This window comes from Lacerta agilis, chromosome 9, assembly GCF_009819535.1.
Source record: "Lacerta agilis isolate rLacAgi1 chromosome 9, rLacAgi1.pri, whole genome shotgun sequence".
Classification (NCBI taxonomy): domain Eukaryota; kingdom Metazoa; phylum Chordata; class Lepidosauria; order Squamata; family Lacertidae; genus Lacerta; species Lacerta agilis.
In genome coordinates, this window is record NC_046320.1 from 9,337,996 (window position 1) to 9,459,891 (window position 121,896).

At 42.0% G+C, this 121,896-nt stretch overlaps 4 protein-coding genes across 7 annotated transcripts; 2 read left to right on the plus strand and 2 right to left on the minus strand.

Moving 5' to 3' along the window:
- Positions 1 to 7,271: 7,271 nt before the first annotated feature.
- KLF3 (Kruppel like factor 3) lies at positions 7,272 to 49,277 on the plus strand. Its single transcript, XM_033159773.1, has 6 exons — positions 7,272 to 7,396; positions 30,448 to 30,542; positions 40,891 to 41,356; positions 42,134 to 42,284; positions 44,495 to 44,655; positions 47,576 to 49,277. Exons 2-6 carry the CDS (start codon positions 30,486 to 30,488, stop codon positions 47,755 to 47,757), a joined length of 1,017 nt encoding a protein of 338 aa, XP_033015664.1. The 5' UTR covers positions 7,272 to 7,396; positions 30,448 to 30,485; the 3' UTR covers positions 47,758 to 49,277.
- Positions 49,278 to 58,476: 9,199 nt separating this feature from the next.
- Positions 58,477 to 65,409, minus strand: LOC117052806 (toll-like receptor 1). Its single transcript, XM_033160000.1, has 3 exons — positions 65,319 to 65,409; positions 62,676 to 62,810; positions 58,477 to 60,929 (listed from the first exon to the last, which is right to left on the minus strand). Exon 3 carries the CDS (start codon positions 60,862 to 60,864, stop codon positions 58,477 to 58,479), a length of 2,388 nt encoding a protein of 795 aa, XP_033015891.1. The 5' UTR covers positions 60,865 to 60,929; positions 62,676 to 62,810; positions 65,319 to 65,409.
- A 2,126-nt stretch (positions 65,410 to 67,535) lies between these two features.
- Positions 67,536 to 71,494, minus strand: LOC117052804 (toll-like receptor 6). 2 transcript variants are annotated; one of them, XM_033159999.1, is made up of 2 exons: positions 71,272 to 71,494; positions 67,536 to 70,455 (listed from the first exon to the last, which is right to left on the minus strand). In XM_033159999.1, exon 2 carries the CDS (start codon positions 70,389 to 70,391, stop codon positions 68,007 to 68,009), a length of 2,385 nt encoding a protein of 794 aa, XP_033015890.1. In that variant the 5' UTR covers positions 70,392 to 70,455; positions 71,272 to 71,494; the 3' UTR covers positions 67,536 to 68,006. The 2 variants fall into 2 exon arrangements, with proteins under 2 accessions (XP_033015890.1, XP_033015889.1); XM_033159998.1 differs by having other exon boundaries at positions 71,268 to 71,494.
- Positions 71,495 to 77,138: 5,644 nt separating this feature from the next.
- Positions 77,139 to 108,161, plus strand: FAM114A1 (family with sequence similarity 114 member A1). 3 transcript variants are annotated; one of them, XM_033159823.1, is made up of 14 exons: positions 77,139 to 77,170; positions 80,300 to 80,620; positions 83,103 to 83,190; positions 89,820 to 89,927; positions 90,061 to 90,170; positions 92,573 to 92,707; positions 94,525 to 94,677; positions 95,603 to 95,726; positions 97,942 to 98,024; positions 98,899 to 99,075; positions 100,082 to 100,221; positions 101,865 to 101,937; positions 105,882 to 105,935; positions 107,829 to 108,161. In XM_033159823.1, the coding sequence occupies exons 2-14, from the start codon at positions 80,315 to 80,317 to the stop codon at positions 107,928 to 107,930; spliced, it is 1,653 nt and encodes a 550-aa protein (XP_033015714.1). In that variant the 5' UTR covers positions 77,139 to 77,170; positions 80,300 to 80,314; the 3' UTR covers positions 107,931 to 108,161. The 3 variants fall into 3 exon arrangements, with proteins under 3 accessions (XP_033015714.1, XP_033015713.1, XP_033015715.1); XM_033159822.1 differs by having other exon boundaries at positions 77,143 to 77,170; positions 97,939 to 98,024; XM_033159824.1 differs by lacking the exons at positions 77,139 to 77,170; positions 80,300 to 80,620; positions 83,103 to 83,190 and adding an exon at positions 86,933 to 87,029 and having other exon boundaries at positions 97,939 to 98,024.
- Positions 108,162 to 121,896: the final 13,735 nt, after the last annotated feature.

Sequence of the window (121,896 nt, forward strand, 5' to 3'; positions counted from 1 at the left end):
TAGCCAAAATCACATTAGCATTCTAGGCAACTGAAACAAAACCAGGAAAATTATGAGGACCAGGCAGTGGAGGGTACACACTGAGTTCCATGCCTGGGGTGTCATCCATGGTGGTAAGTCTTTTGAATGCCAGGCACATGCAGAACCCTATGATCACTAATTTTTAGCACACCGCCATATGAGTGCTTGAAAAGTTGTTGTGCCAAAATAAGTCGAGGTTATGAGCCACTGACCTTCATAAATCTACCTCTGTGGTGCCTGGGACTCAACACACACACAGCAGGTAACTAACTTGGGAAGTGTCATCCCATCACCAGCAACAGTGATTACTTTGGTATTCATCAGACGAGGCAGTTTTTTTAAAAAAAGATTTCTTTATAAGTAGGACTCAAATCCACACTTGTTTATACTAGTGCAAATCTGCTGTAATTCCAGTTATATGCATGAAATTACCATCAAAATATGAAACAAGTGCTTCAAGGGAGAAACACCTGACACATTTCTTGGTAGCTTTGCATGACTTGATAATCCTGTCCTCAGTTTCACTTGTTTTGTGCAACCAGTGGGAGGTGACCTGCATAGAGGAAGACAGAACCATAGCTATAATTATTGGCATTAATTTTATTGCACCTTATATCTGAGCATAGCTATGTAGCAACAGCACAGCATTATCAATGCAACACCCTAACGAAATGTGTTCTTTGGGCACTGAATGAGGTTGATTAAACATATATATATATTTATAGCTGTATGACATAAAATCATGCTTTCTTTTAAGAATGACATATTTCAATAATGCCAGTTATTCATATGATATATAATCTCTCAGCAGACATCCTTTGTTACAATCATTTTTTTTATGACGATGCCAGTGCATAGGTGCAATCTTTTTCAAGACTGTGAGTCAGATTTTGCAGGGCTCTGAAACCTGCAGAATGGTTTGGTGAACCAAGATGAAAATATGCATTAAGAATGTTTAATATAGAACATAAAGCCTCATGATACATAAAGCCCAATGAATTGGTCTGCAAATAAAGCAAATTAACAACTGGCTTTCTAGCTAGGACATTTGTATCATCTGTACAACCTAGAAGCAAGAAACATGCAAAGTCTGAGCAGCTGGATCTCCATTGTGATTGCGGTTGGAATACCTTGTGTATGAGAAAATGCTGGCGTGTTTGTGGCTTTTTCGTTTAGGGAGAAAGACTACTAATGGCAGGGGGCATGATACAGAATTAGTAATGGTGTGGTGGAATGGATGCAAACGTATTTTTCTTTCTTTCATAATTCAACAGCGATCCAAGGAAATCAAGAGGCGGCAGATTCCAAGCAGGCGAAAGGAAATACCGTTGACATAGGATTTCACTGCAGGAAACATAACATTTTCTTTTGACATTCTCTCCTCTTCAGGGAGGAAAGGAATTGACCAGAGAACTCTGGAACTTGGAGCTCCAAGGACAGAAATAACTCAACAGGCTTGGAGGGGTCACGGTGGGGAAGAAAGCAGAAAAGCTCAAGGGCCAAGAGTTGCATTCCTCTTCATCAGGTGACGTAGGTGAGGGCTCCAAACCTGTAGGTCATACAGAACCAGGACCAGCCTACCTAATGGGGCCATGACTTCCCCCACCACCGGCCTAAGGATGCAACACTGTCATCCGAGGAGTCCTCTGTAGAAGACCATCAAATAAGTGAGCCTCTCCCACTCCACTGCAGATTACTAGAGAAGGCTAGGCCACTTGAAGCAGCATCTTGTAGCACAGCTAGTGCTATAAAAAAGCTGTAATAACTTCCTCCTTGCTGAAGCATCTTCAGAGCTCTATGTTCTCCAGGGTATAGTCTTGTGTCCATCCCAAACCGCACCCAAACCCTAGCTGAGCCTCGCCACACAGCAGAGCAGGACGAAGAAGGAACGAGGAAGTTATGTGGACTGCATTCCCCTAGTTCCCCTCCTAGGAAGCTATGCTCTTTGCATACAGGGAAGCTCCCTACCAGGACCTGAATAGAGGAACACAGCTCTGCCTGCATTTTTCAGAGTGCAACATATTTTGTAATGCTCGTTTTGTTGCTCTTGGTAGCCTTGTATGATGCATTGTTAATGTTCTGATATGACACAGCTGTAAACTTTTCCCTTTTTTAAGGGAAATTCCCTTATTCCAAATAGGATTCCTCGCAAGAAAAGGGAAAAGTTTACAGCTATGCGATATGAAGAACAGAGGAAAAGAGACTCCAAGCTTGGATCAATATTAAGACCAGTATGTCCAGAAATTAACTAAAGCAAACCAATCAAGGTTGTTGTTGGTTTTTTTGAACAGCTGCATATGCACTGTGGCTCCTGCATTTAATTAATCACGTGCAGTGAAACAGGATTTGCAGATTATCTACCACGCCTCCTGTGCCATGTAATAGCAAGCATCACGCAAAACAAATCATCGCAATGCCACATCACTTGGGCCACAAATTCCAAGAGCCTTGCTCTTCTTAAGAGTACTCCTCATTTTCTAAATTAACCCCACTTAAGCATGGTAGTTCAGAGTATGGTTCTGTATTGTCACTTTGGGTTTTGGAAAATCCTTGCGACATAAAAAAAAACCCAAATACACTGCTGATCGAATTAAGACTATATACATCAGAATACCAAGGGTAAATATTTGGGCTGCTTTGCTCTGGGGACATCTAGTAATAGCCAATCTCATAGACATAACTGCATCTATTTTTTCCACTTCTATCAAACCTTTTAGTTTATCAAATCCATAGCTAAATTGAGCTAAAAGACTCATAGTTACTGGGGATTTGAACACAGATCTCCCAGTCCTACTCTTAACACGCTAAACACTATACACTACATTGGCTAAGGTAAAGGTAAAGGGACCCCTGACCATCAGGTCCAGTCGTGTCCGACTCTGGGGTTGCGGTGCTCATCTCGCTCTATAGGCCAAGGGAGCCGGCGTTTGTCCGCAGACAGCTTCCGGGTCATGTGGCCAGCATGACAAAGCCACTTCTGGAGAACCAGAGCAGCGCACGGAAACGCCGTTTACCTTCCCGCTGGAGCGGTACCTATTTATGTACTTGCACTTTGATGTGCTTTCGAACTGCTAGGTGGGCAGGAGCTGGGACCGAGCAACGGGAGCTCACCCCGTGGCAGGGATTCGAACCGCCAACCTTCTGATCAGCAAGCCCTAGACTCTGTGGTTTAGCCCACAGCGCCACCTGGGTCCCCTACATTGGCTACCCAAAGATAAAAAACGGGGTTTAACTTTTTTTTTAATCACTCTGTACACATGGAGAATAAAACAAAAGTAGGCACAGAAAACTACACCAGTAAATTACTATGCCTACTGGTCTGCCAGGGAGAGAATACAAACAACATTGACTAAAGGTTACAAGTGGATTTCCCAAATCAGAATTGTTTCTCTGCGCATGTTTTGAACTTTGCCCTCAAAATCAAGTTGAGCTGAAGTCACATGTTGTTGAACCATGCACATAGCTGGGAAGCATTTAGATAGCAATCATAAGGTGAATGCAAAATGCCGTAAAAAAAAGAAATCTCTGTAAAAAAAGAAATCAGGCAAACCTACCCTATGACTGGAATAAATTATTTTTCTGTGTTCTTTCTTTTTAAAATAGTGAAGTAGTAACTGGAGATACAGTACGAATCAAGGTTAGGCTGAAGTCACAAAATCTAAATATTCCTAATTTATAACCTTCCATGTTTCAGGGAAGGGGAAATGGCATTGTTTCTGACATCACTGTTCCACATGGGAAATAACAATTGGCTTCGCAGATTCTCCCTCTCCCACTGAGATCGACCAATATTAGGAGTGGACTACATGTTCTGTCGGAATTATTCATTTTATTCATTTAAAACATTTATACCCTGCCCGTCCACAGAATGAGCTACAAGGCAGTTTACATTGCAACAGAACCAAGCATGGCATAATAACAAAATGACAGCACAGAACAATGATAAACTAATCTTCAAGTTCCTTTACCCCAGGACTGGTGATTTATGAGCACAACACCCAATGGGGAGGAAGGAAAAGATACAGGTACATAGCTGAGCATCCGATATGCAGCTTCCTGGGCAGAATGACTGCAGAGAGCACATATAGCCTTCCTGCAGAAGCGGATTTAGGGCAGCGCGACCGGTTCCTCCGCACTGGGTGTCGAGCCCAGGGGGTGGTGCTGGGCACCGCAACTATGACATGATGAATTGAGCAGAACAGAAGGTTAGAGGTGGTGAAGAGCACCAAATTTTGGCCTCGCACAGGGTGCTGCTGACGTTTGAAAGACCAAAGTCTGCCTCTGCTTCCTGGGAGAAGGGTTCATGACCCATCCAGGGAGTATTTTGCCCAGCAGACTTAGCCTGGACTCAAAAAGGCATCCACTGATGCTGAAAGCAGCAACTGGCAATGGTTCCCTTAGGATATGGGAGCTCGAGACCCACAAAGAGAAAGGGATGAACGTGGTCCATTTGTGTTTTGGATGGCTGGGGGGAAACGAGATGGCAGGAGGTAAAAAAAAAAAAAAAAAGTGGGAGAAGCTCCCAGGATGTTTGCTTTTGCTCATTCATCCTCACCCCCATCTCTCCCTCTCCTTGACCCCATTCTTCACCCCCAAATTGACCGTCTCGTACACTCCCATGTGCACTTCTGAAGCCTTGGCTTCTCAAATTAAAACAGTTCTAGAGTGGGCAGAAAAGGAAGAGGCACTCCCATCAAACTTCTGTGTCCAGCAGAAGCCAATGTTCCCATAAATCAAAGGAATGTAAGCTATGTTGTTATATGTTGTGTGTCCCCCCCCCTGCCATGCCCGCCCCCAGCTTTGCCAGTGAAGTGCTAGGGTGAAGCTATGAGAATCTCCCCTGGGAGGAAATTCCACAACACGGGAATAACTTCTGATAAGACCCTATCTCATGGAACCACTTGCCTAAACCTCAGATGGATAGGCGTATGAAACAGAGCCTCTGAAGATTATCAGAATGAAAGAACAGGTTGATGTGAGAAAGTGCAATGCAGAACAAACTGCACACCTACTCTCAAATACTGTAATATCACCCCCCCTCCCAATAACCATAGCCCAGACTTGTTCAGAAACTCAACTTCTCTCCCAAGACTATAACGACACGAGAAACACAGCTGAATATTGCCAACTTGTTGGATGTCACCACACCCCAGATTTTCAGCTGCTCCAGAGATTTAACGTTGATGTTAAGTAGCACATGGGGCAAGATGGGACCTTGCAGCAACCTGCAAGCCAGCAGCCATGGGGTGAAGCAGAAGAAAGCACAGAACTGCACTATGGAGCCCCTTAGTCCCATCTGAGCAAGGCAACCCAGGAGGATACCATTTCTATCAGGTTCCAATGGCTCTGAGAAGTCCAGGAGACTCAATGATGTTATTGGAGCGCACTGTGATTTATTTGATAGTGCTCTTGGAGCACTCTAAAGCTCAATGGTTATTTTCTGGAATCGGAACTTTAAAGTCTAATAGAGTGATTTCAACACACATTCTCTGCCTTGGAACAGATGCTTGAACCACCACACTTTAGAAGGCATGTGTCTTCATCTTCAGACATCCTGACCTAGAAGTTGCCCCCAGCATGTGGAGTAAAAGACCCTAGATTACACGCCATGCAGCTTTGAAGGATCTGGTTGTTCTCAGATGTGACGACTTCCTCATACAGGCAACTGGCTGGAGTGGTAGCCAGTCAGTAGTGCAAAGGTGGCGAATCCGGCTTGCCAAATGTCACTGGGAAACCCCAGGCATCCCAGACTGTTGGCCATTCTGGCTGGGGCTGATAAGAGATGCAGTCCAACAAGTGGAGGACCACGACGGGATCCCCAACTCTGCCACAGCGGGATGGTTGGGAGCACCGCCTCGCCACAGGTTGGGGGCTATGCTGCAAACTTTTCAAGCAGCCAACACATCCCCACAGAGAAGAATCGTGCAAGGGGCCTGGACCCACCACGGGCAGCTGCTTAAAAAGCAGCAGCCGTTTATTACCCAGCAAGCCCGCAACTTCTGCGCGCTTAACTTGTGCAGGTTCAGCTTTGGCATAAAAACAAAACAAACAGGTGGTCGGGCATCTGGGAAAACACACTTTGGCAATCCCAGCTTCCACTGCACCCAGTGTATTTTGACTACACGCGACCTCGGCTTTGGACGGCATCCCTGGCTGGCTTACTGTGTTTTAAGAAGCGGAAGTGCCACGTAGATCGCCTGTCCTAAAACGTCCCAAGCTGCCCCAGCTGAGCCCTGACTAACCAGGATTGGACAACCCCTCATTCAGGCCTGTGGCCCTAACCAAGCCACGCGCGAAGCCGGCGCCGTCCACTCTGGGCTTCGTGCCCGAGACAATCGAGGCCTCCTCCTCCTCCCGCCGCCTCTGTCAGCGAGCGAGCACCTCCCTTCCTTCCCTTCGGGCCTTTCTTTTGGGGTGGGGTCGCTGCTGCTGCTGCTGCTTTTGGCCGCGGCAGGTTCGCTTGCAGGGAGGGCGGGCGCGCGCGCTAGGGCGCGTTGCGTGCGTTCCCTGCCGAGCCGGGTGCCAGAGGCGCACACGCCTCTTGGCCCCGGCGAGGGACGAGGAAGAGACGGGGAAAGAAGGGAAGGGAGCGGGCGCGGGCGAAGCGCGCCGCAGCTGGAAGGGCGAGTTTGTCAGCGGGGCGGCTCCCGCTCTCTCGTCCTCGGAGGGAGGGGGGTAATTAGGGGCCAACTTGGTGCGAGGCGCCGCCTTCTCGTATCTGCCTCCCGGGGGAAGGGAAGAGTCGGTGCGCGCCCGACTTGTTTGTGCGCCAGGGAGGGAGGCGGAGTGCGAGCGAGCGCCTCGCCTCGCCCCGACCCCTGACTCGGGTTGCGGTGCGCTGAGGCCTCCGCCCAAGCGCGGCGGAGAGGGGACACGCCCTGCCTGCCTCGCCCGCCTCGCCCGCCTGGCTGGCTGAGTGATTCGCGCGCCCCTCCCTGACCCTCCCTCCTTCCCGCCCTCTTAGCTACCCCGCCGGCCAAGGGAGCCTGGCAGAGCGAGCGGCGCCGGCGTCATGTGACAGCGCTGCCTAGTGCCAGGAGCCTGCCTTGGAGGTTGGTGGGGGGAAGAAGAAGAAGAAGAAGAGAGCAGAAGGCGAGGGCAGAGGCGCGACGAGCTGACAGACGGACGCGCCGCCGACGGACTAAACGCTCCTCGCGACGAGGCACCCAGCGGCCAAGCGGGAGAGAGAAACCCCCGGGTTTCCCCCTCGAGGGCGGAGAAAGAGAGAAAGAGAGGGAAGGAGGGTTTTCCCCCGCTACCAGTACCCAACGAGAACGACAACAGCACCACCGACTTAAGCTGCAAACTTCTTGCAGTGGCGTCGCCGCCTAGATTTGCTTTCTTGCTTGGACAAGTTAAGAGAGAGGGGAGAAAAGTAAGTCGCGCGAAGGGAAGGGGAGGAGGCAAATGTGGTGGCGGCGGCTCTGAGGAAAGCGACGTGTCTGGCGGCGGCGGCGGCCGAGAGGTGTCTGGGAGAAGGGATGGGGAAGCGGGGAGGCCGGAGGGAAGGTGCTCCACACGAGGGGGGGAAATGGAGAGGCTCCTGGACGCGCGCTCTTGGTTGGCGTGGTGGCGAATTGGGGGCGCACGCGCCGGCCGGGCCGAGGGACTTAGGGGCGCTCCGGCGAGAGTGTTTGTGCAGCTGCAGAAGTTGTGGGGCGGGGGGTGGCCTTGGGATCTGTCTCCATGACCCACCCCTCGGGGGTGGGGGGAGAGCGACGCCTTGCCATTTGGAGTCGCAGCTGCCCCGTAGCTGAAGGAACGCCGCAGTTTTGGCGTTCACGTGTGTTTTACCGATCTGCAGTGTGTGCGTGTTTGTGTGTCTCCCTCCTCCTTTTGCTTTTCTGTTCCCTGCCTTCTGAAATACGAACCGTTCCTCCTGTCATTTGGAGCTGTGGGGATGAGAGCCGTCGAACAAAGATCCCATCTGCCGCAGCTTTCCTGAGGGGCTTTTTTTTAAAAAAGAAACACCTGGAGCTACTGGATTGCTTTATTTCGACAAGAGTTTGCCGCTAACTAGACTCGGGATACTTTTCTTCTCCCTCCCAAGTGGGAAAGGACATTGCCCCGTGTGTCTTTGCGATCCTTAAGGTTACTTCGGGCTTCGCTGCATAGGATGCTCAAAACAAAAGGGCAGCCCTGCATCATAACATCCTTGGAGAACTGCCATTTAAATAATTAAGGTGTCAGTTGATCAGGGGGTTGCTGCTTTTGTTATCTCTTCATAGGAGGAAAAATGAGAAGTATATATCAAGATGTGTGAATTACGTCCGTTTCTAGACACTACATACCATGCTAGAGAAGAGAACACATTTGTATAGCTTTTTTGGTTCAAGTAACATTGATGTGCAATGTGAGACGTTCTCTTAAGGTTCTACTGTTTAGAGGTCGTGTCCCCCCCCCAAAAAAAGAAGGGGATAAATCTATTTCAATCATCAGTTTAGTTGCTGTTTGGGAAAGAAAACTTAATGTGCACAACATAAGTTTGAACAGGAGTTCGTTGCTTTTTCCCATTACATGCTTGTCTTGACATGGAGATGTCATGTGTATTTTCAGTTGATTTACAATAAGAATAATTGCATTGCTGAATAACTGCATTGAGTAGCTTGTCCATGTTTTATCCTCATTGGCTGACAGAGAGCAGCGTATATCCATTAAAACAACAACAACATCCACACACACTCCAAAGTCATCTAGGTTCTGGTGTTAAATTTTTAAAAAGAGTCTTGTGCATGACTTTAAATGTGAATAATTGAAAGGGACACGAGCACTTGGCTTCTTTCTTTCCTGAAAGTTGCTTTACTTGTGCTTAAAACATTACTGCTTATCTTGGATATTTGTATTAATTTCCATATGGAACATAACTTTAGCAAGAATCCCCAGTTTTTATTTAGGAAATCGTGCTAAAATTCACCAGACAACACAATTCCATTTAGACTAATATTTAGCTTTCTTCTTACTGCAGCAATTCACAAACTCTCACTTTGTCCATTTTTATTATGCTGCGTTACCTCTCAACTGAAGTGTGTGTGCAGCATCTCTTGCACAGTTGTGTGTGTGGCCTTTTGTGAAGGCAGGAAGTGCCACAGTTCCCAGGGCTCACCTTTGTCTGGTTGTTGGAGAAATCGGAACCTTGCATAGATGCAGTACTTTGAAACATTTTGAGTCCACAAAAGTGTTATTTTCTATAAAAGGCAAAAATTTGCGGTGTAACTTTCCCCCCATAGTTTTGAAAACTTTTCCCATAGCTTGCCTAATGAGTTGCTTGCATGATCCAGACTTGGATCTGGTTAAGATCAATATTTTGACCTAGGAATAAAGTACATCAACCTAACGTTGGCCTCTAGGCTTTAAAATGTGTTGGTCAGTTTTGTAATATGAATACTTTCAGATAAACTCTTTTCTCCAGTTCCCTTCCTCACCAAAGCAAAGGTATCTAGGCAGACTTTTTGCTTTGACTGAATTTTATACTGATAAAAATATGAAAAGCAAGATAATATCTGAGAATAACAGTTGTGTATAATAATAATAATAATAATAATAATAATAATAATAATAATAATATTAACAACCAGGTTATAAGTGTGCCCTACTGTTCTGCCTTCCTGTTTTTGCAAACACCAAAGTTATTATAAACTAGCAACATTCACAGAATGTTATTTCTTTGGCGGAGGGGGCAGACTTGTGCCAACCTAAGGCTGTAATTCTATGTGCACACTCACTTTGGAGAAAACCCCATTGATGTCAGTGGTGCTTCTGAGTAAATGTTATAGAATTGCACGGTAAATAGAGTTTGTGCCTATTTCTGAAGAAAATTTGAAAACAGATGTTCTCATTAGAAAATGCATGTCTGTTAGGAGCAACCATATCCAGACATGGTTCCAAACAGAGACTAGACTAGACTAGTGTAAAGAGGAATCTATAGCAGCAAGTTTAGTGATTGAGACCCAAATCAAAGTTCAAATCTGCACTTGGTTGTTAGGATGCTTGTCAACAGAAAATAGGACATCCTTATGCCCTTGCATCAGGCATAGTAGACGGCTGCATGACCTGTTCTACTGATCTAGTTCATAATATGTGAAATATGAATATGCCATATAAAATAGTATAATATGTAGAAATCAATCAGATATAAAATGGGCAACAGGTATTTTTCTGGAGGTTTTTGTGGCCCATCTGTGGGTCCATGGCTATCGTGATGGGAGCAAGCCTTGGACACTTACGGTTCCCCTCTCCCCTTTGCTCCCCCCAGTTCCAAGAGGAGTTGGAAGCTTTTGCTTTTGATTAACTTTATTTTCTTTCAAACAAAGACAGTTTCATAACCCTTGGTTTGAAGTTGGTTTGTTTCAAACAAACCATGGTTAAATTTAAACCACAATTTGTTCGATCGACCTCAACTTGTCATTTAATCGGAACCAGCACCCAAGACTTTCTGACTCTCATTCTTGTCACGATTGAGCCATGGTTTATTGTGATATCCAAATAAGCTCACCGTATGTCTCGGTGTTTTTGTCTGGCTTACGCACCATGCTAAACTTAGTGCAAATGTATGCCACTTAGTGCAACCACCACTTTGATCCTCCTTGGTTGTTTGCTGCTGTGCTGAGCTAAGCCATGGTTTGCCTTAGTGTCTCATTAAAACATGGGCTCGTGACTAAGCTCTCATAGGCAAACCATGAGCCATAAACCATAGGACAAACCTTAATTACGGTTCATGGTTAGTCTGGAGAGAACTAAACTATGAGTCTGGCTTCAGCTGACACGCTGAGCCAAGACATGGGTTAGCACAGCAGCAGAAATGCCAGGATAGCAAAAGTGGCCTCACTCTACTTGCTTGCAGCCTGCAGAACCATGGTAAGCTGTGACTTGAGCTTGCATGTCATGCAAACCAGGCTACTGTCTGGTGCACCAACTTTTATTTCCAATAAATTTTAGGCACTATTATTGGAGCTCCAGATTGTTTGTAGTGACCTCTCATATTAAGGAGATCTTGTACAAGTAGAGAAAGGAGGCTAGAAAGTGCAATAAAATAATGGCTGTTTCGGGGGGGTTGGGGGGATACTTTATTGGGAGCAAGAGTCCACCTCAACCCTTGATAGCAAAGTTTGTTTTTGTATTTCAGAATTTTTTTAAAACATGAGAATGCTTGGGAAGTCCAGAGTTAATTATTCCGAGCTGTCTGGAAAGGGTGGGTGTGAAGGAAATTGCATGTTGTGGTCAGCGTTCGAAACTCCCATCTTTCTAGGCGCGTTTTGCAGCAGGGAATTTCATGAATGCGGCCAGTTTCTGAGCTCTGGGAGCAGTACTGCTGCGCCTAAGATTTCAGATTAAAACTGCCACTGCTGGAACGAAAGGAGGGCCTTTTTCTGCCTCTCCACTTCCAGCCACTCTCTGAGGACTGGAGAAGGAAACTCTCGTAAGAATATTAGGGGGTTGGGCAGTGGAAGTATGGCTTTGTTGTTTGCAGCCTTCAGATGAGGACTAGACCATGTGAAAAAGGAATGTGAGATTTTAGCTGCAGTTCATTCATTTTCAAGGTTGTATTCATGTTATAAAAAAGGTGCACCTAGATATTCCGTTGCGGCACCCATAACCTAGGTTTAAGGTGCCATTTATCTCCCAGATTTCATATCTCAGTGGTTATATTGTCCCATATAGATATTAGTCTGGTGTTTGTCAAGGGCAGGCCTCCGATATTGAGGCAGGTTATGTTTTTTCACACCCAGAGACTTTACACGTCACACCCACTTTGCTTGCTTGTTTGTTTGTTTGTTAAATCGCAGCTGCACATGAATATAGGGGTCAGGGGAGGCCACCCAAATGTTTCTCTGCTTTCTTTCCAGCCCAGCCAGCAGAGCTGTTTCCTGTTCTTTGTTTCAAGGCTGGGGTTTGCGTCATACATTCCAAGTAGCATATGTGTGCTCTTTCCTGTTTCGGGCTGTTTTCTGGTAGATCAGTAGCCCAGCCACAGCCCCTTGTCACTGCCCTACAACTCCCAGTCTCCACCCAGCGAATTATCATGTCTCTACACACTCAACGATTGCCTAAGCAGCCTGTGTTATGTCACCACAAGGAGCCTGTGTTAGCATTTAAACTCCCACATTCTGTGCTACAGTGCGCAATTAAGGATACTTGGCTGGAATTGGGGAGGTACAGGTTTTTGTGACTTCAAAAAGGGGAGGGAAGCAGTGGTGTGAATTGGAAGTAGTTTCACTGAAATCCATGAATGTTAAAAGTTTTTCTTTTTTTTAAAAAAAAAGCAGACCACTCACTAATGCATGTACTGTAAATTCAACATCTGTTCTGAAAGGTGTTTTTTTCTAGGAAACATAGTTTTGGTTAAGCTTTACCTCTCTATGGTGGTGATAAAAATGGTACTTAAAATATATAAAATACATTCAAGTGATCAAAGCCTTTCACATTCATCATTTTAGGCAAGATGGGGGAAAGCCTAACGCCTACCCAAAGCAAAATGTTTCATAGAATTGGGAAATTAATAGTGTTTGGAGGCACACCATATTTTAACTCCAGAATTTAACTTCTGCCATAAGGCTGTGTGTCATGTTCCCAAACCACTCATGGAAAATGACTGTCCAGCCTTTTCACTTACAACCCTAGTAAAACAGATCTCTGTGAACTTCATGCAAGTGTTCCTAATCTGCATGTGAAGCAGGGAATTAAAATTTCTCTTTGCAATGCGAAAAACTAAGCATTCTTCGTTTGAATGAAATATTGTATCCGATTGGGAAGCAAGGACGCGTTCGCAAGGAAAAGAGGGAGAAAGAAAACATTCCAAGGGGAAGTTCAGAAAGAGAAATTTGACCACCTTTATTATTATTATTATTATTATTATTATTAATTGGGTTTTACTACTGATGGAGCATTTCACATCTAACTAGTACAGTGGTACCTCTGGTTACGAACTTAATTCGTTCTGGAGTTCTTAATTCGTTCTTAATTCGTTCTTAACCTGAAACTGTTCTTAACCTGAAGCACCACTTTAGCTAATGGGGCCTCCTGCTGCCACCGTGCCAGCACCTCACGATTTCTGTTCTTATCCTGAAGCAAAGTTCTTAACCTGAAGCGTTATTTCTGGGTTAGCGGAGTATGTAACCTGAAGCGTATGTAACCCGAGGTACCACTGTATTCTGTATTTACCTAGATAAGGAGATTTGTACATGGAAGCAGGCTTTTTGCATGCTAGCATTTGCTGGAACCGGGGGCCATTGATGTAAATTGGATATACATGTGGATGCAGATAGTATCTACCTGCATGATACTACTTTCAGCAGGATGCTCATTTAGCTGCACATCTGCAACCACATTCTGGTGCAACTAGTCATGCAAAACTACATGTAATAAGATCTGAATTGGGGCTTATATGGCACAATTAGCCGAAGTTAAATATTCCCTCAGTTCCATTAATTTCAAGCAAGCGTTTCCCACTCTTTCCAACTGAGATCAATGTGGGATTTTTTTTAGTAACTTTAGGTTGTTGTTCCCATTCTTCTTAGAGATACACTTCAGGTATTTTGCATTTTTCTTCTTCTCGGAAATATGAATTTCAAGAACATATTTGTGCATATAACAGAAGCTAATCTTTTGGTAAGTTTTTATTTTCAAAAAGGAAAAAACAACCTGTTTTCCTGCAAAGACGTTAGATTTCTGATTGGGATAATATTAAAATTCTGCATCATGTTAATAAAGACCAACAAAATTATCAGCTGAAATACTGTACCTTATAAGCTGTCAGAGCAGCTCCAAGTGTAAAAAAGGAATGCCTGCTTAGTACTGGATACAGTATTCTATACTTCCTCTGTGTTAAGGATTGGAATACAAGACTATAAGCCCTTTGCAAATTCAGAAAAGACATGTAGGCCTACTTTAGTCTCCTAGGATCATGCCAATTCATGCAGATGGAGGTTGCTTATTTAAATACACATTCCTGCCCCCTCCCCCTTTTTAAAAAGAACCTTCTGCTTGTTTTCTATAAGCATATTAAGGAGAAGGGTATGCTAAAATACTTTGTCCCCCATGTGATAAGCTTTCTATAGGCAAATAAATTTGAGGCAGATAAGCAATGAAGCCTGTGACCCTCGCCTGAATTCTATGCAGGGGTAGCCAATCTGGTGCTTCCCAGATGTTTTGGATTACACTTTCAGCTAACAGGGATGATGGGAGTTGAGATACACAACATCTGGACAGCACTATGTTGGCTACACCTGACTAGTGCCTTCCATAGTGTGGATACTGATGGGTGTGAACAAGTTTAGTGTTTAGAAATTTGAAGGCTATCGCCTTGCTTCACTATTTTAATCTACTTAATGAAGAAGAAAAAGAAGAAGAAAAGTTTGGATTTGATATCCTGCTTTATCACTACCCGAAGGAGTCTCAAAGCGGCTAACATTCTCCTTTCCCTTCCTCCCCCACAACAAACACTCTGTGAGGTGAGTGGGGCTGAGAGACTTCAGAGAAGTGTGACTAGCCCAAGGTCACCCAGCAGCTGCATGTGGAGGAGCGGAGATGCGAACCCAGTTCACCAGATTACGAGTCTACCGCTCTTAACCACTACACCACACTGGCTCTCAACCATGATACTGGGAAGTAACTAATTTTGTATACGCTTTAGTCAGGCATAACGTAGTTGATCATTCTAATGATCACATATCAACCTGGTCCATCCTTTAATATTACACTGCCACTGCCTCTTTTTAAAAATAAAAATAACTGGACTTTTGTATATTTATTTATTAGGACCGTTCTTGGCAGTGAACTAAAATCAGGTATTTGAAGCTAATGTTTGTAAGTGTAGGTGATTTTGCTATTCATTGTAAGTTAAAGATACATAATTCCTGAGACATACTTAATAATTAAATCATATATTTTGGAAAGACAGGTTATTGTAATAGCCAATGCTTCTAACCAGCAGGAAGCTCTTCTGTGTAGCAGGCATTGAAGTTTTGTGTTTTCATTTCAAAGCTTATTGCTTCCAATTCAAAATTTGACATTTGGCAGGGTTAAGGGACAAATTTAACTCTTGCCTGTGTTAAGGCTCTGTCTAGTGCCAAGGCTTCCTTTTAGGGTTTTTAATAACAGTTGTTGATGTATTCCAAGGGTAGCTATCCTAACAGTTATGTAAGCCAAAGAGAACGCTAGAAGTGCTGCATATTTTAAATGCTAAGGTTAGCCATAATGGAAATTATGTGTGTGTGACTGTCTGGTACATGCGGTGAGCATGTAGTTTAAAAGCCTTGGCACAGCAGAGAATGACCAAATTGCATCTCTGAAGAGTGACCAAAAAAGAAGCTTATTTAATCGTTTTTCCATACCCATCATCTTTCTTCCTCCTTTTCCCTGGTTTGATTTTTCGCAATTCACGTATATCTCTGTAATGTTCCCTTCTGACTTTCACATCTTGCTCAGTTCCAGAAGTCCAAACTCGCATGAATGATTTCACATATTGTTGCGGTAGACATACACTTAACCTCTGTTAAGATAATACGAGTGGCCGTGGGAATGTGCGCTCCCGATCTCCAGCCCTACCCATTTACAGCAATTTTTCCTCCTCCTGCCTCCATAACCAAAAGGGTTATATGGATAATATTGGCAGTGGAGCTGATGGGGCAAAGGACATTGTGTGCCAAGGGGGCAGCTAGCAGCAGGTGGAGCCAGAAATCACCCTAGGCAGAGCATACTTTGCACCAGAGGGACACACAAATACACTTGGCACAGACCACAGTGTTTAAGTGGTGGTGGAGAGGAAGAGAAAAACTAGGGACTGGGTGATGGGAGAGATGGTGAGGCTAGATTAGCAGTGGAGAGGGGAAGAGCAGCACTAGATTTAGGGCAGGCATAGGCAAACTCGGCCCTCCAGATGTTTTGGGACTACAACTCCCATCATCCTTGACCACTGGTCCTGTAAGCTAGGGATGATGGGAGTTGTAGTCCCAAAACATCTGGAAGGCCAAGTTTGCCTATGCCTGATTTAGGGGTTGTGCAGGTGGTTCCCTTGAACTGGGCATCATGACAAGGAGGTGCAAAATAATAATAATAATAATAATAATAATAATAATAATAATAATAATAATGCCTATATTGATACAGGTACCTACTGGGAAGAACCCTAAAAAAGCAACCGTACCCAAAGGAATTCTTGTGAAAATAAGAAATACTTAGGAGGAGGGGGCACCAATTTTTGTCCTTGCTCAGGGCGCCATGTTACCAAAGTCCGCCACTGGGGAGGGCAAAGTGTCAACGAGGCAGTCAGGGACAGAAATAGCAAGACTGGGCAGTGGGCTGAGCTTTTCTGAGCTGTTGTTGTTCAGTCGTTCAGTCGTGTCCGACTCTTCGTGACCCCATGGACCAGAGCACGCCAGGCACGCCTATCCTTCACTGCCTCTCGCAGTTTGGCCAAACTCATGTTAGTAGCTTCGAAGACACTGTCCAACCATCTCATCCTCTGTCGTCCCCTTCTCCTTGTGCCCTCCATCTTTCCCAACATCAGGGTCTTTTCTAGGGAGTCTTCTCTTCTCATGAGGTGGCCAAAGTACTGGAGCCTCAACTTCAGGATCTGTCCTTCTAGTGAGCATTCAGGGCTGATTTCTTTGAGAATGGATAGGTTTGATCTTCTTGCAGTCCATGGGACTCTCAAGAGTCTCCTCCAGCACCATAATTCAAAAGCATAAATTCGAAAGGAAATCCATGCCTTTTGGATCTTTTCAGTTCTCTCCCCTCCCTTTGACTTGCCTATTCCTCCTGCTGCTTTCGAGGCAGCCTTTTGGCTAAGCTGCTGTCTCCTTAACTGCAGCACCAGCAATGTGATGGGTTGAAAGCACCTTGAATTAGTTCTGATTGGGCCAGGGGCACCATTCTGAGTAAACATGGTGTGGGGTTGGGGTGTGTGAATATTCTGAATTGCTTGCAGTGGATTGGTTATGAGTGTTGGGTGAAACGAACCAGTTTATGCAGATTGCAGCAAATACCCGTGCATATAACTCTGTCCTGTTTGGCTAGGAAAGAAGGCTGTTTTGTGGGCTGGTGGGTCTTGTCACCCAACCTGAATGCTTTTTTTCCCCCTGTAGGAATTTGCTTGCAGTGGGTGGGTGGGGAGCTGGTTTTTCCTCCTCCTGGAGAGTTATGGGGTTGGGCCAGGCCACAAAAATGCAGAAAGCAGGGGGAGAGAGAGGGAAAGGGAGAGTGGGCTCAAACTGTGCAGTGAAAGTGGAGGACTGGGGGCTGTTGGTGGATGACATCTTCTTTTGCCCTTATGGGCCAGTCACCCTTGTATATTGATAAAACCCTTACTGTCTTAAACTAAACCAGGGTTACTGCTTAAAACCACCTTTAAGTCTGGTTTCAAATCCTGGCTAATGTATAATTCAGTTAAGAGGGGAGGGGGAAATTTGCTTCCGAGAAGGGGGAAGACTCGATGCCCAAAGGCCAGGCCCTACAATGATTTATTAAGCACGGTTTAATATGTATGCCTTAGTGCCCAGAGTAAAAATGCAGATATTTCCCTTGTCTAGAAGAGCGACTGGTTGATTGTTGTTGGGGTTTTTTTAGGGGATAGAAATCCTGGTTGGGACTCAAGGAGCTACCTTAGGTCTGCCTAGTGGGATTTGTGATTTTATTATATGATATGACATATGGCTTGCTATCAAAGATCCCCAATTTGGAAGCCAAATTGGGCCATCAAAAAATACCGTATGGATTTCTGCACGCTTGGGGGACTCTTACATGGGGTCCATTCCAGCTCAACAAATCTATGATTCTTAAGTGACCTGCTTCTCCTAGTCACCACAAGGTGAGTAGAGCAAGGGTCAGCAAACTTTTTCAGCAGGGGGCCGGTCCACTGTCCCTCAGACCTTGTGGGGGGCCGGACTATATTTTGGAGGGAAAAAAATGAACGAATTCTTATGCCCCACAAATAACCCAGAGATGCATTTTAAATAAAAGCACACATTCTACTCATGTAAAAACACGTTGATTCCCGGACCATCCGCAGGCCAGATTTAGAGTGTGATTGGGCTGGATCCGGCCCCCGGGCCTTAGTTTGCCTACCCATGGAGTAGAGGGCCAATGGGATGTATATGGCAGGGTTTAAAACCTCCCCTTCTTTCTTACACTCCAGAAACTTCCACCCCACTCCACTGGGCTGGGAAAAGTACTGAATTCTGAAGAATGTTGCGGGAAAGGGGTCTTTTTCTTTTCTTCCTCCTACCTTGCCTGTCCCAAGACCTGAATGACATTCATTGCAGGGCTCCCTTTCCAGGTCGTCTGAATCCTTGAACAGAAGCACTCCTGTTATGGGCTGGGTGTTGTTCCCTTGATGTCACTGCAGCTAGATTGTGCACATCTGTGTTTTTGTCCTTATTTTATTTTTTGGGAAAAGTTAAGTCTTAAAAAAAAAAAAGCTGCTCTTTCTCTTCTGCTTGGAAAGGAAAGATTGTCATGCCATTATATATGCCTCACTTGTTTTCAGAAGCCTGCTCTTTCTTCTTGCTCAACTTTGTGTCTCTGTTTCTCTGAAAGAAGTCGCTGAGACAGGAAGGCAGATAAGGGTCTGCTGTGATAAGGGAGCACATTGTCCCATGGAGGTGGCGCTCCGTGAAGTTGAGTACATGTAAAAATGGGGGTGATAGCAATTGCACACAGGGTCATGTGAGAGCATTGTCTTAGTTTAGTGGAAACTGCTAAATCATAGTAGAATTAAAAACTAGTATAGCTAGGCATCTGAGTGTGACTGTACGGTATTACAACTTCATTACATTTTTTTTTTACCATACCATTCCTGTATATGGGTAGTGGATTTGTATTCGTAAGGCTAAAAGTTGTTCCGCATTAAATAGAATACAGGCTTGTGGGGTCTTCGTGAAGCGTTTTCCTGTTGCAGACTAAATTCCTCTGCGATTTCCTGCTTTTCTCCCAGTTTCTCAGATTTTATTTTTTATTTTTTTTGTGCCTGCAATTTATACTGGGTATATTAATCAACAAAAGCTTTAGTTGATTCGTCAGTCAGAGCCAAACTTAATCAGTAGGGCCAATCCGCTGAGGAACACGTTCATATTTTGTGGGTCTTCTTTTGCTACTGGTGTGGAAAAGCAATTCTAATAGCTTTTCTATCTAACATGGTAGCTTTTGCTTGTTGGGACTTCTTTGTTAAGTAGCTTGCAAAGGCACATATTCTGTGGTTTTGGTAATATGAAGAGTTGTTTAAATTTCTTTCATCTATTAACCAGTTATTCAGTGGCAATTTTCTTTTTGTTGTTGTTGATTGACAGCCCTTTTCCCATCATCATCATTATCATCATCATAATTTTTTATTTATACCCCACCCTTCCCCACCAAACCGGGCTCAGAGCGGCTAACACCAATAAAATCACAACAAAAACATTAAACAATTCATTAAAATACAGATTAAAATACAATTTAAAATTTAATCTAGACTGCAGCCTCATTTTTAAGTAGCCCACCAACCACACCAAAAGAATGAAACATCAGGGTTAAACTGAAACCAACCCAAAGGCTAGGTGGAACAGCTCCGTCTTGCAGGCCCTGTGGAAAGATGCCAAATCCCGCAGGGCCCTGGTCTCTTGTGCCAGACTGTTCCACCAAGTCGGGGCCAGTACTGAGAAGGCCCTGGCCCTAGTTGAAGCCAACCTAGTATCCTTGTGGCTCGGGACCTCCAAAAAGTTATTATTTGAGGACCTTAAGGTCCTACCCAGGACATACCAGGAGACCCTGTTGTTTTTCTCTTCATTTCCACCCTGTACTACTGATTTAATAACCATTTGATACAAATGTGGAGTTTAATATAGTTAATTGGTTAAGATTTGGGTGAAAACAGTGGCATCATAATATGTACTGAAGACCCAAGTTACAAAGAAAAGGCAAATGTTTTCTTTCACCTGCTCTGTACCCTTTTCCAAGATACCCTGAAGAATTTTAACCCAAATCCTATATATGGCGAACTGCTGGGTTTAGGTCATAGGATGTTTTTTTTTTCTTAAGAAAAATATTGAAATGGAATAGAATGGTCTGCTGCTAAAAGGACCGTAAAAAAAAAAAAACACCTCTCATGTGAGTCCTGACTTTTTAAAGTTTATATATTAATCCTCCAGTGACAGTACTAGTTTCAGTTGTAAGGTTGTGCTTTCTCAACTAACTTGACACTAATATCCTTAGGCCGGATTAGTTGGAATTCTAACCTGTTTTTCCTCTTTGTCTGATTTCTATGGGGCCATTCCTGGACACCAAATAGGCCGGGGGGCGGGGGGAGAGTGTGCAGGAGGAAAAACGTAATTGTGGTCTAACCTCTGAAGATTCAGCCCAGTTTTAAAAATATTTATTCATAAATACATCCTACTGATTTCACTGGGACTTAGGGTGCTTCTACAAAAAAGTGTTTATTTCGGTTCTGTGTCCACTCATTTATAAAATTACTGATGTCCTATGGTCTTCCATTTCTTTCGAATCCCTCCCCTCCCCCCAAAAAAGTTTCCTTTTTAAAAGTTTATTTTTTTAAGGGGTGGAACAGAAGAAACACAATCTCTGCAAGTGTGGATCATAGCGCCATTCGTCATTCTTTGCAAAAAGACATGGTTTCAACAAGTGCAGTGACCCAGAATTGCAGAGCCTAGGTAGCTCTAGAAGTCGTCATTCTGGAAGCACTCTTACTTCCTGGAACACTTTCTTGGAATTGTAGCCTTAGAGGTATAAGAACCCAGAGATAGTGGAAGCAGATGTTAGAAGTTTTGAAACTCCAGAAGAGTTTATGAAGCCCAAATTAAGTTCTTCCAACAGCACTTGGGGCACGAGTTTTGAAAACCATAAGTGGAACCTCCCAACACCACTGGAAGATATTTTCTTTATCCCTGCTCACATGCGGAAATGCCAATTAAGGCGAGTTTTTCAGCATTCCTCTTCCACATAGTATGGACCAAGGCCATACATAGCCTTGAAATGTGTAGATGCTGGATCCCTGCGCTCTATTCTGCTATGTCTAGCTCCTTTCCTAGAAGCAGGCTCTACTACATATTTACCAAGATTGTGTCTCCTTGTGGTTGTCCTGAATTTTCTTTCTGTGTGTAGCAGAACATTTACAATGCTACTAAATAAGCCTGATCAGAGCATTTAAAGGTTTGTACATTTAGAGACCATCAGCATTTTTGATGAGCCTTCTGGCATCTTAAAGGCTAACCACTTTGCTGTGGAATAAGTCTTCATGACTATTGCCCTCTTCATTAGATTTATGAAGTGTTAAAGGTAAATGTACCCCTGACCGTTAGGTCCAGTCGCGGACGACTCTGGGGTTGCACACTCATCTTGCTCTATAGGCCGAGGGAGCTGGCGTTTGTCCACAGACAGCTTCCGGGTCATGTGACCAGCATGACTAAACCGCTTCTGGCGAACCAGAGCAGCGCACAGAAACGCCGTTTACCTTACCGCCGGAGCGGTACCTATTTATCTACTTGCACTTCGACGTGCTTTTGAACTGCTGGGTTGGCAAGATTATGAAGTGTTACCCAGAGTTAAAGTGGGAGAGACTTGCAAGCAAAGCAGACAGATCAGAAGGAATTGAAATGTAGACAAGTAGAGAAAGGGGTAACTGTGTTATTAATGGTTGTCATTCATATTTGTTGATGAGTTGGACATGCTGGGTTGGTGGTCTTGCTTGGAGGGTTTTGTTCGCAGGGGGTCGTTGCTGTTGGGTTTTTTGTGTCTTTAGATCTTATGATTTATGCAGAAATGGTTGAGTTGGGTTGTGTATTTTTTAATGTTTATTTCTTGCTAATGACTGCTTTTGTTACGTTGCAGTTATGTGTTTTTTCTCTGCATTCTGTAAGCCAGTGTTTTTCAACCTTTTTTGGGCAAAGGCACACTTGTTTCATGAAAAAAATCACGAGGCACACCACCATTAGAAAATGTTAAAAAATTTAACTCTGTGCCTATATTGACTATATATAAAGTAATTTTTCAATTTTTCCCACGGCACACCAGGCAACATCTCGCGGCACACTAGTGTGCCGCGGAACAGTGGTTGAAAAACACTGCTGTAAGCCGCCTTGAGCATGGTTTGATCTGTGGAAAGACAGCATACAAATAAAATTATGTTTGTGTGTTGGCATTGATGGGCCACTTAATACTTTTGGGAGTGTGATTAAAAATATATATTGTGCCAGTTCAGTCCACATGTCATAGACCTGAACCTCTTGATGTATTGTAATCCAGCCATTTCACGATGCGTTTTGAAGTTCCTTGGTTTCCGATGTGGTCACCTTAAGATCACAGTGTCCTGGGAGGCTGAAATAACCCCCACCCCCACCCGGTTTCTCACTATTTCCATTTCTCATGCCAGATTTGTGTCCATCTATTCTTTTGCGTAGAGACTTGTCTGCTTGTCCAATGTGTAATGCAAAAGGTACTCTCAGCAGGTGATTGTATATTTCACACTGGAATATTCTCAGGCGAATGGACTCCTGACGATGTGGATGACATGATCAGGTCCTGTAATAAATAATGTTGCCTGAGTAGACTTGGCGTAGGGCTGGCATCTGTGTCCGCCAAATTGTGTTGTAGTCAACTAGACTACAGCAAAATAACACAGCATTAGTACAGCATAAAACCTAAGGGGGCGTATTTTTTTCTGCAAAGAGACACATCCCATTCTAACAAGCAGTAAATCCAAAAGCTGTTGAAAAATGGTTCTTCACCATCTGCAAATATTGTATGGAGAAGGAAGGAGAAAGCCATCTTAATGTCTCAGGGCAGGGTGCTACCACGGAAAAAGCCCTGTTGCGTGCTATGCATAAACTGTGCTGCTAGAAAGTAGCAGCCCCCATAAAGTCCCTCGTCTATAGATCTTAAAAGGATGGGTAGATGCATGTGGGAGAAAGCAAGCCCTTCAGGTAGCTTGGAGCCAAGCTGATCCATGCAGGAAGAAGCAAATACAGTCTTGATTAGGCAAAATAGGGGGGATTATTGAGTTGTCTTTGTCTCAATTGTGTATTTGTGTTTTGTATATTGACATTTTATGTTGTGAACCTCCCTGAGATCTTTGGATATAGGATGGTATACAAACAACAACAACAACCAACAACAACAGCAACGTATGAAAATATGTCTGGAGCATTTTAACAGTGCAATCCTAAACAGGTCTCCTCAGGAGTAAATTCCATTTGAGTCCAACTCTCCATTGAAATTAATGAGATATAACACATTTTGTTGAAATCTCAGCTGTTGAAATCAATGGGATCTCCATGCTGAAAGAGTCGGAGCATGCTCCAAAGTACTTAACTTTGCCTGGGTCGTGTCCTGATTCCGTCGGAAGATTAATCTTTCTTAAATCAAGTGCATAAATTATATTTCCTTTCTCCAGGTTCCTTGGCACACGCTTGCTCTCTCTCTCTCTCTTTTCTACTAGGTTACAGTTCCAGGAAGTGCCTTGGAAGTTTGCTTGGACTTTTAACTGTGCACCTGTCCTTATTTGCATGGAGAAATCAATTGCTTCACTAGCCTCACCGAAGGACAGGGTGTGAGCGAAATTTTTATCAAAGTGTGTCCTGTTTGGACAAGTTGAGTTGCCTTGGCAAAAGTCCAGAGGGTGGAGCAGTTGGGAGCAGTTGGGAGGAGGCTGGAAAATAAAACCGTGTGGCTTGTTAACACACACACACACACGAATGTTTGCTTACTGCATCATTGCTAGTTATTTAGTTTCATATTACATATAGCCTACATACTTCTACCTATATAAAATATTTAAAGCAAAATTAGCTTGTCTGATTTGTAGAAATTAAGCACCTCCTCTGAAGTGGTGGCCCAGATAGTTGAAAGTGGTTGTTGTGGCTGCTTTGTCTTCCAACAATTAAAAAAATATATAGCGGCTTGCAAAATATGCAATATATGAATTCCCAGTGTACATTTTGACACATTACAACTGGATTCCTTACTCAGAATACTCTTAATGTAGTTCTGTAATTTATCTTCTTTCCCACTTGTTGCTCCTCTTTGGTTCCTCTTCTTTGGTGGAACAGTGGTAAAACTCCACTGTTTTACCAGATAACTATCCCTAAAACATTCAACATTTTTGTCCCCCTTGGTACAATTCAGTTATTTATATAGTTACCCTTGTTCAGTTACTTAGATCTCATTTTTAAAAAAATACTTTTTTGTGAATTGGGGCATTTTATCAATACTATTGTCAGTAACAATACATCTCTCATTCTCCAGTCTCCCATGTTCCTACAGCTTTTTGTCTCAATAGCTGCTGTATTTGCTTTCGAAGTTCATAAAAGGTTCCATCTAGTACCTCAGTAGAAAGTAGATTATGGACCTCAGATGGTGGTTCTGGTAAATATGGTATTGGAAAGGGAAGAGATGTAAGATTTACTCCTTACCTCTGTCTTGGAAAGACAATTATGATCACTGATAGCTGGCTTGAAACCACCAAATAAGCGTTTAGGAATGTTTTTCCATGTCAGCCATAATGAGTTAGAGCTCTTAATATTTCTGACATATGCAAGGAATTTACTTGGCCTGGCCTGAACCAAACATTTTCTGCTTTACCATTGGTGAAAAATAAAAACCATGTAAGAATCTCATGTTTTGCCAATGGCCTCCACATGATTCCTACCAAAACGTGGAGAAATGTGTGAATTGGCGTTCCATGGGTATAAATAATCAGTGAGCTAAGACCCTTTTCTTGTATCAACCAGCCCTAAGTCTGTAGAATGCACTGCATTACTAAAAGTAGAAACTGAAACTGAAGAAAAGTCACAGTCCTTGTATAGCTCAGGTGGTTAAACTTTTCGACAGAGGACGGAAGTGCAAAAGTTCAAGCCACTCTTAGGGGCTGAAACAATCTTCACAAGTCTGTTCATCAAAGAATTTCATCTACCTCCCTACCGTAAGCTGTTGGCGAGGGTGATATTTAAAGCACTATCATTGTGGGTGAGCGGATATGACTTGATGGAGCATGATAATTTTCTTACATGGGGAAGGGAGAACTAGTGACACAGCACATACTTGGCATGTTTTAAGGTCCTAGCATCTGGTACCTTAAGGGGAAAGCATTTGGGGTTAGAGCACCGGGGAAATGCTCTGCTTGAGATCTTGAGTCAGGATCTGCAGTACTATAAATAATGTGCCTTTGTTCTGAACAGGCTGAATTCATTGCTCTTAATGTCTGCGTATTGTCTAGGACAGTGTTGGCTCAGTAAGCTGGGGCTGCAGCAAAAAAAATAATTGTGAATCACAATGCTGCATATGGCACTGCGTTTAATCAGTTTTGCCTGTAATTTTTCATAAGATGTCATGTGCTCCATAGTTGCAACCTCAAATTGCTTGATCAGGCAAAACTTAAAGGTGATAATGAAACTTCTGCTTTCGTGTCTGCCTAACCTGAAATTGGCCATGGATAGCACAATGCCTTAGTTTTTTGATGTTGAGCTTCAGACCATATTTTTCACTCTCCTCTTTCACCCTCTTGAAAAGGTTCTTTAATTCCTCCTCACTAAAAAACTAAGATCATGGCCACTGGTCCCATCACCTCCTGGCAAATAGAAGGGGAAGAAATGGAGGCAGTGAGAGATTTTACTTTCCTGGGCTTCATGATCACTGCAGATGGTGACAGCAGTCACGAAATTAAAAGACGCCTGCTTGTTGGGAGAAAAGCAATGACAAACCTAGACAGCATCTTAAAAAGCAGAGATATCACCTTGCCTACAAAGGTCCATATAGTTAAAGCTATGGTTTCCCCAGTAGTGATTTATGGAAGTGAGAGCTGGACCATAAAGAAGGCTGATCACTGAAGAATTGATGCTTTTGAATTATGGTGCTGGAGGAGTCCCATGGACTGCAAGAAGATCAAACCTATCCATTCTGAAGGAAATCAGCCCTGATTGCTCACTGGAAGGACGGATCCTGAAGCTTAGGCTCCAATACTTTGGCCACCTCATGAGAAGAAAAGACTCCCTGGAAAAGACCCTGATGTTGGGAAAGATGGAGGGCACAAGGAGAAGGGGACGACAGAGGACAAGATGGTTGGACAGTGTTCTCGAAGCTACCAACATGAGTCTGACCAAACTGCGGGAGGCAGTGGAAGACATGAATGCCTGGCGTGCTTTGGTCCATGGGCTCACGAAGAGTCGGACACGACTAAACAAGTAAACAACAAGCACAATGTCTGTCCTAAGTGATTGCTCCCTCTCATTCCAAATAAATGTGAAATATAATAATAGGTTCTCCTTTCAAGGCAATTGGCAAACCTGTCCCAGTGTACAACAGAAAATTTTACTGCCTCCCTTTGTCTACCAGCTCCTGCCAGAGGGTCCTTTTAAGCAGAGTTTAGGAATAATCCGATTAAAATTAATTGCTTTTGTGTTGTCCTCTTTATTCTTGTTTTATTTTATTTATTTTGTTTGTTATGCCATCCTATACCCACAGGTCTCAGGGCAGTTATAACATAAAATCAAAGAACAAAAAATATATTGTGGCATTTTATGTTATAATTCTTCTCTCTTCCTTAGGTGGTGGTTTGGGTTTTTTAAAAACCCAAAGCAGTTATGGGATTGACTCAGTGTTTTACCAGTGTTACACTATGTCAGGGGTCGGCAAGGTTTATCAGCCATTGGCCGGATCAATCCCACGGAGATTGTCCGTGGGCCGGACATGTGCAGCGCGATGCCGGAAATCGCATCTGCACATGTCCGCAGCGCAGAAACAATTTTCGGCATCTGGACATGTGCAGACGCGGTTTCTGGTATCCGTGCGTGCGCAGATGCCATTTCCGGCACCACTCAGCGAGTCCCTGTGCCGCGTGGGTGGCTCAGTTTGTGGGCAGCTTGTGGGCTGGTAAAACAGTCTTCGTGGGCCGCATCTGACCCATGGGCCGGAGGTTGCCAACCTCTGCACTATGTTCTGGTTTCCAGAGGTGTTGTGTGATTCACCATTAGTATCGTGAGTAAAGTTTCCTTTGGAACCTCTCGTGTCTACCTTGAAAATGCTCCCTTTGATTCATTGGGCAAAATACAGAGAGAGTTTCAAAAACCGACTTGTTGAATTCTATGCTTGCAATGAAATCTACCGCAATACACAATGGATTGTTCTTTGTTGCATATTTTTAGCGCCACCTATGGATACAAACAAACAGTGTCACACTTAAGAACTTAGGACAGGATTAAGTAAGGTATTAAGTGTATTGTTCAGTACTTGAGGCCTCAGGAAAAAATATGAACCACCTGCAACATTATGCAGATGGGGGCGTTATATGTAATGTTCATATGAGTTTAAAGATCACCTTTTGACATTTCAAAAATAATGTTTCCTTAGTGCTTATTCACACAATTCTGAAAGACTGAAGTCTGGCAATGTACTTTTCCTAAAATATAAAAATTTAAGTTGGCATACTTTATTTAGATGCCAACAAAAGCTTATGGGCCACAAAAATATCCTGAATTGGGGGGGGGGGGCTACAGATCCCATGCAGGGCTGACATAACTCAATCTCCGCCACTGCAATTTGGGAATAATAACGATATATCTTATTTGCACTGGCAGGGTAATTTTAAAAATGTTTACAAACCAAAGAAAATAAATCGCCTTTGTTTGTATGAAATAGGAGTTTGTGATCTAAACTCAGGCCCTATCTTTGCTACTGTGTTTTATTTTTGGTGGATGTAGTGCTCTCCAATTGCAGCTACACTAAAATCCTGGCTATCTGTTTTGTTTTTCCTATGGGGCAGCAATCACCATTTTCCAACAAGGAAGACCGAAAGAAAGATGAACCAAGAAGTTCCTGCAGTTGTGTCGCTGTTAAGCTGCCACCTCTCACGCTTTTACTGAACTATCTTAATGGCCCTCTATATTTAACACAGAGGCAGATTTTGGCCAGTTCGGCCAGTTCCGCTGCACTGGGTGCCAACACTAGAGGTGCGGAGGCATCGCAATTTTGGCCTCACACAGGGCACCACTGAAAGTTCGCCACTGATTTAACAAGTCACATGTTGAGTATAAAAAATGCATAGCAAGTCTGCTACTTCTCATGTCTTTGAAATAAGTGGCCATACTGTCTGCCCTCTTTAAATATTTCATTGGTCCAATACAGGAAAAAATTCTGCTCCATCCATAACATTATTTCTTTATCTCCTGTTGTTTTAATGCTTTTCCTATTGACTCTTGGCAAGTTTGGCAACTGTTGATGATATTTAATACAAGCAATTTTATTTTTGTAATTAGCTAGAGATGGGCGACATACAATATTAAGAGCAGCTTCCCCCCCCCTCCTTTGAACTGAGTTGGACTGTTGAGGGCAGTGGGCAGTGTTAGGCTCTTTGCAGTTGCTACGAGCACAATTACTGAGTTCTACTTAATAAAAGCTTTCCTTTTGAGAAATAATTGTGCCATCAATTCCGAAGCTTGATTTAGCTCTCATTTTGCTGATCCTTCCCTAATTAGTTCCCGCTATTGCAACACGAGGGGGGATTTCTTCCTTTCCAGAAATAACGGTCGCTGTATTCTGTCTGAATACAACTGTTTTGCGTGCTCTGAGCTACAGGAATGCGAATTGGAAATGATATAGAATTCGTAAGATTTGTTACCCAGAGCTTAGGCAATGCCAACTGGGACTTGTTATTTGAGGGCCCATCCTAACAATTAAAGGAGAACTAACATTGGTTTGGGGGAGCAGGGAGGATTACTCGTACAGTAATCATTAGTGTGTATTCCTCAGTCCTATTCTGGAGTACTGAGATTGCCCCACAGGAATCAAGTGGAACTGTCTTGTTTACATCGTACAGCCTGTCTCTCGTGCCAAACAGTTAAATGATTTCAGCTTTGACTCCTTCGAGCTATGTCAGTTATTGCTCCCACGGTGCATTTCAGTCATCCTCACAGAGCACTGTTCATGCCCATTTTACCTTTGGAAATTGGGGCCCAGAGCTCTCCCGGTGAGTTCACAGCTCGTGCAGAGCCTAGAATCAAAGTTCCAACACGAGGTCTGTCATCTAATCCCTGGTTTAAACTGCCTCTTAGATGGTATTAGAAATCGATTCCAGACTCTAGGATAAAGGTCGACAGATGCAAAGGCTTTCCACCTGACAAAAGAGCATGTGAAGCAACTATACAGGATTCCCCCCCCCCCAAAAAAAGGTGTGTTACTTTAAGACCTCATTGCGGACACTGAACATGTGAGCAGGACATCTGTGTGATGAATGCACTCCCTTATGTGGGAGAAGCAAGAGTGTTTGGTTATTTGTAGCTGCTTGTTGTGCTAATTATTCTGAATTAAGTCTGGATGAAAACATCGAAGTAGTTCAACATCTGGGAGTGGGGTTCATATGAGCCGTGGGTAGGCAAACTAAGGTGTGGGGGCCGGATCAGGCCCAATCTCCTAAATCCGGCCCGTGGATGGTCCAGGAATCAGCGTGTTTTTACCGGTACATGAGTAGAATATGTCCTTTTATTTAAAATGCATCTCTGGGTTATTTGTGGGGCATAGGAATTCATTCATCCCCCCCCCTTCAAACTATAGTCAGCCCCCCCCCGCAAGGTCTGAGGGGCAGTAGACCAGCCCCCTGCTGAAAAAGTTTGCTGACCCCTGATAATAGGACTCGTTTTATTTTTTAAAAGCTGCTAGAAAAAAAAAGTTTCTGTACTTGTAAGGCTTGATAACATATTTCCTATTATTACATAGATTTGTGGTTGGTTTTTTTTTAAGGTAGATATTTGTTTTGAAGCCAAAAAGTAGTACTCATGATAGCATCAATGCAAAGGGATTTCCTGAAGTTTTGAGACAGTATCACACAGCTTCATATGTGGTGTTGCCCTAAAGAGTTTCTGAGGATAAGCTGTGAAGTTCCTCTGACAAACTTACTAGGTGGTCTTAGGTATGCCATTATTAGCTTCTTGCAGGCACCCGCAGCGGCTACAATTTTAAAAGTATAGAGCTATTCTAAGGATTATGGAGATCATATGGTGCTTTGCATGCATTACTCGCATGTAGGCCATGCCCGAGCACAGCTGAGAGGGGATTCATGCTTATACCCCTGCTCCCAACGTTGGGTTGTTTTTTTTCAATAGCAATAAGCTGCACCCAGTTGTTTGCATGCTGTACATGCAATTAACTCCTATGCGCAGTACAGTGGTACCTCGGGTTACAGACGCTTCAGGTTACAGACTCCGCTAACCCAGAAATAGTACCTCAGGTTAAGAACTTTGCTTCAGGATGAGAACAGAAATTGTGCGGTTGCAGCAGGAGGCCCCATTAGCTAAAGTGATACCTCAGGTTAAGAACAGTTTCAGGTTAGGAACGGACCTCCAGACCGAATTAAGTTCTTAACCTGAGTTCTTAAGAGCTGAGTATTCTACAGCTTTCTCGTGTTTTGTTTCTTTCTTTAAAGCCCTCTCTTGCTTCCCTCCCTCTTGTTTCTAGAGTCCTGCACAACAATATAAGTAAAGCTGACTAAGAAGATGCTAATGTTTGACCCTGTCCCCATCAAACAAGAAGCAATGGAACCAGTTCCAGTGGTTAGTATTTAAACATGTGTTTTTTTTAAAGTTTCTATTGTCATGGGTTATATTCTAGTCGTGCTGTGCTGAAACCTGCCCCCCGCCCCCAATTTCACAGATCGTTTCTTTCCTTGCAAACAAGGCTCCTGTTTTTTTTTTTTTTTTTACTCCTTCATAATCAGGGGGCTTTTGAATTTCTTCGGAGTTTTGGTGGGCGTAGAGTTCAGCTTTAATCATCACAAGGTGGGCAGGAGTTGTATGTGAGTTTCTTTCCATTAAACATCTCTCTAGCGCTCTGCAGCCTTCCTAGCTGTCGGCACTTCCTGCTGCAGTAGTTATCTCACAGCATGTTTCCCTGAACTTTAATTGAATCGCAGAGGTAGGCTGTGAGGGCCTGTGATCCATGTGCTTTCTGATATTGTATTTAAGGAAGAAGGACATTCCTTTTCCCTTGACAGAAACTTTCTGCACCAGATTCTCTTAAAGTGAAAAAGACCACACACACACACACACACACACACACAAATATGAACAGGTGTCAGGTGCATATTAGGCTGCTTCCCACTGCTTACAGGAAAGCACGCCTGAGGATAAGGGGAAGCTTTTTGGAAATGTGGACATCCAGGAATTTTGCAGAGTGCAAAATCTCCAGAGGGATCATTTGTACAGGAGAAGAAAGGACACTCCCACAAACACCCCTGAGCTGCTTTTGAAGTAAAGTAAGCGCAAAAATAAATCACTGCACCCCACCCATGAGAGCCACTGACTAGTTAGGATAGCCTCCTTTTCCCTGACCGAGGTTCTCTGTATTTAACAGGCAGGAATTCAACAGGTTCAGTTTTCCTGCCTGGCGATGCAGTGATGCTGAACAACAGCTGTTAAGGGCACAGGGAAGAAGAGGAGAGTTTCGATTTGATATCCCACTTTATCATTACTTGAAGGAGTCTCAAAGCGGCTGACATTCTCCTTTCCCTTCCTCCCCCACAACAAACACTCTGTGAGGTGAGTGGGGCTGAGAGACTTCAAAGAAGTGTGACTAGCCCAAGGTCACCCAGCAGCTGCATGTGGAGGAGCGGAGACGCGAACCCGGTTCACCAGATTATGTGTCTACCATTCACAACCACTACACCACACTGGCTCTGCAAGTGGAAAGTGGTGACACCGTGGCTCGACATTTAACAAGACCTGAGTCTTACTAATGTCATTCTCTTTCTGCATTTGGTCCTGTTAGCCTTACTTGCATTTCCCATGTTTTCTCTTACTGTCGATGTTTGAGATTTTCTGCCTGACCTACACAGAGGTTGTAGGAAAGAAGGGAGCACCTTGGCAATGTTCAAGGAAATGAGCTTACTCTAGGATGTTCTAGGGCGAGTCTGGTGCCATAAGCCTGTTTGCTCTGTTTGCCTCTGTATACTTGGGAAATAGTCGCAAAGGGGAAAATTTGAATAGAGGGTTGTATGTGAAGGCTTGCTGGTAATGAGAAGCTTATACAATTAGATCATCTTTGTGTGTTTGGCTGCTGATATTCCTGCCAGCGGTTATACAAGATGTAAGGGGTCACTTTGAAACAAAGTTGTCATGGATATTTGTAGTGTTTGTTAGAAAGTATTCAATAACAGTGTTCAGTTTTTGGTTTAATTTTAATTTAAAAAAAACACTCTGGTGGGGGAGGGAAACATTTCCAATAAATGCTTCTTTAGCTGGATATATTTTAATAATGGTTCAATAAATGGCTTTCATAAAGGAAGTTTTAAAACTTCTCCTTTAGTTCACACTGTTTTGGTCAAGAAAACTTAAGAACTGCCCTTTGGGAAATGAATGCAATTGCCCTCCTAAGTAATTAGCGTGGTTGATTATAGACCAAAGTACTTAATGGTTGCTGTTCCAAAAGATAACTGCTATGTTTTCCTCAAAGTTAGCTGTAGGCTTGTTTCTGCAGAGTGGCTGGAAGTAATTTGCTACAAATAAGTGGGAATCCATCAGCAGATAATTAAAGGCTACCTCTGGCATAACATGTACATGAGGTTTAATGCTACAACAATGTAATAATGTGTGCATTACATTGCATTTTAGCAAGTGTGTCCTTGTCAGCCCATTTGTAGCATCCTTAAATTAAGTTGCCTTTTAAAAAAAAGGATTTGCAGCCAAATTGGTACAGAGTTTGAAATTTCGGTGATGTTTAGAGCAGCTCAGAGCCCATGTGATGTTGACTGCACTTCGTGACTTCTGGCCAAAAAAAGTCACGAAAGGGGGGATAAGCTTGCTTTGCATCACTAGTGTAGTGGTTTGTAAATAACGATGGATGAAGACCAAAGACTTCTTTGTAACACTCGCATCTGTAGCTGATAGCATCAGTACCAGGGTGTATCTGTAAATGTGTGTGCGGTGGAGAGAGAATGTGTTTCAAGTGAGAAGAGGAAGGAAGAAGAGGTGATGGCTTTGTGGGGAGAAGCTTCAGATATAATCAGGAGAGGAGAAGTGTGTGTGTGTGTGTGTGTGTATTAAGTTCATGGTCGGAGTGATGTAAACGCATTCATACTGCTGGGACAGCTCAGTCAGTAGAGCATGCGACTCTGAATCTCAGAGTTGTGGGTTTGAGCCCTACATTGGGCTGAAGATTCCTGCATTGCATGGGGTTTGGACCCTCGCGGTCCCTTCCAACTCTACAATTCTATGCTCCTGTGATCTATAGTTTTATGAGTGACAAATTTATTTATTTCATTTTTTGGATGCTTCTTAAACCAAACCTTGGCTTAGTGTGGCACGGCAGCAAAAAGGATCAGGGAGGAACAGACTGGGTGTAAAACCAGAAGCCTATGCACTCATGCCAGCGAAGTTTAGCTTGGTGTGTTGGGAGAAACCAGACCATTGTAGCTCCTGCAGTCCCCATAAGCTTTGGAAGCGGGGGTGGGGGGGGGAGGAAGAGAATTTAAGGCGGAAAAGCGTGTGGTGTGTGGAAAGAAGTTCAATAGTCTGCCTTTGGAATGTGGAGTAAAACTATCCTCATTTCCTCTTGCAAATCTTACGATTCTAATCGAGAACACTGCGTTTGCTGCAGTATTTGGCAAAATTGTCACGCGGCCCAACATTTTCTCCCGCTTAAAACAGTAGTTGACGTTTTTTGCACAAAGGCGTGCTGGTGAGAGTGGAGTGCCATCAGTGTATATGACACAGTTTTTAGCACAAGGAAAAAGAAACGAAGTTGAGTTTTAGCAACGCCGTAAGGGTGCGGTTTTAAAAGGTTTGCCACAATCGCATAATGGCAGGACACACCCACAGCATTTTGTCATCTCTCTGGTGGACTGGGCAGCTCAGGAATGGTGTTACTACACACATGAGTGATAACTATATAGTAGATGTAATTACAGGGTTACCTGAGCTCCACCCTGTTGACTACATGTGATGTGAAATAGTTAATGTGGTACTTGTTACCTTGGAGTAAACAGTGCCACTGAAGTTTCCAGAAAAGAACTTTGCTACACAAACTAGTAGCATGTGCCTTTGCTATTGGAGTGTCCACTTCTGAGGCCTACATTTGGTGGAAAGGCAGGTAGGGTACACCTGCTTTTTAAGTAAGATGAATACACAAATCTCCCACAGAGGAACAGGACTTACTGTCCGTTGTAGAAGACCTGCATGAATCTTTCTTTTGAGAGGAAATTTGACGTGAGTTCTTAGAGATTATGTTTATTAATCATCACCCACTGTATGCTATGTAGCAAGTTCTGTCAGATTAACAGCACAGTTGTCTCTTTACGAGAGCATTCATATCTGGGTGGAGATCACAAATTGTGACCTGTTTAGCTGGACTTTGTCCTAGGTGTGGACAAGTGGAGAAGAAAATACGTCAACTCCCAGGTTATTTTGATTATATTGCTTTCCAACTCACACATATTCGAAAAGCAAACTTGGGTCAGGATAGACCTAGGAAAATCCAGGTCTAAAATGATTGATGTCTAAAAATTGGATGACACCTATTAGGCAGCCTTCACCAAAAACATACTTGCCACTATTTCTGTATCCTCATAGAGCAGGCCCTCCAGATGTTTTTGGCCTACAACTCCCATGATCCCTAGCTAGCAGGACCAGTGGTCAGGGGTGATGGGAATTGTAGTCTCAAAACATCTTGAGGGCCGAGTTTGAGGAAGCCTGTCATAGAGCTTGCATATAGAAGTAGGATTCCGGGAGAGAGACAGAGAGCCCTGAAGAATATTTGCTGTGCCAGAGAACATTTAAGTGACATATTTGAATATTCTTTCCCTTGAAGTGCTGCTCCATTTAGCCAGATACCCTTCTGCTCTTATTATAGAAAAGCAACTTGAAAAGTTGCAGATGACTACAAACCGAGTACTTCGTGCTCCTTATAGGCCAGGGTCTCCAAATTAGAGAATTGCTACTCAACATCTAATGGTGCTGCCTTGTCAATGTCATATAACTTAAGCCTTATTACACTTATTTCATCACTCAATGGCTTGCATGCCTAAATTGAGGGTATATTCTGTCTCTCTTTGTGATCTAGCTGAAGAACAGAGCACCCGATTCTGAAGTTCATTACATCCATTATTTGTTTGTTTGTTTGTTGTTTAGCAAAATCCAGGAGCTGGCATTTATTGGAAACAGTATGCTAGGCTACAGCAGCTGGTCTAAACAAGCATCTTATCTGTGATAAAAATAGCTTTTGTGTTCAGCAGTAGTTTGTTAACTACTTCATATCTGTAGGTTGTTTTTGAATATTAATTAATCCAGTTTATTTATTTATTTTGCTATTGTTCCGGTTTGAATGATTAAATCCAGACTTACGCAGCTGTGCAGTTCTGTGTAGCTGCAATTCAGCCTCTCTGTGTCGGTAGGGAGGCAAGCCATGGTAAACCACAGCAAACTGAAAACATGGCTAATAGTTTCCAAATCAGTGAAACTGTTAACCATAGTTTCTGGTTCAGATTCCTTGTTTGATAGTAGCTTCCTGGCATTTTTTTCCTGCTCACGTGAAGGGAGCAAAGGAGAGCTGCATGTGGATCAGTTTGTGGAGGTTATACATAGCCTGGCTAATTAAGCCAGAAGTTAATTAACTGGATACAGCCAGTGTTTCCACATACTATTAGGATAACTCAGGACTCTGCCTTGCAGGCTTAAGACCCAGTATGCCATGTAATCACTGTGACCATGCTGTTTCTAACTACACTGTACTAAATGTAAAACTTTCAAGTAATATAGCATAGCCAGAAAGATAGTCTCCATGCAGTGACTATTCTTGTGACTGGGTCATACTTTTAGACTATGTATAGAAAGTTTACAGGCGCACTGTTTTTCATGATTTTTTTTGGCCCCACTATTCATTTATTTTTAAAATTTCCTATGTACCGGTACTCTGTTTTGCCTGCTAAATGCTTGGCAGGAGTTTTATGCTGCAATGAATGTGTTGGACTTCAAATGGTCACAAAGTGATGCTGTTGAGAGTAGCTTTCAGATCGTGTGTGAATATTATGTTCTGTTAGACGGATGTCACTTGTTAACTTAAGGTAAGTTTGTCCATAGTGACGTGGTTTTGTTTGGTTATTGCCTAATGCCCATTAAAGGGTTACAAATTATTTGTGTGGGGTTTTTCTTGTTTTAGGTAATAACTAACCAGATGTGTCCTATAGCACTTCTCCTGTTTTTGCACTCTAGCTTTTCTTGTTTGCTATGATGTTCATGCTCTTCCACTGGAAATGTGCAGTTCAGTAGAAATGTGGAAAAGAAACCTTGTCAAAATAAATCGGCTTCTTCAGACTGGCACGAAAACAGCTGACTTGGGTGAATTCTGTGCTAGCGTAGCTAAACACAATGAAAATTCTTTCTGTCAAGCTGAGAAACAGAGAGCAAGTTGAATCCCTAGCATAATGTAATAATTTTGTGTTTTTTCTCCCTCAGCAGTTAGGTATTTCCCACTGGAGTTTGTTTATTTAAGCATTCCATGGTTGCCTTAACATCTGAAGCAAACAGGACCTTTAAAATTTAGCTTGCAAGTTACACATGACCTGCAACCTTTAGAGTGGGGAAAACGTGCTACATTATAGCTCAACTATAGTCCTGTGTTTTGGTTTGTACATCCCAGACGTGTTTAATGGGAATAATAATAATAATTTATTATTCATACCCCGCCCATCTGGCTTGGTTTCCCCAGCCACTCTGGGCGGCTCCCAACAGAATATTAAAAGCACGATAAAAGATCAACATTAAAAACTTCCCTAAACAGGGCTGCCTTCAGATGTCTTCTAAAAGTCTGATGGTGGTTTATTTCCTTGACATCTGATGGGAGGGCGTTCTACAGAGCGAGTGTCACTGCCGAGAAGGCCCTCTGCCTAGTTCCCTGTAACCTCACATCTCAGTGAGGGAACCGCCAGAAGGCCCTTGGAGCTGGACCTCAGTGTTCGGGCTGAACGATGGGGGTGGAGACGCTCCTTCAGGTATACTTGGCCGAGGCTGTTTAGGGCCTTAAAGGTCAGCACCAACACTTTGAATTGTGCTCGGAAACGTGCTGGGAAGCAAGTTGCACTGATTTCAAGGAATTCCGCTTAAGATCAACAAAATGGATGAAAAGCTATTTTAATTAGAGAGAGAAAATGTGATCGCTTAGAAGTCCGGTTACCATCTTTCTAAAAGGCATTCCTTGACATGAACGGTTTTGAACTTCAGAATTGGTAAAAACAAGTTAATACGGATGAGGTCCAACCGAGTCACTCTGTTAACGGGAGGAGAGTTGCACGCACAGAAGGACACCTCCTGTGAATGCAGCTGTGCTTGCCTGGTTGAAAGCTCCATCAGTGAATGGAGCAACAACATTGTCTCCCATCCTGTTTTTGTTTTTTAACTTCTGTTCCAGTTGCACTCACATTTGAAATTCATTACCTGATGTTCCAATCCTATAGCCATGAAACAGTGCACTGAGTGTCTTGCACTGATGTAACTAAAGGTGTGCCCTCTCACTAGTGGGGCAAGTTCATCTTGCCAAGTTGTCTGCCAAGGTGTGCTACCATTACGTGCAACTCAGTTTTAAGCACATAGGGTTGCAGTTATACAGCTGGCTCCTGCGGTGCTTGAAATGCCTTTTGGATGCTGCGCTTGTCTCCGTTTCTGTCCCAGATGCCACACCCTGCCTCTTTTCAGTTCTCAGCTTCATTATTATTATTATTTAATTTTAATAATAATCTTTATTTCAAAATATTTTTAAAAAATACATTCACACACAAATATATACAACAAAGAAAAATGCAAATCATACAATACAAGCACGATCGCAAAAGAAAGAAAACAGACAACCAAAACCCCCCCCCAAAAAAGTAAAAAAATAAAAACAATGGTCATTTGTATATCGTTTCCCTCTACGTTTTAACATTTCTTACTTTTCCTCACCATACAATACAACCATCTAACAAAATGCATCAATCTGTCATATAATATACTATCCATCTATATATTCCCTTAAGTATCTCATTCTAGACAAATCACCAATTCCGTTTTTATACCTCCACATATTTCCACTCGCTTTTGATTTTTTTGTTTTGGGACATTTCTAATCGCTGCTGTCATCCTTGCTAAATTCATATATTCTACTAATTTAATCTGCCAGTCCTCAATTGTTGGGATTTTCTCCCCTTTCCAATTTTAATTTAAAAATTAAAAACTCAAAATCAGTTCTCAGCTTTGTAACAACTTATGATCATGTATGGTGATTTTTGTTTGTTTGTTTGTTTCTGCTAATAATGGCATTCGGCTGTGCTTGATTAGTTTGCCACACTTGTCATAGCACTGCAAATGTTTGCTTTTTGCAGTAGCTTATAGTACCAGGTCACAAGACACTGTATTTCAGAAATATTAATATTATTATTAAATGTATGTGCCGCCCTTGCTTCCAAAGAAGTCTTAAGTAGCAAACAGCAAGCATTTTTTTTTTAAATAACAACAATTTAAACCAGGCTTCCTCAGACTCAGCCCTCCAGATGTTTTTGGCCTACAACTCCCATGATCCCTAGCTAGCAGGACCAGTGGTCAGGGATGATGGGAATTGTAGTCTCAAAACATCCGGAGGGCCGAGTTTGAGGAAGCCTGATTGAAACATTCTGAAATCGTTTCAAAACACTCAAATATCCTCACAGTTGCTAATTTCAAGGTTTTCAGGAACAGTATATTTCAAAATACCTGGGCAAACAGGAATATGTCTGTTTCATGTGAGTGAAAAGCATTCCAGGTATCTTGAACTGCAGTTGATTGCACGATTAGACCCACCTCAATGCATTTGCCTACCTGTTACCATCACAGCATTGCAGTTTTTGTTCTGCTAATGGTAATACAAGAGTTTAATTTGGCCTTATTGTGGCAATTTAATCTTGTTTGGTGCAACGCGCAGCCTTACTTTAATTACCAGAGCGGTGGTTTGAAGCAGCACAGAACTGGTGTGCAATCCAAGAGGTGTGCCCCAGGATCCCTTGCAATATTGCAGAGAGTGCTGGGGTGGACTTCTTGGATTGCTTTGCTTGGGCCAACCCTGGGAGCTAGATGCTTGGTGCTGTTTTAATTATTAGTGTCTCCCTAGTCGGTATCCTTGGACAATTATCACAATTCCCTTGCTTCAGTGTTCTTTTGGTTGTGACAGGCATAAGATTGCAAATGAAATATGCTTGATGGGGCAGAGGTGCTGAAGTGTTGAGTCTGGAAAGATTATTGAGCAAATAGTACAACTTGCTGTCGGCAGTGTCTGAAATTAACCAGGTACTTTTTGCGCCTGGCTTTTGACTACAGTACAGTACTTGCAACCAAGCAAAGATGCCTGGGCACCAGGATAGTGCCTGACATTTGCACCATCTGGGGATCATTGGATTTGGAGTGTTTACATACAGTAATACCACCATCCTGTAGAATTCTATCAGTTATATACAATCATAATGGATTTCTGGAACCAAATTGCTTTTCTGTGCAGCCTGAGCAGGAGCAGTCACCATTAAGAAAAAGAGGTCTGAATAGGCCAATATATATGTGGACTGTCCCTGGAAAAAGTGACTTTACGTCTTTATCATCTGAACTAGCTAGATGTTTAACTGAGAATCAATCACATTATTATTATTATTATTATTATTATTATTATTATTATTATTATTATTTCAACTTATATATCACCCTATACCTGGAGGTCTCAGGGCGGTTCACAACAAGACCACAACATATAAAATCAAACCAAAAGCAATAACCCATCATTTGGAAAAGACTTTAGAGTTGTCTTGCCTCCAAGTGACAATTAGACAGTACATTTTGGTGACACTGCAACCTTGGTTTAAGGACCCATTTGACACCTAGAATATATACCTGGGTTCCTAACACTGCTCTCCAGATGTTGTTAGACTCCAACTCCCACCAGCCCCAGCCAGCATGGCCAGTGGTCATAGGTGATGGGAGTTGTGGTCCTCTGCAGATGTTGAAAGGTCTCAATTAAAAGTTACTTCCACAGGGATGTTGTGGTTTCATGTAACATATTTACATGTATTTATGTAATGGAATACATTTATGTTGAAGAAATTTTGTTACTGCAAACAGTAGAATAGAACAAAAATAAGCAGCACAGGGGCCATATCCAGTTGGCTTTCCTCCCATGTAGTGGTTAAGAGTAGTAAAATCATAATCTGGTGAACCGGGTTCGCGTCTCCGCTCCTCTACATGCAGCTGCTGGGTGACCTTGGGCCAGTCACACTTCTCTGAAGTCTCTCAGCCCCACTCACCTCAAAGAGTGTTTGTTGTCGGAGAGGAAGGGAAAGGAGAATGTTAGCCACTTTGAGATTCCTTCGGGTAGTGATAAAGCGGGATATCAAATCCAAATCCTAACTCTTCCTCTATTGCTCTACAAGAAATTGTTGATGGGCCAGTGGTTCCAGGAAAATGTGGCGAATCTTTCCCAGGACTTTCCTCTGTCTTGCGGTTGATTCTTCACATTAGAATTAGAATTGTGAGTTGGTTGAGTCCACACCCTTGTAGCCAGGCCTGACTTGACATATTCACCAAAATGTACAGAATTAATCCTACCAGATCAACTTTCATTACAGAAGATTCTGATACATAATTAAAATATATTCTGTAACGTGGCAGAAGTAGTTAATGTAAGGCACCAGGTATGGCTAACCTGTAAGCCATCTGCTTCGTGGGGCCGTATGGCTCTGCATAAGCAGCACTATGTGTGTCTGAGCTTCCCACTTCAAAGAATATCTGTGTAGGACTTCAATTCATATTTGAGTCCAGTGGAATTCAGGTTAAAGCACCACAGAGGTGATCCCTTATTTAACAAAGCGTATTTTGTGTCGTGGATTCCGTTTCACCTGTTTCCTTCCCTCTTTTTGCACAGTCGTTCAGCTCCAGTTACATGGACCAAATGAACCACAACAAATACAGTGTCATTTATTCGACGCCGAACATGGTGCCCAGTAAAATCTACCAGATTTCGGAAGGGTTTTGTAACGGAGTGCAAGTTGAGCCTGTCGACCTCACAGTGAAGCGGAGCTCGCCTCCTTCATCGGGAAGTTCTCCTTCTCCTTCGCCCCTGAAATTCCAGCCCAGGAGAGGCTCGCCTGGATTAAATCTGCCCTCACCCAGCCCGCCAATGAAGAAACTGCAGCCTTTCACGATGCCATTAACTATTCCTCCAGTAATGGCAGCTCTTTCTCGCCATGTTCGAAGCCCTGGGATGCTTCCAGTTATACAGCCCGTCGTCGTGCAGCCTGTCCCTTTTATGTATGCGCCTCCCCTTCAGCATCCTATTATGGTGTCCACGGTCCTTTCAGAAGAGTTGGAAAATCCAAGTAGCATGCCAGGTAAAGGTTCTGGTTTTTTGTGGACTTCCCCATCCCATTTCTTATTTTTTTTTAAAGATAAATTAAAAAGGGACCTGATGTTCTTCTGCTTAAAGTCATGCTACATCTATCATGACAAAACTGCTTCTGTTTATCCTCTTACAAGGGGATATGGAAGATAAGTGTTTTCACCTAAGAGCAGGCAAAGTAGATTCCTACCTCATGGACCAGGCATTTAACTCTCTGCATAATCTGCGTCACAGTTTTTGTGACAATGAAGGGGGATGGAAAAGCAGAAACAAGGGATGATTAGGGCTGGGTGATAAATCAATATATCGTCCAAAACTGAAGTCCATATCGTGATACTGGTTTCATACTTTTTGACCTGGCAATATATTGCGAATCATGATGTGTGTGTGTGTGTGTGTGTGTGTGTGTGTGTGTGTGTGTGTGTCTGCTATGCAAAAATCGTGATGCAGGAAAAACCGTGAAGCCAGCCAATGCCTAGCTCCACCCTTATTTCAGACATCGTGATATATCGGTATATTGTGCTGTTTAGCTGGTGATAGATCACGATGTTGAAAACCAGGTATCGCCCAGCCCTAGTCCTGACCTCCTTGGAGGAAGCAAGGACAGTAAAAAATGCAATAAGTAACAGTGTTTCAAATGCAGAACTTACCAGCCTACAAAATATATTCAGCAGTTGACTATCTTCCCAGGAATATCTTACGTTAGTTACACGCGGCATGTAGAAGATGGGGAAATGTGTTTATTTGCTATGTTTGTTTTTCTCTGTAGTGTCTGTTATAGAATCTTATGAGAAGCAAGCACTAAGGAAATCTATTAAGGTGGAACCAGGCATGGAATCTCCTAGGAATGACTACTATCCTGAACAAATGTCCCCTCCGCTGATGACCTCATTGTCGCCTCCTCAAGCAATGCTTCAAGAGTAAGTAGCTAACTGGAGTCTTATACTACCTCGTTTAAACACAATAATTAATTGCGTCCTCATTGTAGATTGCATTACCGTGTTGCATTCTCTGCAGGGCTGGCCTGGAGGCAGCAGAGCTAGTGCAAAATGCAGCTGACCAAGGCAGAATATTGCATCCTATTACACCACTGTTGAAAGAATTGTGCTAGCTGCCAATAAGCTTCTGACCTAAGTTCAAGGTGCTAGTCCTGGAGTACACAGCCCTATGCAGTTTGGGGGTCAGAATACCTGAAATGCAGTGTCGCCTCTTACACCCAACCAATCGTGTCAGTTGTCTTTTTGGTGCCTGTTGAAGACTTTTTCAACCAGCCTTTTTAAGAAGAGACTTTTATCAGTTGGTATCTGAATTTATTTTAAATTGTTTAGATTATACACATACACACACACACACATTGTTTTTATATATGCAGTTGTTTTGCATATGGCTTTTTTGCAATGTGAAAACGCTTTGAGATGCTTAGTAGGGTGTGTTTCATAAATCAGTTGAATAGCAATAGATGGATCTAAAGTGTAGCATGATTTAGTCGGGTTTATGAAGAGATAACAGCTCATTCCCTTTCTCAAAGGAGACAGGATAAGTTTCCCTGGGAAATTTCTTCAGCGACTTAAAAAACATTGCTAGGAACCTTAAAAGAAGGTGATTTGTATTACTGAAGTCAAGCTAATGGACACAGCTAGTCTAGTACCCAGAACAATTCTTTATCCCCTCCCTCAGGCCTTCCACACACCCCTTGACTGAAAAGAAATGGGGGGGGGGGTCGTCAACCTTTCACTATCAGTTGCAAGACATCTTGCATTAGTGTAACTGAGTTGCACTGGTGCAGTAAAATATCGAAGAAATGTGCAGATGTAACAAGTCAAAACTTCATTTGTGGGATCTGTACGTGCTGCAGTTAGAGACGTTGGATGTTGTAGATTGCATTCAGTTTAGTTGTGGTATTTTTTTAAAAAAAGACACCATGTGGTCAAAAAGACTTTTAAAAAATCAAATTTAAAACAAATCAGGTAAAAGAACCTGTGGACTCTCTCCCCAGTCCCTTTATTTTGGCAATTTGGCTTGGCTCTCTTACCTTGAGATCTGGAGCTGTTGGTTTGGATAGCTGGCAGAACTTTGGTCTAGATAGGGTTTGGTTCTTTTTGAAGTCTGTGTGCCCTAGTTTTCCTATTAGCTCTGCACCGTGATAAGTTACCAGAAGCACTCTTTATTGATTGGGCTTCGTGACATAGTTACCTCTGATACGTCGATAGCTCTTCTACATTATTCGTCCTCATATCACAGCTTGTACCACATACAGTTCCTTTAAAAAAACAAACCCATCTTGCAGAAATTGCAGAATCACTTAGTGAAGTCCCACATTTTTTTAAAGACAGAAGTTCTAGATGCGGGAAATAAGAGATGGGGCTTTCTGCTTGCTAATCAGAAATAGTGAATGGAGAGCTGTCTTTTCTATAAACGTGTGCGGATACAGAACTGCACAGCTGTTATTGCCTCCTTTTAAGGGTTATTCCTAGGCCAAATGCTCATAATGTGCTCTGGTAAGGCCACGCACCTCCAATTGATGGAAGCCGATTTTTGACATCCTGTGGGTGTGGCACATGCAGACTAAACTCTACTTTTAGGGATTGACATCAGTGGTGAGGAGAGACCGCACCCTTATGCCAGCCCTAAACAGGAAATTCTTAATTGGTCTCTAGGGGAATTGAGAATAAAGCCTCTTAAGAAAGAACTGTTGGGTTTAATAATGTAAAAAAAGCTGTGAGCCAGCTCATTTTTAAAATTTATTTCCTAAGCAGAAGGAAAATATGTCAACAAAAGCAATAGATGTTCACTGGAAGCATTAACTGAGAATTTGGAAAATCTAAATATGCTTGTCTGGGAAACAAGACCCTGATCTTAAAAATAAATTAAAAAGCCTAGCATGCTCTGGAGATTTTTGTTGTTCATCCCACAGAACGAATAAAACCCCCAGCAGGGAAGAGAGCCAAAATATTACCACGAAAGACCATGAAATTTGCTAAGCTTGCTTGAATTCTTCCACATGCATGTAATGTTGTTTATGCTGCCAAAAGACAGAGGGGGTAGTGAATAAAGGAGCTCTGTGGTGTAACACTAAGGGCGATGTAGCTAAGCAGATTTCATTGTTGACCTGTGACTTAACTTCATGCAGGAATCACCCTTCAGTTATCGTTCAGCCTGGTAAGAGGCCTTTACCTGTGGAATCTCCCGACACGCAAAGGAAGCGCAGAATACACCGATGTGACTACGAAGGCTGCAACAAGGTTTACACTAAAAGCTCCCACCTGAAAGCTCACAGAAGAACACATACAGGTATGAGGCAGATCCAAAGAACACTTGTTCTCTTGTCACAACCCAACTCAGAAGTTTCTAAGAAAAAAATAGCTCCATTATCATACAGTGTTGGTTCCTTGGCAGATTAAGATTACATTGGGACCTAATTCCTGACTGGGGCGATTATTATGCCAGCACTTCTCCTATAGACGTAGAAGTGAATGACACAGTATTACTGCACAAGGGTTGTTGTGGTGCTCCGGAAGAGAAGGAGTGGGAACAGGATGGTTGTTGTTGTTGTTGTTTAGTCGCCTTAGTCGTGTTCGGCTCTCCGTGACCCCATGAACCAGAGCATGCCTTGGAAACTCTCACTTTCTTCTCAAAGCTTCTCCTTTTTTATGTCCATGAAGTTTTCTTGGTAGGGTGGTAGTAGTAATAATAATAGTAATAATAGTAATAGTAATAATAATAGTAATAATAATAATATCCCACCCATCTGGCTAGGTTTCTAACAAATATCAAAACAAAACAAAACATTAAACATTAAAAAAAACTTCCCTATACATGGCTGCCTTCAGATGCCTTCTAAAGGTTGTATAGTTTTCTCAACTCCTTGGCTCGGGGGTCGTGTAACTCTATACCCTCCAACATTTTTCCGATGAAAATAGGGACGTCCTTAGGAAAAGCAGGACATTCCAGGATCAAATCGGAAACTGGGACGCAGAGCTTGTTTTCTAGACAAATAGGTGCCGGTACTCATCAGCTGTTACAGTAAGTGCCACACTTTTTAACAACAACAAAAAGAGGTGCCGGTACTGCGTACCCTTGACTACCCCCTAAAAGAAAGAAAAGGCACTGCTGGTACAGCTGCTGTAAATCCAGGACTGTCCCTAGAAAATAGAGACCCTTGGAGGGTCTGTTGGCAACGGCCCAGGGATGAGGGGGTTGTTTTCAGCATCTCATATGGCGCTGCCCTAAGAATGTTTCTTCAATAAGTGAATTCCTCATAAGTTGAGGGGCTTGGCCAGAGACATTTCAGCACCTGAAGTGGACCCCCAACATTAAAAACTTCCCTATACAGGGCTGCCTTCAGATGTCTTCTAAAAATTGTGTAGTTCTTTATCTCCTTGACATCTGATGGGAGGGCGCTACCACCAAGAAGACCATCTGCCCAGTTCCCTATAGCTTCACTTCTTGCAGTGAGAGAGCCACCAGAAGTCTCTCGGAGCTGGACTTCAGTGTCCGGGCTGAACAATGTGAGTGGAGACCCTCCATTTGTAGTATGCTGTTGGCTTTTTATAGCCCACAGGAACTGCAAAGGTCAACACAAATGCACATGAGCCACTTCTAATTGTAATGTAAAGGTTAGGGATGCTTCGAGTGGCAGGACAGCTGCATCAACCCAAGTTGCTGCTAGAACTGCTGTAGCTTCAATTGAGGAATGCAAAATGTGCGTGGGGAATATATACAATTTAATTTGACTGGAATGGTTTTGTTCTAGCCATGGGGCCGCAAATAAAGCCATAAAGCAAAACTGACTGTGGCCAGTCTACCCATTAATTATTGGCAACATGCTTGCTGCCAATAAAAGCTGTTCCACCACTGTGGCGCTCCATATTCTGTTTTATTGGCAGTGTATCATGTGTCTTGCTCAAGTTATTGTATTTTCATGCCATGGCAGTGTCACTTGTCCCTTTGGTGCCAGAAAGTCAATGGTGCTGTACATTATCAGTTATTGTGTTTCCTTAGCTTCAGGAGTGGCTCAAATTAAGGCCATCCTACCACAGAGTCTAGGGCTTGCTGATCAGAAGGTCGGCGGTTCAAATCCCTGCCACGGGGTGAGCTCCCGTTGCTCGGTCCCAGCTCCTGCCCACCTAGCAGTTCAAAAGCACATCAAAGTGCAAGTAGATAAATAGGGACCGCTCCAGCGGGAAGGTAAACGGCGTTTCCTTGCGCTGCTCTGGTTCGCCAGAAGCGGCTTCCACATGACCCGGAAGCTGTCTGTGGACAAACGCCGGCTCCCTTGGCCTATAGAGCGAGATGAGCGCCGCAACCCCAGAGTCGGACACGACTGGACCTGATGGTCAGGGGTCCCTTTACCTTTCTTTACCACTCTGTAACACGTGTCACATACCAGAAAATTTCTCTGTTTGAGACTGAGGCTTCAGATACGTAAAATGTGGAATACTTGCCTGTATTTTTAATTATTTACACTTCAATCCAATGAATATTTACTCAGAAGTAAGTCTTGCTGTGCTCATTGGGGCCTATCCCCTAGCAGGTGTTGAAGGATTTTATCATTGGTTTTTATTTTATTTGGCACACACTTTTGCTTCTCTGAGTGGTGGCTAGCTTATTTTTCTAATGAATGGCGCTTGTACCACCACACCCTTCTACATCATCTCTAAATTTGTCTTGGATACAGCATTGTCTCTACAGACCTTGTTCTCTGTTTCTGAGCTCTGTTCAAGGAAGGCTCTTTACTCCAGTGAAGGCTTTCACAAATAGAAAGGGTGCAATTTTCACAAATTCTCCTTTTCTCCCAGGCACCCTCTAACCCTGTATAGCATGCTGGCTTGTGGGGGGGGGACAACAAAAATAACCTCACCACAGACAAATAATGCTCACAGGGCTAAAGAGCTTTCAGAGAGATGCAATTGAATGTAACTCAAGATTAAAAGCAACAGTTAGGACTACAGTAGTGGACAAGTCAGTTATGGATCAAATATAAAGACATTCTAAGGCCCATTTTTAACCCAGAGAAATCTGTTTTACTAGACCATCTGGTGTAAATGTAAAAATATCCTGTAGTTTTTAAGTAACAATGCTCTTGACAATGGAGGCTTGCTTTTCTTATGTGTTCTTTATGTAAAATGAAAATACGTTGCATGAGTTTTTGTTTTGCTTCAGTTTTTTAATTGCCCCCCCCCTTCTCTCTCTCTCTCTCTTTTGGCCTCAGGTGAAAAGCCTTACAAATGTACTTGGGAAGGTTGCACATGGAAGTTTGCTCGATCTGATGAACTAACACGGCATTTCCGGAAGCATACAGGAGTCAAACCTTTCCAGTGCCCAGACTGCGACCGTAGCTTTTCCCGCTCCGACCATCTTGCCCTTCATAGGAAACGCCACATGCTAGTCTGAATCACTCTTCCTTCGGCTCTCTTCATGTCTCCTTTCATTTTATTTTTAACCTGTGCATTTTAAGTTAGATTCAGCGGGCCTGAATCTCTGGATTAATAGCCTTGAAACCTTCCCTATGGTCAGTAAGAGATGTTTGCTTGACCCTTCTTTGCCCATGCCACGGGTCAGACCTACAGAATGTGAACATTTTTTCTTCCTGGGGGTTGCTAAGCAAACCCTTGCTTGCCAGCAAGCAGATTAAATTTCTGTGAGACTTAAAGAGATCTTGTAATCGAGCTGGCTAGTTTTGCCATTTAATTAACCAGCACATGTTTGATCATAGTCACTGTTGTTGGAAATCCAGCCTGCTAGTCCTTGCCAGAGACTCTGTACCCTGTAAAGGATGCGTGTCTCCTTTTTATGCTCAGCAATGCAACGAATGGATCCTTTCCAATGTGGTTGGTTGTAGAAGCATGTTCCACAAGACACTTTTTGGATGTGTTTTTTAAAAAAAAGAATCCTCAAACTGGGAGTGAATGGAACAATTTTTGACTGATGAGTGGCTGTTTATCAGCAGAAATGTTGTCAATGCATCATGTTGTACATCCTGACCGACATTGCCTCTCTTTTGTCTGTCGTGTAGAATGCTAGCTTATGTTTGCCTGGATATAGTGCCTCGGTAGATTCATTAAGCAAAGACCTTCTTGTGATGTAGTTATCTGTGTTTTGTGTTCAGCTGTATGAATGGAACACACACGGTACTCCTATGATGTGGCATTCAGTGATACCTGCAATAATCTACCTCACTGAGGAAGTGTGGTAGTTATATTATTTTCTCATCACTCCTCTGCATTTCCTGTTGTCTACACAAGGCCTCTGGTCCTTTCCTTGGCACAGTTCAGAAGCAGCAACCTTTTCAGCAAAATGAACCTGAACTGCTCAGTGTTTGGAAATGATTTTCACCGAAGGCACCGTCCTATTCGTAAGATAAGTGAGGAAGACAGCCTCTGAATTTAAGCACTTCTGTAGATCTCAAAATTTGAGTATCGCAAGTGGAAAAGGTACACTTTGATCTCTTGTTGCCATGTTCCACAGAAGAGCTTCATAAAGTCCCTCAAGTGATTTGTCATGCTAGGAGTGGTAAAATACACAACCAAAAAAAAAATAGTTCTTTAAAAATCCAGCATGTTTGATAATATTCCATATCAAAATTTGAAGGAAAGAAAAATTACTATTTTCACCAGTGTGCCTATGAGCTCTTGTTAGAATTATGGGTCATTTGGCTTTCATATTTTAAAAAATGGAGATAGATAGATATTGAGGCCAGCAGCAATAAGGGGAATGAACAACAGAGGAAAGGAACTCATAATGTGCTAGGAAACATTTTATCGAAATCAACTGTTGTAATCAAATGCATTTTGAGTTAACCACCCCTTCAGGGGCAACCTGTTTCATTCAACACTGTCAAAGTAGTAGTGTGCTTCTGTTTCATAAACTGTGTTGGGCTTCCATAGTTCATTTCTATAAACTATTTTCTAGCACTTTTTGTAGTCCTGTCTCCTCTTTTCTTCCACAGAAAAATAAAAGTACAGCTGGGTGCTTACATTTAGCTTGGCGACTCTCTCCCATTGAAACCAGATGTAACAAAGTAACTCTGGCTGGATCATGGCCATCATTTTTTGTGTCATGCACTCTGTATGTGGACACCTGTTCTAGATACGCCTTGTACGTTTTTTCTCAGATTCAATTTGCTTTGTAAATCCCAGGTAACTTCAAATTGATTCAGGCTGCAATCATTTACACACTCATGGCAGAAAGCAACATTGGCAGGCAACGGGACTTAATTTTTCTTTTTTTAAATTAAAATTAAATGTTATATTAAAAAGTATAAATTCATAGCAATAAAGGTTCGAGCACTGAAAAAGAGCAATAACAGTGATAAACAGTCTCCCCCACCCTTCCACCCATCATGGTTCCTTCCATCTAAACTTCGTGCAAGATTGAAAAATGGCAAGAAATTAATCTCTTCTGTTTTCCATAACTAATAGGCAAAAAATCATGAAGTTCAGTAACTTCATTAACTAAGGATCTTATTATATTTTGAGATACATTTTTGATTTATTCAAGTTTAAAAAGAGGTACAAATACCGGTAGGGACTTAATTTTCCCAGTAGACATGTATAGGATTGTGCTATGACATTTTCTTCCCTTCAAGAAAGCATGCACTTTCCCACTCCTGAAAGGAAAACATTCACAGAATATGTCAGAAGGCTGATACAGTTGCCACTTAATTAATTGCAAGGAAGTTGAGGCAGGCTGTTGAGAACAGTATCTTTGTTGAATGCAATAATAAAACATTCTGCAGAGTGACAGGTGCAGAATTCAGCTTGTGAGTTCCTATTGTGAAAACGGAAGAATAAAGGTAAATTTGGGAGGGAAGAGATAAAGAAATGCTTCCTACAGTTCTTTAAACTTTAAAGCCAAACCCAGAAGTATTTGAAACTTCACCTAGTTGGATATATAGGTGCTTCATATAAATTTAATCTCTCTCTAGAAATTAAACTGACAGAGCAAGGGAACTGTTGCCTTCTTCAGTGTAACCAGTCACGTGTGTATGGTGGCTGTTTCACAATCAAACCTTGCAAGAATTAGGAATGTTCAAGACGAGCCTGGAAATCCAAAGGACAATCCAGTTAAAAGTGTGGCACATTTTTTGCTTTGCTAATAGCTAGTTTAAACCAGGAATAACTGTACTGAAGCATCTGCAACCCATTCCATCAAAATTTAAATGGAGCAAGGAAAACCTCTCTAGTGTTGCCAAGCAAATCTGGGAAACACATTATTTTCTGTTGTGTTGACACACTTAAACTACTCTGTTGCTAACATGGAAAAACACTGAACGTGGAAACTTGATGAGATTTCTAAGTGTCAGCAACACAGGAGTGGGAACTGTGGAGCAGAGTGCCATGCTAGGATTCGAAAATTAATTCCTTTGGATCCCTCCAAAAATAAGATCCTTCCCCCCCCCCCCAATACATTAAAACGTAACAGATACAAATTACCAGCATATGAAAATTGGTAAACTATGTCTAAGCATGGCTGAAATTGCTTTTTTTCCATTTAGGATGTTTAGCAGTGCTTGGCTTAAAAGTGCCTTTGATTACAATTCCACACTCAGGAGAGCTACCACTTTCTGAGTTCATCAAATTTGTCGTTCAATTATGGTGCTGCTACATGTTATGTTATCTTATATTTTTTTTAAAAAAAAAATACTTTCTGCTATATTAATTATTCTCACAATCCATCTGAAGTTTCGTAATTTCAAGTATGTAGCAATATTTGAGTTTATACCATAAAACCCCAGAAGGAAACCTGCCCTGACCCACCTTTTTTTTTGTTCTGTTTTTAAGAAAAAGTTTCTGAATGCTCTGCTGTGTATCAAACATATGGGTTAAAAAAAAATTCGCAGCAGGGTGAGCAGAAAACAACCTGCAATACAAAATGGAAATGCCCCCTCTAAAATGGTTTATTAATGCCACATAAAGAAAATTAATTACGTGTAACCAGCTAGTTAACTTCAGGCAAATGCAGTTACAAGAATCCACATTTTATCTGCATGCTTCTGTATATAACTCTCGGATTCAAAGAGCAAACAGTATGGCCAAAGGCTTGTTTGGGTGTGATGAGATTTTTTAATCTTTTCTGCGCCTTGGATTATTGCTAGTTGTAGTCTAAATTGGGAATAACTATTCCAGCTCAAACGCTCTTTGTTTATAAGTCCCCTCCGCTTCAAAAATGTTTTTTCTATGTAGTGGGAAATTGGAAAACACTGATGTTTAGGAAATAAGGAGTCAGAAAGCAAATGGAACTGGTTGCATATTTTCAATCAGGGCTTCAGGCTCTGCGTTGCATACAAAGGTTCTCTTCTGATGGAGTCTTCCTCCAGCAGAGGAAGGGAACTTTGGATCTAATCCTGTATTTGCCTATTACTAGGGAGATAAGATGCAGTCCTAAAAGCCCTTACACTGGAGTAGATAATTGGTAGATAAGAATCCATGCTCTGATACAACAGTCAAAGTCTAGTCTCCCACCGGCTTGGAGGTAGCAGCATTGCCCACTATAATTCTGTGGTTCTTATGGTGGGAAGCAGGCCTGTTTTTAGTAAGTGTAGAACATTTTAGCCATGCAGACTTCCTCATCTCTAATCCAGATTGTAACACGTGTCTTTGAGTGTGCCAGGAAAATACAGGCAACCATTGGACAGAGGGTCAATTCCAATTCCATGCCCCCCACTCCCCCAAAATACGGCTTTTGTGACACTGCATTTGCTCCATAGAACTTCCTGCTACTACCTGTCCTCCACTATTGCAAGTGGAGGTAGTTTTTTGCCTACTGGGGGTGTGGGACATGTAATTGCAAGAGAAGAGGCTCAAGCAATTTTGAAAAGCGTGTGGTTAGCAAATGAGCAAGGTTCACTTGTGTTCGGAGAAGCAGTATGCAGTCCAAATATGAAAAGTTACTTTTCTAAACAAACCATGTGCACTAGTAGTATTCCACTGTACAGAATGCAACTTTTAGGATACTGTTGATCATGTTTTCAGTTAAATAGCGTTATGGGTTGTTCCAAGAGGGATTGTTCAGAGTGAAGCTGATATTTCTGTAATGTGGTTTTAATTGCACACTGTAGTTCCAGTTTTAACACACAACACAAAACCTTCTAATTTCAGGATCTTCTTTGTGTTCTGTTCAAACTTAGCAAGGTGTAGATGAATGCAAATCCTTTCCTTTTAAACAGAATTTGCAAAAGTATTTTATACATATTATTTGAAAAGGGCTATAATAATTCCCATTACATTTTACAATATTAGCACTTTCTTGATATTTATGTATTTTAAATGTTATATGGTCAAAATAATCTTCCTGCTTAGCATCTCTTAAAACTTTACCTGCAAATGTAGCAGGGTTATTACATTTACTTTAATACTTGTATAAAAATATGCAGAATTTTTTTAAAAAATAAAATGTAATATATTTTATAAGCTAATAATAATCGGGTAATTAAAGGTTTCTAGCATGCATTCCTATCATTTGCAGATACTGAAGCATTTTGGTAATCTTTCTCACTAAATATGTGAATGTTTTAATGTAACTTCACTTTCTATTTTTGGTAGTCCAATGGGAATTCAGTAATGACATTTTGTCATGTCAAACTGTGAACATAATTTGTACTGTACAGTCCTCATATGTTATATATAGTATACTATATGTATTATACTTGTTAATAAAACAAGACAAATATTAAATGTCAATATGTAGTTAAAACTGTCCCTCAAAACTTGCACAGACTCCCTGCCCCCCCCCCCGAATCTTGATTGCACCAAATGGCAGTTGTCCTTAGATACAGCCCTGTATCCTTTAGGAGAGCTGAAAGTAGCACATGAAAAGGATCTTTGCTACTTATTTATTTGGTGACTCACCTAAGAAAGTTGGTTGACCTCAAATATCACAGCAGATCATATTCAACACATCTGGCACATGCAGAAGGCCATTGTACATGCATCACTAGCCAGATCAGTAATCGTGGACCTGAAATCAGATGTGTACATTGCCTATCTGTGCTGCATTACTATCAATAAAATACACATTTGGCTTTGCATTTCTATTCTGGCACAACTAGTTACAAGTACAAACTCTTATTTTTCAAAATTATTTTATGCACAAGTGAAGTTGGATTATTTAAAGTGCACTTTACCAAACGTGAAGGTTTCTCTGCTTGACTGCCCTCGCATTAATTCCCGTATACAACAAAAGATACCCATCTGCATCACTTCATCATATTTTCTTTCATTCACAAGTTACCCCATTAAATTGGCCTTGTAAGTCCCCAGGAGTCACTAGCCTGCAAAATAAATAAATAAAAATAAAACACTAGCCTGCTGGGAGCTGGCAGAGGAGGAACTGACTGCTGAATTTCTTATGGGTGGGTGTTAAAGAGGGAACTTGCCCCTTCTAGCTTCCTGCTTGGTTTCTACCCAAGTGAAAAACACCTATGAAGTAAATATTTAATAGATGGATAGTCATTATGAAGTGCTCGGCAAAGGAAAGGTCTTGTAAGATTTTACCTGAAGAACCTTTCATTGATTCAAAGGGTCAATTTGACCCCATTTTCTGGTTCTTGGACATCACAGCACTTGGGCATGCTTTATTTTCAGGGCAATAGTGGAGTGGGGTGTCTGCCCTCCTCAAGTCTATGGCAGGTAGCTTGCCTGGATACCTTGCCCACCTCCCAGTTATTCACTGTCCTCTTTGTTTAAGGTAAAGGACCCCTGACAGTTAAGTCCAGTCGCGGACGACTCGGGGGTTGCGGTGCTCATCTCGCTTTACAGGCCAAGGGAGCCAGTGTTTGTCTGCAGACAGTTTTTCCAGGTCATGTAGCCAGCACGACTAAGCAGCTTCTGGCGAAACCAGAGCAGCGCACGGAAACGCAGTCTACCTTCTCGCCGCAGCAGTACCTATTTATCTACTTGCACTGGCGTGCTTTCAAACTGCTAGGTTAGCAGCAGCTGGGACCGAACGGGAGCTCACCCCATCGCGGGGATTTGAACCGTCAACCTTATCGGCAAGCCCAAGAGTGTCAGTGGTTTAGACCACAGCGCCACCTGCGTCCCCTCCTTTATTTGTTTAGATATTAAGAAAAACATGTAGGCAGCACACACACACACCGATCTGACAAGATGAGGACCACCTCAGGTAGCAGGATCCACAGGAGCAGCAGATCCTGATGTAGATCTTTATTCCCCACCCCTTGGTTTCTGATGTTTTACTTGTTTTAAAATTCCCTAACATTTTTTTTAAAAAAAGATTTAATACAATTAAACAACATGTTAGGCTACCAGTTTTGCACAGATTCCTCCCCTGAAAAATCCTTCAGCGCTCTCTCTTTGCAAAAGTTCTGACTACAGACATGATTCGTGCCAGGAATCTTTACTGGCCAAGGCAAAGTGGAACTCTTGAGAGAGTGGGATCCCCCTTATTGCCCTTATAATGTATTATACAGCCATTTTAACCCACACTGGGAGGCAGACATAAAGGAATTTATTACACATTTCAAGTTTATTTCTCCAACAAAAAATTAACACACCAAGCCATACCAGAAAAGTAAAAAGAAGACAAACTCACCGAATCATACAAAATTATATACTGGTCAATAATAATAATAATAATAATAATAATAATAATAATAATAATTTATTATTTATACCCTACCCATCTGGCCGGGTCTCCCCAGCCACTCTGAGCGGCCTCCAACAAATACCAAAATACAATACAGAGTCACAAATTAAAAACTTCCCTAAACAGGGCTGCCTTCAGGTATTTTCTAAATGACAGGTAGTTGTTTATCTCTCTAACTCCTGATGGGAGGGCGTTCCACAGGGCGGGCGCCACTACCGAAAAGGCCCTCTGTCTGGTTCCCTGTAGCTTTGCTTCTCGCGGTGAGGGAACCGCCAGAAGGCCCTTTAAAGTTCCAGAGCCTCTGCCAATGTACCAAGTTTCCAAATATCCCTGATGCAATTTTTGCATATCTTTGTAACTCACTGTTGAAAGCATGTGCAATAAAGGTCCACCAGGTGGCATAGAAAAACAGTTTTTGCACACCTATCAGCCAATCACCCATTCCCACCACCCTTCTGAGTAATACCCCTCCCACTCTCTCACTATATATAAGGGTCTGGTGACTTCTGTTTCAGTGTATCTGAAGAAGTGTGCATGCACATGAAAGCTCATACCAAGAACAAACTTAGTTGGTCTCTAAGGTGCTACTGGAAGGAATTTTTTTATTTTTTATTTTGTTTTGGTTTTTCCTTTGTCTTGCATACAACGCGACATCATTTGTTTGGTCCTATGAATAAGGAGTAAAACAACTCTGGTGAAAATGTGACGTTAGCAGTGGGGATGCTTAATAATTCCTGACATACATTAGACATGGATATATAGGGATTAGTGCCCCAAAGGTTATTTCCTGTAGGCATCTTCAAAGCCACTTCTGTACTTTCACAACATTAGCAGATAGTAGCCAGCTTAAAACATGGCCCATTGAAACCCAACTTTAAATGTCAACTCTCAAGCCTGTGAATTCATAGCTGGTCTCCTTTAACAGGAGTTATGCAACTTCACCCAATAATAATCTATTATTTGTGCTACTCACTAAAATCGCCTTAATTCTAACAGTGAAGAATGTTGTTTATACTGTGTGCCCAGCAAGGTTATATAAGGCCACAAGGGAGTGTGTAAATATTAAATCCAAAGGTTTTTTCCTTTAAAAAAATTTGTTGCATGTGGATGTCCTAGTTTAAGAGCAGGTTTTCAATCAAGAAATCTGATTAATTAGTCCTATATCTATTTAAGTCCTATGAATAATCCCTACCAGAAGCCTATGAGTTAAATAATGAAGAAAAAATTGTATTGATCCTGTCAAAAGAAGCAGCGATAAAGACACAGCAACTGCTTGTGATTGACTGTTAAACACCCAACTCCAAACAGAAATTGTGGGAGTGGACTGAGAAATAAAAGCCCAGTCAGACATGTTCATGCCTTTTATTCTGAGGAATGCATTTTGTTTACATAACCAGCTCCTGGAATGGCTTCAGTTGTGACTGCTCTGCTTTCCTCAGATTCTACCAAGCCTTTATTGCCACCTACTGCTTTTCAAACTAGAGTGCATGTATATTCAGAATCATAGAGTTGGAAGGGATCTCAAGGGTCATCTAGTCCAACCCCCTTCAATGCAGGGATCTCAGCTAAATCATCCACGACAGATGGCCACCCAACCTCTGCTTAAAAGCTGCCAAGGAAAGAGAGTCCACAACTTCTCAAGGAAGACTGTTTCTGTTGTCCAACAGCTCTTATTGTCAGATACTTTTTTTCCCTGTGTTTAGTCAGAATCTCTTTTCTTGTAACTTGATGCCACTGGTTCAAGTCCTACCCTCCAGAGCAGGAGAAAAACTAGATTAGTTGGGAAATGAAATCTAATATAAGTGGAGGATTGTAAGTCATAACTTTTGAGCATGATGTGCAGTTTAGGCGCCTATGTGAGGTGTAACATCTAGGGATGAGGGGGAAATTTGATGCAGTTTGCATTGAAAGGTCAACGTACCTACTTTAGTTTCCAAAACAAAGTGTGAACCAGAACACAGCCACCCTTCAAGATTCACATTTCTCCAGCCAAGCAATGTGTACAAAACACATGTACAAGGAAAAAATGGGGGTATAAATGCATATAATAGTTTTTAAAACATACAAAAGCCAATATTTTAGGGGACACTGCTTTGTAAAAAATAATAATATGTAAGGCGAAATTGCATACGAAAATGTATATATGAGAACTTCACACTAAAATGCAGGTGAGTTTTCATAAGACATTTTGGAAGAGATCTGATCTTAAGACTGGAAGTAGGATAAACTGAGAGAAACCAAAACTGACGTATTCACTTATCCCCTGATAACTTCCCCATGTATTCATCATCTACTTATGCCAAGAGCCAACCATGCTTTTGATGGGAGATTTGGTATCACGCTATATACCTTCCTTATAAGTGGGCCTTCCCTTATTTATCCCTTTAAAGAGTCGGAAACGACTAAACAACAACAAACCCACAATTGTTTTGCACATATGCCCCCTATTAAAATTTAAGTTAAATTAACTTTTCTCATTTCTTAGCATTTCTAGGCACTCTATTTTACTAACATGTATATTGCACACCACTAGATGGCACCAACTTTCCATTAAAAGACTCAATGTAGTATTATAATACAGACAGTAGCTGCAGAAGGCAGAGTCATAAAATTGAAGAGTTGGAAGGGACCATGAGCGTCATCCACACCCCCTGCAATGGAGGAATCCTTTGCCCAATGTGGGGCTCAGACCCATGACCCTGAAATTAAGAGTCTCGTGCTCTACAGAGGGAGCTGTCCCAGATGTGCCCTACCCTTTTTAGGTGTGCACTATGTATTATTTTCGTGGTTAATTTAAATTGTATTGAGAATATAATAATGTCCTCAAATTCAGCATTTAATCCATTAATTTAAAAAAATTATACCACACTGCCTTTCAATCAAATGAATGTCAAGGAGGCTTACAAGAAGCAGGAAGTCTTACATTGCAAGGCTAATACTGATTCTTCATCTAGTGACTTGATTTTAAATCCTTTGGTTCAGGAATTCAGGGCTTGGAACAGGATCAATGAAGTCCATCTGTGTTTCTTTTCCTAAGGTATTTTTTTCCCTGCACTTGTATATAGCAAAATTATACTTGCCCTCTCTCCAGAAATATTATAGCACAGCATTACAGCAACATAAATAACTTGTTTTCCAGTTAGCTTACAGGTCTTCCAGTTTCATCAAACTTTCCCTGAATTCAAAAAAATACATATTGTAATTGTGAGGCATTTCCACTGACAGTCTCATATACAATACAACATGAATGTTACTGCATATGATTATTTCAATATACAGTGGTACCTTGGGTGAAGAACTTAATTCGTTCTGCAGGTCCGTTCTTAACCTGAAACTGTTCTTAACCTGAAGCACCACTTTAGCTAATGGGGCCTCCCGCTGCCGCTGCGACACCAGAGCACAATTTCTGTTCTTATCCTGAAGCAAAGTTCTTAACCTGAAGCGTTATTTCTGGGTTAGCAGAGTCTGTAACCTGAAGTGTCTATAACCTGAGGTACCACTGTAAATTTAAGTCAGTGAAAATACTCTCTCTTCTTCACTGCTGGACAGTTTAACGTAAATGGCTGCCCGAAGATTAGACCAGAAAAGTCCATGCTTGCTTTTGTCCTTTGGCCACTCCAAGTACGTTCTCTTGGCCATGAGAGCTTTCAGTTTGTGGTACCTGGCAGGAATGATGTATGGAGGGATTGGTTCCAGCACAATCAGGATTAAACTGTCGGCATTTTCACTGAATAACTTGTGATGGGCAAAGTAGAGCTCATAATGACACCATTCGCTCTGCACAAAGTAAGGAGACAACACAAAGATCGACTTGTAACTTTTCTCAATGCAGTCTATGATATTCTCCACAATGCTCTTGCCTGCAACAAAGTTCCTCTCGTGCTGGCAGATCCGTATGGAGCCATCCTCCTTCTCCAAGTTTGGAATCAATACGTTTTTCACCCACTCAGAATCATGCTCGCTATAGGAGATAAAAGCGTGGAACTCTACGTTGGGGAGTATGTCTTCAGGCTTACTCTTCCGAATCCTGTGTTTTGCTTGAGTCCACTTCCACATCATCTTCAAATACCATGGAATGTCAAAACGGATGCAGAGGAAGGAAACAGTGGCTACTAAGACCACAGTAATAATTGTAACTATAGTAATCAGAAGACTCACGTTGCAAACAACTTCAGAGACGTGAAAGTCCTTTAGAAGGGTCCCCCTTAAGTAGTCTGGGTACTCGCACACATAAGCGTCAGGCCAACCAACCAACTCCATAGATCCTTGCTTTTGAAGATTGATGAACTGTCTTAATTCACAGGTACATGTGAATGGATTGTGTCCTGCTTTTAGCTCTTTGATGCCTTGACATGTCTGGTAGAATTCAGAAGATGGTGAGACAACAGAGTTCATTTCTATATTCAGGAACCTCAGATTTCTAAACTGACCACATCCAGGCAGACTAGCTAGTTTATTGGATGCCAAATGTATTTCTTCTAAAGCCATCAGCTCAGTCATCTCTTTGGGAATGCTTGAAATGGGATTGTTTTGAAGATGAAGAATTTGAATATTTGCTGGTAAACATCTAAATACTGACTCTGACAATTGATTGGATGCCAAATTCAATTTAATCATATTTTTACCCCAGTGGCAGTCATTCACGTTATCTTCGTATTGCAACAAATTCTGACTCAAGTCCAAGTGTTTCAGTGAGTTCATGCTACTTGTCATTAAACTCATTTTGTCAAGTTGTTTAAGTTGATTGTTTTGTAAAATAAGTGTTTCTAGGAGTGCTAAGTTCCTGCAATTTTCAAAAATTTTGTCAGTCAATGCATTATGTGAAAAACTTAAGTAAGTAAAATCACTGGGTTTTAAAGGACAAAACATGATTAATACCCCCGAATGAGAAATTGTCAATGATGCAATATTCATTTCTGAAAATGTTCTGTACACATCCTCTTGGTTAAACACCTCTGAAACTGCAACAGCATATTTAATTGTCAATGCTTTAAGTGAGGTATCAACGTAATTGAGAGATCGACTTGTGTCTTCAAATATTAAAATGTTCATATAGTTGATGTTGAAATATTCAATAGAGGATTCCCACACCTTCTGAAGAATAGCCGTGAGGCTTAGCCAGGATAGTTGTATATTATTCAATGTTAAGTTTAGCAATTTCCCATTTTTGCTGGGTTGTGACAAAAATGTTATCAAGTCACTGACTTGATTTCCTTGGATATTTGAAAGTTCTAAGCTTTCAGTAACATTGAGTTCTAGATACAAGACAACGGAGAATTCTGAATTTTCAGGGAGTGCGATCCGAAGCTTCTTTGTGTTAAATGCTGGAAGGCTTCCAGGGACAGATTCAGTGAGGTGTTCTAAGCCCAAGAACAGAGTATCCAGTTGTAAATTAGCAATAACTCTGAAATCTGATTTCTGTATTCTTCTAGTGCTGAGGCCAAGATATTCCAGCTTCACCATTTTGCCAAATGCCTGGCATGTGGGCATGTCCATGAAGTTATTGTAAGAGAGATCTAGATGCCTGAGACTTGTAACAGAAATGCAAGAAAGAGTCTGCAGCTTGTTGTGGGATAGATCCAGAAGTTCTAAGTCTTTGTTGTACTGGAAAATGCTGGAGTCAAGCTCTCTAATCAGGTTATGAGAAAGATTTAGTACCTTGAGTTTGGCCAGAGAACTAAAATCAGAAATCTGAAGTTCAGAGATACTGTTGTATGACAAATCCAAGTCTGTCATTTGGGCTGGAATATTCTTAGGAACAGCATCTAAGCCACTCTTGGAGTAGTTTGTTTTAAATCCATTTTCTGCAGAAGTATAGGTATTGTTCCAGAAAGTTATTATAAAAATGCAAATACAAAGGAGACCATTCCTGTCTGGACCATTCATTTCTGCCATGGCATATAAAGATCCTTAAAATGTGCTTGGTGGAGTTCTTGTACTTCTGTATTAGCCTCAAACTCCTGCAAAAAGAGTTCACATTGAAATATTAAGTACTCTAATGGAAACATTAGCTCTCTGAATATTCATTCTTTTCTAAATATTCATTCATTCTAAATATTCAGTGGAATATTCAGGCAATGGTGATGAAGAAAAATGCACCAATTTGGGCATTTTTCAAAAAGTCCTCTTGAAAACTCTTCAGCGATTGTGTGCGAATTTCTCCTAACAGACACATTTTTGTATGCAGTTTTGACCAATGTACACATTTCTGATTGCAATTTCTCCTAATACAATGCATTTTTGTATATTACTTTCACTTACTGATGTTTGCACATAATATACATGTTTTTATCAGCACTGTTTGGTTGGAGAAAGGCACAGCAAAATTCAGAAAAGTGCAAATTTTGAAGGATGGGTGTTTTCCGTTCTCAATTTGATAAATTGAACTTTAAACGAGGACTTAACTAAATCCTCCCATGCCTAATCAAGGCAATAAATCACACTGATGATGAAGATGATGATGATGATTAAAAATTTGTATACCACCGTATACCCACAGGTCTCAGGGAGGTTCACAAGATAATCTTTCCAAAATCCTGTGCCAAGAGGTGGTATTAAATAGAATAAGTGACTATATTTAGCCAACACTTTTAAACAGATGTCTGTTAAAGCAGCAAAGGGAGAATGAGGATTGGTTTAGGGATGGGGGATGGGTTCCCAAGAACAGCCATCTTGGATGATTTCTCTGCAAGCCCCTCCTCGCTTTTCATGGGATACATAAAATGCACATCCAGGAATGAGAGCGGTCTTGCAGGGGAAAGGCAGCAGGTAAGAGAAAGTTTAAGGAGCCATGTCTTCAGCCAGCACACACTCTAAGCAGTCAGGGACTCTCAAAGCTATGCCTATGGCTAGATACCAAGTTCAGCCACAAGGGCGGAAAAGCAGGTGCCGTGTTTTCACAATATTGGACCCATTCATGGGTGTAGCCAAGTGGGGGCAGCTGGTCCCCCTAGATCCACAAAAATTACTGAAAAGCATTGGAAGTACTCAATTAAGTGAGGTTCTGACCCACCCCCCACCAAAGCGATCTCCTAAAAAAAAAACTTTGGACCCATTCACCCTTCACAATAAAAGTTAAGTGAAGGGTAATCTCTTGGCAAAAAGTATTCAAAACTTTCTCGTGTTACATGTTTTAAAATCTCGTGTTACATGTTTTAAAATCGTAACACCTACCTTATGCCTTTCAGCAGCAGGAAAGAGCGAGTTTCTAAACAGAGTGTCTTAAGAGGAAGAATGTTGTTGCCTTAAAGATGGGGCAGAAGATTCTCCGCCCCACTTTTAACACAATCAAATTTGTCAGCCTTTGCAGTAAAAGGTAGACGACAGCAACAACAAAGTGGGAGAAGACTATAGTATGTTCAGAGGAGATCACAAACTCAACAAAAAGGAATGAGGAACTTAAGTTAGAATTTGGTCAAAAGCTAAAAATAAACATTACCGTAACTTGGCATAATTTACAGGAAATCTATGCCACTGTCAAAACTTCCTCTTTACCCAGACATGAAGTTTCAACATGTAACCTGATGGTGCATGTTTTAAAACTGCTGGTTTTATTTCTGTTTTAATAATTTTATGTTGATTTGTTTTAAATGTTTGAATGTGTGTGTGTGTGTGTTTATACTGTTTTATATAAACCACTTAGTGGTTTTTTGTTGATTAAGAGGGATATAAATCATAAAGTAAAATAAAAAGGGTAGGCAACTTACCAGATGACCAGGGTGGAGTACAAGAGGAGCATAACACCAGGATCCATGCTGATTTTCCTATAATCCAGGACTCTGTCAATTGTGGGCTTAAAAATAAAGCAAAATCCTGCATCCTGGCAATCCAAATTCTGTGGCCTGTGTAAAGGATGCAAATTGAAAACATTTGCATCATTTCACTTATTTTGCATGTTCTGTTCTATGCAGTGGTACCTCAGGTTACAGACGCTTCAGGTTACAGACTCCGCTAACCCAGAAATAACACTTCAGGTTAAGAACTTTGTTTCAGGATAAGAACAGAAATCGCGCTCTGGTGGCGCAGTGGCAGCGGGAGGTCCCATTAGCTAAAGTGGTGCTTCAGGTTAAGAACAGTTTCAGGTTAAGAATGGACCTCCAGAACGAATTAAGTATGTAACCAGAGGTACCACTGTAATTGTTTCCATCTTATGTAATTTGTTCTGTGATGTAGAGAGATGATGAATGATGCAGTTCACTGACGTCCAACTTTCACTGAAAACTGTATTACCCTTCTTGCTTCTGAGATTTCAACAGGCATCTACTACACATTTTCAAATATATCACTGAATCCATATGGACTAGAAACTTGCTTATCTTAATAAGGAGAGAAAAAAGCTGAAATGCTCTGGGATCTTTCTGCATCCATTTCCATGTACTGTGCATTTTGTGGGCCTATAAAAGTGCAGTGATGATACAGCCTGGCATATCACCTTTCAAGAATAATTCAAGGTGCCAGTTCTGCCCTTCTGAGATTTTAAAAATGAAAACAATTTGAATTCATTCCACTCATGCGATGTGTATTTAAGGCAGCTTGCAACATAAATAGCATGCATATTTTAAAACCCCTATAATAACCAATGTTTCTAAAAAGAACCAGCAAAAAAAAAACGGCATAAAAGAATAGCATACCATACTCGGAAAACCATACAAAATTCTTAACTTTGAACTGCATGGTTTTAAAAGACAGCTATTTAAGAAAGCTTTAGAAGAGTTCAGTTTTAACCAGCCAGGTCTGACCCACCCATGAGGCAAGGTGAGGCAACAGCAGCAGTGGGTCCCAATCTTTATTCCTCCTTTATTCCTGATGCCGTCAATATTCACCCACCCTTTTCCCTGGCGGGGAGGGAAGAGCCATTTTGTGGTTTGCCTCAGGTGCCAAAATGTCTTGGGCCAGCCCTGTATCTGTCTGAAAACAACATAGCATTGGCACCTAATGAATCTTCTTTTCTGGGGCATTCCATAAAATGGATATCTCTACAGATAATGCCTTGTTTCTTATAATATTTACATAGGATTCATAGGGTTGAAGTGATCTGAAATAAGGTCCTCAATGGCAATCAGATCATGTGGGGAACCACATATGGGAAAAGGTGATCATTAAGGTGCCAAGGCTGTTCCTATTACGCTATATACACTGGTACAGGGAGAGTAAATTCCATGTAAATAAATACTCAAGATGTTGATACTTTCTTGATTTGGAAACACAAAGCCAACCAATTTGTGCTCTAATGCAGAATCTACCATGATAAAGTTGGTGCTGGCAACTTGGCACAATTTAGAGATGTAATAACAATTTGTTTGCTTCATCGTTAATGTTTGAGATATCAAAATTCCTCAGATAGGCTCTACGCAAAGATTCCCATTTATAGCCTGGAGATGTTACTGCTACATATCCCTCTAAGTACCAAGAAAAAAAAGAGAGAGTGTTTGCAGCCGTGATTTAAATGACATGATCTGGATTGTGCAGTTTGTATTGCTGATTTGATTTCTATGTTGATGTTACCCACCCTACCCCCGCATATGAATATATTTTGCCTTTTTAAAGCTACATTGTGTTCTTCTTCAACACAGAAAAGAGGAAGGATTTTTTAAAAAAACAACAACGATAGACGACAAGTGCAAGGATCCAGCCCACCATCATTACACAATGGGATTTAAAAACATCAACACACATACATGCTACTGAGTAAGACTTGGCTTTTCTGGCTGATCGTGGGCGTTGCATCACACACACACACAGAGGGGGGGGGGGGGGGGGGGGAGGGTGTGAGTGAGAGAGAGAGAGAGAGAGAGAGAGAGAGAGAGAGAGAGAGAGAGAGAGAGAGAGTTGAGCATCACCTGTTATAATGCCCTCTTCTGCACAAAGATCAAAAGTGAGAGAGATTCCTGCCTTCCCCTTTTTCCATTCCTCTCCCTGCCAAACCTCAACCCTTCATGTTGTTTTTCAAAGCTGCCTGCCCTGAGAGGATCTGAAACCCAGATCTCCACGAAAGCGCTTTGCAGGAGCCAGCCCTACAAAGTCCCTTCAGTTGCAAAGGGAGCAGCAGCAAGTGCGTGGAGTAGGGGGCATTATTTTTTTTAAGACGAATCTGCCCTAGCACTTCTTTCTTTTCTTAAGAGGGCAAGCTTGCAATCTCCTGAAAAAAGCAAGCGGGGAGACGGAGAAGAACTAGCGCCCCTGGAGAGCTGCCCAAGTCCCAAAAGACGGTGAAAGTTGATTGTTTTTTAAGCGCCATTTTTATTTTTATTTTGAGAAGCAGAGGCGAAGCGAAAACCAAAAAGCAGCCCTGAAACTTTGCGCGCGACCCGAAGCGCCGGCTTCTTTCCCGCCTTTTTTAAACCGTTTACCTGGTTCACTGATCACGGAAGGGGCCTCTCGGGGCTAAAGAAGGAGAGGAAGACAAGAGATTTCCCCACAGGAAGAAAAACCGTTTTAGCGGCCTCCCCTCGGTCGACTTGAGGGGAGGGCGGAGCAAATGAACTCTGCCCACTTGGCACTTGTCCCCCCCACTGGTCATCGTCACGGGGACGTGAAATACAGGTTTCCCCCACTTCAGAGACAAGGAATAAGTTTTGGGGGTTGTTGTCGTTTTTTGCTTTCAGAGGAAGTGCTCTTTGAAACAAAATCACCTCAGTCCCTCCCTGGTTTGGTTTTGGGCTGTTGAGAGCATATTTGTGCGATTTCTTCTTCCTGCCCAAGATGCGCTTCGTGTTCATAGTGAGCCCAGCTAGGAAACCCAAAGAAACCTGGAAAACAGGTAGGGGCTTGGTTGTCTGGATAAGTGGTGGTAATTGTATGCAAGGCAAACAAAGAAAGGCAAACAAAAACATGCAAGTACAGTATGCAAGTCCAAAAAAAAATACTGCAATAAAACCCAAAACAACAAAAAAAAGCTGCACTTAAATTTATCTTGTCCTTGAGGAGCTCAGGGGAGATATTGTCTGCGCTAGGAACTTTGCCAGGTTTAAGAGACTGAATAAGCCTCTCAGCCCCGGTATCACTTTAGGTAGGGACTGAGCCTGTAGATGTTGATTAATTGTGTATTGGGGTTGGAAATATGACTCCCAAGCCCCAACAGGGATGGAGTATTCCACTTCGGAGGGGAAGTCTTGCCATCCCTTCGCAACTATTTTCCAAAAGGTGGCTGAGTCTCTTCCTTCGAGAATGCGTAACTGAACTCAAATGAGTTTAAGTGCAAGCGTAAAGACTTAAATGTTTACCAGGCTTTTAACCTGCTGTGGTTGTTTTTAGTGCTGCCTTTTATTGATTTATTAGATTTTATTGGTGATTGTAAAATGGTATAAAGATTTTTTAATGGAAGAGTAATATAGAAGTGCATTAAATAAATAAATATTTTGCCTTCAGAAAGCCCCAGAATCAGTCCCTGGCATTGCCAGCTAAAAAGATCAAGCAGTGGATGATAGGAAAGAGTATCTGCCTGGGACCCTGGAGAGCCAAAGGCTGTCAGAGCAGACAATACTGGGGTAGATAGATGAATACTCTGAACATTATATGACACCTTCATATTTTTCAAAATAGCTGGTTTCCTACAGCTAGGCTATATTAATTATAGGTATAATAACTGTGAAAGCATAAATACAGCAAGCTTAATATGAATTCCTGTCTTAATATGTACCAATAAAAGTCTATGCTTCCTATTCTCCCTTGCTTGGTCTAAGTGGGCTCCCTTTGCAATGTCCACTTTTAGTATGTGATACCTGGCAGTAATTATATATGTAGGGATACATTTTAACAAAATCAGAGTTTTCAGTAAATACTTTTTGATAGGCATTCACTATGCACAAAATTGGAAGACAGCACAAAGATTAACTATTCACAAAACAGGTGGGTAGCCGTGTTGGTCTGCCATAGTCGAAACAAAATAGGAAATTCTTTCCAGTAGCACCTTAGAGACCAACTGAGTTTGTTCTTGGTATGAGCTTTCGTGTGCATGCACACTTCTTCAGTATCTGAAGAAGTGTGCATGCACACGAAAGCTCATACCAAGAACAAACTCAGTTGGTCTCTAAAGTGCTACTGGAAAGAATTTCCTATTTTATTCACAAAACAGTCTCTGATATTGTCAGGAGACTGCCCTCGCCGGAAGCCAAGAAGGTGCCAGGGCTTTATCAGTATCACGAGCCCCCATCTCCGGTGCTGAGCTCTTCATCTTCGTCCAGTGGGAGGAGCAGCAGTTCCTCCAATGGGGAGGGGGAGATGGAAACAGGAAGTGGGAGCCGGGGCTGTGACAGGGGAAGAGAGCCTTTGCACCAAGCAGAAACGGGAGGTGAAGCACCCCTTCCATCTCCCCTTTTGCACAGGGGGGAAAGACGTAGAGGGGGGAGGCGGGGGTTCCGCATTCCGCGCCTTTTATGCTGGGCAAGGAACTGGAAGGGGTCATTCCCAGACTCTGCAGAAAGATGAGCTGGACGTTCTTTCTTTAGCTGCACTGTAAATATCTGCACAATAAAGGAACTTAGTTCCAGAAGTTTGCGTCAGCCTGGTTACTCATGAGCAGCCACTAAACCACCTTAAAGATATTTTCAACAATACATGGGTGCACCAAAGTTCCTCTCATGACAGCAGATCTGTTTATTTTTATATAAATTCAGTTCAATGAAAACTGACTTTAAAGCTACAAATCTAAACGACTTCTTCACTATTTGGAAGCTTAACATGAATAGCTGCCTGAACATTAGACCAGAAAAGTCCATGCATGCTTTTCTCCTTTGGCCAGATCAATGCAGTCAATCTCTGTTTCTTTTCCTAATGCATTTTTTTCCTGCCCTTGTATATAGCAAAATTATACTTGTCCTTTCTCCAGAAATACTAAAGCACAGCATTACAGCAACATAAATAACTTGTTTTCCAGTTAGCTTCCAGTCTTCCAGCTTCATCAAACTTTCCCTGAATTAAAAAAATACATATTGTAATTGTGAGCTATTTCCACTGAAAGTCTCATATACAATATTCAGCCATACAACATGAACGTTACTGATATAATGAAATCTGCATATGATTATAATAATATAAATTTAACTCAGTGAAAATACTCTCTCTTCTTCACTGCTGGACAGTTTAACGTAAATGGCTGCCCGAAGATTAGACCAGAAAAGTCCATGCTTGCTTTTCTCTTTTGGCCACTCCAAGTACGTTCTCTTGGCCATGAGAGCTTTCAGTTTGTGGTACCTGGCAGGAATGATGTATGCAGGGATTGGTTCCAGCACAATCAGGATTAAACTGTCGGCATTTTCACTGAATAACTTGTGATGGGCAAAGTAGAGCTCATAATGACACCATTCGCTCTGCACAAAGTAAGGAGACAACACAAAGATCGACTTGTAACTTTTCTCAATGCAGTCTATGATATTCTCCACAATGCTCTTGCCTGCAACAAAGTTCCTCTCGTGCTGGCAGATCCGTATGGAGCCATCCTCCTTCTCCAAGTTTGGAATCAATACGTTTTTCACCCACTCAGAATCATGCTCGCTATAGGAGATAAAAGCGTGGAACTCTACGTTGGGGAGTATGTCTTCAGGCTTACTCTTCCGAATCCTGTGTTTTGCTTGAGTCCACTTCCACATCATCTTCAAATACCATGGAACGTCAAAACGGATGCAGAGGAAGGAAACAGTGGCTACTAAGACCACAGTAATAATTGTAATTATAGTAATCAGAAGACTCACGTTGCAAACAACTTCAGAGATGTGAAAGTCCTTTAGAAGGGTCCCCCTTAAGTAGTCTGGGTACTCGCACACATAAGCGTCAGGCCAACCAACCAACTCCATAGATCCTTGCTTTTGAAGATTGATGAACTCTCTTAATTCACAGGTACATGTGAATGGATTGTGTCCTGCTTTTAGCTCTTTGATGCCTTGACATGTCTGGTAGAATTCAGAAGATGGTGAGACAACAGAGTTCATTTCTATATTCAGGAACCTCAGATTTCTAAACTGACCACATCCAGGCAGACTAGCTAGTTTATTGGATGCCAAATTTATTTCTTCTAAAGCCGTCAGCTCAGTAATCTCTTTGGGAATGCTTGAAATGGGATTGTTTTGAAGATGAAGAATTTGAATATTGACTGGCAGACATCTAAAGACTGATTCAGACAACTTATTAGATGACAAATCTAATTCAACCAGATTTTTACCCCAGTCACACTTATGCTCATGGTCTTCATATTGCAATAAATTCAGGCTCATGTCCAAATATTTCAAAGACGCCATGTGACTGGTCATTAAACTTACTCTGACAAGATTTTTGAACTGATTATTTTTTAAAATGAGCTTTTCTAGGAACATTAAGTCCTTGCAATTTTGAAAAACAGTGTCTGTAAAACTGTTATGTGAAAAACATAAGTAAGTAAAATGACTGGGATTTGAAGGGCAAAGCATGTGTATCAAACCTGCATCAGAAATGGTTAAGGCTGTAAGGTTCATCTCCGAAAACAATTCTAACAGATATTTTGCATCAGAACGAAATGTAGTCAATGTAGTCTGCTTAATTGTCAAAGCTTTGAGTGAAGTTTTTGTATACTTAAACTCTATTGAATTTGGAGCTTCCAACTGTGATGCATTGGCTATAACAAAATATTCAATGGTTGATTCCCATACAGTCTGAAGAATTTCAATGAAGTCTTCCCAGTCAAATTGTATATTGTTCAGTGTTAGGTTTAGTAATGTTGAGTTTTTGTTAAGTTTCAGCAGGAAAGTTCTTAAATCATTGACTTGTATTTCTTGGATATTTGACAGCTCTAAACTTTCTGTTACATTGATTTCTAGATCTGGCAATACTTGATAATCATTGTTTGGTGGGAATATAATCTGAAGGCTCCTTGTATTGAACACTGGAAGATTTCCATGGATATATTCAGAGAGGTCTTCTAGGCCCAGGAACAGAGTTTCCAGTTGTAAATGAGCAAGAACACTGAAATCTGATTTCTGAATTCTTCTAGCACTGAGGCCAAGATATTCCAGCTTCAACATTTTGCTAAATTCTGGGCATATGGGCATGTCTACATAGTTATTGTAAGAGAGATCTAGCTTCCTGAGACTTGTAACAGGATGACAAGAAAGAGTTCGCAAGTTGTTGTAGGATAGATCTAGATGTTCTAAGTCTTCATTGTACTGGAAGACACTGAAGTTAAGCTTTCCAATGAGATTATGAGAAAGAATTAATACCTGGAGCTTAGAAGAAGAACTAAAATCTGACATCTGAAGTTCAGAGATGCTGTTATATGACAAATCCAACACTGTCATTTGTGCTGGAAGGTTCTTAGGTATTTTAACTAGAAATCTGTTGGAAAAGTCCATAATCAATCCTTTCTCCACAGAACATTGGATGTTGTTCCAGAAGTTTATTGCAAGGAGGAAGGCACTAAGGAAATGGTTGGTGACTGAACTTCTTTCATCTACCATAGTGCACGAAGATACTTTAAATGTTTTTATTGGTGAGTTTCATCACTCCACATTGACCACAGGCCTGTAGGAAGAGAAATGCAGCAGCATGTTAATGAAATCACATCAAGAAGTTCAAAATGAATTATAGCAGCTATAATTCCTGGATGCCTTGGGCTCTTATTTCTTATTCGTTTTAGTTGATGAGAACCATGAAGATGTGAGTGCATGCACACACAAGCACACACATGTTCTGAAGAATATGAGAAAGAGGAGATGGGAAAATTTGACTCAGATAGAGCATGAGACTCTCATGGTCATGGGCACAAGATTCCTGCATTGCAGGGGGTTGGACTAGATTACCCTTGTGGTCCCTTCCAACTCAACAGTTCTATGCTTCTGTGACTCCTCTGAAGCCTTGATGTCCCTCAAGGACATCATTGTCCCTCAAGGACAGCATTGTTGTTAGTTTTTTGTATCTTTATTTTAGATTTTGTTGTGATATATGTGGAAATTGTTCAGTTTGGGTTTTTTTATTGTTTATGACTACTTTTGAGTACACTACTGTTATGACTACTGTTGTGGTTATGTATTTTTTTAATGTTGTAAGCCCCTTGATCATGGTTTGAACTGTGGATAGATGAAGTACAAATAAAATTATGTATGTACTGAAAACAAGTAGACTTACTTTTGAGTACACATGTACCGGGGCTGCACTGTCCAAGGAACTTGACATGTTCGAGTTATGATTCAAGTTTATGACATCTGACAAGTTATGATGAGGGAACTTGACGTTTTTTGTCAGTTCCAGCAACAGAAACAAAAGCTGAACGAGCTCCTCTCTTCCGGGGGGGTGGGGAAAAGCGAAGTGAAACTAAGGCAGCAATCCAGACTCACCTACTTGGGAGTAAGTCCCATTGAGTTCGAGGGGGCTTGCATCCGAGTAGATGGGCGTTGCACAGGATCGCAGGGCACTCAAGAAGGGAAGGCGCGTGATGCAAAGAAAACCAGCACCACCCTCCACCACTGTGGTCTCTTGCTCTCACTGCCTGCTTTGTTCGCCGTGGGAAAAAGTCGAGACGGAGTTCACTTCTGGCCGCCGGGTGCCTAATGTCAGCTACCGCGGCTCGCCTGCGCCTGCTCCTGCTCCTGCTGCTGCTGCTGCTAAGTCTGCCTGCTTCAGATTTGTTGCGGAGGGAGCTAGAAAAAGAGCCTCGCCCACTCTTCCTCCTCTCACCTCCACCCCCGCTTTCCGTCAGAGGACGGAGGCGCAGAGCAGCGCGCAAGCTCAGTGACTGGGGGCCTTGGGAGGTTTTGAAGAAGAGGTTGATGGCCATCTGTCCTAGAGAATTTAGCTAAGATTCCTGCACTGCAGGACTAAATGACCCTAGGGGGGGGGGGGGGGTCCTTTCCAACTCAACAATTCTGTTATTCGACAACAACAACAACAACAACAGGAAGAAGAGTTTGGATTTCATATCCCGCTTTATCACTACCCGATGGAGTCTCAAAGCGGCTAACATTCTCCTTTCCCTTCCTCCCCCCACAACAAACACTCTGTGAGGTGAGTGGGGCTGCGAGACTTCAAAGAAGTGTGACTAGCCCAAGGTCACCCAGCAGGAGGAGAGGAGACATGAACCCGGTTCCCCAGATTTCGAGTCTACCGCTCTTAACCACTACACCACACTGGCACACTACAACAACACTTGCCTAGAAGTAATAAAATATTTATTTATTTGTTTTCCTGCTTCTGCCTATTGAAATACAATACAACTGCTACTGCTTTTGCACTACCACTAGCTCTCTACTGAGTTGATTGCTGTCGTCACCTGCCCATATTTATTTTTTCTCCGCTCTGATAAAATATACCATCCAGGAGTTCCCCTCGCCCTCTGCCTCTGTTAAGGAAAAGACAGCGTTGCCTGTTCAAATGGCGTTCCCGATTTCAATTCATAGCAGTTCTTTTTAAATACCCTTTTGTTTATTTTGAAATACTTTACTTACTGAGAAGGCTGAGTTCATTCTTGCTTTTGAGAAACATCCGAACCTCAAGAGCCCTGAAGAGGAACATCAGCAGGAATCAGTCTGGCTCCAAGAATGGTCTACCCCTTCCTTGTTGTTTGGGGTGCTTCCATAAGAGATAACCCCATCCCCACAGATGTTGCAGGTGGCAGTGGTGGTAAGAGTGATGGAGACTGGGTCATGGATAAGAGTTAGAGAGATTGTACAGCAACCTTTGCCAACCTGATGCCCTCTAGATGTTGGACTGCATCTCCTGTGGAGTGCCTGGAGTGCCATTTACCAGTTTTGGCAGATAAAAAAGCTACAGCCATTTCTGGATTGGTATAGCTTGTTCACAGCACTGGTAACTTCAAGGCTGGATTATCACCATGCACTCAATGTACCCTTGAGGTTGGTCTGGAGCAGGCATAGGGAACCTTCGGCTCTCCAGATGTTTTGGACTACAATTCCCATCATCCCTGACCACTGGTCCTGTTAGCTAGGGATCATGGGAGTTGTAGGCCAAAACATCTGGAGAGCCGAAGGTTCCCTATGCCTGGAGGCTGCAGCTAGAGCAGCACCTGGTGGCTAGGTTGCTTGGGGGAGTAAACCACCTCCAGCATGCAACATCTTGTTTGAGGGATTTGCACTGGCTGCCAATTTGCTGCTGGGTTAAGGTTTTGGTACTGTTATAAATCACCCCAATCTCACCCCAGTGTGAGATTCCAGGGATCTAGGTGTTTTGTGTTTCCTTTGAAAATGAGGCACAACGGAGACTGGGGTGTCTTTATGATACATCTATACAACCTGACCCTATGATGGACGGGTTCAAAGCATTACACTCCAAAAGGGTCTTGTTTCTCCCATTGCTGCAGTCTTGGATTCAAAAAGAAATCAAATGTGGCTCTTTGTCCCTTTGCTTAGCTTGCTGTGTTTAACGGACTGGCACTTTTTCTCTCTGGCTCACAACCCAGGCAACTGCAACCCTAAAAACTCTATTCTGCTTTTTCTCTGCTAACTGTCTCTCAGTGGAAGGAGGGGCTCACACCCATTTGCTGTCCAGTATATAGTATTTACTTTGTTAATTGCTCATTACCTTCATTTTGTTCTTGATGGCTCTTCTCTCAGTCAATTTCATAGGCATGGGAAAACTGGTTTGGTCTGTATTTTGACACTGCTAAATTCAGCCTCTACCAGCCCATCTTAATACTCTAAGCATTACTTAAACTCCAACACTCACTAGACCCAGTAATTTAGTGGAGTCAAGGCACTCAGAAGCTCATAACACTAACATGCATGACCCTATACAGTTTGGGACTAAGTTACTTGAGATATTGCCCTTATCCTTTCTAGACCCAGCAGGTCACTGTTTTGCAGGAGAATTTCTAAAATATGAGAGGTCCTCTCAATAGCAACTCAGAACAGGGTTTTCAGCATGGCTGCCCATTTGGTAGAACAGCTTTCCATCTGAGATCTGACAGCCCCTCACTAGCGGTACTTTCTGAAAATGATGGAAGACATTTTTGTTTCAACAAGCTTTTTCAGGAGTACGAAAAGTTATCTGGCTTAGCTGTTCATTCTGTATTGTTTTTAAACCTATCCTTAGTTGTTGTTATTTTCCAAACTATTTTACCTGTTTTATGGTATGTTTGTAAATCACATTAAGACACACATGTAAAAGGAAATTTATAAATTAATAGATGGTGATAACGATGATAAAGATACCACCCATCACTTTTTCTGTATTTGAAGAAAATAGGCACTATTTTCTTCAAATGTACAGAAATATAACAATATCACATCTTACTAGGTTGGAATTAGTCTGCAATTAACAGAAGACAGTAAAATGCACTGAAATGTTTTACATCTCTTTATTTAAAAAATGGCAATTTGGAATTATAAGTAGAAAAATCAAGGGGAAAGAGTGGAAAGCATGGGTGTTAACATGTTTGATAAAGAATGGGTATGTAAACATGATTATGAGATTATTTACATAAAAAATACAAGAGTTGCCAATATGATGCCCATGAGTACAATGGCCCCACTGAGGTCTTCTCCTTTAAGCACACACACACCATAGTGCCTCCTTGAGCATAAAGGTGGTGAGAGTGGTTACCTTTTCCTCCCTTGAAAATTAATTAGAGCTAAAGGAAGAAGTTGAAAGAGTGACACTCCAAGTGTTTTCCAGCTGGCTTAGGTTCTGTAGGATGAGCCATGTTCCTATTGATTTCTTAGGTCACTTGGTTTTGCTGGGCTGACAGAGTCATAGTAGCATTTCACCATTACAGCAGCATTCCTGCAGTGCAAAAGAGATCAAGCTGGGAGCTCCTTGTGCCTATGAGCTGCCCTGGTAGTGCCAATAGTAGGCCATCTGGGTGTTTTGGCCTGAGACCCTAGTCCAAGACCTGTGATGTCCTGACCTACCACTGTTTATAATCAGGAAAAGTGCTGCATTTTGTAACAAACATAAACTGGATTTATTCTTCCCTAAGACCCAAAGGTGGTGCTATTTGTTTAATTATAGGACAAGGTGGAAGTTAGTTATATTAAATTAGTATTAACAGTACAGTATTAACTGTGGAGCACTTGTAGATTGTCCATGGAAGATTTCAGGAGTGAATAATTAATTAATTAATAATAAGAAGTCTTCTTACGCCCCCTGTTAAACTGCAATGTTCCTGATGCTGGCTGGAGTCCTGAACAGGACCACCATGTTCACTGCAACATTTTGGGGCATTCCCCCCACTTCTCCCAAAACTAAATAGGGTGGTGCTGTGCTTATCAGTAGGACAGTGAAATGGGGCCACCACAGACAATTAAGGGCTTCTTATTGCATGAGTGATTCCCCAGCTTTGGAGAAAGAAAATATTAGACTGTGAATTTAAAAAAAACAGGTTTAAAAAACAAACAAAAAAGAATGAGTATGGTCCTGGGGAAGAGACACAGAAGATGAGGGCGGCTGAGCATCAGGTAAAAAGGAAAGCGGGGGCAGGGAAAAGGAAGAGGAATGGCCTGGCTCAGACCCTGATAGCTAACCTTATAGTATTTTGGAGGGAGCTGGAGAATTTAAGCTGAGGCAGGAGTCACAAAGCATTTTACAAATATGATACATTTGGAATTCTGAGTTCCAATGATATCATCCCTTTGGGTCACTTTTTTCTCCTGTCTCCTGACATCCCCCACTCAAGATAAGGGGGCGGGAAGCACCACCCATCTTTCACTTTTCTAAGTGATTTGGGTAAAAGTCAGATTACCGGTAAGTACAAAGCCACATAGAAGAGGAAGTAGTAAAAAGCTTCTGTCATCAACTTTCCTCCTTCAATGCAATGTATTTTTCAAGAGAGTAAATGTGCATCTCCCACCTCTAAAACCCAGGGGCGTAGCAAGGGGGGGCAGGGGGCGGTCCGTCCCGAGCTGCGCCCTGCTGGGGGGTGACACTTTGGGCGGTGGCCCTGCCCCCGGCTTTTTTTTTTTAGGCTATTTTCAGCACTGCTGGGGTGGAGCTGCAGAGGTGGCCAGTGAGGGGGGGTGCCACCCCCTCCTCGCTGGCCCGCCCCTTGCCTCTATGCCACGCTCCGCAAGGGCCACCTAACGGCCAAAAAAAGCTTCTGAAAGGGAGGAAAGGAAGACAAAGCAGGCGCTGTCCTTTGCTTTCCTTCGCCCCCTTTCAGCGGCTTTTCCTGCCTTTGGCTGGCTTGCAGAGCCGGGGCATGGAGAGGGGCGGGCCAGCGAGGAGGGGTGACACCCCTTTCTGCTGCCCCCCCTCCCCTGCCCTGACTTGCGCTCTGCAGAGACTGCCGAAGCCGCTGCCCGGCATCCCCGGGGCCAGGGTGTCACGCTGTGTGTGCGCGTCATGACGTCATGACACACGCACATGCCGCGAAGCCAAGGTGCTAGAAACGCCCCTGCTAAAACCCCATTTCTAAACGTTTAAGTGTATCAAGAAATCAAAGTTGTGGCACTTACTGTAACAACTGATGAGTGCCGGCACCTATTTGTCTAGAAAAAAAGCTCTGCATCCCAGTTTCTGATTTGATCCCGGAATGTCTCGCTTTTCCTTAGGACGTCCCTATTTTCATCAGGAAAATGTTGAAGGGTATGATAGGATGTCCCTATTTTCATCGGAGAAATGTTGAAGGGTATGGAATTATGTGACCACGGAGCCAAGGAGATAAACTATACCAACTTTGGAAAGCATCTGAAGGCAGCCCTGTATAGGGAAGTTAAAAAAGAATTAAATGTTTTTGTTGGAAGTCACCTAGAGTGGCTGAGGCAACCTGGTCAGATGGGCAGGGTATAAATAATAACGATGATGATGATGATGATGATGATGATGATGATGGAATAGGAAGTCCCTGTTTTCATCTAAGAAATGTTGGAGGACATATACCAAAAGCTGCCCAGAGCTTCACAGCGAGCCTTGTTGCCGTTTGGAAGAAGGCAGAGTAGGGAAAGAAGCGAAAAGTTTGGGAACTCCAAACTGAGACGCCAGCGGGCAGCTTTCTCTGCCTGCTCCGTTCCTCGCGCCAGAGGGCAAAGTCCGCGCTTCCCTCCCTCTTCGCAGCAGAGTAAATGCCGAGCCCGCCGGCAGGCGGCACCCGCTCCGTGTCGCGCCGCCGCCCTGCTCCTCCGGACAAGCCGCAAGCCGGGCGGTGGGAGGACCAGGCCGGCTGGCGCGGAGAAAGCTCTACCCCCGGCCCGGCCCTCCGCTCCCGCCCCTCGGCTCCTCTCCCTCCCGGCCTGTGCCGACGTGGCCGGGCGGAGAGCGGAAGGCGCGCCAAGCAAACAGCGGCTCAGCGGTAAGGGGCGACGCGGCTTCTCCTTGTCTTTTGCTCCCCTCGGCGACTTGAAGCGCTTCTCGCACCGAAAAGTTTGCTTCCTTTCCCTTGGCGATGGTTTTCAGTATTGATGGGCGAGGAAGAGCCCGGCGTAATATTCTGCCTCCGGGAAGTTTGCAAGCGGGAGCAGTGAAACTCGCCGCAACCATAACTCAAGCCTTTGTCCCGGGGAAGGGGAAGGGTGGGTACGGGGGGGGGGGGCTCTCTGTCGTCTCCAGCCACTGGTTTATATGGGCACACACCTAGGGGAGAGATCTCCAAAGGGCAGCAACTGGTGGATGGATGGAGGCGTGAGAGGCCCCCCCTAAAAGCGGTGCGCGAGAACCGCTTGCAAATCGGTTTATTTTAAGGAAGGCAGACCCTGTGCCATCCCGAGGACCCCTTTTGGTGGCGCCTCCCTAGGAAAACAGGAACGGGCAAGAGGGCAGTGGGGCAGTCGCCCTCCGGCCCCTCCCATCAAGTAAATAAATAAAAATACTTAACTAAAAGTAGAAATTGTAAGAAGATTTTTTTCTGAGCATTTGGGGTCCAAATAAAGTAATTTAAAGCAACTGTTGCGGAAGCAGTTCGTTCCAAATCTGCTAGACAGGAGACAGGTGGGTGTCCTGCTCCCACAGCATAAATCCTGGCTGCCTACCCCTCCACTAAAATAAATCCTGGCTGCGCCCATGAGAGGTAAAAAAGTGTGCTTCCTGCATTGCAAGGGGTTGGACTAGATGGCCCTTGAGGTCCCCTTCCAACTCTACAATTTGATGAGTCTGTGTCCGCCAACGTAAAAGGTGTGTGTGTACAACGAGGCACTGGTGATTGGCCTGTGATCCCTGCCACATGTGCATGTCTGTAAAATGCACACTTTCTTGTAACGTGTGAGTCGGCCATTCCTTTTGAAGTGTGGATTAAGTTTTGAAGAGCACTGCATTAAGGTGTTAGCTCTCAGGAGATGTCAGTCTAATCCAAGGCATAGGCTTGTTTAATTTATAGGCTACCTGTTCATAGCATAAAGGTAAACTGGACAGCAAACTAGACATAACATGAACAGCTATGTTTGTTTGTTTGTTTATTCATTTGTCTATCCCATTCATGTATAACACAGGGAAGGAATTCATCATTTTTTACAGCAGAAGCTGAATGGCTTCTGACACTTTCCCCCCAAAGACAGCTCACTTCTAGAATAGGTACCAGTTATTTGTAGTGTGGGAAGCTAAGTTGGACAGGAAGGAGGGTTCGGTTTGCATACACTTTCTGTTGTAAAATGTGTCTTCGTTGTAAAATGTGTTTCATGTACATGGACACACACAAACACTGTATAGAGCAGTCATGTGAACCAACAAATGTGACTACCCATCACACATCTGGTTGGAACTAATTACCTGTAAAGATAGTTTGGTTTGTTGTTTTGCTGTTTGCATTATGGCATAAGATATTTCAAGAGGGTTGCAAAAACTAAACAAAATAAAAAGTACTGTAGCACCTTAAAGACTTAAGAGATTTATTATGTCATAAACTTTCATGGACTCAAGTCCACTTGGGCAGGTGCATGATAAGATATGTAGCTTACTGATGTAACTTTAATTTATTATGTTGTGAGTGGCTCTTAGGGGCTGTCAGTTCTAAAAGAAATCTTTTAAAAAGTCTGTAATAAATCAAAAGTCAGACATTGCAACATCAAAGAGTTCTACATTTTAGGTCAGTTTATATTTGAATGAGCCAAATTCTGCCAAGTGGCTTTGTATTTTCCTTATTATGGTAATACAGTAGCCTTACAGGGACAGTATATAGAATAAAAGATGGCTGGCCCTATAGGTAAATTGGGACAGCCATATTTTTTTCTATACTATTATCCAGGAAGGAGTCACTTCTTCTTCTTCTTAAAATAGAAATGTGTATACTGACCTATACCCGCAGGTCTTAGGGCAGTTTACAGGATAAAATCACAATATAAAACACAAAATACATAATCAAGATAAAAACAAGAACAACCCAATAACCCAATATGTACTGCTGCTTTCAAGGTCTCTTCGTTCCTATAATTCTTTCTACTCAGTTCCTTTTGGAAATTATTATTTAACACTCTCACTCACTTATTCCTAATGGAAGTCCGTAAAAAAAAAAAGCAGCTGCAAATTGTTCTTGAAAAGCAGAACCGTGGAAGCCTTTGCGCCACCATGTAAGTGCTTTATAATTAAAACAAAAAAATTACCGTACTTTTCCATGTATAAGACTTTTTTCCCCCTTTAAAAATCATGCTAAAAAGTGGCGGCTGTCTTATACATAGGTAGTGCATAGCATGGACGTTTGATCGGTTGCTGCCGCGGCTGTCAGCAACTATTGTGTGTGTTATTGGTTGCTGCGTCAATGGCTGGTGTTGATTGGCTGACACTCTGGCAGTTGGGCGGGCAATTGGCAGCTTCTGCCGACGATGGGACAGACGGGAGGCGGATTTAGCGACGCATGTTGGTGAGCAATTTTCGGAAATCCCCCCTTAAAAAAGCTCAACCCTGGGTAAATCCCCCCCAAAAAGCTCAACAACTCTGTACCATCTCTCCCCCCCCCCATTTTCTTAAATTTGAGTCCCCCAAAATAGGGGGCGTCCTATACATGGGGGCATCTTATAGACGGAAAAGTACGGTAATTTGAAGGGTGTTGAAACAATTGCTGAAATAAAGGGGGGAACCTTCATTTTAGCAGCACCTTGCTATCTGCATGGTGCTTTAAAGTCCCAACTTTGGGGCCTCAAAGCTCAGCCAAATTGAGCAGGTTCAGGTGCACAAGAGACTTTCCTTCGCAGCAATGTTGTGTGCCCAGACCAAGCAGGATTGACCTCACCACATGTAATGCACAGGAGTACAATTCTACCTTATGCAAAGCTTCAAAAATTGCTGAAGCACTTTGCAAGCTGCCCAAGGGGGCATTGCAGCTGGTGCCAATTTGGAGGTAAATATTTCTGAGCCACTTTTAGCCATGCCCTCATCCCGGTCTAGATGATAGGAGGCACAGATATGTTCAGATAGGAGAATATGTTTTCAAATAATAAAGTTTTCAAATAATCACAACATTGTATTACAAACATGTTGATTTCTTTTCCTGCAGAATTTTCTTTAAAAAATGTCAGATGACGGAAGTGAAGTGTTAACTCGAGAGAAAATATTGGAACCTGGCAGCAGTGTTTCAGCTTCTGAGAGAGCAATGCAAAATGAAAAGAGAGAAGCAATACTATCGCAAGATGATGAGAGACAACGTTCTGAAAGCTCTAGCAACGAACAGGAAGGGGACCAGATGTCCTCAGGGCACCCTTCAAATGTAGAACATTCCAGTGGAGACATAACTACAGATGTTCCTACCGACTACAGTGAGTCTGTGAGCCTTGAACCAGAACCTGGATCTGAAGAACTGAATGAAAATAATGCCCCAGTAAGATTTTTAAAAAATCTCTTATTTATTTTTTTCATGCAATATGCAAAGATGTGTCATAATTAGAACAGTGGTGCACAGTCCCTAGATGACCATACACACAAGTTGCTGGTTGCAGAGAGAGGTGGGAGACACTGACTCAGGGCTGCCATTTTCAGCAACAGGGCAACACAAGTGGGGTTGCCTTGTTCTCCCAGTAGTGCCAATCCTTCATAAATGTGCCTTGCCAGCCTTCCAGCTGCTTTGTGCACTCCCATATAGCACCCCAAAAGAATGTGCATTGCCATCGATTACTGTGGTTGGCATTATATAAAAATCAGTTCAAACAGAAACAACAGACTATGCTTTTGTCCCTGTGATGTGAGTTTGCATAATATTCTTGCATTCTTCTAAGTGTGGGTTACTGTATGCCTTTGGTTTTTACGAAGATATGTTTGGGAATGCACAATAGTTTCTGTATTTGGTTATCAGCGTTCCAAGTCAGCAGAAGTTGGTGGGGGCAGCAAAGGCAGAGTGCTGTTGTGCTCCTGGAACAAAACCATGTTGGCTTCCTTCCTGCCATGTTTCAGCATGTTTAGGGACTACCTTGCCTGTAGTAAGAGATTCCAGAGAGGCAGTAATTCGGATTTTTTTTTAGGGACGATAAAACATCCTAAGATTGCCCCTTCACAGCTAGCTTGCCTCTGGCAAACCAAGAATAAGCAATGCACACTACACTGAGAGCCCAGAATGGTCAAAAGCTGAAAGGTAAAAGCTAAACTTCATGCATGATTGAACTTGCCTTGGTGCTATAAGTTTCACAAAAGTTAAGAGTATGTCTGTAGATGGAAGCATAGAACTGGCAGCAACATCATTATTGCTTGTGTGCCTATAATAAATAACAAAACTATAGCAGCAATAGCTGCTTTTTCTCCAGTCAGCAGAATTTAATCAATTTTCAATCAGATTGCATTCAGCTAATTCTTCATGTAAGCTGAAAAGATGCTTGATTGATTTCAGGTGAAAGGGAAATAAACCAAAGCCTGCAAGAGGAGATTATTCATTCACTCCATCTGACAGTGAGAATCATACATATAAATAACTTCCCTTCCCACCTGCCACCCAGCATTCCAGTTTTGCTTCAGCCAAAGCATCTGGTCCCTGTTAAGGCTGGCATACTTAAAATGTGGGGAAAGATCTAAAAGCGCTCTAGGATTTTTAGCTTCCTTAGTACTCTGTTGCAGTTACACTTCCTAACTTCATTGTACCCTTTCCTTTTGATCTACTTAGAACCCCTGTGCGCTGCAGGGGATGCTAAGGAATGTGTTTGGCATCACTTATAGTTGCTGAAGAGCATGAGCCAGGGCTGTTGAGCCTCACCACCATGCTATGTCAACAGAATTTATGCCTTACTACATACCTCACAAAGGGGCCCAGGTGGCGCTGTGGGTTAAACCACAGAGTCTAGGGCTTGCTGATCAGAAGGTCGGCGGTTCAAATCCCTGCCACGGGGTGAGCTCCCGTTGCTCGGTCCCAGCTCCTGCCCACCTAGCAGTTCGCAAGCACGTCAAAGTGCAAGTAGATAAATAGGGACCGCTGCCACGGGAAAGTAAACGGCGTTTCCGTGCGCTGCTCTGGTTTGCCAGAAGCAGCTTAGTCATGCTGGCCACATGACCCGGAAGCTGTCTGCGGACAAACGGCGGCTCCCTCGGCCTATAGAGCGAGATGAGCGCCGCAACCCCAGAGTCGGACACGACTGGACCTGATGGTCAGGGGTCCCTTTACCTTTACCTTTACATACCTCACACTCTTCTGCAGCTGTGCATTTTGGAGGCAAATGTTAAAGGCAAGCAAGTGGTCCTTTGGTGAAGGTTGTCTGTCACTGCTTATCTTGCCATTAGGAAACCCTCAAACTTCCAAGGAGCCCCAAAATTTTCTGGAACCCAGTTTGAAAACCACTGTTCTAGTGCAACCTTGGTTATTGAATCAGTTAAAAGGCAATCATTGTAGACCAACATCCTAAAGCTGTTTTTTCCCCAGAAGGACATGCTGCATTAAGCATGTGATAGTTCCATTCAAAAATGAAGAATCAATGTTCATGGTTTGGGAGGAACAGACTATGAGAGCTGGCTTGCACATAACACTAAGCCCGACCTCTTGGTTTGTTTTCCTGGCACCAGGCAGAAGCAATTGAATAGTGTGCACCTGCATGCTGTTTGTTCATGGTAAGCCTTGGTTTATTTCTGTCTCTGGCCTAGCAACATGTGTGAACCAGCCTAATTAAGTCAAAACAAAACAAAAATCCTTCCAGTAGCACCTTAGAAACCAACTAAGTTTGTTCTAAGACTATGGACTATGGCAGACCAACACGGCTACCTACCTGTAGCCTAATTAAGGTGAGTGGGGGACATATGACCCCCCATTATTCTTTTTCTAAAAATGGAAGTATCTATATTGGAAAAATACAAATTGCTGACAGTATCTTTAACATATCTTTCTGCAGGACATGAATTCATCTCCTAAAGGAAGTGGATGGACAACTTGGGGATCATGGGGCAAATCTCTGCTTTCAACAGCTTCTGCTACAGTTGTTAAGTATCCAAACCATGAATATATAAAATATTTTAAAGTAATTGATTTGATATCTAAAAGGTGTAAATAAGCCCTTGACATCAGCAGGTACTGTAATACACTTCTCCCCCTTCCTTTTTGGGACAAAGTAAAAATGATAACTGAGATGAATATAATAACATCAGTCTGGCAACTGCTTAGGACTTCTTGCTAGCATGTTTCCCCTGAAACCCCTGCTCTCCCAGCCACTTTTCTTTCTGCAGGGATTCAGACCCGTGTTTGCAAATAAACACAGGGCTAGAAAAAATCATGGGAAAAGCTTTCAAAGGAAATATGTTGCCGGGAAATGAGCTAAGTACTCCCTTCCATGCCATCCCTCTATTGCAAGTCACCCTTTCCCCAAAGATCCTTTATGAGGAAAAATATGTCACTGGGCCAAAACTAGACTCAACTATGTTGTAATGCTTGGTTTGGCCCTAAAAGGATGGCAAGAGGAATAGTTCCATCAAATATAGGCTGGTTCTCATATGTGTGTATGTACATAGGCCAATAAGGCATATTATATGGTGGTTGATTGCTTGGTGCTTCTAATCTGAAATTTGTGAACTGTCTGTATTAAAAAGCATTGTGTTTGTAAGGTAAAGGTAAAAAGGTAAAGGACCCCCTGGACGGTTAAGTCCAGTCAAAGGCGACTATGGGGTTGCGGTGCTTATCTCGCTTTCAGGCCGAGGGAGCCGGCGTTTGTCCACAGACAGCTTTCCAGGTCATGTGGCCAGCATGACTATACTGCTTCTGGCGCAACGGAACATCGTGACGGAAACCAGAGCGCATAGAAACACAGTGTTTGTACATGCTATACGGGATATGAAAACTCTGTCTGCAGTTCGTGATCTGTGATGGCTTATCAAGTCATCTCTTGAGGCCTCAGTTTCTCCCCTGAGAGAGAGAAAGTGGACCAGGCTTTCCCATCCCAGGGAATCAAATATCACTGTCACCTTACAATTATTCCGTTGTAGTATTCATCTTGTGTGGCCTGCAAACTCTGGTTTACTCTGCCACATAAGAGAAGCGGTGCCATAGCCATATGCTAGAATTAAACTCACCCCCTCACAGCTTGATCCCTAAACCATTTAAAGTATGTGGATTTAAATCCAAATGGTTTTGTGACTAATTCGCTCCATGATTCAGCAGTAATAATCAAAGCGCATCCACTAGAACAGGCAATAGAGTTTCAGTTATGTTCCTTGTCCTGTTACTTAGTAATCATTTTACCACCAGATTGCTGCTTGCCCACTCAAGCATGACAAATATTTGCTGCATCTTGCTTTATTTGTTAAAACTCCATGTCCTAGAAGAACTGCATTTGCAGCTATACGCGATCAATCAAATTTAAAGTAACTCTTAAAAGGATTAAATTTCTTCAAGGTAAAACTGAAATGCTTGTTCAAAATTGATATTGCAATGCCCCATTTCTCTTTCAATCAGGTTATTTTTTTATTTTAAGAATTTATTTTCTTTTCTTTTTCAACTGAGAAGCAATTTCATCTTCAATATTTTCAAGCAAGAATTTGTATTCATCTAATTATTGTCCTCTGGTTAACAGTCTTTATTATAAACCCAACAAATTAATCTTTCTCAGCAGAAGAGCGGGCAAAAATCCCAATATATTGTTTCATGGTTTTAAAAATGCCGAGGTGTCAGAAAAAAATGAATGATTAGTAAAGTTATTGGTACATAGACTTTCTTGAAAATGAGAGCATGCATGGTTTTTTTTTTTTTAAAGAAAATAGCTAAGAAACAAGAGAACTGCAGTAATAAGAAAGTAATGGGTGGAGTGGGCTGCATGGGAGAGACATTGTTCTCTCTGGAAATTCTTGTGGAAGAAGAATAGCCATGAAAAAAGAAGCTGTGTTTTAAAACATATTTTGTGGTTTTCTCTTGTTACCATGAAATGTTATAACGCATTTCAGGCTATGGTATATTATATAGGAAATCCAGGATTTATATCAGTAATATGGGAGTTCATATATACACATACATTTGCTCTCTCTCTCTCTCTCTCTCTCTCACACACACACACACACACACACAAACCAGTGTTGCAATCAATTAAGGGATTGTGCTTCTATTAGATATTGATTTACTTGTAATATGTTGCCGGAATCTGAAAAGGTGCATCCCTGAGGAAAGGAGTAATTGAAATTGCTATTAGATTATCTCTTCAAAGCATACTTAAAGATATTGGAATGTGAGGAATATGAAATTAGTTGGTGGGTTGGGTTCAGAATTAAATGAAGCTCAGAAAGCAGGTCAGTACAAGCAGTACAAATGTTTCTGAATTTGCTGAAGTTAATTTGAAGTAATTAAATCCCCAGGAAGCCAACCCAAAGACCCAGAGGAAGTGAATATCAAAGTGGTGGTGTTTGTTGATGATTCAAAGCAATTTCTAGATGATTAAAATAGATTCTGAAGGAATCCAAAAGGTTTTCATAACACCTGAGACAAGACAGTTAAATTAAAAATAGAATTTAATGTCAATGACTCTGAAGTGATACACATTAGAAAAGAAATCCAATCTGCTTTATCTTTTGGGGGTGGGTTCTTAATTAGGTTCATGTACACAGTAAAGATTCCTGCCAACCTAGCACTTCGAAAGCACTCAGTGCAAGTAGATAAATAGGTACCACTCTGGCGAGAAGGTAAACGGCGTTTCTGTGTGCTGCTCTGGTTCGCCAGAAGCGGCTTAGTCATGCTGGCCACATGACCCAGAAGCTGCAGACAAACGCCGGCTCCCTCGGCCAATAAAGCAAGATGAGCACCTCAACCCTAGAGTCGTCTGCGACTGGACCTAATGGTCAGGGGTCCGTTTACCTTTTTACACAGTAAAGGTAACTTGGATTAGTAAGACTACTCCTCAGAAATAGCAGTATATTGCAGTACCCGTATATACTTGAGTATAAGCTGACCCGAATATAAGTCGAGGCACCTAATTTTACCACAAAAACTGGGAAACCTTATTGACTTGAGTATAAGCCTAGGATGGGAAATGCAGCAGCTACTGGTAAATTTCAAAAATAAAAATAGATACCAATAAAATTACATTGAGGCATGTGCACACGGCAGAGGGGGCTTCTCTCCCCCCCCAGCCCCTCCCGTCCCCCTGCCTACCTAGGATGCTGCCAAGAGGCAGAGGCTGGTGGCAGCAGCAGCGGAGGAAGAACAAGCAGCCCAAAAGGGCTGTTTTCAGGCTGCTCATTCCTCCGTCGCCGATGGCAGCGGCAAAGGCGGAGGAGGAGGAAGGAGCAGCCCAAAAGGGCTGCTTTCAGGCCGCTGGTTCCTCCTCCTCCTCCTCCTCCGCTGACAACAGCCTCTGCTGGGGACCCTCACTCGAATATAAGCCAAGGGGGGCTTTTTCAGCATTAAAAATGTGCTGGAAAAGTCAGTTTATACACGAGTATATACAGTATATTCCTTGGTTATTGAGTGGAAGAACTAAAGCTGAATGGGATTCGCCTGCTTCCAGAAAAGTCTCTAGAGGGTCAGTGGCCCCTTCTGAAGAGCATGTGATGAGGAGTGATGGGCTGCGGTGGGAAGAGGGAATTGCCCAAAATCAGCTGTAGGCCCAGTTTGCATGTGATGTCACACATCTGCGTTGAGGTGGTGGGCACCCACAGTCCTTCCAGGAAGCTATACGGTAGTTTTCCAAGCATGCCAGGATATTAAGCCAACTTTAAGTCAAGGCTTCATATCCTAATTTGTTCAGAAACCATTACCCATTGTTTTCCAGTACAGACTCAAAAGGAAACTAGTTTACTGAGACTTCCTGACTTGTGTAAAGGGAGGACTGCAGCAGTTGCATGTGAGTTTAATATCTTGGCTTATTAAGGTGAAAAATGATTGGATGCACCCAGTGGCTTGCCTAAGGCCTCCTTGTGAGTTCTTTTTAGAGAGCAGTTTTCCACTGTGGGCCTCTGCCTCCACAGTTTAATTACTTAGGCACTCCATAAGCACTCAAGAGCTGTCCCACTAGTCGTCATGAAGCATGACATTATACTAGCACGTAGGGAAACTGCAGATCTCATAAATTCTGCAGCACAGACATTTAGGATTGCTGTGTGAGGCAAGCGTCGTCTTTTAAACATATAAACCTGAAGCACTGGTGATCTAATGTACTTGTCATCTAAATATTTGGTCTTCAACTGGTGAATCATGGCCAATTAGAGCAGCCTTTCTCAACCTTGGGTCCCCAGATGTTTTTGGCCTTCAACTCCCATCATCCCTGGGTAGCAGGACCAGTGGTCAGGGATGATGATGCCATTGCTCTCCTAACCTGTTGTTGTATCTTCTTCCCTGAATGGTGGGGGGTTTGGGGTAGTCTCCTTTGCTGGGACAGCGCGGCATGAATTTTAACTTATTTTAATAATTTTATTGTTTATCTTTTTAATAATGTTTTATGGTATTTTGTGTAAAGGCATGGACCTCACAAATTTAATAAACTTGTTGTTGTTGTAAGCCAAAAACATCTGGGGACCCAAGGTTGAGAAAGGCTGCATTAGAGGGTTGCAACCTGGTCTAAGGTGGGTTGCATAGTCTGCTAGCCAGCAGCATAGCAACTGCCATCTTGGTGTGCTGTAGCTTAAGATGGAGCATGGAGGTGCTATGGTAAGATTTAAAAAAAAGTTTTACTCTCCTTTATAAACTAGTAACATAGCTACCAAAATAAATACTTTCAAAAATCTTATAATTGCTTTGTTTGACTGGGAGAAGCAAGACAGAAGAGGCACTTTCAGTCACATTCTTGTGAGCAAACCGAAAATGCTTGCCTGCCAGGTATCATGGTTTCAGTGCATAACACCCAGCCCCGTTGTAGATTATAAAGTGCCAAGCAACTGTATGGCCCCACTAGACTTTCTGGTGCCAGTGTAACACAACTCCCATAGTACCCATGGAAATAAGACATTGTCAGTTCCTAGCTACAAGGATGCTGGAACTAATCCATACTTCCTCCAGCACATGAAGCATCCCATGGTCCAGTTTAGGAGGACAGCAAGTGACCCATGATAGCCACAATTTTCAGAGCTTCCCTCTGACGATGGTTCAGATGTCTTCACAGTTAAAACACAACCAGCAGCAGTTTGCAAACCTTTGTTAAGCATCCTTGCTGAGGCTTCTGTATTCCTCCAAGTGCTCTGATTGGCGGCTCCTGCACAGACTTCTGGGATTCTCCATTAATGCCAGTGGGAGTTTTTTTTAAGTATTTTGCTGGCAGAATGTGGCACTATGATTCAAGGTGGGGCCAACCTGTAAGTGAGCATAGTATCTGAGCTAAACCCCTGCCTAGCATAGTGTAAAGCAAATTGGTAAACATGTTTCTTTCAAGCATTCAGCAAGATAAAATTCTGCTTCTAAACTGACTTCTCAGTTTGGTTCCTTTGAGTCATCATCCCCCACCCCCACCCCAATATATGTTTTTGCCCTTAGGTGCAATTTCTCAGCAGTTCTGTTTTGTAATGTTGCAGTATCTTATGTCATGGAATGATGTTGGGTGGAATAGTTATTATTGAATTAATTGGTACATCTCATGAGTATTTTCGCTAGTGATCGCAAAACCTTGAAGCATTACCGGAACCTTTCTTCTCACCCATATTCCTAGCCCTTTATTGCATCTTGTTCTAATTGGAATTCGCTGAAGCGTAAAAATATAAATAGTTTGTTCCAAACCAATAACAATCTATTTTACCACCATGGCAGTTCCTCATAAAATGCTTACTTATATTTTGATTTATAAACTCCACTCAATTAACCACATCTTGTTGATAGCAGTAAAGGGAGTGAACCAGCGAAGTCAAACTTAACTCTCTCCAGTTAAAGACAATGCAGTGGGCAACAAAATCCCATGTATATTTACTCAGTTTACTTGCGAGTAAGTATTCTTAAGTTGCTTGAAAAGTGCTGAAATTTGGATGGATTATGCCCCCAAGAAATCCTAGCATTGATTTAAGTTCTTCTAGCTATATGCATGACTGGCCAAACAGGAATAATTCTATAACAGCATGACAACATCATCATCAACAACAACAACAAGTAGTTTCTTATTTACATGCTGCCCATCTGATTGGGTTGCCCCAACCACTCTGGACGGTTGCCAACAAAACATTAAAAACACAATAAAGCATCAACTGTTAAAAACTTCTCTGAACAGGGCTGCCTTCGCTTGTCTTCTAAAAGTCAACTAGTTGTTTATCTGTTTGACATATGATAGGAGAGTATTCCACAGGATGGGTGCCACCACCGAGCAGCCCCTCTGCCTGGTACCCTGTAGTTGCACAGCTCGCAGTGAGGAAACTGTCAGAAGACCATTGGGGCTGGACCTCAATGTCCAGGCTGAACGATGGAGGTGGAGATGCTTCTTCAGTTATATAGGGCCAAGGCTGTTAGGGCTTCAAAGGTCAACACCAACACTTTGAATTGTGCTCAGAAATGTACTGGAAGCCACTATAGATCCTTTAGGACTGGTTTTATATGGTCCCAGCATCAGTCTATCCTAAAATGTTAGCCTTTTATTTATTTTGTTAAAATTCTCCTTTTAACTGGGTTATTTAGCTCATTTCACAGAACTGTTGTATATGAAATAATTGTGTCATTGCAGGCCATGGGCTAACAGCAGTTAAGGAAAAAGCAGCCACTCTCAGAATTCATGTCCCGGGAACGCCAGAAGATGTACATCCTTCTGACCCAGCAGAAAGCCCCATCCCAGGTGATAAACATACCTTGCCTTGGCAAAATATTCTTAATATGAACACAATACTATTGTTTTAATCTAGTACAAATATGAAGTTTGAGGTCACATGCTGGCATTATATTCATTTGGCCTTTTTTTTTTCTTGAAGACATGGACGAGACCACACAGAACAGCTCTTCAGAGAACACACCTTTGCCTTCATCTCCTTCTGCATCACGTGGAATGTTCTCAACCATCAGTAGTGCTGTACAGAACACCGTAAGCAATTCTAGTTACAAAAAGAGGGGAAAGTAGTATACTCGTTTAAGAAAGGGGGGAGGTGAAAACTACAATTAAGGAAGCCCAAGAAAACACACCACGGAAAAAGTATGATACATACAATATATTTTTCAAAGTGATCCAGTATTTTAAAATTCTGTCCAAAAGAGCTACCTGCAAAACTCATAATTTAATATGTTTTTCAGTATATGTTTTGGAGATAATTCTTTTGGATTGGATCGGATTGCCTTTGGCAAAAATAGGATTGTAGTCCTACTCAGGAGATCCGCTGAAATGAACAGCCATAGCTAGATTAGGTCCATTAGGTCCATTAATTACTCTGAGTAGATCTTAGCTGGATCCAACCTAAAATTTATTTATTTGTTACAAGCTGCTCCATAATTACACCTCACATGTGTACTCCTATGGTATAACACTAGCAAAACATTAAGCTGCTGTAATTTGCATTGTATTTGGTTTCAATACTGAGATCTTTCCCGCTCTGCATCCAGAGTTCAGGTATTTGGAGGGAAATATTTTGATTCAACTATAGACAGGTACCCTACTGTGGAATGATGATACTGAACAATGTTCCATGTGTCAAGGGTTCAGAATATGATCTGCTTATTATTCCTTGGTCATCTTCCAATTATGCCACCCAGTCTCTCTCTTTAAAAAATATACTGTGATGGAGAAGGAAAGATCTGAAGTAGAACTTATTTATATCCTAAAAGAGCTAATGCCATTTCAATGTAAGACAGCTTTTCTCATAAGGGTCTGTAGCATGATTTTATAAGTGAGAACCTGGCAGAAAATTTTAAGTTCCTGGAAACCTGGCATACCATGATGGCATGAATGATTGTTGTACCCTAATGAAAATCCAATCTATTCCGAGTATCTCTTAATATCTTCAGGGATGGAATGGTCAGTCCAATACTTCATTCCTCGCTCACCAAAAAGTGTCGTGTACAGCCTTCAGAATCTGCGTGCCTAGAAATTTACTCTTCCTGCTTGTTTTTTATTTTAAAAAATGTAACACCATGGGCTTTATGGGCAGGATATGCCAACTTCAAAGCAAAAACAAAACAAAACCCTGTTAGGTAGTTCTCTCCCCCCCCCTTTTGTGGGACACATCAAGCTCCCTAATCTACCCTGCGGACGACTTTGGAGTTTCATATCCAAAGCCAAAAGCATCTGGACTCAGCCTAATCTGAGTCTCTTATCCAAAGTAGCAGATGCTAGAGCTTTGTTTTGACTGACTCTGTGTTATAAATGCTTCAGAGATTCATAAACTCCCAAACCATATCGATAGCAATAGAAGCTGTCAAATCTGTGAATAATGCAGATGTTTCTATAACACCTTGTCAGACTATATGTATGCAAGGCATGGGATTGATCATCTCAGCCTCAAACAAAGACAGCCTTGGGCCAGTGCAAGCAATTTATTATACAAAGTCTGCTTGCTTGCAGAATCGGCCAAACAAAGGCTGGCTCTGTGTGAACAGACCAAATGCTTAGTGCTGCCAATCTTTCAAAATCAAAGATGGCATCTGTTGCCTCGTCCCTCTCAAGTGCTATGGATTTATTTATTTATTTGCTTTGGAGATAACTTGCAGAATCTTGTGTGATCCACTGAATATTATTTAAAGATGGAAATTTAAATGCCTATATTTACTCCCCACTGCTTTCCCTAAAACATTTTGCCTTCAGGGAATTTCTTTGCACATCAGGTTTTCAGCCATGGAACCTCACCACATCATGGCAGAGGATTCTCAGGAAGGGGGAAAGGTTCTAGGATGTACCCTCTGTTCAAGTGAAACATTAGTCAGGTCTGATGGGTCTCACTATTGTCTCACATGAGCTGAGATGGCACCCAATAAAATGGCCAAAGCTCCCCTGTGCATTGCAAGAGATGATCAGTCATGGAAAGCAAGCTGTCTTTCAAATAAGTTTATTTTCCATTACTGATCTTCTCACCAAAGAACAAAAGAGCACTTTGACAAGCCGCTGCCTAAAACAAAAATGATATTAATAATTTTTAATGCCTGTGTTAGTGCTCCCTTGTTCTATTTTATTCCATAGAATGCTTTTCTTTTAATTAACTTAATGTGTTTAACCGTGGTACTTTTCCACCTGGAATCCATATTCAATATGAGAGATGACTAATGAAGTCATAAATCCTGCTATTTGCAAGGGGAGAAAAAGCAGAGGGTTGAGCAGTTATGAGCTGCAGGTTCAGTGTTCCTATATAGCTTTATAGCTACATACTTAAAAGGTGTTTGGAACACAAAGCAAACTTATTTAGGAGCAGAAGCCATTAAAATCAATGGGATTTGCTTACTTACGTGTAATTGTGTTTAAGGTGTCCATAAATAAGATTATTTCTTCTCTGTTTCGTGCAGGGCAAGAGCGTCTTAACTGGTGGCCTTGATGCTTTGGAGTTCATTGGCAAGAAAACTATGAACGTCCTTGCAGAAAGTGATCCTGGATTTAAAAAAACCAAAACATTGATGGAGCGAACTGTTTCCTTATCTCAGGTGAAATAAGTCAATTTTGATAATAATGCAGTGTTATAAAGTGGTGTAGACAATTACGACGACCGTATAATTGATTTTTATAGGAAGGTTCTTGGAGTTTCGAAGAGCCACATAAAATCATAGAATTGTAGGGTTGGAAGGGACCCTATCAATCATCTAGTCCAACCCCCTGCAATGCAGGAATCTCAACTAAAGCACCCATGACAGATGGCCATCCAACCTCTGCTTTAAAACGCCCAGAGGGTAACCACTTATTCACCATCAGTATGAATGAGTGAGGGTTGCTTAATGGGCTATCTTCTATGTGGCAAATGTTCACACAAGTTTCTCTTAGGGGGTTGAACTAGAGGATCCTCAGGGTCCCTTCCAGCTCTACAATTCTATGATTCCATGGAGGTCAGCTAAACTATTGTTCATAAATTACGTAACAAACCAGTGCAGCTACCTTTAAACTCTTAAGAAAAAAAGAAACCTCCCATTTGAGGGGAGGGGAAATCTGCACTGGTTCTGTTCCCCTGCTTACACCTGTATATGCATCGCCTAGAAGCTGTGGCTCGGGGCAACTAACAAATGTAATAAATAATACTTAACAAAGTATGCCAGGCAGGAATTCACCCAGAAGAGTGTGCTCAAGTTGAAGACGCCATGTTTTCTTCATCATGCTGTCATCCAGCTTTGCTTTTATCTGACCCCCCCCCCCTCTCCCCCAGCAATAGCTCACTGTGTGGAAGCAAAGGGTTGCGATATGAAACTTGTAATCTATATTACTATCTGTCACATTTGAAGTTTGCACTTTCCACACCAGTGAAAGTAATAGATGTCTCCTTTGATATCCAAAACTGACGTGCAGACCCACTCTATGTTTTCAGGAGTTTGCATGTGATGCACAGTTTCATGTCTTCCTTCCTCAGTGGCATTAATTTGCTGTGTTCTTCGGTGAAGCATCTTTTTCAAGAACGACCACACAACATGTTATAATCACGGTTCATTTAGTAATTCATGGTAGATTTGTTGCTTTGTTGCTGTTTTTTTAACTGTTTATTTGTGTTCTTATCTCATATTTTTATTTTGTGAACTGCCTTTGAGACCTTTTGAATAAATCTAATGAATAAATAAAAATTTGAGTTGCATCCCTTTAAAATATGATGTTTTGATTCAATGTCAAAATAGTTTTTTAGCTATTCTAACAATGTTTCATCATAAAATCAAGAGCTAACTAACTGCTGAAATAAACAGAGTTTTTAGTTGAGAGGGTACCTGCTGCTGCTGCTCCAAATCAATGTTACAAAATATGATCAAAGAATTTAGTTCCAAAGTGTAAAACTTGCTTCTGATGATGCAGTTGTGTATTATACTGAGAATGGGCTACAAAGAGAAACAGTGTAGTAAGCAGCTGTTAAACTGGGGTGACGGTTGGAATTTTTGCTCTCCAAAGTCAACTGTCCCAAACAGACAGACCCTTCAAAAACAAAAAAAGAACAAAAACCAAAATCCACTAGAGAGACAGCTAGAATAACCTCCAGTTCAACTACCAGAAAGCAAAATCAGAGACAAAAAAGTGCAAGCCCCTTAAAAAAAAAAAGCAACAAGAAGAAGCAAGCTATAATCACCACTAATTGCAAAACTCGCACAGAGAATACTGTTTAAAATGTTTTATTAGACCTGTTGTAATACAATGAAGCATTTTACCTCTGCTGGTAAGATCTAACTCTAATTTTTATTCTTATTGCCCAGAGGAGCTGGGACTGAAGGTGATAAAATTTGTCAAATCTGCCATGCAACCAATTAACCAGCAGCTATGATCTATATTTCCACAGCTGTTGCGAGAAGCCAAAGAGAAAGAGAAGCAAAGGCTGGCCCAGCAAGTGACATTTGAAAGGACGGCACATTATGGGCTGCTGTTTGATGAATTTCAGGGTCTGTCTCACCTGGAAGCTCTAGAAATTCTGTCTAATGAAAGTGAAGCCAAGGTACAGTATACTGACTTTATAAATCAAGATAACAGAAATACTTTCTGGGACATATTTCTCAAGAATATCTCCCAGTAAGATTGAAACCCTATCTCTAGCAAGCTCCTTAGGAGCAACAGTTTGCACTTATTTATGTAGTCATTTGAATTTATACCCTGTCCTAGCCTGCAGGCTCAGAGTGCCTTACAATATTTGAAATTTCTACACCATCTCTGGTACATTGTGCCCCACAGCCACCAACACTGCATTCCCCCTATATTTCTAACAGCTGTGCTCATTGCTTCCAATAAATAAGTAAAACATTTCTGGATGTAGATATATGCAGCTTGTAGGCTTTCGCAGGTATAAGTACAAAGCATCGCTATTGCTCTAAATAAGTTCAGCAATTCAAGACACAACACTGGACCAGTAACACTGACTGGCTAACTGACTAACAGACAGAATAACTGCAGACTACTGAGCTGAAATGCGTTAATTAATGCACTTTACCTATGCAGTAGATTAAAGTGTCTTTTCCATCAATGTAGTTTCAGAGAACAACCAGAAGGAATGAAACATAGTACTGCTGCTAAAACTAAGGAAGTGTGGCCCTATATGTTTTGTGGTTAGGAGCCAGTGGTATTTGTACACAGCTCTGAGCTCCAGATCTGTTCCAGAAGGCCCTCCAACAATCCATAACGTTTGAGGGGCGTTCAGGAAGCTGGTAGGAAGCAGAATCCTTTCCACAAGCTCTGCCTGTTCCACTGACAAACAGACACCATTGGATTTCACCCAGTGATTGTAAGCTGTGTAGACACTGAAAGAGTCTTGCTCCATTTTTCTTGCACATTATGTGCTGCAGATACACTGAAATGCTCAGGCCCAAGTGTGTGTGTGTGTGTGTGTGTTATTTATTTGTTTATTCATTCATTCATTCTTATTTTAGATACAATCATATTTAACATCCCTTGAAGGAGAGGAATTGGAAAAAACAAAACATGCTTTAATTGCTATTAAAGCAATCTTTCTTCCAGAAGAGTCAGAAAATGAAGACAACGAAGGAAAGAAAGGTAGCTGCAGAATTGTCTGTGCAGCACATGCGTGATAGAGCAGTGTTTTTCAACCACTGTTCCGCGGCACACTAGTGTGCCGCAAGATGTTGCCTGGTGTGCCGTGGGAAAAACGTCCCGGCCGTTGTTGTTGCCTTCCTTCAGCCAATCAGGGTCAGCCCGCGCGTTTGTACAGAGAGCCGAAAAGAGACGCCCGCCTTGCCCCAGCAGCGCCGAGGCTACACTGCACTGCATTGCACGGCCCTGGACGCGGCAGCCGGGCCGGCCGCCTCAAAAGCGCCTCCCTCCCTCCTTCGCCCTCCCGCCGGCCAATCGTCAGCGCCCTCCGGCCTGCCAGAGTTCCCCGCCTCCTCGGCTGTTGACGTGGCCCTGAAGGGGTCCTGCGCGCGCGCGCTGCGCGCCGCGCGCCCCTTGTCGCGAGTGGGGTTCCGAGCCCAATGTAGGTGCGCGCATCTTAGAAGTGGGAGGGGGTGGAAAGAGTGGGCCGGAGATGAGGAGGAGGGAGCCGGCGGTGGGCATGGGTGGGGGCTTGGAAATGGCGCACGCGAGGCGGAGGCGGGGGGGGGGAGATAGAGTACCAAATCGGATGCAAAACCGCATCTATAACCTCTCAAGGGAAACGTTTCCCAAAGAGTAGTCATCTCCAACCTACATAAATTAAGAATTCTTTTGCTGTTTGGAGGAAATAACAAGCCTGGCTCCTTTCAGCTGGGTGAGAGCACTTTGCTAATAAATGATGAATAATTAGGATGTGTAGGTTTCCTTTTGCATTTGTTTTGCACTTGCTGGTTCAACCTCTTTGATCTTCCCAAAGCACAAGATCATCACAAAAAAGGGAAACACCACATTGGCTGGGCTCTCAAGTGTGGCATGGCAGTTAATTATATCATGTCAGGATGTTCAGGAGCTTCTCCACTCATGTCTTTGTCACAAAAAGTCACTCAGGTACAAGACTAGAGTCCCTCAGACCTTACTTGGGGCTGGACTATATTTTGAAAAAAATATGAACAAATTCCTATGTCCCACAAATAACCCAGAGATGCATTTTAAATAAAAGGACAGGTTCCAATTCTGTAAAAACACGCTGATTCCTGGACCATCCGCGGGCAGCATTTAGAAGGTGATTGGGCCACATCCGACCCCCGGGTCTTAGTTTGGGGACCCCTGCTCTTAAGTCCAAGAATTATAAAATACTTTCTTTGTGTTTATTTGATTCCCATTCAAGAGAATTACTTTATATATAGTCAATATAGGCACAGAGTTAAATTATTTAACATTTTCTAATGGTGGTGTGCCTCGTGATTTTTTTCATGAAACAAGTGTGCCTTTGCCCCAAAAAGGTTGAAAAACACTGTGATAGAGGAGTCTACGTGTTTAATTAAAAACAATTAAATCAGTTGTGTGAATGACCTAATCCTCAAAGTGACGTTTCTGAAAAACTTTCCCCCAATATTTATTTGATTGTTTCATAAAATCATATACCACCTGATGGTTTAATAAAAACAACACTCAGAAAGGGTTAAACATTATCATAAAGAATATATGTGACACAAAATCAAAGAGACTTACACATGCATACCTTAGTAGAAGACTGTACCCACTGTTAGCAGTCTCTAGGGTTAGGAATAGCCAAACTAGGAATTATAGATCAGATCAGCAGCAACAACTCACTGATGGGTTAGGGCCATTAGATCTAGGTACATTCTGATGTTGCCCAGCCCCCATGTCAGGCACGAGGCAGTGCTTCTTAACTGGCAAGCGCTCCCCTCGTTTGCTACTGAGAAGTCATCCCAAGGGCTTTCACATCATCTTGGGGGCCGTGGGGCAACCATTTATTCCCCAGTGCGAGCAGCACCTGACAGTTAAGAAGCCAATGCCTCATGCTTATAGCTGGGTTGGTGCCACTCTCTCTATATAAAGCTATATCAGAAATGTTGTAAGACAGGGAAATAGAAAACTGGTAACCAATCTATTACTTACGACAAGAACTGAAATTGCTTCCAAGTGGAAAGTGGAAACTACATCTAGTGAAGAATGGCTTACAAGGTAGAATAATGTGATGAGGAAACTTACTTATTTGCTAAGGTTTAAGGAAGAGAGAAAGAGGAAATGCCTTTATAAAAAAAAAGGATTAATTTTTTTGGAGACAGAATATAACTATCAAAATATTTCAAGGGTCGTTTTTTTCTTTGTTTCCTTTTTACTTTTGCAGCAGATGCGGGAGATGAGTTTGTGACCATGCTTACAGAATTGCTCTTTGAATTACATGTTGCTGCCACTCCTGACAAACTTAACAAGGTGGGTGACTTTGTTTGCCTTTGGGGAAAAAGGATTCTGCCCTTCTTCAGCAACTCAGTGCAAATGTTGGAAGCGTACTGGTTTTAAATAGCTAGTGTGGCACACTAGGAGGCAGAGCAGTAGTGCAATTGCAGATTTGGTAAAGTGGTGGCTGTAAGCAGAGAGAGTTGTAATGAAGAATGATGAGTTAAACCAAACATAATTGGAAAAGGGGGTTATCTGCCTGCACTGTAATTAATATGTCCACATATTGTTCAATTCCAGAAAATAGGATTTCTTAGAAAAAGAGATGATATTAATTGCACATTTCAAGTTTGTGAATCCTTATAGACTGTTTCTTCAAAATGTGACATCAAGCTGCTGGTGTTTGAGGTCCAAAAAGTCTACATCAAGAAAACCCAAATTCTTTATTCAGAATTAGGGAGGTCATAATGAGGGGTGAAATCGGGCGAGAATGGTGAGATGCGTGGGGGTGTGAAAGACGTTCAAAACAATGAAGGAAAATAGCCACTAGCATTGTTCTGCAAATGCTTGCACAAACACTTGCAGAAATATTCATGCACTGCTAAAACAGTGGGTGCCGTAGGAGTTGTCATGCTTCCTGTTTAGGGAAGTTTTTAAACTGTGATATTTTAAATGTATTTTAATGTTTGGTGGAAGACGCCCAGAGTGGCTGGGGAAACCCAGCCAGATGGGCGGGGTACAAATAATAAATTATTATTATTATTATTCCATGAGACAGTTTTGGCCACTGAAAAATAATCAGGCAGCTTCTTTCATACAGTACTCAAAATATGTCATTCTAATGCATTTCATATTGAAAGAGCAAGTCATTCTTCATGCTAGATTCTCTTTTGTTTTGATTCTTTTGCAGGCTAGAAAGAAAGCTTATGATTACCTGGAACAAGCTAGACTCCCCGAATCTATAGAAAAAATGGAAGAGAACAGAGAAGAGAAAACGAAAGTAGATGAAGCAAACCAAGAAGGTGAAGAAAAGCCTCAAACAGGTGAATCTGAAGACACAGAAGAAACAAAGAACAAAACTGTAGAGGTGAGAGATGAGCATATTTCAGTTTGTCTGCCTATCATCATATTTTGTTATTACACGTAAGTAACCATAGTTACTTACATGTAATAACAAATGACTTGAGCTGATTAAGTTGTATCTGTGTGATACGTAGTTTGACTATTTCCAGGAATGAAAACTGTCTCTGTCCCATCTGAATATGATTTCAAATCAGCTGGGTCACATCCATCACATTCAGCTTGAAATACTGTGCCTTAAGTAAAGGTAAAGGGACCCCTGACCATTAGGTCCAGTCGCGGACAACTCTGGGGTTGCGGCGCTCATCTCGCTTTATTGGCTGAGGGAGCCGGCGTACAGCTTCCGGGTCATGTGGCGAGCATGACTAAGCCGCTTCTGGCGAACCAGAGCACGGAAACGCCATTCACCTTCCCGCCAGAGCGGTACCTATTTATCTACTTGCACTTTGACATGCTTTCAAACTGCTAGGTTGGCAGGAGCAGGGACCGAACAACGGGAGCTCACTCAATCACGGCCGACCTTCTGATCGGCAAGCCCTAGGCTCTGTGGTTTAGACCACAGCATCACCCGTGTCCCATATAGACTTAAATAAGTTGGATTAAAATACATTTCCCGCAAATCAGCAAGGAAGATCCATGCACATAGCAGACTTAATTCACATACAGATAAGAGTTAGGTGTGCGTCCTGTGCACATTCACATTGCAAGGCACATGCAGATCTGTTTAAAATGTGCCCTCCAGATGTTTTGGACTACAACTCCTACAAGCTGTGCTGACTGGGGTCAATGGAGTAGTAGTCCAAAACCTCTGGAGGGCACCAGGTTGGGGAAGGCTCCACCAAACAGTGGTAGTTGGACCTTTCTAAAATGCATACACATGGAAATCCTGAGAACCAAGGTAGGGCCTGACTTCCTTTTTCCTATGGTATTTCCCACCACTATTTTCTCTCCTCCTCCTTTTCTTCATTGAACAATGCAATTCATCATACTGAGCCTTTTGTTTTTCTTTCCAGGAAATTTACATGTTGTCTATTGAAAGCCTTGCTGAGGTAACAGCCCGTTGTATTGAACAGCTCCACAAATTAGCAGAATTAATCCTTCATGGGCAAGAAGTTGAGAAGCCTGCCTTGGATCAAGCAAAAGTTCTAACAAAGTGAATATATTGTCATTCTCATTCTTTCAATGGGTGTGCAGTGCTTATTGAATGCTTCTCCTTGCAGAAGATGACATTCAATATTGCTTTGTCTTTCTGCTGCAATAATACTTCCACTACTGTATCATCAGTGGAGGAGTTTTGCAGGTGCTGCAGGTAGCAAATTCTATTTTAAACACATTTCTGATGGTGCAGCATGTCTCTGAATCACGTACTCAAGTCCTTGGATCTGCCAAGCTTACTTTGGTTTGATGTCAGGAATTCAGTCAAACAAGTGTTTGTTAGAAAGTAATAACTAATAGAAAGTACAAAAACTATAAAATACAAAATCACATCATGAAATGAATCAATTATTAATTATTAACACCGACAATCTAGAAACTAACAATCATATCAGGACAGAGATGCGGCAACATTCAGTTGTTTTTGCCACCTGTTTGGTAATAGATTTATTAGTCTCATCAAGGAAGATACTCAGAAGAGTATGTTTAGATTGACCAGGAAACCTAATAGAATCCTAGGAACTGAAATTGCTTAGATGCTCAACCTCCTTCAAAGAGTTTCACTTTTCAATGTTAAGTCCAGTCAAAGGTGACTATGGGGTGATGGAATCCAGAGCACACAAAAACACTTTAACTTCCCGCCGCAGTAGTATCTATTTATTTACAGTGTTAACTCGGGTTAAGAACTTAATTCGTTCCAAAGATCTGTTCTTAACCTGAAATGGTTCTTAACCTGAGGCGCGCTTTCGCTAATGGGGCCTCCTGCTGCCGTTGCACCTCTGGCGCGCGATTTCCATTCTTATCCTGGGGCAAAGTTCTTAACCTGGAGCAACCACTTCCTGGTTAGCGGAGTTTGTAACCCAAAACATCTGTAACCCGAGATGCCACTGTACTTGCATTGTCATAGCCGTATGAGAATGCCCCTAGAATGCCTTCTTACATAAGCTGCCATTCATTTCAAATCTTAAGAACAAAGGAAACTGCCTTGTACCTTGTATCTGAAGAAGTGTGCATGCACACGAAAGCTCATACCGAGAACAAACTTAGTTGGTCTCTAAGGTGCTACTGGAAGGAATTTTTTTCATTTTTTTATTTTGTTTTGCCTTATACCAAGTTAGACCATTGCTGGGTGTGTGTGTTTTAGCTAAGTGTTTTCTAGAGCAGTGTTTCCCAAACTTGGGTCTCCAGCTGTTTTTGGACTACAATTCCCATCATCCATGACCACTGGTCTCGCTAGCTAGGGGTGATGGGAGTTGTAGTCCAAAAACAGCTGTAGACCCAAGTTTGGAAAACCCTGGTCTAGAGTGACTGGCAATGGATCACCAGAGCTTCAGGCAGGGGTGTTTCCCAGTCCTATCTGGAGATTGCAGGGATTGCATCTGGAACTTTCTGCAAGCAACTCGTGTGTACCATTGCATAAATTTTAAGTCTTTTAGACTCAATATAGCATTTCTGCTACTGCAAAACTGACGTTGCTATTGCCGCTGTTGTTTCAGTAGCAAAAAACATGTTTATGTTGGTATGCCCTTGACAGATAGAGATGTAACATGGTGCATGTATTGATTACAGCAGTAGCAGTTAATTCATCTGTGCTGTAGTGAAATAAATGTATTAGTGATATTTCCTTTGTTTCTTTAACAGTTTAACAAGTACAATGTGTAATGAAGTTTCTTCCCTGTCGAAAAATTTTGCTGATTCCTTAACTTCAGTTGGGGTAAGTTATTATGCAGTTTTATTTATTTACAAGTCACTTTTTAATGTCTTGAAGTCTTATTCCTTGGTTGAGTGAGAGAACCAACAGAAATCCTATTTCCATTGATTATTTAATTTCACCGCAGAGCCATAAGCATAAAATTGCTTGGGGATCTATTTTAACTTTGTCCTCTACTTGTTGTTGTTCAGTCGTTCAGTCGTGTCCGACTCTTCGTGACCCCATGGACCAGAGCACGCCAGGCACGCCTATCCTTCACTGCCTCTCGCAGTTTGGCCAAACTCATGTTAGTAGCTTCGAGAACACTGTCCAACCATCTCATCCTCTGTCGTCCCCTTCTCCTTGTGCCCTCCATCTTTCCCAACATCAGGGTCTTTTCTAGGGAGTCTTCTCTTCTCATGAGGTGGCCAAAGTACTGGAGCCTCAACTTCAGGATCTGTCCTTCTAGTGAGCACTCAGGGCTGATTTCTTTGAGGATTGATAGGTTTGATCTTCTTGCAGTCCATGGGACTCTCAAGAGTCTCCTCCAGCACCATAATTCAAAAGCATCAATTCTACGGCGATCAGCCTTCTTTATGGTCCAGCTCTCACTTCCGTACATTACTACTGGGAAAACCATAGCTTTAACTATACGGACCTTTGTCGGCAAGGTGATTTCTTTGCTTTTTAAGATGCTGTCTAGGTTTGTCATTGCTTTTCTCCCAAGAAGCAGATGTCTTCTAATTTCGTGACTGCTGTCACCATCTGCAGTGATCATGGAACCCAAGAAAGTGAAATCTCTCACTGCCTCCATTTCTTCCCCTTCTATTTGCCAGGAGGCTGATTGTCCTCTACTATGTTTGCCCAAGTTCTAGGTCTTCATTCACTGGACAAGCGAAGTGTGAATGAGCCCTAGATTGTGATAGATATTATGGGACAAGACAAGGTGAGCCCAGGGAATGGACTGAAAAAAGAGCAGGTTCTTCTGGAACGGGGTGTGTGGGGGGGAGCCCTCAGAAATGCAAGCATCCAAGACTGCAACTAAAGATAGATCAAGTCTGGACTATCAACACGATTTCGAACATATTAGTGCTTGAAAGGGACTATCTCTCAAAAAGATGAAAAGCAAAGCAGGGAAACTTATATATTTTTTAAAAAATAGTAATTCCAGTGCAGAATTTCAACATGCTTCATTCTTGTTTGATGGTGGAATTTTAAACAAGACTCCTGTGAGCCATTTTCATCTCCCTTGCATCAGCAAGCATCTTTTCGGAGTTTCTTTTAAAATAACATAATTTAATCATATTGCTTTCACTTTGAATAATTTATGCTGGTGGCAAGTTACAGGAATTTGTCTATTTCTGCATTTTCTCAGCGTGTTTTATCATATTTCTCCGAGGCAGTCTTGATAAATATTTATATCAAACCCGAAAATCCAGCGTGAAATATTAATCTGATCCAACTTCAGAACTAGGCTTCCTACATGACTTTTAGTTTTGACCTTGGTGCCTCTGCACTTCAACAGTTTTGCTTGATTTAATCACATAATTTAAAAGAGATTCAGCTCTGACTTGCTATATGTTCATAGCAAACAAGTCCATATATAGCTATGCTACCAGACTGGAAGTTGGTGCTGAGCAGCAGAAGCTTTAGCCCTGGAAGTTGTGCAACTTCTTTCTGGTGTGAATGTGCTTTCTAATGTGAAATTTCCTCTCTAGTAAGAGCGTATGTTTACTAGCCCTCTGAAAGACACCAAGTGATGCACATGTTACAGGTGTACATATATTTTGTACTGAGATATCAGTATCTGAATTTTAATGTAAAGTGAGTAGAGATCCACCTTGGTCACGTTGAAATTAATGCCGTTACCACATTCATAACCAGACGTACAGCTGGGTCTGCAAAGGACAGGATGGCACCCCTCCTATTCCATATATAGCAGCCAGAGTTGCAGCTATATTACTTCAACACTGGCAATGGGACAGCAGCATTTACTGCATCTGAGGGCAGAAGGCTGGCTTAGAGGGTGGTGGGCAGTTCACGTGGCAAACACTCCTCTGTCCTTCAACATCTCACCACCGCTCCCTGACCCCCAGCATCTGCTACTTGAGGTGGCCACCTCACACTGCCCAGTGGTAGGGAAGGCTCTGTATACAACTGAGGCCAAAACTGTTGGCGGTGGTTGTTTACAGATGTGATCAGTCTTACTGAACTAATTTTAAGTCAGATAGCAAGGCCAAGGAATAGCTGCAAGAGGACCATATAAACCAGTCATTATGTAGATTTAGAGCAGATGAGGCTCCCCAGATTAATTGCATCTCCACACAACTGCTAAACAATGCAGTCATTTAATAACCACATTGTAACTCTGTCCTTGTCACTACAAGACAGCAGTTATTGAGAAACGATAAATATTTTTATTCTTTATCGCTATAGATCTCCTTCACAGTGTTTGCACTAACTATTGATTATATAAATCAATATTGTTTAACAGGCAATCATTTCTTTATGTTTCAGGGGCTTGTATATGCTGAAATAAACAAGGGGATGGGTATTGGATTTTTTAATTACTGACTTTGAAACAGTATTGTTGTTTTTATTATTTCAGGGCTCTCCCCACCCCAATCTCTTTTTACAATCTCTTTGGGGCTGGCATTATTTTTTGTAATAATCATCATAGCAGCAGCAGCAGTAGTAATAATAATAATAATAATATTTGCTTAACACTATTGCTGTGCCTGGTGCTTTATAGAATAATGGTAAAAAGATAGATCTGAACCCTGAGAACCTTAAAATTTAACTAGGGAAAAACAATAAATAAAGGGGGAAAGAACTGATGGGAATGTAAATGAAAAGAATATGTGTTCCATTCACACATATTTAGCCTTAGTTTCATTAGGGGATGAAAAATAAGACTTTATAATAATATTTCAATAATAATTTTATTATTCATACCCCGCCCATCTGGCTGGGTTGCCCCAGCCACTCTGGGCGGCTTCCAACACATATAAAAACTTAATATAACATCAAACATTTAAAACTTCCTGGTACAGGACTGCCTTAAGATGTCTTCTAAGAGTTATTTAGTTCTTTATCTCCTTGACATCTGATGGGATGGCATTCCACAGGGTGTTCCATCGTGGACAAGGTAGATTTGAAGGGAGGCAGATGTCACCAGGTAGGTGTCCTGGAAGGCAGTGCCCAGCACAAGAGGTAGCAACGGATGAGGCCACATGTTTTGAAACTAAGGACAAGGAACTTGTGCTGGATCTGGGAGTGAACAAGAAACCATTTTGGAGATTCAAACAGTGGTGGGTGGTGGTTTGGGGTAGCATGGGGTACGGATGAAGGGAAATTGAAGCAGTACTGCCAGAGCTAATCCTACACTCCTCTTGTTGCATTTTCATCACATCAACCTCCCTGCTGCTTTGCCTCTCTCCTTCCTGGTAAGCAGCAGCCACTCAGCTATCAGGAGGTCAGGTGAACACCATTGCCCCACTGCTGGATTTAAAGGAGGGAGACCACCAGCAGTGGGCCAGAGAGGAAGTGTAGGAAAGAGATTGATGAAGCAGTTTCTATCCACAACCTCACCATCAGAAAAATAAATACAGCTCGCTTTCTGGGATCCAAATAAAGTTGGTTGTATTGAAGACCAGTTGAGATTGCTGAATATCACCAGGATTTAAACAAGGCTGAATTCCTTGGACTTGTTCCACTGTCTTCACAAAGCCTCTAACATATTTTTGTCTAATCTTTTAAAAAAATCACCTTTCTGCATTTTTGCATCAATGAAAATGGTATTTTGTATTTGACACTGAACATGTACATATTTTGTTTATACAGTAAACCAGCACCTTCAGAATCTCACTCTTCAAAACAAATGTATTACTACAGCAAAGAAATGTTTTATTACATCTTTCTCAATGTGTCCCTAGCATTAAACCTTGCCTGTGTTTTCATTTGAGCAGAGTGACAAAAAAGCTGAAGTCCTTAACCCAATGGTCAACAGCGTACTATTAGAGGTAAGCATGCCACTATTTTACATAAGGAACCACTTTGCTGTCTTTTTCAAATGAAGCTAGCATACATTTATGTCCCTATGAAGAACCGTAAAACGTAATGGTTATGTCACTGTAATTCCACGCCATTTCATATACAGCGTCATTTTGTGCTTTAATCACTCATCTGTGAGAGCTTAGCCATAACAGTCGTGCTACGTTTTCTAGGAACATTTGTAAGACACAGGTGAAACGCTTTTTCCTACCTCTTACCATAATGCATTGGAAAGAGCTTGCTGGACAATTTGCAGTTAGTTCAGTAAGGTAGCTTTGCTTTCCATTCAAAAAGATTGCCTAGAAACAGACTCTGAACCTTAATAAAGTTTCTGCTGCTCATAAATCACTAAATATAATCTCTGAACTAAGATGAGTGCTGGAGGACATGCCATTCAGTTCAACGGAGCTTGCATAGGCAAGGTTCTCAGTAGGCTGCGTATATTTATTCATGTTAAAATTTATAAATCAATCTTCATCTAGAAATGAATTTCAGGGTGGTATACAAAGGAGTTTGAAATTCCATGTGAAACAATGATTGCACTGTAAGGGCGTTTTGCATAATTTTGCCTCTATAAATCTATGGTCCCTACAAGTGTTGGTACTCTCAGAATTCAGACAGCAGATAACTGGCATTTCCATTGCCAGAAGTTCTAAACAGAGCCAAACTAATGTTTCCATTTTATATATATATAAATTGTTTCCCCCTGGCTGTAATTCACTATTGGTTGTTGCTAGGAAATTGCCATCAGCCGGCTACTGTGTTAACTGCAGTAGTGTCTACAATGTAGGACATGTATCTGCAAATTTTGGGTAGGATTGGCTAGGTGTGTGTGTGTGTGTGTGTGTGTATGTATTAAGCAAGACAATCCTTCATACCTACTTTCTGTGCTCTGTTTTGAAGACTTTGTTGTTTTGTCTGTCTGTGACTCAGGAATTTATTGTTCAGATGGGCAGCATTCCTAGTAATTAAAGGGTGGTATTCAACTAAGTGTTACTCAAAGTAGCCACATTGAAATTAATGAAACTTACGTTATCATGTTCATTAATTTCAGTAGATCAAGTCTGAGTAACAGTTACTGTGTTTCTCCTAAAATAAGGCACCATCTTATTTCCCCCCCCTCAAAAAAAACACAGTATGGCTTATTTTCAGGGGATATCTTATTTTAACCGCTCTATGTTGGTACGCTGCATAGCTACGCCTATCCAGGCCATCTTAAGGGAGAAGCGCCGCGTCACTATGTCTTACTTTCGGGGTATGGCTTATATTTCGCAAATGCGAGAAATCCTGCTACGGCTTATTTTATGGCCATGTCTTATTTTAGGGGAAACACGGTAGTTGGACAGCACTCTCAGCATACTTTTCTTCTTCAAAATGCCCCTGCTGGTGTGGCCACGGGAGTGAGGTGTCGTGCCCACAAGTATTCTCCTCCACAGATATTACTTGCTCTGGGAAAGGAATTTGGATTAGGACTGTGACATTGCGGAGAAATGGTTGGAATTTCCCGAGCCACAAACCACAGTCCTCATCCATATCATTTCCCTTACACTGTTTTGAAGAAGAAAACCTACCTAGTTATTTTGCAGTAAATGCCAGTGTTCCTTAAGCAAATACGTAATGTCATGTACACATGTTCAAATAACTGTGTGCATGTGCTTTGGAGCCTCATCCAGATTAGATTTCCCAGGTGGACATGTTTATGGCATCATCATATTATGTGTTTCCTGCGGCAGTGCATAATGCATGTATCTCCCCTACCCAAGCTGGAAGCAGGCTGCACTGATTTCAAGATAAGCGGGGTTGAAAGGCACTGCAATATGAAATACACTGCAATATTAACATACATTTCCTTTCCTCATTAGGGTTGTAACAGCACCACTTACATCCAAGATGCTTTCCAGTTATTGCTTCCAGTTCTCCAGATCTCTCATCTCCAGAATGACTGTTCAGAAACACTACAGTGACCACTTTGCATTTAAAAGAACCATCAGCCTAATAATGTCTTGGTTGTGTTTACAGTTCAAAAATATGTCTGATGCCTTTAAAAGACACTAAATGCAATTTTGCACATGCAGAATGAGTAACACTCTTGTATTTAGGTAAACCTATTTAAACATACAGTTTCATAATAGGGGGGGGGGAACTGTCATATTCCTTGTATTAATTTAAGGTAAAACGTGTTTATTTCTGTTTTATTGGTTGAACTTCATTTTGGGATATTGCTGTACTAACTTGCATCCCATTTTGAAACATTTGCACAGGCCTATTTGCCCAGGGTGCCAGAATGAAGTCTCCTGGTCCAAAACCAGTGTAAAGAACTGAGGCACAGTTTGTTACACTCCAGGCTAAGTAGTCTGGGGATTCAGCAGCTAGTAGGGTAGCTGTTCTCTGCATGTGGAAATGTATGCATGAAGGTGAGGCAGCATCTCCTTATTTAAGTTCAACTGCACTTTTCCCATACCAATAGTATCATGTAGCTTAAATGTAACAAAAGTTTTCTTGCCTTAACAGAATCATGAGAGCCAGTGTGGTGTAGTGGTTAAGAGCGGTAGACTCGTTATCTGGGGAACCGGGTTCGCGTCTCCGCTCCTCCACATGCAGCTGCTGGGTGACCTTGGGCTAGTCACACTTCTCTGAAGTCTCTCAGCCTCACTCACCTCACAGAGTGTTTGTTGTGGGGGAGGAAGGGAAAGGAGAATGTTAGCCGCTTTGAGACTCCTTCGGGTAGTGAAAAGCGGGATATCAAATCCAAACTCTTCTTCTTCTTCTTCATGAACTAATGACAGTGCTTTTTCATAGATACAAAGTCACAACCTCGTCATTTAGATTGCTGATTCATTCAGAGGCCAGCATGAATCAATGATAGCATCCATCCATTCATGCTTGTATGACAACCATTGTGCAGAATACAACATGAGATTGTCTGCACTCCCTGGTCTGGTCCAAGCTTTCTACTGCTGCTTCTCCCCAGTGGCAATCTCCAATATGTAAGTGCTTTTTAGAAGGGTAGCCATGCTAGTTTGTTGCTGCAGAAATGACAGGGGCACTGTAAAGATTGACAAGTTTATTATGACATAAGCTTTAATGGGCTATACACTACTTCATCAAATGTGTGAAGATATACACATGGTTTTTAGATGAGAGAAAAGGTTGACAGTGGGGTCAAACAATAATGAAATGCAAAATGTGTTGTCTGAAAATTCAATTAAGGCATGAATGTGTGCAAAATAAGCACACTACAATTCGCAACAGCAGTAAGTGTCTGTGGCTGCCAAACAGTGAAGTCCACCAATTTCCACGTGCTACTCTGCCATTACTATTGACTTCAGGGTCTTTGTGGAAAATTGTGATTTATCACTACTGTAGACATAGTGATAGAGTTTGCTGCCTCAAAGTGGAGTGCTGCTGTCATATGCCAAACCAGTGCATTATTTATGGTAGAAGTCCAGTCTCTGGTTTAGACGAGGCTGTTCAGAAAACTAAACTTACTTGCAAGTATGGTGCCTTCCATTAATCCAATTGAATAATGAGCTATCATTTTGTTAAACACGACTTTTTTTTAAAAAAAAGAAAAAGGTCCAAGGACAGATTGTTTGTTTGCGTCCTCACCTACCCAACTTATTGACAAATGACATTTTCTCCCCTGAAAAGTATGTGCATATAATCATTTCTAAAAATTGATATTTTACATCAGAAGCAGTATGTTAAGATTTTATGTTGCTAAAATTCACAAACAATTTTTTGTTGCAATTCTCTTGTGATGTATAGCGCTTATTGCATCCTGCATATGGGATTCTCCTTTCATGTTTTATCAACTAATATAAACATCAATAAAGCTAAAGACAATGTTTGCATCCAGTAACTAACTACATTCAGATTATTGTAAAAGTTGTATCTGCTTTCTTCTCTACTTTTCTTGCTGGCAAATTCTGGTAAGAGATTATCAAAAGACATTTCTCTTGTAAGATAGCGTTCTGTAGAGAACAGATACAGCATTGCTGACTGTAATTAATGACAATTTGGAGAATCCTCTTTCTCCCTCACAATTTGAAATGGGCAGGGCTAGTTAGATAAAGGCAGAAAGCTCCCAGATCCTTACTGTAAATTATCTTCAAGGCAGCAGCTTCAGATCCTTCACATTCCTCAGCAGTATCTAAGAAGTGAGATAATTTCTTTTAGCTTAGTAGACAAATTGAAGGACTCACAAAAGCTTCTGCATACTTTTCTGCTATACAATGATTTTTGGGGGAAGAAAGGGCCAGCCTTGCCAGGAATCCAAATAAATTCACCACTTCAGTGTAAGCACAAAAGCCCTTCTCCAGTTCTATCTGCCCCCCCCCCCCAGTACTATCATATGTTTCCAAACTGAGTTTGCCTCTGCCATTAACTTCTAATCACTTTTTCCATCTGGGAAACTAATTTGTGTCTCCAAGCTGTTTAACTTTCATCCGAATATGAGGCTTCAATACTTATTTCCTTTATGTCTTCAGTTTCTTGAAAGGTGATGAAGGAAGGGAAAGCATCCCCCCCCCCAACATAGCACCAGGGCATGTTTTTCATTGGCACAGACAAATCTGTGAAGGATTTTTTTTGCCAGAGCGCTGCCATAAATGAAATTTGAAATATGTGTTGTCTTAACCAAAGAGTTTGCTTCTAACTTAACCACCACATCCACTTTGGAATAATCAATGATATTATGTAATAATAGAAGATAATGTTTGTGTGATATCTTTTGTGCAGGACCATATGGTTTGTTACCAGCTTTTCAAGATAATCCTTGGTGTGGTAGTAGTAGTATTATTTTTTTAGACCATTGATTAATATTGGCTCGAAGTGTTTTCCATCTGTGAGCAGGCTTGCCTATGGTTGGATAGACTGCTGATATTAGCATTGTCTGCAGCTGCAACAATCATTCAAGAAGTTGTGGACTCTGCTTCCTTGGAGGTTTTTAAGCTGAGCTTGGATGGCCGTCTGTCATGGATGCTTTAATTGAGATTCCTGCATTGAAGAGGGTTGGACTAGATGACCCTAGGGGTCCCTTCCAACTCTATGATTTGCTCATGCTGACGTGGTAAAGAGACACACTCACTTATGCTGAAGCTGTTTTATGATCTCCACCCACCCCCCACTAGATTTATGGAGCTCCTTAGTGGGATTCAAGAGTCGAGAGAGAAAGTTCGTTTATAGCCCATTTCTCAGCCGGAGTTGCTCTCCGTACAGCTTTCAAATTAGCAAAAATAATAGGACAATATCTGCCCACATGCTTACAGTCTTAAAGGCCATGGCACAAAAGACAAAAGGTGCAAGGAAGGAAGAGGAAAGCAAACTAACTCTGGTGCCAAATTCTTAATGTTGCAATGTTCTAATAATGATGCAATTTGGGTGGAAATTGGCTACTTGCAGTTAAAAAAAAAACGGGCCCTGGTAGTATCTGGGGAGCCAGCCTTCCTGTAAGTGGCCATTGCAGCCAAAAGTGGTTGACTTTGCAAGGTGGAACATTTGCCTTCAGGAGCCTAGCTGGAACTTGCTAGCTTCTTGCCATTCCCATCACAGCATGTAGAGTCATGGAGGCCCTGTTGATACCATCATGGCCAGCACAGATGATTCTGCAACTGTTACAGGGCAGATGGTAGTGACGGCCTCTACTAGGGTGTGGAGGGGCCCAGCCCAGGTGGTGAGATGTCAGTTTTATGCTGTCTGTTGCATCTAAAAAGTCAATAACAATGCAGCAGTAGTAATATTAATGTGTCTGCTCCATGTGTGAATCTAGGGCAATTATCGCTAGTGCCTCCTCTTTAAAAGGCCCTGACAGTGCACAAGTGGGGTTTTGCTACAATATTAGTCATGTTAGTGATATGCTGGGAAAGAATCCTCTTTGGTTTCTATGAGCTCATTCGGCGTGGAATACTCTTTGAGTTGAGTTAATCCAGGGAGGGAACGACCAAGAGAAGCGACGGAAATAGATTGCTTTAATAGAGGTGAACTTTTAACTAAAGGTTGTGCAGGAATATGTTGTAAGCCTTGGGGGACATTTTTAAGAGATGGTAGGAGAATTGTTTAAAACCATAGATTGCTTATTTGAAATGGGGCTTCCTGCAGGTTTTTCCGAAAAGGCTTAAATTATGCATGTAATGGGCTATAGCTTCGTCCATCGGGGAAAATGAGCACTGTAATACACTACTGAATGAAATGCAGAGCAAGCTGTCCCCATTTGATTCCTTAAAATGCATCTCCGATTACTCTTTGTGCAGGTACTTGTGCTAGGCAGCATTTATGCACCTAAAATCAATTAGTTCATTTAAATGTAGTTTTCTCAGTGCATAGTTGTGTACAAAATAAAATTCCTGATACAACAGCAGTGGTGTATAAATGTTTTAGGCTGAAATTCTATATACTGTAGTACACTCTTGGGCTGAGAGTTAAGTCCCATTTGACTTCATGGGACTTACTTCTGAGTAGACATGCATAGGATTGTGTTGTAAATGAATTAATCATTAAATAGCACTGGATTTGCCAACTTCAGAATACTTCCTTCCACATCTTATGACTTTTATTTTTATAATGACGCATTAATGGAAGCCAGATATAAAGAACCAACAGTCTGTGTGACCATTTGCCAACCTGGCTTAAAACAAGGACTCTCCTAAAATCTGTTTGAGAATTCATTTTAATTAGGACTCAGAGTTCACCTTTTCTCTAAGAATTCTTCTGCTCTCTTACTGAACCAAGTTTTCTCTTCTAATCCCAGTTTTCTGCCTAATCCACTAAAGTGATACTGAAATACAATTCCTGCTGATTTTGGTGCAGTTGTAAAGTGACTTAACTCTAAATGTTTCGTTTAGAATATCTTGCTTTATTAAACCAGTTTAACCCTTGTTTTCTACTAAAATCAGATTTTTGCTTGTTGCTATTTAGAAGATTCAAAATTGCTTTCATTACTAGTTTAGGACTCCAGCCCATTTGGACCACATCTCATGAAAACATTGTTGAAAAATAATGATAGCTGCGTGGGTCGTGTTCATCTTCCACTCATTTTAAAGGGGATTCTGCAGGAGAGTGTCCCAGTAGTTTATAGCTTCAACCTCTTCCTGTATTTAACATGCCATTTGGCTTGAATATCGAGGGGTTTTTTTTAAAAAAAAAAAAAAATCGCAAATATGCAGGAATTCTGGGACTGTCATTAAACCTGATGATCTTAAAGTGGTTGTCTTAAGGCAGCAGATCACAGAAAGTGTTCACCTGGGGAGCCTGTATAGCTGCCAGGAAAGAGTTCTTTGCATCCAGACTATTATTTCATACTTCCTGACAAGGTCCTGCCTATGGATAGAAGCTTAAAGATTAGTAAAATCAGTTTTTGTTCCACAGCAAATATCTGCTCCTAGGGGCAATTTTCATGAAGAGACTGGCATGACAGAAATGATGATGATAATGATGATGATTATTTTAAAATTTAATAAATCAATGTTAATAAATATATGAAAATGAGATCATGCAAATGGAATCACTGAAGTGGAAAAGACTGTCCAGCAGGGACTGTAGAAGAATTGAGAGCTTGAAGCTGGAAGGGAGGCAGCCAGCATGGTACAACCCCCCACCATCTCTGGCCACTGGCTTTGCTGAATGGGGCTGGTGGCAGTTGTAGACCCAACAACATCTGGCCGGCACGATGTTGGCTACCTCTGCATTAGAGGGTCAAGGATTACTGAAAGAGTAAATAAGTGATCTTGACAAAGGGTCCTAGGCCACATGTTTGGTATGAAAGAATGAGCATAGTAACCCTATGAGGACAAATAGAAAAATATGGAGAGGCCTTGCGTGGAGCAAGTGGAAGATGCCAGCTGAGGCAGGGGATGAAAGAGATCCATACAAACCTGTGCATGGCAAAATGCAGAAAACAAGACACAGGGTAAAAGAAACTCAGGATCCAATATAAGTGGGAGGGCATTAACTAGTGCATCTTGCGGCTTCTCCTAGGCAACTTCATCAGTTTCAGAAAGCTATTTGATAAGCCATACTTAGGTTCAGCATATGTGTAGCACAAATTTTGTAAAGAACCCAATGGAACTTACTTCTGAGTAGATATGTAGAGGGATTGCACTGTTCATTAGCTTTCCTCCGTTTCTCGATTGGTATAGTAAAACACTCTTTTGTGCTGGCCACGTTATAGAATCATAGAGTTGGAAGGGTTCCCTGAGGATCGTGTAGTCCAGCCCCCTGCGATGCAGGAATATGCAGCTGTCCTTTATGGGGATCGAACCTGCAACCTTGTCGTTATCAGCACCATGCTCTAACCCCCCAGAATTTATGGACGAAGTTGAAAAGGAAATTTTTACTACGTATACTGGAGTCACCCACTGAACCGGGCGAGCTGTTTTTTAACTCAGCTGTGAAACCTAACATTTCCTTTTCCAGTTGTAATGAATGATATTGGCAACAGTCCTGTCTGCGGTTTTTCTTCTTTAATTCATGTTGTTTTCCAAGCAAGGCTTCAGTAACAACAGTGAATCTGAATGGCATTAGAAGCTTTGGCACCTTCTGGTTCACACAGCTTGTGTGTCTTATCAAGCGAAACATAACCTGAGCTCAATAAACCTATTTTATCAAGAACGCAGCAAATTAACTTTTCCTGCCTCCCAGGGGCTATAGAAATAAGCGTGTGGTAGACCATACATAGAGGATAATGGCAAGTAGTAATGATGATTATGTTTCATTCAGTATCAGAGGCAGTATGCTCTGAATCATTGCTATTTTTCTAGAAAAAGAGGTGCCAGACATGTTCTCTTATAATGGCAATAGTGCCCACCGGAGAGATGGCACAACTGAGTTCCAGTGATTTCCAGCTGGGGGGGAAAGCTCTGCCCCGAATACCAGTTGCTGGGGTCATGAGCATGAGAGTGCTGTTGTGCTCATGTCCTGCTTGCTGACAAATTATTTATCCATCCAGCTGTTTTGAAGATTAATACTCTGACTTTTGATCAAAATATCGTCAAGGTATTTTACAACAGATTGCAAAAATTCAACTCCATCCATACCAAAATAACCCAACAGCTCAAGTCTTTGAGCCATTGGATGAGGCCAGAGTATATTTCTTGGTAAATATCTCATCAAAATTCCACCACTTCCTTCTCATGTTCTTTCCCTGTATATACTGGCTCTGCTTATCCTAGTCTGAACATAGCCACATTTCATCATCGTCGTCGTCATTAATAATAATAATTAAATGTATATACTGCCCTTAATTGTAATATCTCAAGGCGATTCACAGAATACGATCTCAGGTGATACACAAAATATTCATTGGATGCCAGGACTGGACATCCACACTCCCATCAGCTCTGAACAGAGGAAAAGTGTCAAGAATTTCTCTCTGGAAGTGAGGGTGGCAGTGGCTGATGTAATGTTTTTCCTTTCCATTCGTGGGAGCAGGACTTTTTTGCAGCCAGAACTCACCGGAACTCAGTTCTGGCACCTCTCACGTGGGCACGACTGCCATTACAAGAGAACAAGGGAGTTCCAGCTCCTCTTTTTCTAGAAAAATAGCACTGCATGGGAGTGGCTGTTGATGACCATAGGTGCCATCTTCCAGGGGCTGAGAACCTTTCAGCCCCCAGAATAAAGTATTTGAACCAGCAGAGCGCCCCCCCCCCCAGTTAATGCATACACCACAAGCCCAGTACCTCTTGTTGCTCTCTGCTTGGAGCAGCCAAGAGGTTCTTGCTGCAAGGGTTGACAGCAGCAATAGAGCTGTGAATTTGTAGAGTGGAAGGGAAGGCTGAGAGGAGTTTGTGGTCCGTCCCCCCCACACATGCTTTCTAGCTCTGTCTCCATTACTAGAAAAGAGAAATGGAAGTGAAATCAGAGAAGTCAGTGAGTCCAGGCTAAGGAGCACAGAACCATGAGCTCTTCGGTGGAACACCAACAACCTGAGAAGTGTTGGGACAGCCACACACCCATCCACGGCAAAGGTAGGCAAAAAAGAGCAGCGCAGGTTCCATCAGATAATATTTCGTACCATTTGTGTGTGTTCCTATTTCCCTTGCAGGAAAGGGAGTCTATAAATGCAATAGATGAAAAAATAGATTAAGGAGGCCAAGGGAGCAGATTTGGGGGATGTGTGTGTGATAAGGTGAGGGAGAAGAGAGTTTCAGTTTTATTCAATTGACGCCCTTTGTTGTTGATGATGTACTATGAATGCACCATTTTGTGGTCCTGTCCTTTTTTCTTCTCCCTTAGGTGGGGCAGCTATTTTGTTCTATGCCACTGACTCACCAACGGCAGCCATCTTGTGACTGACACCCATGGCGCTTTCTCAAAATTCTAAATTTCCTCACAAGCCCCAAACAGTTGGCACTCCCCATGGCATCCCAACAGCAACTAGAGGGCATCACTTTGATTAACCCTGTTTAAGACCTTTCTTGGTGCTTAAAAACCTTTTTGTGTTAGGGTTTGCTGTTGTTTTCACACACCGTGACTTGCTAGTAGGATTACCTATCTAACATTCCAATTTAATTCAGATAAGAGCTGCTGTCTGCTCTATCGGTCTCAAAAGGAATATCAAAGCTAGAAAAGGACTCGAGAGCTTTCTAAAAAGAATAATCTCTCAGCATGTCTTAATAGGACACTGTCAAAAATTCAGGCTGCTTTGAAGTTGCTAGAATCTAACTGCAGCAATCTAATCTTACTTAGATGAAATAAGCAGGTAGTAGAGAACAGAGGTAGGGTTTTTGCTTTTTTTTACTACTGAGAATTTGAAAGAAAACAGCTCTACTGAGCTATCAAAATATGCCATTTAATAACCATTGTACAGTCTTTAGCAGAACCTAGTTATATTGTGCACACTAAAAACACAGGACAGTGAACCTTTTACAATCCAGTGGGCAGGCAAAAGTAGACAAAGCAACAAATTATAGATAGATGATGATGATGATGATAGATAGATAGATAGATAGATAGATAGATATTATATAATGTGTGTGTGTGTGTGTGTGTGTGTGTAACTAGCATACTGCAGATATATCTATATTTTAAGATGTATTTTAATTAATTGATTGCCTGTTTTTATGTACTTATGTTCTTTGTATACTGTGTTAGCTTTATGACATTAGCTGCCCTGAGCCCAGCTCTGGCCGGGGAGGGCGGGTTACAAATAAAATAGTAATAGTAATAATGATAATGATAATAATAATAAATTGTTGCTGTTGTTGTCTGCAGTATGCTAGTTATACAGAGAGACACACCCTGCTTTATGCTTCATCCAGGCAAACAAGAAGCATGATAAGAGTTCACAGACACATTGCAGCCACACAAAAGAGGGTGAAGAGAAAAGCAAGGAGATGATAGGTGTGGCTTGGGACAGGGTGTGGCCTGGGGGATTCCCGGGGGCCAAAGAGAGAGGTCTAGAGGGCCATGCACTAGAGTAGAAATGTAAAAAGGAGGAGGAAGGGAAGCTAGTATCATATGATGGGAGGTGGGAAGGAGCAGCAAAAAAAAAAAAAAGAAATTATTCAATCTTAGTGATGCTTTGAAGTGACTGCATAGTATTGATCAGTAAGAGATAACTGTTCTTGAAACCCAGTGTTTTTGGTGTAATAATAATAATAATAATAATAATAATAATAATAATAATAAATATTATTTATACTCTGCACATCTGGCTGAATAGCCCCAGCCACTCTGGGCTGCTTCCAACACATATAAAAACATAACAAACATTAAACATTTATTTTTAAAAATGAAATCAACCCTGAGCATAAAAAGGGGGCAACATCTGGAATGTGCATAGACCGACCCTATACATGTCTATTCTGTTCAATGAGACTTACTCCTTAGTGAGTGTAGCTAGGAATGCACCGTATAAAAAATAAAACAGAAGGACAGAGAAATTGTGCTTTTGTAGGTCTGACTAAAACTGGTTTAAGATGTTAACCTTTCGCTGCATTTCAGAAGATCTTCTGAGCCGCAGCTCTTCAATGTACAATGTTCGGGGATTGTCCCAGCTTTTCAGGTCATCTTGGCAGCATTTATATACAGTTTTAAAATAGTCTTTATCAAGGATTCCAGTGGTGGGGCAGAAGGGGGGGGCAACACTATGTGAAGCCTGAGCCAATGACAGACTATTTCTAGATTTGTCCTCATCCCTTTCCTCCTCGCTGAGTTCTTCAAGGACAACACTGAGACTAAAAAGGAGGCAGCTGACAGGCAGTTCCGCCCCCTGAACTTGTAAGCAGAGTCACTTAAATAATGCAGATGGAGTCTAGAGAGAAAAGAAACGGACGATACGTTACAGGGTGAACTGAACAAATACAATTTGCACATCCTGCTTCTCCCAGGGCAATACCCTCCTTGCAAAACAGGCTTGCCAAAGTGTCTCCACAATCCTGAAGCCAGCACCGATTCACTGTGGAAGGATGTGTGGATCCAGAATTGGCCTCCACAGTCACTTACGGACACACTGTTAAGACCGTGTTTATGGAAGACCATCTTACTCGGCTACGAGTGATTGCCAGAGAAGAAAGAAGATGAATTATTATATGCCTGGCCACAGTGCTACTGTATTTTTCTAGAAAAAGAGGTGCTGGAACTCACTATGAACACTTCCCTTGTTCTCTTATAATGGCAATGGCATACACCTGAGAGGTGCCAGAAATGAGTTCCAGAGAGTTCTGGCTGGAAAAAAGCCCTGCCTTGCTAGTCTGCTGTTCAAAGATAAGCGCTCATCAAAAATCATCTGTACATAAGGCCTTTACTTTAGATGGCACATATGAAATAATGTCCAAAAATGTGGCCTATACCAAAATGTATGCAGCCCCTTCCAAGCATGTCTACTCCAAAGTAAATCCTATTGTGTTCAGTTGTGCTTACTTCCAGATAAGTGGGTAAAGATTCGCGTGAAGGCACATGTGAAGAACCAAATATGGATATGGGTGATCAGTGATTTCCCCCAGTGTTTTTGTAAGAAAAATGAAAATGCAGAAAATGCATTTCAAACTTGCCTGTGTAGATTTATTTTAATGACTATGTCCATTTCAGACTTAAGCATTCTTTAAAATATGTATTTGCCGCTCTTCTTATTAAATCTGAACTGCTAGGCATGGCATATAGCAATGAGAGAAGCAATTTCCAAATCTTCTGGAGGGAAAAGCCATATAAATGGAAGGGATTGGCGTTATGAAGTATTAACGGGATGTTAAATTGCTGCATATCATATTTGCAATGGGCAGTTTACAATCTGTTCATCCTGATGGATTTAGCACTAGGGAGTCTGAAGCCCTGGCTCGGCAATTTCTGTCTGCTGTTGGTAATTTATGGTGAAACTGTACCCACAAATAATGTGTCAGCACAGAATGAATTTGGGACCCAGCTCTGCCCAAACAGCTCCATTATGTTCTCAGGGGCAGTAATGAATGGGAAGTAAGGAAAAGTTGCCGTAGAGATAATGAATCTGAATACTAATGGCTTGTGCTTGCACAAAAATAGGATTGCAATTTATCAGGCGTTACCAAATCCATTCGGTGCCTCAAATGAGGGGGTTTTTTGGAGGAAAAAGATGCCGTCATTTAAGACCAAGTTAGGTTTAGTTTTGCATTTTACTGTAACCCTTTAATGGCCTGTGTCCAACAACTCAAAATGGAAACACTGTCCCTCTGGTCTCCAGATCCGCACATACACTTTGAAACTGCCTGCCTGCCTGCCTATGATCCACCAGAGAATACATTGCCTAATAGAATGGAGGTGGGAGTGCTGTTCTTTCCTCTCAAAGAGATGACCAGGGTAATAAACAATGTAAGTCCCAACTCAATCCTCAAGGATTGCCCTCTTGCAGACAAAACCAGGATGTTCATTACTAGATCAGTGCAACTCACTTTGTGCTGGATGCCAAATCCAAGTCATGGTGAACATATATTATTTCTTTTTTTTTTTATAAGAATTTATTGGCATTTTTCCAAACAACATATACCCTCACCCACACCCACAAATACAAAACAAATATGACAAATACAAACAGTGTCAAGATTCTTGTAGTATCTTTCTAAAAAGAAAAATTTCTTTTTCCATATCTTGACCATTGACTTCCCCTACCTTTTCACCTTCGATTTTATATCCTTAATCTATTTTATAACCATTTCTTCTGATATAAAAACAAAAAAAAAAAAAAAAAAAAAAAAAAAAATTAGTTCAATTATATATTTACATCAAATTATCTTTTCAACACCTTACTAGTAAATACATCACCATAATAATACCTCATCCTAGTTCTTCTTAATTCAATCTTATCAATTTCTTAACTTAATCTAAGTCTTAATCTTGCTCCTCGCATCAAATCTAATTCTTCTATCCTTAAGATTACTGCTAATAACATAAAAACTTGAAATATCTCCTTTCATATACAAACAAAAATATAACAGAGTATTGTTGACAGTATTCACCCTCCACTTTCGATTTGCCGTGGTAGACTACTTTAAATTTTGTTTAAGACTTCACCCCACACCCCCTCTGTCCATTATTCTTCTCCTGGTGGCATCGGCACTGAACATCCGTGTAACTTCTCTCTCCCAACGTCCACAGATCCAGGCACAGTCCATGTCTCTTCTTGCCACGAGTTCAGAGGTGTCCATCTCATCATCTCCCTGCTTCTTCGGTTCTTTGTAACGTTCCTTTTCTTCTTGTAAATACCTTAATTCTCTGTCCCTGGCCCCCGAGCTCACACCCCGGGGACTGGATATAACAAATCTTAACGTCGCCTTGGGGCTGCCACCCCCAAAAAGCGAATTTCTTCTCCGAAGTTGCTCACTCAGTTCTCTCCATCTTTCCATCCACTCTCTCAGCTCATTAGCAAGACATTCTTCATAAGTGTCAAAAATTTTAAAAGCCTCCTCTGTGGGCAATTGGTTCCCTTTCAGATCCCCACACAAGACTTTGACTTTCCTATAAACAAGTTCCACCTTCAAGGCAATGAGTCTCTGTTCATCTGTTAGTCCAGAGTTCAATACCAGTTCAAGGACAAAACCCAGCATACTGGCAGAGGAGGAGGAAGTGGGTGTTGTATTTCTGCTCTCCTCTTTGTTCAACGCCATTTTTCTGTGCTGAAGCGCAAACACCGCAACTTTAAATGGAGATATTTTCCTCTAATTAACTGCCCGAAAAAAGAGTTTGCCAGTCTCATGTGTCAATTTTAGCTACATTGAAACCAGTTCTGTAGCAGTAAACCCTCATTTGGTTACATTCTTCGGCTCGAAGGGAGGGAGGCAGGCTACCTTTCCCCTTCCCCCCGGATCGTTCCAAAAACGCGATTTTTAATCCAAATCTTTACTCACGACCACCGGGTTTTTAGCTCCATTCTTCGCAGGTAGAACTTGGACGCTCACCGCGGGCTTTGTCGCCGCATTTGCATCCCGGTTGGGGCATGTCCCCTGAAGCCCGGCTCCGGTTGTCCCTTCACCCCCACTCCCCCTTTACAGGGGGGGCAGGGGAAGGGTTCGGAGCCTCCGCGGGCACAGCCGGGGAGCCCAGGGTGCGGGACGCTCTTCCCGCACCCCAAACGGAGCCGCGCGCTGCGGTAGCGCGGCTCCTAACCCCCGGGATGGACAAGGCGCCTCGAGACCGAGGCAGCCTTCGACCACCCGGCGATGGCGTCGCCGCCGGAAGTCCATGGTGAACATATATTATTTCTTTCCCTGCTATGGAGGAATCTGCTTTATACCAGAGTTAGATATTGAGTCCATTTTGCCCCGTATATTGTCTACAATGACTAGCAAGAGCAGCTTTCCAAGGTTTCAGACAGGACTCTCCCATCGCTACCTAGAGATGACAAGGATTGAATCCAGGCCATTTTGCATGCACAGCAAGAGCTGTATCACCTCTACAAATGCTGTATCACCTCTACAAATGCATTTTGACATTGTTGCATAAGTGATGGAAGGAGGACCTATA

Excerpts from the sequence above, each read along its gene's own strand:
- LOC117052806 (XM_033160000.1), bottom strand. The coding sequence starts at position 60,864 with ATGGCAGAAATGAATGGTCCAGACAGGAATGGTCTCCTTTGTATTTGC.
- FAM114A1 (XM_033159822.1), top strand. The coding sequence starts at position 80,315 with ATGTCAGATGACGGAAGTGAAGTGTTAACTCGAGAGAAAATATTGGAA. Across the intron at positions 83,191-89,819 it reads AACAGCTTCTGCTACAGTTG|GCCATGGGCTAACAGCAGTT; the intron begins TTAAGTATCCAA and ends GTGTCATTGCAG. Across the intron at positions 90,171-92,572 it reads GTAGTGCTGTACAGAACACC|GGCAAGAGCGTCTTAACTGG; the intron begins GTAAGCAATTCT and ends TGTTTCGTGCAG.
- LOC117052804 (XM_033159999.1), bottom strand. The coding sequence starts at position 70,391 with ATGGTAGATGAAAGAAGTTCAGTCACCAACCATTTCCTTAGTGCCTTC.
- KLF3 (XM_033159773.1), top strand. The coding sequence starts at position 30,486 with ATGCTAATGTTTGACCCTGTCCCCATCAAACAAGAAGCAATGGAACCA. Across the intron at positions 41,357-42,133 it reads AAATCCAAGTAGCATGCCAG|TGTCTGTTATAGAATCTTAT; the intron begins GTAAAGGTTCTG and ends TTTTCTCTGTAG. Across the intron at positions 44,656-47,575 it reads TCACAGAAGAACACATACAG|GTGAAAAGCCTTACAAATGT; the intron begins GTATGAGGCAGA and ends TTTTGGCCTCAG.